The following is a 144,179-nucleotide window of genomic DNA, read 5'->3' as shown; positions in this document are numbered from 1 at the left end:
AATGGATTCCTAAAGACTCTATTTAATGGTACCCAGTATGTCCCAAAACAGATTTGCCAGCTATTTGTCCTTTGGCGTGACATTCCCAAACAACTTTGTATTGTAGGTTTTGACCCACATTCTGATTTTGGTTTGTTTCTAGGCAAGCTTGCTGACAAAAGACTTATAAAGGAAAGGATTGGCACTTTCACAACTCTTGGAAAATCATCTTCACTTGTTCTGACAATATCTATAAAATTAGCTGTAAAAGAACTTCTGAATAGAACAGTTCCTGTCAAAACAGTAGAGTCATATGACCGCTTTGTCAATGGAAACATGGTTTTTCATACTACAAACTATCGTCGGTCAGAGAAAAGGAATAACACTGTGGTCAAACTCAAGAATGAATCTTGTGGAGAAATACTGTTATTTTTCCTACTAAAATGTAATTGTGTTTGCACATCAAACTGTTTGTGTCAGACCATTCCAGTTGTTGTGGTCCAGCTGTATGACAAGAAAGCTGATAGTTTGTTCAATTATCGAAGTCTTGGCATCACATCAAAGAAAGTGTGCACTAAAGTCGAGAGGACAAGGCGAACCAAAGCTTTTTTCCTTAACGATATCCGTTGTAAATGTATGTATGTAGATGGGTGGCTTGTACCTCTTCCCAACGGTAATGAAAGGGATTAGGTCTTGTCAGGATGCCCACGCGTCTTAGAAAACAGCCGTATGTTTTATACGGTTATATATACGGCAGTGCTCTCAAACCATTACTTCTAGCGGGTATAACAATATAGCCTATTGTATATATTTATTATATACTATATATTACTATTACTATTTAAATATATTTATATACTATTACTATATATTATTTATTAATGCCAATATACGGTTTTAGAGGGTCGGACGGTGAAAGCAACTTGCGGTGCTCTCAATAAAGATGAATTCAAACGCTTATCTAGCGTGTATAAACTGCCACTCGCAGTGCTCTCAAACCATTACTTCTAGCGGGTATAACAATATAGCCAATTGAATATATTTATTATATACTATGTATTACTATTAATATTTATATCTATGTATATACTATTACTATTTATTATTTATTAATGCCAATCTTCTGGCTTTTACAGCTGTTGAGGCTGATTTCTAACTGCATGGTAAGAGCAAACGCTCACCACTTTCTCTATTCAACGTCCGACACAAACATCTGACCTCGCCTTTGATTACTTGATCAAAATGAATTTGTGTGTATAAAAGCAGATGGTTTGTCTTCGACAAGTCGCAGTCAGTGTGTTTGTGTGTGTATAAAAGAGGCCAAAGCTAAGACTATGCACTTTGTTGTAAATTGATTTATGTGAAATTGGTGAAACTGACACCACAATGCATTGAATAAAAAATAAAACAATACCTGCTTTTTGCCTTTTTTGGGGTATTTTTCTTCTTCATATCGGGATGTATCATAGATGATTGTCTTGCACTGTATCGAGTATCGCAGAATCGCTGTATCGTGATACTATAAAAACAACTACAGAAACACCATTATATACTATAGTAGTACTATTTAAAATAATATAGTCTTAATACGGAAACACCAAAAAAAACACTATAGTAATACTTTTACAAACACTATAGTAATAATATGCATTGACTATGACAATATCATACTATTACTATAGGAGTGGTCTAGTGTGTTCAAAAAACAACTACAGAAACAATATTTATTATACTATAGTTATACTATTTAAAATAATATAGGAATACTACAAAGATCTAGATACATAGTATTACTATTGAAATACTATTGAATATTATAGGGCTACTATAGCTAATAAAATGGCACTACAGAAAAACCTATAGTAATCCGATAGCTGGTGAAAAATACGATAGAACACTACAAACTTACTATAGGACACTATACAACTTTTATAGTATACTATAGTAATACTATAGTTCATTTTCGTAAGGGTCGGCTGGCCGGCTACGAAAGTATGTAACTTAACAAAAAACCTTATGCATTTTATGTTATTTTGGACAATTATTCATATAGTAATCACATTACCCTTGAGTTGCCTAGAGCAAACTGCCCTTGAGTTGCCTAGAGCAAAATAGTTACAGCATATATTTAGTGATTTTAATGTTAACAGATCATTGATGCAATAACATTTTGACCCAATTTGCCTGACTTGACACATGAAATAAAACATGGGCGTAGGAAGCTTCCTCAATGTGGGAGAGACAATTTAACAGGGGCTGTGGGCAGGTGGTGGACCTCACATCCTCTAGGGGGGTCCGGGGGCAAGCTCCCCCAGGAAGATTTTTTTTTAAATGTTGAAGTTAAATGCATCAATCTGGTGCACTTTGAGAGCAAAATTAGGGACTAAATCTATGGCAGTCAGTAGGGGCTTGGACTGTGAGCCGTAGCGTCGCCGGTTCAAGTCCCCGACCAGACCTACAATTGGAGTGTGGACTTCTACTTGGAGAGGTCCCAGTTCACCTCCTGCCCTGCCGTGGTGCCCTTGAGAAAGGCCCCGGACATCCCCCTTCCCCCCTCACTCCCATTGCTCCCCGGGCGCTGTACAATAGCTGCACACTGCTCCTAGTACTAGACTCCTGGTACTACAATGGGTTAAATGCAGAGAACACATGTCACTGTGTGTGCTGTGTGCTCTGCATGTGTGACCATTAAAGAGGGTTTCATCCCTCCCAATTCTTCTTCTTCTTCTTCAACACCCATATAAAACAGAACTGTGAACAGATTTACTTTTTCTTTCAACATTTATTTGAACAGCAAGTGGAGGCAAAAGTGACTGCACCCAAAACAATAAACCTGCTAGCTAACTAGCCTAAACTCAGTAACAGAATGTGGACAACACGTTCTTCTCCACAGCCGCGCGACCTCTGAGTCAGACGTCACTTCCTCCTTTTCAATCCTACGGGTACAGCCGTACAGCCACTCCCCCTGAACCCTGTTTCTCTGCCGACCCCCCCCCTCACCTCCCCTGTGCAAGCCCCTCCCTCTGAACCCAGGGCTCGCTACAATACTGTAGCTTATACTGTATACACAAACTATACAAAAAACGCCTTTACGCTTTGGAGCTTGTTTATCCATCTGTAAGCAACTGCCAGCTAGGTCTCTCAGTCACTCACTCCTGATCGTTCACTGCGCAGTGACAGCTGCTACGGGCCTGATGTGTGAAATTGAAACTGATAGATAGAACAAAGGTAGCCCATCAAAACGGCCCAGCCCAGCCCACTGGAACACACCCCACTGGGCTGGGCTGGGCTGGGCTGTGCTGGGCTGGGCTGTGCTGGGCTGGGCTGGGCTGGGCTGGGCTGGGCTGGGCTGGGCTGGGCCGGAACACTTACAAATGTGGGCCGGTAGGATTTAGGTAAGCAAAAAAAAGGGAGTGGCCAGAATACTTACAAATTTGAGCCGGTAGGATTTAGGCAAAATAAAAAGTTTTTTTTTTTTTTTTTTTTTTTTGGCCCACACAGCACCAGCCCACCGGGGAAACTCCCGGTATTCCCAATGGCCAGTCCGCCCCTGGCTACAATCCATGGAGCTCCGCTACGGGATGTTCTACCCGGCTATCTTGGTAGTAACACACAACGGACAGCGACACTCCTTCAACACGGTCCCCGACGCAGAGAAGTTTGTCCAAAAGCTTCAGAAGGACGCCAGGCCTAAGCCAGTGCTAAACTAGAACGTTTAGCTAAACAGAGGCTTTGACACCATGGACTTGCTACAACGAGGTAAATCTTCGTCATAACGACTTGCCGTGTACCCACTAATGTTATGAATGAAAGACATTGCTGTTCAGTTATTTAATGCCCATCTAAAGGACAAACCCTTTCACGTTATTGTTCAGGTTTGTCTGTTTGTGACAGGATCATGGTTGTTTGGTTAATTCTCTAAAGTGTGGATATATATGTGTATATGTTATTTTCCTATTTTATTTGTATTCCTCTGCTCTTTTGTTCTGAAAGATTGGCAAGTGGTCTAAATGTTTAAGCTGGAGCCTACGGAAATATGGGAATCTCCACGTTTCTGCGCTAGGCTGCTCCTTGCTATGAGCATCAAGCATTTAGAGTAACCAAAGTCTTTAGTTACCTAGGTGGTTTTAGGGAAGTTCAGGGGGGATTTTCCGGGTGTCTTGCTTATTGTATATATGGTATAATTATCCTACTGTTGTTGGTATTACTTTCTTTTCCTTTTTGCTTCTCTATTTTGATAAAAAGAGCAGTAGCTAATAGAGATATCCCTGTGGTGTTACACTATACAATTCACTCCACACTAAATGCTGGTAAAACAGACATAAAGATCACATCCTGGAATGTGAGAGGATTGAACAGGTATTAGGCAGAATTAGACAAATCACAAATCCTTTTTATTCAAGAGTCCCATTTAACTGATATTACTAAAATTAAAAAAAGATGGCCTGGACAAGTCTTTACAGCCCCATTTAACTCACACGCCAGAGGGGTTATTATTTTGATCCACAAATCAATCCCATTCAGAGTTAGCCATGAAATAATTGACCGGGCAGGAAGATACATTATTTTGCAGGGAAAAATATTAGAGACTCAAATTACACTGGTCAATGTTTACGGACCTAACAAGGATAATCATGCCTTTTTTAGGAATTTATTTCTTACTGTATCCTCTACTCCTGAACAATATATAATAGGCGGAGACTATAACTATGTGCTGGACCCAGAGAAGGATCGCTCCTCAGACATTGATGTTTCTCATCCGGAAGCTAGAAAGGTGCTGCTTCAATCTATAAACAATCTTAATTTAATTGAAGTCTGGAGAAAGCTACATCCTACAAAAAAACATTTCTCATGTTATTCAGGTACTTATAAGAAGTCATCACGTATTGACTACTTTCTGATATCCATGGCCTTATTATCACATGTGAATGAATGCAGTTATGACAGCATAGTATTGTCCGATCATGCACCCATCTCATTAACCCTCCATATACCGAGGCTTGTTTGGTGTCCTTCTAGGTGGCGCCTCCAAACCAAATGGTTACAAGACCCAACATTTGTAGAATTTCTTGGTAATAATATTGATAATTATTTTTGACACAGATCAGACTAGTGCAGGCATAAGATGGGAAGCATTTAAAGCCTACATTAGGGGTGTGATGATTAGCTATACAAGCTCTAAATCAAAAGCTCACTATAAAGAGTTAACCAACCTTGAGACTCAAATTAAAACTCTGGAACTTGACCTATACCAAAATGATATACCAGAGAAACATAAAGCGCTCCTTCTGTTGACAGTATAAGGAGCTATCTGCTAGTAAAATTGCAGCAAACCTCCTTTGGTTAAAGCAATCTTACTATGACCAAGGTGACAAACCTGGCAAGCTTCTTGCATTGAGAATAAAGAAAATGCAATCGGATAAACTCAATCAAATTAGATAACGGAAACAATACAGTAGATCCAGCTGAAATAAACTCCTCCTTTAGAATATTCTACGAATCCCTTTATAGTTCAGAACACCCAGATAATACTCAGTTACAATCTGAATTCCTAGATCAGTTAGAAATCCCAACTATGACAGAGCAAGATAAGACTGAATTGGATACATATTTAACTGTTAAGGAAATGTCGGAAGCCTTGCGGAATATGAGCAGCGGGAAGACACCAGGACCAGATGAGATCCCTATAAGATTTATAAATTGTTTCCAGACAAATGTCTCCCCCCTCTATGAGATATGTTTGAAGAGGCATACGAGTTGGGTATTCTACCACCATCTTTACGGTCTGCAATTATCACCTTGGTCCCAAAGCCTGGTAAACCACCAACAGAAAGGAGGTCCTATTGTCCCATATCCTTAATGTGTTGTGACACAAACATTCTGTGTAAAACTTTGGCAAGAAGGCTAGAATCATATGTACCGTCCTTAATCTCCAATGGCTTCATTCAAGGCCGTCAATCTTTTCATAATATTCGCAGAGTGCTTAATATACTTCATGAAAGGAGTGATGCTAAAGACACCGCAATCCTGTCGTTGGATGCTGAAAAAGCCTTTGACAGGATTGAATGGAAATATCTGATGGAAGTCTTGAGGAGATTTGGGATGGGTGGAAAATATCTCAAATGGTTCAGATCCAACAGCTGAGGTATTAACAAATAACATTATATCCAAACCGTTTGGTCTACACAGGGGCACAGGACAAGGATGCCCCCTATCCCCTCTTTTATTTCTGTTTGCTATTGAACCACTAGCTTTGGCTATCCGGCAACATCAGAGAATTTCGGGTGTGAGGATAGGTGAATCTGAGCATATGATTTCCTTATTTGCGGATGATATTATTATTTTTCTGTCCAAGTTGAGAACATCTATCCCAACACTTGTTGCCTAATCAATTCATTTGGGGAATTCTCTGGATATAAGGTCAATAATTCTAAATCCACCATATTATTTTAAAATAAAAATGAGAGACAAATCCCAGGGATACCCACCCCCTTTTCAGCTACTCAGGAGGGTTTCATATACCTAGGAATAAAAATTGTCCCGGAAATTGAGAATATTGTCTCCTCCAATTATGACCCCATAATACAATCAGTAACAGAATCTCTGAATAGATGGATGCCAATGCCCATCTCCATGTTTGGCCGTATTAATATTCTTAAAATGTCTATTCTGCCAACATTTCTTAACCTGTTTCAGTCTATTCCTCTCCCTCTTTCACCATCATTTTTTTTTAAGCTCAGGCAGCTCTTCTCAAAATTAATATGGAACAACAGGTGTGCAAGACTACGGCTCTCAGTTTTACATCTGCCTTATGATAGAGGGGGACTTCAAGTACCTAATCTACAATTGTATTATTGGGCAGCGCAGCTGCGCACAGCCATGTTTTACTTCTCCTCCTCTGACCCTCCAGCATGGCTAGACATTGAACGCAATACAGCACCGGGCCTATCCCTCCAGTCATCTATTCTGCTCATGCTAAAAAACTAAAACAACAGACAAAAAACCCATTTGTTAAAAATACTGTTTCTGTTTGGCATGAAGCACATGTCGGCTCTGGAACCTTACTTCTGGATAGGGGTTGGACTCTATTCTTCTCCGGAGTTGCTCAAGGTGTGAGGCGCCGGGCGGGTGTGGGGATACTCACAAGTCCCCGGTTGGGTGCTTCGTTGTTGGAGTCTACCCCAGTGGACGAGAGGGTTGCCTCCCTACGCCTGCGGGTTATGGGGGGGAAAACTCTGACTGTTGTGTGTGCTTATGCACCCAACAGCAGTTCAGAGTATACGGCCTTCTTGGAGACCCTGGAAAGAGTCCTGTATGGGGCTCCTGAAGGGGACTCTTTAATCTTTCTGGGAGACTTCAACGCACATGTGGGCAATGATGGAGACACTTGGAGGGGAGTGATTGGGAGGAACGGCCCCCCTGATCTGAACCGGAGTGGTGGTTTGTTACTGGACTTCTGTGCTAGTCATGGATTGGCCATAACAAACACCCTGTTCGAACATAAGGATGCTCATAAGTGTACGTGGTACCAGAGCACCCTAGGCAGAAGGTCCATGATCGATTTTGTTATCGTATCATCGGACCTGAGGCCGTATGTTTTGGACACTCGGGTAAAGAGAGGGGCGGAGTTGTCAACTGATCACCATCTGGTGGTGAGTTGGGTCGAGTGGCGGGGGAAGCCTCTGGATAGACCTGGTAAGCCCAAACGTGTAGTTCGGGTGAACTGGGAACGTCTGGAGGAGGCCCAAGTTCAGGAGGCCTTCAACTCACACCTCCGGTGGAGCTTTTTAGGCATTCCTGTGGAGGTTGGGGACATTGAACCAGAGTGGTCATGTTCAAAGCCTCTATTGCCGAAGCCGCGGCGGGGAGCTGTGGTCTCAAGGTCCTAGGTGCCTCAAGGGGCGGTAACCCTCGAACCTCCTGGTGGACACCGGTGGTCAGGGAAGCCGTCCGACTGAAGAAGGAGGCCTTCAGGGATTTGTTATCCCGGGGGACTCCCGAGGCAGTTGCAAGGTACCGACAGGCCCGAAGGGCAGCAGCCTCAGCCGTGGCCGAGGCAAAGCAGCGGGTGTGGGAGAAGTTCGGAGAAGACATGGAAAAAGACTTTCGGGCGGCACCAAAGTTGTTCTGGAAAACTGTCCGACACCTCAGGAGGGGGAAGCAGGGAACCATCCAAGCTGTGTACAGTAAGGATGGGACGTTGTTGACCTCAACTGATGGAGTGTTAGGGCGTTGGAAGGAGCACTTTGAGGAACTCCCGAACCCGATAATTCCGCCCTCTATGTTAGAGGCAGAGCTGGAGTATGACGGGGGATCGACTCCAATCTCCCGGGGGGAGGTCACTGAGGTCGTCAAACAACTTCACAGTGGCAAAGCCCCAGGGGTGGATGAGATCCGCCCAGAAATGCTGAAGGCTCTGGGTGTTGAGGGACTGTCATGGTTGACACGTCTCATCAACGTTGCGTGGAAGTCGGAAACAGTACCGAAGGAGTGGCAGACCGGGGTGGTGGTTCCCCTTTTCAAAAAGGGGGATCAGAGGGTGTGTGCCAATTACAGAGGCATCACACTACTCAGCCTCCCCGGGAAAGTTTACTCTAAGGTACTCGAAAGGAGGGTCAGGCCGATTGTCGAACCTCAGATTGAGGAGGAACAATGCGGATTCCGTCCTGGTCGTGGAACGACGGATCAGCTTTTTACTCTCGCAAGGATCCTGGAGGGGGCCTGGGAGTACGCTCATCCAGTCTACATGTGTTTTGTAGACTTGGAGAAGGCGTATGACCGGGTTCCCAGGGAGTCACTGTGGGAGGTGCTGCGGGAGTATGGGGTGAGGGGGTCTCTACTCAGGGCCATCCAATCTCTGTACTCCCAAAGCGAGAGCTGTGTCCGGGTCCTCGGCAGTAAGTCGGACCCATTTCAGGTGAGGGTTGGCCTCCGCCAGGGCTGCGCTTTGTCACCAATCCTGTTTGTAATATACATGGATCGGATTTCGAGGCGTAGTCGTGGGGGAGGGGGTCTGCAGTTCGGTGGACTAAGGATTGCACCACTGCTTTTTGCAGATGATGTGGTTCTGATGGCTTCATCGGTCTGCGACCTTCAGCACTCACTGGATCGGTTCGCAACCGAGTCTGAAGCGGCTGGGATGAGGATCAGCACCTCCAAATCTGAGGCCATGGTTCTCAGCAGGAAACCGATGGACTGTCCACTCCAAGTAGGGAATGAGTCCTTACCCCAAGTGAAGGAGTTCAAGTATCTCGGGGTCTTGTTCTCGAGTGAGGGAACAATGGAGCGTGAGATGGGTCGGAGAATCGGAGCAGCGGGAGCGGTACTGCAGTCTCTTTACCGCACCGTTGTGACGAAAAGGGAGCTGAGCCAGAAGGCAAAGCTCTCTGTCTACCGGGCCATTTTCGTTCCTACCCTCACCTATGGTCATGAAGGATGGGTCATGACCGAAAGAACGAGATCGCGGGTACAAGCAGCCGAGATGGGTTTTCTCCGCAGGGTGGCTGGTGTCTCCCTTAGGGATAAGGTGAGAAGTTCGGTCATCCGGGAGGGACTCGGAGTTGAACCGCTCCTCCTTCGCGTCGAAAGGAGCCAGTTGAGGTGGTTCGGGCACCTAGTTAGGATGCCACCTGGGCGCCTCCCTAGGGAGGTGTTCCAGGCACGTCCAGCTGGGAAGAGACCAAGGGGTAGACCTAGAACCAGATGGAGGGATTATATCTCTTCTCTGGCCTGGGAGCGCCTTGGGATCCCCCAGTCAGAGCTGGTTGATGTGGCCAGGGAAAAGAAAGTTTGGGGCTCTCTGCTGGAACTGCTACCTCCGCGACCTGACCACGGATAAGCGGGAGAAGATGGATGGATGGATGAAGCACATGTCTATATAGGAGATGCTCCCAAACTATCCCAGTTCTCCCCAATATGGGGTAATGACAACTTTGTCCCCGGAAGAGCGGATGGGGGATTCAAACAATGGGCTGCCAAGGGTCTGAGTAAAATAAAAGACAAATCAAAGGACAACTCACACTCAAGACTCAATGCTTGGAGAGACGATTTAAAAGTAGACATTACAGAGACTGAGTGGGAAAATGCTTTTTCAAAGGCACAAACCCAGACTATAAACACTGCACTGAAACTGATACAATATAAATGGCTGTTCAGAACCTATGTTACACCTGTTAAACTGAATCTGTATAATCCTAACATTCCTGATAACTGTTCCAAATGTGACGATAATGTTGGTACTCTGCTGCACTGTATATGGGAATGCCAAAAAAATCCAATCATTCTGGAAAGACATAGTTAACCTGATTGCACGTGTAACTGCTATACAGATCCCTCTCGACGCAAAGCTCTGTATATTAGGTACAGTATATATCCCGACCCATTTGTACCAAACCGTAAAGCAGTGCCCTTGATTATTTGCCTACTTCAGGCTAGGAGAGTAATTGCACTGAGGTGGAAAAATACGGATGGTCCTACACCTGCATTGTGGCTGTGGGAAATGGCGTCCTGCCTCGCTTTGGAAAAACCAACCTATGTGATCAAAAAGAAAGTAAATAAGTTTAAGGAAATATGGGACACATTCATGCACTTCCTTGAAAGTGATCGAATGGAAATTGATGAGTGAAATTGACGGATATCGCTATCAAACACTGATAAATAATAAGGAATAATAACAATGCTGCTTATAATAATAACGATAATAATTATCTCTAAATATAAGGAACAAATTATTCTTTCATATACATTTTTTGTATTATTGTTTCCCATCCTTTACTTATATCTGATTGTATTTACTCCTGTTTCATTTCAATCTGTGAGGTTTCCCTGAATGTCCAATGTTGAGGGTGGGGGGAGGGAAGGGTTATTTTCCCAAGTGTCAATGTATGAATATGTATGTATGTATGTATGTATGTATGTATGTATGTATGTATGTATGTATGTATGTATGTATGTATGTATGTATGTATTGTTGGAGCAAACATAAAACAGTGGTGGTGGCTTAAAGGCCAACTCTGCTCTGCGCCGTCCGTTAGATGAGCCTGGTCACATTAATAAGAAGAAGGAGTTCAAAACACCGGCATAAAAGTTATTACAATAATCTGATTGATTTTAGTGGTAAAGAAAACCCATACAAGTTACAGAGTACTCCAGACTTCCAGTTCTACTGCCGTGCGATACAGGTATCGGGACCAGCCAGTCAGAAACAGGAAGCCCCGTGGATGGATAAACATCAGTATACATAGACAGATTTGGAGGCAGTCGATTTCACTCCTAAGCGAATCAGAGTTCTTGGGAAAATGTATTTTACTTCTGAACAGAGCGTGAGAGCTTCGGAACTACCCAAGGACAGAGTCAATATTTTATCTTGCACCTGAATTCACTCCTTTACTTTCCCAAGGAATATTTCACACAAGCTATTCTTTCCCAGATAATCAAACATTGTACACAGAGGGGCGGATCTAGACAAATATTCATGGGGTGGCAAGAGGGTGGCAGGAGAATTTCCGGGGTGGCATCCCCTGGCAGAAGTATATGCTGATTTAATCGCAATCATATCAATCAATATTAACTTGGAAAGCCACAATATTGATATTTTACCTCAATAACATTAGGTGACATTATTGTGGCACATCAGTAAAGCCTTAAATATAAATATATAAGGTGGCACACGTAATTTAATGAATTTTAACTGAATGAGTTGGTTTAACTCTTAGACCAGCAGGGGTACCAAATATGCAGACTGCTGCAATAAGTACATTAATTAACTGTCTCATCGATGTGTTTCTGTATGAATATGATAATATTAACAATCATATTATTCCTATCAGCTCTCAATCACTGTTATGATTCACATATTCAGTGTTATTATTAAATAAACTATGTTTTTTGGAGGAGTTAATGATGAATGTTCCTCAAGATGCTTGCTCACCCTCCTTCAAATTTGAAAGACCAGTAATTACTATCATAATTCAAAAGAATCAAAGCAGTTCAGCGCCCCACAACTTCATTGCAAACAGTTACAACCTTGACTTTACATCAGAAAGAACAAACATTAAAGAAATGACTAACTGCATCAGTTAGGGTTAAAAAAAACGTGTATTCAGCTAAAACATACATCGCTGCAGTTATTATCCAGTGGAAAGTCCTTACCTGCTGGCCTAGTTAAGTCAAAGTGGTTACTTTTTTTTGGATGGGCAGTGAAGTTTTACACACCGTCTTATTTGACTTTCTCAGGACTTGAAACTGTTTTTTGGGGCCAGACCCCCACAAAGAAAAAACATATATTTAAACAGTTTATTATTCTCATCCGTGAGCAGAGCATCAAGTTGGCATGTCTATAACAGCTGAATGTGACGATTACCATCTTGATCAGCAACAAAACGCCACACAAACTTATTAAGATTTAAAGCTAAGGTGCGTTTTGATTCAATGCTGAGAACAGCCAAACTTGACAGGCTCTTCTCTGTCATAGTAGACCACAAACAGTTGCGGCGCCAGAGTATTTGTGTTGGGTAATCTATGGTAGGGCTAACCCATACAGTGGTGGGGCTCAAGTCAGTATTTGTAATGTTATTACATACACGCTCCCCTTGACAGTGAAACGCCACGCGTGAGGTTTAGATTATTTCCCTGTCTCAATCCAAATGTAACTGTATGAAATAAAAAGGCACATTTGTCTTGTCGTAAATAAAAAGGGCGACCTGGAACCAATCCTGCAATTTCCCCACAGGTGAAAGAGTTGAAAACCCAACCCCTGAAGGGGGGTCTGGGGGTGTTCTCCCCCAGAAATACTAACATCAAATACACATTCTGGTGCTCTCTTGAGAAGAAAAATAAATAAATATATATTACTACACGACGTATTTTAAAAAATGAATGCCATTTTAATTTTTTGTTACTTTGTTCTGAAAGCTGAACCTGCTGCTCCTCACAGAGAGGAGAGGGAAGAGGCTGTGTGAATTACTTTACATTGTGGATAAGGGTGGATAGCCCCCATTGTTCTGTGCGTCAAAATGAAAGACATCCCACACACCTATCAATCATCAAACCGTGGGGTCTTATAGTTGTACCGATGTATATAGAGATGTACTACAGTAAAAGTATTCTCCGTCGGGACTTCCTGCAACAACACCACGCCGTTATCGTGATTCTGATTGGCCAGAAGATATTATTAAAGATGTTCTATTGAGAAGACGATCACTACGTGACAAAAGTGTTCAAAACCGTTTCTAGTCTTCGGTATTTCCAGACAAGTGGCTACTGAAATCAATCTTAATAACTGCTGTCTGTGGAATTTACTCCGCGAGTTGGCAGACTTTATTTAGCATTTTTCATGGTGGGGCTAAGCCATTTATTGGTATGGCTGTAGCCTACCCCAGCCATACCCTGACCGCAAATACCTCAATCCTTCTGTCTACTTGTATCCGAAATGCTTCTCGTTTTGCGCTGTCCTCCCATTCAAATGGAATCGCCGCCAATCAGATTTCCAAGCTCGCGCCGGGGGGGGGGGGAGGGGTTACAAGGCTCGCGTCTTGTGCTGCATTCACTTGCACTCGGACATTTGAGATTTTCTCTCATAAATGTCCAATGAGCCACAACTTTTAATTCAAAACAAAGCTGCCAAATGGGGTGGCAGCTGGGGTGGCAAGGCATTTTTCTGAGGTGGCAGCTGCCACCCCGTGCCACCCCGTAGAACCGCCACTGCACAGATATATTGGGGCCCAGAAAGGACCTTGAAAAGAATATGTGTGTGTGCTGAAAAGAATATGTGTGTGTGCTGGTATCTAGGTCAATGAGTGTGAGTGAGAAGGTTATATAGGATTACTTGAAAACAGTCCCCAATAATACATGTTTACTTCAAAACAGTTCAAAATAATACATGTTTACTTTAAACAGTTTAAAACAAACAAATTAACTTTAATCTTTAGTATGTATGTATGTATGTATGTATGTATGTATGTATGTATGTATGTATGTATGTATGTTCTTTCTATGTTGAAAAAACCAATAAATATGAAACAAAAAACAAATGCACCAATCTAACCCACTGGCAACTGACACTGTTCCCATTAAATAGATTGCGAAACACACAAAATGTTTTCATAGATGTCATTATAAAATTCGGTGCTGTCCCCACTTAAAAAATAAAAAATAAAAATAAACTTGAAGAATGTTCTCTTAAGGCAAGGCAAGTTTATTTATATAGCACCTTTCAACACAAGGCAATTCAAGTGCTTTAAAAAAATTAGAGACATTAAGAAAATGGCATTTAAAAACAATAATTTAAAAGAAAAGATAATAAACATTAAAAGAAAAAATATGTGGATAAAAGTTACAGAGCAGTTTAAGATATGAATAGTTCAATTAAAAGCAGCGGCAAAAAGAAAAGTCTTCAGCCTGGATTTAAAAGTCGTCAGAGTTGCAGCGGACCTGCAGGTTTCTGGGAGTTTGTTCCATATATTTGGAGCATAATAACTAAACGCTGCTTTACCATGCTTAGTTCTGACTCTGGGGACAGAAAGCTGACCAGTCCCTGAAGACCTGAGAGATCTGGATGGTTCATTATTTAGCAGGAGGTCAGAAATGTATTTTGGGCCTAAACCATTCAGTGCTTTATAAACCAGCAGCAGTATTTTGAAATCTATTCTTTGACACACAGGAAGCCAGTGTAAAAACTTCAGAACAGGAGTGATGTGATCCACTTTCTTAGTGTCAGTGAATACTCGAGCAGCAGCGTTCTGAATTAGCTGCAGCTTTCTAATAGATTTTTTAGTGAGACCTGCAAAGCAGAGTTCCTGTTAGAATTTTTTTTTGCCGGTCAACATGTCCGTTAAAGTTTAAATCTTCTAAATGAGAAATGAGATCAACGCACAATCAACCCATACAGGACATCTCTTTCTCCACATTAAGTGTTAGACACCTGGGGCCCTTCTCACTTCTCTTATTTTTCATTTCCTCGCTCCTCGGTCTCGGTCTCACCGGAAGTTGATTTGTCTGCGCCATCTTGTGTAGCGTCCCAATGGTCTTATTTTTGCCGGAGGTCCGAGGATCGAGGAGCGATAATGGAGGAGCGAAAACCGAGGAACCATCAGACCATCCTCCGATTAAATCCTCAGACACTCGCCCAGCCCCTTACTGTGTATCGCTCACTGATTGGACGATGCAGCGCATGCACTGATCTGATGCTTCTTAACATGAGAGCAGTTTCCCAGCGGAGTGAAGAAAATACATGAACATCACGGGAGTCATTCCTCAGTTTATACCGTGTTTTGTTTCAATTCATGAATAATTTAGTTACAAATATGTGATATATCTGAACAACAAAGTGGTCAAAAATCATTTTATTCATTTTTTGGAAACATTTTCATGATCGCTTTTTTCGTTTTACATTTTCATTTATTGTCATTTCCATTCAGTCAGTCATTAAGTGCTATTTAAAATGTTAATTTGCTACATGTCCAAACCAACAAAAAAAGTGTGCAATACAATGAATGTTAATCTAACTGGGTTTTGATCGATAACATATCTCTTTTTCTTCTCTCAATTATTTTATTTATATTGTGCACTCTAATCAATATTAATCCAACTAATGTTCGTTTATACATTTTAAGAATGGCGTTTATCTTTTTTGATTTTATTTATTTGGGTCTACAACAGATGATACAAATGTTTGTGTCAGTAAATGTGTACTAACAGAGGCGGGGGTGTGTGTGGAAACAACGGGGACAGAGCTGGCTGCTGTCAGACGATCAGCTGTGCAGTGTCATCACAAACGGACGTCGCTTCACGTGACGCTCCGGAGGAAAGGACGTCCCATTGCTTTTAAAACTCATTTCCCTGCTTCTCGTGGGCCGTTTCTCAATCGTGAGGATACTGGCTTGGTAGTTGCATACTTCCAAGTCACTTCCTTCAGAAACGAAGCAAGTATACTTCCAAGCCACGGCTTCGGAAAACAAAGAAGAATGGAACAGGCTAACAAGTGTGCCACTCTCTCTAACAGTTTCAACATAAACTGTACTGAAAATAAATACCTCACGATGTCTATCTAATTATGAACTTGCTTTACTTTCACGGAACACATTTTTGGTGATAACAAATGCAACAAAGTAACATATTTACCAACACATGTTCTATGCCACTACATACTTACATTTAAATGTGTGCTGTGCTGCGTCGGTTCAGCCATTCTCCGCAAGGGTTTTTGAAATTAGTCTGTGCGCAAAGCATTGTGGGGATTTGAAGGACGCGAAGTCTACCCATGTGCAGCCTCGAAATTACCCCCAAACCAAGGACGTGGCCTTGGTGGAATTCCAAGTATGCTGGAGATTGGAACAGTCCTTCGGTGGCACTCGATGGCGCATATCCTTGAAATATTGGCTTGGAAGCCAGTTTCCTCGCGATTGAGAAACGGCCGTGGTTTCCTTGCATCTCTCCATGCTTCCCTGGTGGGAGGGACGAGTCGCAGGGAAAAGACGCAAGTGAGGGACACAAGGATTCCATTTAACCGAAGTGAGAAGGGCCCTTAGATTGTATCAGTAGCGTGGCGTGGGGAAAAAATGAGGGGAAGCCAATAATACGTACTTTCTTTTGGGGTGGGGGGGGGGGGGGTGAGGTGGTCAATGTAATAATGTAACCAGATGAGTGATTACAGCGCCCGGTATCATTTTACACACATTTGTATCATACAGATGCAGGACTTACACACGCCTGTTATCTGACCGACAGGTCCGCACGCACTCTCCAGCCCAAACTCTAATAAGCAATCATTCACAAACTAAATCAGGAGACCTTTAACGTTTTACGTCCGGTTTGCTCCTTTGTTCCTCGCTGTACACAGCTCCAGTTTGGGCATTGGCCTGTCATTAGATTGTATTTGTTGTTGCTGCTGCAGCGGAAGTTTAGTACAATTATTTTTGATTAAATACTCCAAAGCTCCACCCTCCGTAATTGCACTTGCTTCAGTTGCTTGCTACTTTCTAACGGCGGTGAGAGTGGTGCAGTGACGCTATCTATCTTCTATCGATTAGATTTATGATTCAAAAATTATAAAAGTAGGGTAGACATGTGGATATTATCCGACTGAACAAAACGTGCATTTACCTAACAGGTTCGTTTTCCACTGACCTTTTTTCGAGCTATTTTCCAAAATCCTATGGAGAAGTCCCATTGCTATTTTGTCGAGGGAAACCGAGCGCAGCTTACTTCCGCTTTTTGGGACGCGTCACTACACCACTAAATTGATGTGATTTGATTGGATTGTGAGGCAAGGGAAGCCAGCCGCCTCTTGCTTCCCTTGGCATGGCCCTGACCAATCACAGGTTGGCAGGGGCATGACGTGAGCCTCATCTGATTGGTCAATCCCTCCATTTTTTTTCACCAAGGGAAGCAAATTTCGGCTGGCCTCCTCTCGCAACAGAGAGTGCAATCTACTGTTTCACCATAACATCTAGAGGGGCGCTGTTTCACTCTTTGTAAAATACACAATGAGAATGGGGGAGAGACGGGCCGGCAGCAACACACAACAAAGAATTTCCGAAACTAAACGAAGTGTTTTTATTTATTTATTAAAATTATAAAAATCCGAAAAAATAGGGGAAGCCTGGCTTCCCTTGGCCTCCAGGAGAAAACGCCACTGGACTGTATATATAAATGGACGTAGGGTCCGTGACGTCACCCATAGGATTCTTCAGAGTTGCAGAGAAGCCCTTAGTAGGCAGAGTCGGCCACGAAAGGCTCTACACTGACGTCAGAGTTTATGAAGGTAGATATGGTGCAAAATGCGAGAGCGTGTAAAACCTGATGTGAGCACTTACAGAAAAAAAATCTGAGCTTGTGTGCATACATTTACACTTGTATAAAATATCCACGTAACTGTGAACCAAATTTACACTTGTATAAAATATCCACGCAACTGTGAACCAAATTTGAAGTCATAGAAGAAAAAAAAAGTTTTTTAGCTTGTAGAAACTTAGTGATGAAATGTTCACTTGCAGAAAAATACATATTTTTTTAATATATTTTCCATTACATCTGAAACTTGGTTATTTTACAACCTCTCAAATCAGTCATTACAACTTGACGAATCTGCTCTGTGGCAGTATAAATCGACGAATCTGTGGTCTTTGCTACGCTTCTTGCGATAAATGTGTCGCAAAAGTAATTTTCACCAGTAGATGTGGGAGGAGGGAGGGGGGTTGGAGCGAAGGGGCGGAGTTATCAGAACGACGAGGCATGGGTGACTGGTGGAGACTGCGGGCCTAACGGTTCGTGTCGCTACCAGTCCGCTGACATGGCGCGTCAATCAATGGTAATTTTTGCCCATTACTTGCCCAGTATTACTTTGAATATTATTATTGTGATTGAGGATTAAATCCGCTTTGAAGACCACCGTTTTATATCGTGCAGTTTAGCGGCAAAATAACGTCAGTTAGCCAGCTAACGCTAGCTTTGTTGAGTTTATGCTAGTGTTAGAAATTAAAATCAATGTTTTGATGGTATAATGTAGCTTAAACATACCGTCAGTTTAAACGCTCTTTTATACTGAAAAACCTGAAATTCTTGTGCATAAGCAGTTAAGCTTTTATTCTGAAAATCCTTCATCTACGGTTAGCATTTAGCATGTGGCTAATATACGATTTCCTAAAGAGGTGAATTTAGTAGCGAAATGACATGGAGTGGTGCAAACCGAAACCTACTGATTTAACACTACAACTATAGATGTCGAGATACTACCATGCTGAATATTAAATGAAAGTACAGTTTATTTGAATACATTATTGTTTACAGACGAGAGTAGCATGTGACAACATCCGGAAACCAAACCAGCCGTGAAGTATTTTCTGTATATTTTGGAGTATTGATTACAGCGTTTAGAATGTGTTACATGAAAAGTGATGAAAGAGAATATGAGGAGAAAAGGCGGGTTAAGCATATATTGAATGTGAAAAGTACCAATCCTCTGTTTAAATGCAACAACGGACATTAGAGACGAGGCGAGCCGGCTGGCGGGGAGGAGCCAGCAGAGGATATATATAGCAGCACCGGATGAGGGATTCCCCCTCTTCTCTTGCTCATGAGAGCCAGATCACAGCTGTTTTCTGCCGGAACAATATTCTGTCTGTAACACTAGCGCGCCTTTTTTAATTAAAGTATCCCATTTGAATCTTCTCAGAGACTCCATTTAGTCTCATTTTAAAGCTTCTCTCCTGGACGCGAGAATAAAGAACATATTTAACACTAGCTAAACAAGTAGTGGTTGTAGTCTACAGCAGTAATTAATATATTATAGCCTACTGCTTTGGCAATAACGGTTGATAACCGTTTATGAAAATAAAACCAATTGAACTGTACTGAAATAATGACAAGTTTTATAATTGTCTTGGGCTCCTGCTGTGTTTTTAAAGCCTTTGTAAATTACCCATGCTATTTTCTATTTAGCTAACGTCGAAGTAGTGTATGTGAAATCAACCTCACAATAAGATGTGTGTGTATTACAATTATTAATGTCATATTTCAAGATAATTACTTATATATATATATACTTACTATATATACCTATACTTACTTAGATATTATGGTTGAGCTGGAGTTCATTATTGAGCTTACACGTTAACGTCATATCTGAAGACGAGCTACAAAACTTTTTTTTTCTTCTGTGACTTCAAATTTGGTTGACAGTTACGTGGATATTTTATACAAGTGTAAATTTGGTTCACAATTACGTGGATATTTTATACAAGTGTAAATGTATACACACAAACTCAAATTTCTTTTCTGCAAGTGCTCACATCAGGTTTCACACGCTCTCGCATTTTGCACCATATCTACCTGAATCATAGAGTTCAACTCCCGCCTACTCCAGCCTGCTCCAAATAAGGGCAAAGAGGCGGAGCCGAGGCGGGACCTCCTGCCACCTAGCTGAAAGTTCCAGAGCTAGCTGAAGCTACCAAGCTAAGCTAACATGTTCCCCATCTGCACACTGCCGTGGCATTTTACGTTTCTAAGGTAAGCGGACATGAAACTATTCAGCAAAACTATAAATAATAATCTAAGTTATTGAGTTTTTAGCATAATAATTCAGAATCTTAAAATCCCTTAACGTGTGTATGCAATTGTGCTAAATTCAACACTGGAATCAAGCAAATATTACTATGTTTACATGACATTAGTTATTTATATTTTGATATCACTTAATTATACGTTTAATACATTTAAGTCAAGCTAAGGTACATGTGATGGTAGCTAGTTAGTCCTCTTACCTGTGAGGCCTCCTCCAAACAGCATAATAACCAGACTGTATCATTCAAACTAAGTACCAGTTCTAGATCCTTGACTTTAGACAAACAATTCAAAAGACAACATGTATTTAAAGACCAATCTTTATTTGAATGTGCCTCTTAACCTGATATATTAGTTATACAGTAATAGTATTGACAATCTAAAAAAACTGAGCAACTCAACAGTCATCTTTATGTTTCTTATTGTCTAAAGCAGGGGTTTTCAAAGTGTGAGGCGCGCCTCCCCTGGGGGGCGCCAGAGAGCTTCAGGGGAGTCGCGGCCGCAAGAAAAAAATAAAGAGAAATAGTGTAATATAGTTAGTTAACGGCTCTGGATAAATGTATGCGAGCGGCAAAATATGGATAGATTTTTAGTGAAGTCACCTAAAGTGAGAGAGGAGACAGCGCCTGCCAAAAACGGAGGAAGTATGACCATGATTATTTGAAGCTAGGATTTTCATGGACCGGTGCTGATGACACTCCACTGCCACAGTGTGTTATCTGCAACGAGGTGCTAGCTAATGACAGTATGAGACCAGGGAAACTCCGGCGTCATATTAAGATGAAACACCCATGTTTGGTGACCAAGCCACAGGAGTTTTTTGACCGTAAGCTCCAGGAATTGCAGTCACAGAAAACTGTCATAAACACATTTAGCACTTTGAATACAAAGGCAACCGAAGCATCATACAGAGTGGCGTTACGGATAACTAAGGCAGGTAAACTTCACGACATTGGTGAAAAGTTACTCCTCCCTGCTGCTAAAGATATGGTTTCAGGAATGATGGGAGAAGCTGCTGCTGCCAAGCTAGATGTGATCCCAATGTCTGACAATACCATCCAGCGCCGCATCTCAGACATGGCATCTGATGTGAAGGAACAGGTGCTGGACGGTATTCGCGAGAGCCCTTTTTTCTCCATTCAGCTGGACGAGTCTACCGACGTCGCTCACTGTGCTCAGCTAATGACATATGTGCGCTATATTAAAGAGCTCGGTGTCCAGGAGGAGTTTTTATTTTGTCACCCTCTGCCAGCTCGCACAACAGCAGAAGACATCTTCAAGGCTTTGAATGGTTTCATGCAGGAGAATCAAATTGATTGGGGCCGCTGTTGTGGAATATGTACAGATGGCGCAAGAGCAATGACAGGTCGCCACAGCGGTCTGGTAAAAAAGTTGCAAGATGTTGCTCCCGCCGCTGTATGGAACCACTGCATCATCCATCGCCAGGCCTTGGCGACCAAGAGGATGCCCAAAGAGCTGCTTGCGGTCCTGGATGAGGCAGTAAAAATGGTCAACTTAATTAAATCACGCTCCATGAATACCCGTCTCTTCTCCATCCTCTGCAATGAGATGGGCGCTCACTTCCACCAGCTGCTGCTGCACTTTGAGGTGCGGTGGCTGTCCCGGGGCAAGGTCCTCACTCGCTTATGTGATTTGCGCGAGGAAGTTCTCCTCTTCCTCACCAAAATCAACCCCCCACTGGTCAAGCACATGGAGGACATGAACTGGGTTGCAATGTTGGCCTATCTGTCCGATATATTTGACCGGATAAACCTGTTGAACACGTCTCTGCAGGGCAAAAAGTGCAATGTCTTTTTGGCATACGATCAAGTCTCTGCATTCAGGAAAAAGTTGGACCTGTGGTGTTCTCATGTTGAACGGGGCTCTGTGGAAATGTTCCCAACGTTGGCAGATGTTGTGGGGAGGGCAGGACTACAACTGGACTCCATACAACAGGTGGTGATTGCGCATTTGAAGGGGTTGCGTGAGCAATTTGGAGACTATTTTGGAGAGGAGACCTTGGCAAATCAGTGGGTGAGAAATCCATTCTCTTTCCCAGTGACACCCCGTGATGGACTGACCATGCAAGAGGAAGAGGCTGTACTCGAGCTGAACTCGAATATGGACTTGAGACAAAAGATGAGTAAAGTGTCACTTGCTCACTTTTGGCTGTCTGTGGAGACCGAGTTCCCCGACCTCGCCAAAAAGGCTTTTCAAGTGCTCATTCCCTTCACCTCTATCTACCTGTGTGAGTGCGGATTTTCCGCTTTGGCATTGATAAAAAACAAGTACCGGTCAAGGCTGCAGCAAGAGGGGGATCTGCGTTTGTTTCTGTCTCCATTGCATCCCCGCATCACCCGCCTGTGCGCATCAAAGACGCAGACTCATTGTTCCCACTGAAGTAGGGGTGAGTGTAATTCGGAGGCAAAGTTGGCGTTCAGTGTGTTGCCGGGAGCATAGGATGTATCCACGATGTTAAAAATGTTTTAAAATGTGTTTTGTTAAGGGAAATGTTTGCATATATCATCAGTTGTTATATATATATATAGAGAGAGATTATGTCTATTATGTGTAGGGATGTAGTATTATTAATGTACCACTATGGGGCACGCTTGCATCATATGTAAATGAGGGGGTGTTAACCAGATCTGTGTGTGTTGTGTTACATTCTAAGTTATCTCGGCTGAGAGAAAGGATGCACACAGTGCAGAGGAAAATAAACCATGCCCAAGGGCTAAACAGTTCATCATCTCCGTCTCAAATATTTCTCTCCGAGTGCAACGTTTGAGGAAGCTGCCATCCTTAACCTCAACATAAAGATAAAGAGGTTTAAAAAAGCTATTGTTTAATGTTTTAAGGAGGTGACACTCAGCCAATCAAAAAAGAGAAAGGTAGACAGCGAAAACAGAGCATTTTATGACATGTTCTCTTACTGGACCTCTTTGAAATGCAATGTAATACCCCTGCATTATAGCAACAACAACAATAATGTTAATAATATCAATAATAATTGGGAGGGGGGGCGCGGCTGTGATTATGTTCTCTGAGGGGAGGCTCACCTTCCCACACTTTGAAAACCCCTGGTCTAAAGCATTTATTATTTTCATTTTCCCCCTCTCATATTCAGTGTGGACGGATTGAGACAGCGTGGTGTCCAGAAAGCTGCAGAGACTTCAGGGAGAAACCTCCATGTTTTTTTGGCCCGGAGAGGACTGAGGGTCTTTGCTCTGCGAGGAAGACCAGGCCTGATGGAGGAGCCCATGCTGGGCAAAGCTGATACCAACTGCACAGGCCTAGTCTGTCACTTTATTTGACTAAATGTGTTTACTTATACATTTAATAGGTTTACACCTTCTGTCCATGTGCTTTTTATTTAAACCATGTTTGATTAACTTTTGGTTCACATTTCAATAAATTGTATTTGTATTTGCACTCCTTTTGTCTATTATACTTACTGAAAATGTTAGATTACACATTCACATCTGACTGAAGATTGGCCCCATTTATTTGTGACATTGCAAACTCTGCGGTACAAGGCACAAGTGATGTGAAGCTCATAAAGCGAGGCAAATACAAATAATCAGCTGATGGAGTGTAGATGTGGAAATAGGTGCATTCGATCAGCTGACTGTTTTTACAATAAAAGTAGTTTCTTAGTGGACTGGTCTTAAAATCTCATAGCATCAGCTTTTAATTTTCCTCTTGGATGTTCTTCTTGACCCTCAGAGAAGGAGAACATGTCTTGTCTTTCAGGCATGTCCTTTCCTAACAAAAATTACAGGAAACATAAAACATATTACTGCAGAACAAGTGTGTTATTTATGAAAGCTGTGTGTTTGTGTGTTTAGGGGCTGTAGATATAATTATTTTGTAATTGTAATGTTTTTTTTTTATTTCAACAGCGAGCTACAAAGACAATCAGATTATGAATGAACAGTATGAAGTTCATCAACATTGAAATGTATGTTAACATCAAAATAATATTTAACTGTTATCAAAATGTAGTGCAACTGTAGAAGCTTGCTCTGTTGTCTCACTGAAAGAATAACTTTTACCACGTTTTTTACAGACAATATTGAGAGATAAATAGTAGCAGTTCTCACAGTGTTAAATATCTTTGCCTTCAATACATTAAATTAGAAAGCTGACAAAATCATATTGCTTGTTAACATCTAAATGTAACTTTTTGCATGGAAAAAACCCTCAACTTAACTGATGTGTAGGTGATCTAGTATTGTTTAATGGAATGTATATCAGTGTATTAAAGTCAATACTTCATTCATTTAAACCAATATCTTTCTTGATTCTTTGTACAGTATGAAAAATAGAGTCTTTGTACCTGAGCTGAAGGTCACTGCTGTGAGGAGTCCAGTTATGTCTCTCACTCTCTGGTCCAGCCTTTCTGCATCACCTGGACACCTTAAACAAACAGATATATGTAAAGTACCATGTGTACAAACAATATAACTGATTCTCTTCTGTTGAACATGTTGGATTGTGTATTGTCCGAGTCAGGGTCCTTTTTATTTTAATGTAACTTTGGAAGTTGTGTTACCAATGCTTACTGTTTATTTGATACCCATTTGGTAATACAATTAATAAAAACAACAAGGTTTGGGTTTGTTCTTCAGATGACTTTGACGTTAACGTGTAAGCTCAATAATGAACTCCAGATCAACCAACCATATTGTAATATCTAAGTAATCATCTTGAAATACGACATTAATAATTGTAATACATATATATAATCTTATTTTGAGGTTGATTTCACATACACTACTTCGACATTAGCTTGTCTACATACTTGAGCACAGCCAATTTAAATTAACCTTAACAATGCATACAGTTCCTCCCTACATAATAAAATATCTCTCTAAGTTACAAGGATGACCTTATTTTATCAACCTCAAACAGATGCCGTTTGTTGTACAGTATTATCCCACTTCACGCTTAACACTTGTCTATTTCGTTTTAACCTTTATATATAGTCTATGATTTTAACTTGGAGGCTACTATTAGCATCGTTAGTACCGATGTAGCTACCACTCGCTTACACGCTACCCCAAGCCTTAACATTCATTACGTAGCTGATTAAAATCATTATTACATAAATAAAGTAGAGAGAGGGGCGGGGCGAAACTCACGGAAGTGATTTCAAAACAAAAGCACTCGTTTGCTAAAATCACACTTTGAATCACTTCAGTATCCTGCTGAAGGAACATTATTATATTATATTATTATAAACAAGGGGAATTTAGCGATCACAACGAAAACGGCCAAGACACATATTGAGCCCAGAAAATGGATGTTATTAATTGCTGTAAATATAATAAGCCTATGTCTAAAATGGACAACATTGTTAGAAGATTTAAACTATACTGCGATTCTGCACTGCGGTCAACTCAGCCGCCTCTCGAGTTTGTTTTTTCAAATCAGCTGCTCTTCATTATTCCTGCTATATTTGACGAGTGATACAAATATTTGTTACCACAAGTTCTTAAGGAAACTGACACTGTTGGACTCTGTTCTAGTTTGACTTCTACCAGAAATAAAATGAAGTACTTTTACTGTGTACTTTGTGAGTAATCTTCTGTCAAAGTCCCCTCCATAATGCATGTTTTTTCTTCTATCTTCGATGAAAGATAAAAATTAGTGGTGGGCCGTTATCGGCGTTAACGTGCTGCGTTAACGTGAGACTCTTGTCGGCGATAAAAAAAAATATCGCCGTTAATCTATTCTCAAAGTTGGGTTGGGAGCTGGGTCTATACTACGCAAGCTATGATGACTTTCACCTTGATAATTTAGCGCGGATGTATACCTAGCCGAATTGCACTGTAGGGGGCGAGATCGAGTCTTTGACCTGTGTTTCTTCTACGGTCTATGGATCTGACCCCGGTCAAATCAGCCACATTAAACGTGACGTGCTAACATGGATACAGCAGGTATGAAGCCGCCGGGTTTGCTTCAGGGGAAATTTATTTTTAAGAAGCTTCCCGATGGAAACCTCGACAAAAATAAGGTTGTTTGCACCTTGTGCAATGCGGAATTAGTTTACTGTAGGAGTTCATCCAGTCTCAAGTACCACCTAAACGCAAAGCATCCCTTAGCTAATGCGGAAGATGCCGGGCCAAGCACTGATGTAGCGCGGGGGAAGACTCGTCGTCAAACAACTATGTTTGAGTGCAACCGAGGCAAGCCCGTCAGCACAGCTCTATCAGCCAAGCTAACTAGTCTCCTCGCTCAGTGGATTGCCACCAGCTGCAGGCCCATTAGCGTGGTTGAAGATGACGGGCTCGAGCTTGTTCTCCAGGCGGCCACAGGTGACCCATCTTACAAACTACCTGCGAGGCGAACTATCATGAGGAGAATACATGACCAGCACGCAGAAGAGAAAGCTACGAAAGTTGAGAAGATGGTAGAGGCGAGGTCTGTAGCACTGACTGGGGACCATTGGACGTCCGTTAACAACGACAACTACATCGGCGTTACAGTACACCTCATTGATGCTAGCTGGGAACTTCACTCCTTCGCTTTAGGTATGCTACTGTTAGAAATTAAAATCAATGTTTTAATGGGGAAATGTAGTTTAAACATGCCGTCAGTTTTAATGCTCTTTTATACTGAAAAACCAGAAATTCTTGTGCACAAGCAGTTAAGCTTTTATTCTGAAAATCCTTCATCTAAGGTTAGCATTTAGCATGTGGCTAATATTAGGGCTGCAACGATTAGTCGACATAATCGACGACGTCGATCATAAAAATTCGTCGACGCGGAATTTTAGTGTCGACACGTCGTATAAAAACAATCAGAGAGCCGGTAACGTTAATTCAAAACTGCGCAAATGTTCATTTGTAACTGCAATGCACTACAGGAAGTGCTGGGGGCAGTATACTCTCCATTGTCTGCCATGACTGCATTCTGTACTAACAACAAAGAAGAAAGAATACGAACGATGGCGGAAAGGAGAGAGAATGAGGGTGATGAAGAGCTCAAAAAAGCGAGACCGAGAGTTTCGAAAGTGTGGGAGTATTTCACAGACGACAAGCCAAAGAAGTCAGTGAAATGCAGAATTTGTAAAGGGGAATTGGCATTCCACGGCAGCACTACAGTGATGCACGAGCATTTAAAACGCAAGCACCCTGGAACAGTGAGGACTGCTACTTTGGATCATGGGTAAGTTTGAGCAAGTTAGCCATAGTCATGTTTACGTTAGCTTACATGTTGGAAAACAGAACGTCTCATGGTTAATGCTTGCTAAGCAAACGCTATTTCAGTTATGTTGAGGCTGCGTGTCCACCAACGAGCTGCTAAACAGCGCCAAGCTTACAGCGTAGTAGAGCACACTAGAGCTTTATGGACGCTGTAATTAATTCCAAACTTAAAATAATAATTAACAAGGGTCTGCGAAATGACAAGAATAAAATGCGATTGAATTTGTATTATTTATTTTGTTTTCATTATGATTTTTTTGTATTTATGTTATTCAAATACATTTGATTAAACAAGTTCAAAGTTCAAATTCAAATGTTTCATGAGTCATTATTTTAATTTTCTATGGGATCATGTTATGTTAAGGCAGAGGGACTGGACAACAGGGTGACATTCACAGGTGTGCAGACTTGAGGTAAAACATGCACTGGAGCCCGGAAAAGGAGCCGTGCCCACAGGAAGCAGAGATGGAGGGTGTGACAGAAATAATCGTTAGATTAGTCGACTAATCGAAAAAATAATCGACCGATTAGTCGACTACCAAAATAATCGTTAGTTGCAGCCCTGGCTAATATACGATTTCCTGAAGAGGTAAATTTAGTAGCGAAATGATATAGAGTGGTGCAAACCGAAGCCTACTGACTTATGTTAACTGTGTTCGTTATTCTCCCGACCAGGAGAGAAGCTTTAAAATAGGAGACTAAATGGAGTCTCTGTGAAAGTTCAATTGGGTACTTTAATTAAAAAAGGCGCGGTAGTGTTACAGACAGAATATTGTTCAGTCAGACAAACAGCTGTGATCCGCTCCTCGATAGGGAAGAGAAGAGCCTGGATCTCTCCTCCGGTGCTGTTTATATATGCTCTGCTGGCTCCTCCCCGCCAGCCGGCTCACCTCGTCTCCAATGTCCGTTATTGCATTTAAACAGAGGATAGGTTCTTTTCACATTTCAATATATGCTCAACACGCCGTTTCTCCTCATATTCTCTTTCATCACTTTTCATTTAACACATTCTAAACGCTGTAATCAATACTCTAAACAATACTTCTCGGCTCGTTTGGTTTCCGGTCATTCCGGATGTTGTCACATGCTACTCTTGTCTGTAAACAATGTATTCAAATAAACTGTTCCTTCATTTAATATTCAGCATGGTAGTATCTCGACATCTATAGTTGTAGTGTTAAATCAGTAGGCTTCGGTTTGCACCACTCCATATCATTTCGCTACTCAATTCACCTCTTCAGGAAATCGTATATTAGCCACATGCTAAATGCTAACCAGAGATGAAGGATTTTCAGAATAAAAGCTTAACTGCTTGTACACAAGAATTTCTGGTTTTTCAGTATAAAAGAGCATTAAAACTGACGGCATGTTTAAACTACATTTCCCCATTAAAACATTGATTTTAATTTCTAACAGTCCCTCCTTACACACCTAAAAGGTGTGTATAATACTGAAATCAATGAGTTCTTCATCTGAACTTTGCATATTACATATCTCATATTAACAAACATACAATCAAATGGAATGGTTTTACAGCCGGCTTTACAAAAATACAAAATAAATTCTTGTCTGTGTTCAAACATAAAAGTTTTCCCTTGTGCATAACTTCTAGTGTTTACATTCAATATCATTCTTCAAAATAGCAGCAATGGCTTGGTATCAGAACATTTCTTCGTCCCTCCTTTCACAGAAACCGTTCTCATACCACACTCAGTGTTAAGGCACTTGTTTTTACAAAGTGAAAAGAAACAAACCATTTTAGAATAGCAATGATTTATACAACATGAAATCTACCATATTAGAATAGTATAAAATAATAAAGTCAAATAAAATGGACTATCTTAGAATAGTGTAAAATTAATTGGAATAATAAAAATATTAAAAATATACTATCTTGGAATAGTATGAAGTAAATTGAAATGGATTCACTCCATTTTAATTTTGCTCACTTCTTCACATGATATCATTTAAAGAATCACATCGGCTGGACATTCATTGATCAATCTCATCTCCGAACATCCATATCATTTAAACTAACTCATCATTGTCATCCACATCTGTATACGGGGTGGGTCGTCTTGTTCTGCTAGCATTTGTAACCGTCTCCTCATGAGAAATGTACCCTCCCTCCTTTCATACCATTTAAGGTATGAAAGTAATATGTTCTCTAGAAGGGGCCGTTGTACGTTCTACTCTGGGGTACGGCATTCTAGACAGTCATTTCTGGGAGAAGATTTTGGTCAGTTACAACAGTTGTAGAGTTTCATCACTTAAAAGTTCCTACTCAGTACCTTTGGGTGGTCTGTTCTAATGCAGTGATAAAGTCCCTGAAATGGTGTGAGAAGCAGTGGAATGTCAATAACGCATTATACTAATTTATTTTCAATTCTGGTCTACTTAAATAGCTATGCTAACCCCTTTAACAGTGTGTGGAACCTTGGGTGCCCGAGCATGTGATAATTACTCCCTCCTTTAACAAGGATTTCAAAAACAGAAGTCATTTCATTAATGGTTTGTAGTTTAATTCAGGAATTTACATTAATGGCAGATATGTTTCTCCTTTAAATAACATCTCTAAATGTCAGGTCATCTGGTGAATGGATGACCTTTAGGAGCTGGTGGCGCTTGTCTTTTAAAACTCATACTCTGGTGCCGTGCGCTCCCTCTGAAGCTGCAAGTAAGATTTAAAACATCTGCAGGGTGGGTTGTGCGACCCCTTCTCCCTGAACGATGTTTGTTGTAACAAATATGCACCATCACAATGAGTGATCCAAGGCCCCGCATGTATTACTCCCAACTACATTATTTTTTTTTTTTAAATTAAACTTTGCTTTCGCTCTTTGCCCAGTGTCATTTTAAAACTCTACATCTTGGACGAAAAACAAATGTTATTTCCACCTTAATCTTCCCTCCTGAGGTAATAACCATGCTACAATGGAGATATCAATACTCTAGATTGGAATACTATCTTTGGCTTGGTACTAGCTCTACCTTTAACATTTTCCATACAAATAAAGATTTGTCTGCTTTTATAGAGTGGTTACTAAAACCATCCCTTTAAACTGTAGGTCTATACTGTAACAAATTAAATCTTACCCAAATTCACACATGACTAAAAAACTCTTAAAGAATAATTTGTTCATATGATGAAAAGATTGAATAATATGTTCTACCCTCAGTGTGTTTTTAGGGTTATTTAATAGTTTCCTCTTTCTTTCTTTATAAATTCACCAATTGATTAATTCATGGCTAATAAATATTTTTCTTTACGTATTTCTCGTTGGTGAATAAGTGTGTTTATGTGTAAACTCACTCACTCCCGTTTTCCTTCTCTCCCCCTCTGGTTGTCAAGCCACGACCCCCTCACATTCTGCCGGACCATGCCAACTCCTCCGTTCTTTCCTCTCCTCCGTCCACCTTCTCCTCAGTCCATCTGCGCTTGGACCCTTCCGCTGTAACTCTTTTCAGTGTCCCATTTGCTTTGCTTTTCATCTCCTCCTTTAGTCTCTACTTTGTTGCATGGAGGGCGTATTCCGCTCTCATGTCCCACACTCTGCTCTTGTGTCCAAATCTTGTGGCTCAGCTTGGAACTTCATGTCCTGTGGGGGACCGATGAGAGTGTGCCTTTTTATGTCACCTGTAGTTCTGGATGCCTCAGGTGGAGATGGTTCAGGATAAAGTCTTGTCATTGTTGGTTCAGCTCTGCTTCTCTGTCTGTTCGATGGAGGAGGAGGAGTCTTCCGTGGTGAGGTCTTTTGTCTGCTTGGAAGTTGGGGTCGTAGCGTTCTGACAGGCGGAGAGATAGAGAGAGAGAGATCTCGGGACGCATTATCTATAGTTAACACACTGAGATAAAATAAATCCAATCTTTCCCACTCCTTTTTCTTAACCATACTATCTTTCTTTGATGTTAAATGTCATCTAAGCCCAGTTAATGTTTTCTAATAATTGTACCATATCCCTAAACATTGTTTTCACCCACTGTAACATGTTTACTCCAATTAACTTTCAGGAAACCACTTTCTTCCATACATTTAAATACCTAGATGCTTCAAGCACCACATATTTCACACACTATAAAGGAACGTCTCCATATTTTCTCCATCACTTTAAATCTCACTGTTATTTAGAACATAAGTAACTTTGGTGACTGGACATATCTGCAATGTCGCCACTGTCTGCTAGGAAATTTTGTTCATAGAGTTTGTACGTACAAAGCTGTACTTTTGGGTTAGTAGCCTGTGTACTCTTATCCCTAGGGGACCCCACAATTGGTTTGGCTTTTTTTCTCATCATCATCTCTATTTTATCCCTGGTTGTGTCCGTTACAGAATTTAAATAATGAGTCCAAAAATTACATACAAAAAATTGGACTCTTTTTCAGATGTAAAACAAAAAAAATAGGTTTTCACATTAATGTACAATCTATAAAAATCTATAGACAATTTGTCTTTTGAGCTGTTTCTATCTTTATCTTATTTCTATTTATTGTTTTGTTCCAGCTCTGCCAAATCAGTCCTAACTCCCAATAATGTTCTGGAAGTTGCCAGTGAAGGGTGACAATGTGTGAGGTGTTGTCAATTTGCTCCTTTTTCTTTACCTTTAAACCGGAGCGCGTGTGAAGTTTGTTACAACTTTTCACGCTTCCGTCCACCGGGGATCAGCCCACTGTCTTTTGTGAACCTTCACCCTCACCCAATCACCTGGCCGAACAGGAGTCTCTTCTGGTGTCTCGTCTGGTATCTCTGTAGTTTTCCTAGCCTGCTGTGTAGACAAAACTTGCATAATATTACTTAGAGTTCTGACATATTCATCCACTTCTATTTGTCTAATATCTAAAACTGGACCACTCCCTCCTTGGAGAAGGCCCGAGCTTCGGCATACCTCTTGTTGACTACATGTTATTATTTATCAACTACAACGTCACTGAAATCAACATATCTGTATAATCATGACACTCCCTCCTTTGAGCATAAAATGCTCAATTAATATTGCAATGATTACCCTATTCTGAACAGGACATGTAAAACCCATAACGTTGCATTAAAGAAATATAACTTCTCCGTGTACCCACAAGGGGTACAAAAATATCGTATGATTTATGGTTCTGATGGTATAAATGCATATTCACTATAAAAAAATCAGCAATTAGCACTTCTAATAGTTTACTTGTTTCAATAATGGCTTTTGTAATGGTATTATGCATCATCGTTGCTGCGAAAAACAATACCCCTGGTGTCGCTAATGCGTCTCAATAATTCTAGGATTAGAGGATTGGTTGACACTGCTGAACTAACATATGATAAAATAATATTTCTCCAAACTGGAGGGAAAATATGAACTATTCTCACAGAGAGTGACCTGCATGAAGGGCTGGTGCCCCTCACTCAAATGAGATATTGCCTTACGCACAACACTATAAATCAGTAAAGTTACTCAAGAATAAATAAATAAAGACTGATTCTTGAAACTGTTGTAAAAACCCTACAACTTCTTCATCCAAGCTCTCAATCAGTGTTATGTTATTTAATCTGCAGCTCAGGCCTTAAAACAGATACTTCAGACCGATTATAAAATTGTGTTTATGAGAAAAATTTAATCTGACTCCATAAATCACATAATTGTTTGATTAAAAACTGCACTTCTGGCTAACAATAAATGAAGTTCCCCTTTAAACACAGCTCCGGTCTTCTGACGGGGTCCATTTATGTACTGGCTGGAAAATGTTGGGCCAGTCTCCGTCGCTCCGTCACTGTTCTCCCGTTAACAGTCACTCTAGTTCAGCTGGGTTCTTGTTGACTTCTTCACTGGTTTGAGACAAGCGACCCTATCGGACACCTCCCTTTGTCTTTCGGCAATAATGTCATTATGGGCTTCAACTGCCTTTCGTCTCTCTTCAATAATGTCATTGTGGGCTTCATCTGCTTTTCGTCTCTCTTCCATTCCTCTGTTGAGCTGCTCTTCCATTCTTCTGTTGAGTTCCTTTTCCATTATTCTGCCGAGTTCTTCTATTCTTCTGTTGGATTCTTCCTCTCTTCTGCAGAGTTCTGCTTCCATTCTTCTGCTGAGTTCTTCCATTCTTCTGTTGGTCTCCTCTTCCATTCTTCTGCTGAGTTCTACCACATGTAAGCTGTTTGTCAATCCTTGGCTGGCATCTTCCAGATGGAATACCAGACTTGCAACCATAGCTTTTCTTTTTTCAGCTCTGTTCATAGCAATGTTTTCAGGTCCATACCAAGAGGGTTGTCCGGCTTTGATCCATGCTTGTTGTTCTCGCAGGTATTCTCCATTTTCATGGTCAATTACTGCTTTTCTATGGGCTTTCGTTGGTTCAGGCTGATTATCTGCTGGAAGCAGTCCTCTCGTTTGCCACTGTTCCAACAGTTTCTTATATTGGGTCCATGTCTTCCATCTAAGATTTGGAACTGTTGTAGCATCTGATCTGATTTTTACCCTTTCCTTAATATCTGCAGTTGTGCATGGTTCTGCGTCTGGTCTCAACTTAGTGTCTTTAAGTGACATGTTCTCTTCTTATTCGAATGAAATTATGAAGTTTATCAAAGATTGAAGCACTAATCCTCCGACTAGCACCTTTGTTCCTGATTTTAATATCCTATGTCATCCGATCTTAAATTTAAATCAGGTTGTTTTATTTTTATTTTTATTTTTTTATTATTAAAGTAAATTAAAATATAAAAATTTTGCAAATTTTAAATTGTTAAAAATAAAAATTGTACAGTGTACAGTATAGTTTTGACTTTGAAATATGAATTTGGTTCAAATTCACAATGTTATGGTGTTTCCGCTATTTGGGTAATAATTCTGTACTACCACCAGAGTGCGCTATTTTAAATTCCAGCTTAATCCACTAGGGAATAGCTGTTTCAAAACTGACTCGTTTTTAACAAGGAGAAACTTAGTTTCCTCAAAAATATCTTTAAAATAGGAATTTACACTATGGTTAAACACCACAACACATAACCGCCAAAACACATTTGCAAAGAAGAATATTTCAAAAACCGCCAAAACACATTTGCAAAGAAGAATATTTCAAAAACCGCCAAAACACATTTGCCAGCAGCAATACTTCAAATCTTTGGAAATACAACAATCCTTCTCTCTAATATCCAAAAATTGATTCAGCCTTCTAGTTCCAACTGTGACAAGAAGTATTATTCGTTCTTCACAAGATGGAGGTCAGGAAAATGCCTCATTGGAGTGAAACCAGCTGCATAAGAACAAAGAAAGGAGTGCTTTGAATTAGCATTTCATGAAATGGCGATTGCCCTGTCTTTGTTTTTCCACATGTGGGGTGTAAACAAGATGGCACCCGATTATTTCGCACTCTGACCTGTAGACAAAGAGATTTGTCCATGCGGCTCTCAGGTGGGAGTTTAAACAATGGCTAGGTGATCTTTAAACGAACAGTAACAAAGTAAACCACTGGTGTGGTATCATAAACCCTGAAATACAAGCCAAAACAACACTTAGTTTAAAATAACAACATTTCTATCTAGTTTACTATGAAAAAATGGGCTTTATCTTATTGATATCATCACTTAAAGTTAGGAACCCTTACGCACTAGCTATAAACCTGTTCACGTAATATTTGACTTTATAGTCGACTATGGGCTTTATCTTATTGATATCATCACTTAAAGTTAGGAACCCTTACGCACTAGCTATAAACCTGTTCACGTAATATTTGACTTTATAGTCGACTATGGTTAACTGTTGCTATTTGGACACGCCAAACTGGGACTAATATGGAGACCTATCAGCCACTGATAATAGACCGTCGTCTTATTACTGCACTGCTGCTGTAACTCCGATTACCGTAACCCACCCGCAATATCTTTTTTTAAACAGAACAGTTTTAACCACTGATAAAGGCTTAGACCTTAACCAAGCCTTTCTTGAAAAGGACTTTCTTTAAAGCACTGACTTCGGTCTTAGCCCTTAGCTGATTCACTATGCCCCGCTGGTTTTCACTTTCTCGGCCCTTAACCGATTCGCTATGTCTCCAGATCTTAACAAAAAGTCGTCAAATGGGCTATATACCCTTACGTCATAGTTTAACTAACTATTAATCGTAACAAGAGACACCCATGTGAAAGCAGCAAGGCACCTATCCGAAGTACAATGTCCACACACTATATATTTAAAATTCAACACCCACACGTGGTTAATAGCATGCAGGGTTAATGGAACAAAAGAAAATGTGAACTCACCCTGCCTGTGACAAAACAACGCCTCGTGGTTTTAGAGTGATTATTTTATCAATTTGGGTTGTTTTAACATTAAAATGCACAGCTATTTTCAGGATCAGCCGGCTGCCATCAAACACACAAATCTAACTTTGCCTAGTTTAACTAGTGAAGAATCTTTGTCATAACAGGCATCTTCTTACCGATTGATTTGAGCTCTTGTGTGTCGAATGGCTGCAAGCGTCTCCAGGAAAAAGCCGGTTGGTTTTCTCTCCTCGGTCAGCGAGATCACGTCAGGGAACTCACCAGATTGTTAACTGTGTTCGTTATTCTCCCGACCAGGAGAGAAGCTTTAAAATAGGAGACTAAATGGAGTCTCTGTGAAAGTTCAATTGGGTACTTTAATTAAAAAAGGCGCGGTAGTGTTACAGACAGAATATTGTTCAGTCAGACAAACAGCTGTGATCCGCTCCTCGATAGGGAAGAGAAGAGCCTGGATCTCTCCTCCGGTGCTGTTTATATATGCTCTGCTGGCTCCTCCCCGCCAGCCGGCTCACCTCGTCTCCAATGTCCGTTATTGCATTTAAACAGAGGATAGGTTCTTTTCACATTCAATATATGCTCAACACGCCGTTTCTCCTCATATTCTCTTTCATCACTTTTCATTTAACACATTCTAAACGCTGTAATCAATACTCTAAACAATACTTCTCGGCTCGTTTGGTTTCCGGTCATTCCGGATGTTGTCACATGCTACTCTTGTCTGTAAACAATGTATTCAAATAAACTGTTCCTTCATTTAATATTCAGCATGGTAGTATCTCGACATCTATAGTTGTAGTGTTAAATCAGTAGGCTTCGGTTTGCACCACTCCATATCATTTCGCTACTCAATTCACCTCTTCAGGAAATCGTATATTAGCCACATGCTAAATGCTAACCGGAGATGAAGGATTTTCAGAATAAAAGCTTAACTGCTTGTACACAAGAATTTCTGTTTTTCAGTATAAAAGAGCAGTAAAACTGACGGCATGTTTAAACTACATTTCCCCATTAAAACATTGATTTTAATTTCTAACACTTAACACTACAACTATAGATGTCGAGATACTACCATGCTGAATATTAAATGAAGGTACAGTTTATTTGAATACATTATTGTTTACAGACGAGAGTAGCATGTGACAACATCCGGAATGACCGGAAATCAAACGAGCCGAGAAGTATTGTTTAGAGTATTGATTACAGCGTTTAGAATGTGTTAAATGAAAAGTGATGAAAGAGAATATGAGGAGAAACGGCGTGTTAAGCATATAGTGAATGTGAAAAGAACCTATCCTCTGTTTAAATGCAATAACGGACATTGGAGACGAGGCGAGCCGGCTTGCGGGGAGGAGCCAGCAGAGGATATATAACAGCACCGGAGGAGAGATCCATTCTCTTCTCTTCCCTATCGAGAGCCAGATCACAGCTGTTTGTCTGACTGAACAATATCATGCTTGTGACCAACCCGCGCCTTTTTTAATTAAAGTACCCAATTGAACTTTCACAGAGACTCCATTTAGTCTCCTTTTAAAGCTTCTCTCCTGGACGGGAGAATAACGAACACAGTTAACACTACGTTATGTCATTTTAAATTACATAATTTAATTTCGTAGCCTTTTAATTACCACCACGTTATGTTTGGAATTAATCTAGATTAATCTAGATTAATTCCAAGAATACAGTGAGATTAATCTAGATTAAAAAAATTAATCTATGCCCACCACTAATAAAAATACAATTTTACCATTAGTTCCTAATGAAATTGATACTGTTTGACTTTGTATTAGCCTACTACTTACAATAAATTTAATTACTTTTACTGTGTATTTATTGAGAAATACTAATAGTCAAAGTCCCCTGCTGAGAACAAAAGCAAGCAATTTCTGCTCAGTTTGATGAGGGAATTCTTTTTTGTTGCCATTAGTTCTTCGTGGGACTGATCCTGTTGGACTCAGTATTAGTGAAACTACCCCCACAAGTACTATGAAGTACTTACTGTGTACTTTTCCAATAATCCTCTGTCAATGTCCCCTCCTGAGAACCAGAATGCATGTTTCTCTGCTATTTTTCAATAAGCGTTATAAAACCTTTCTTCATGAGACTGATATTGTTGGTCAGAGTATTTTAAGAGGATGGTAGACTTGATATCAGAAATACTTCCAGTCAGTACTCCGGCAGCAGCATTTTACACCTTGGAAAGTCTTTAGAGACTTGCCTGGATAGCTGGTCACAAATATCCTTCAGCACACTGACACACTCTGTCACTCTTGTTGGCCTCTTACGATGCTGCTGTCTTTTAATTGATTATTTCTCAGCCGCTAGTTCGTTCATCATGGCTCAATTGCTTATTTAAACTAATGCTATTTCAGAAAACTTGTAATACAAAAAACAATTGCCTTATTGTAAGTAATTAACTGGAGACATGTCTAGCTGATAAGTAAAAAAAAAGTACCCTATTCACCATCATAGGTTTTTCTCTTTCGATTCTGAGAAACACCTTTCTTTTTTCAGAGGTTTTGATCGGCTAAAACATCGCAGCAATGCATGTCGGGATATGGTGTTTATCCAATATGAAATCGGAAAAACTTTTTTTTTAAATAAAATAATACTGTGTGTTCTTGCTTTTTGCTTTGGAAGTCATCACATAACGGTTCGGCTGCATTTAATATTACATATCTGCCGTAGATATTTATTTTTAGAGCCCTGATCAGAAGACCTTTTGACAAACTGTAAGAAATGCCGCCAAAACTGAATACGTGACGTGGATCATAAATATATTAGCAATTAAACAACATCTTCCATTTCTTTTCACACAATACCTTACAGTATCAACACTAATTCGGCTGACTTTTATATTTGATCCAATTGGTATATAGGTTATATTTACACCATAATGGTGCAAAGCTGATAGAAAGGGATTTTTTTTGTAGTTTTTAAAAGATATTATTTACTACCTTTCCAACTCCTCATGCTGTTGACTTTTACAGGTCTATACAGGTTCATGGTACAATGCATAAGCTTCAAATCGAGAGACTGAAACTGCATTTTCCTTTACCGTTCTGTTTAAATTGCACAATAAAGTTAATAGTCATATTATGTTTGATATTATTATGTTTTATTAACTACACCACTGGTTTTTTAAACCGTGCCGCCTAGTGGTTAAAGCACGTTATTGAATTTTGTTGTTGAATACGTTTTATTTGATTCACATAGCATAACTTGAGTTAATGTGCGTGGAGGGAAGTAAAAAAAGTCAGATTGGCTCACCAGTGTCTTCCCTTTCACCGGCGAGCCTGTTATTTTACTGGACACATGGCTTGTTGATGACCCTGTTGACCGCAGTAGAAGCATCTTGCCTCCACTAGGCGGCGACGTCGTTCCTCCGATGAGATTCTGGCCCTGCCAACCTGCATCGGCTCCTCCGAGTCAATGGGGGGCGCCGCTGTGGCCTCTGAAGCAGGTGACGAGCCGAATGATGTCCTCCGGACAGGATGAACAGCTGTTGAGAACCCCCTGGTTCCGCTGGACGAAGCGGCGGTCTTCTTTCTTTCTCTATCCCTCTCACAGATACGATTGTCAATCTTAATAGCAGCCGCTACCATAGCTTCTAAGTCTGTGGGAGGATCCATAAGCAATAAATGATCCTTAATTTTCGCTGATAGTCTGTTCCGAAATATGTCCCTTTACGCTGAATCATTCCAATCGCAATCAATAGCCATAGTGCGGAACTCAATTGCATCGGCGTTGATTTTGCTGGATATATGTCAAATTCTGTGCGCTCTCTACAGCTGGTGATGTGCAAACACTCTTTTAAACGTGTGGATGAACTGAGAGACAGAGTTGCAAGTTGCAGAATTTTTCTCCCACTCCTTCGTAGCCCATGCAGCCGCACGGCAGATGAGAAATGATAAATGCGATCTGAGCATAATCAGAGCTATATATGTAGGGTATTAACTTAAAGTGTAGATCGCACTGAGTCAGAAAGGATCTACAGTCATTGGAATCTCCGGAAAACTTATCTGGAGGGGCCAAGCGAGGACAGCATGAGATCCAGGAAGCGGCGCCGCTGTAGTAGGAGGGGCTTTCAGCTGTTGAGGGTGAGCCGCAGCATCAGGAAATGCCGGAGCAGTGGCACCGGCGTCCAGGCGTGCCAGCACACGATGCACCGCCTCCGCAATGTCGTTGATTTGGGTGTTGACAGAGGCTTGGAGTCCATGTTGCTGCTCCGCCAGGTGCCTCACTGCCTGGTGTATGACAGAGAACTTCTCCTCATGATGGTGAGTAGACGTTCGCTCTGAAGTCGTATCGCTGCTTTAACTGGTTCTGCATCTGCTAATTCCATGTTTTGGCCAGATTGTACTGTTAAGGCTGTACAAAGGCGTGGAACTAAATGCATGATGCAGAGACAAACAAAGTATCAAACTAAAGTGTTTTAATGTAATCAGGTAACAACACACTGAATACATAAAGTAACAAAACAAACACTCAATAAACTGTCTAACCCAGGGGTTTTCAAAGTGTGGGTAGGTGAGCCTCCCCTCAGAGAACATAAGAACAGCCGCGCCCCCCCTCCCAATTATTATTGCTGTTATTATTATTATTATTATTATTGTTGTTGTTGCTATAATGCAGGGGTATTCAATTGCATTTCAAAGAGGTCCAGTAAGAGAAAATGTAATTAGATGCTCTGTTTTCGCTGTCTACCTTCCGCCATTTGAAATTACTCCGACTGTTTCTCTCCTCTTGTCGTGTCTCTGTGTGTGTTTGAATCTATCATGCTGACTGCACCGATTTGATTGGCTGAGTAGCGTCACCTCCTTAAAACATTAAACAATACCTTTTTTAAACCTTTTTATTTTTATGTTTTAAACATATTGTATAAAACTCCCCCACTACTTGGACTATTCCTTGCACCCCTCTAGAATAAGCCCGAATGGTCTCAACCATCAGTAACGTGCACTTGTTATTATAACAAGATTGCAAGGACGCTGTTAGCGATCGGAAAATTGAGTGTTGTTCAGTTTGTGTGTTGTGGAACATGCGTGTCCGTGCATGAAAATATACCACACACCCAATTACAATTGCATGTTCAATTCACTACCCTGGAAGTTAATACAGTTGTTAAAGTTGGAACAGCCTGTGGACAGCCGTTCTTCCTTGCATGTCAGTCGCCGACACCTTCTTACAGAGGACAGGCACATCTAGCTGCAGCACGACCCGTATATTTCCGCACGCCGTGTTCTCAATACATATTTTTTTTAACATTTTCAACATGGTGGATAAATCCTTATATGCTCCCGGTAACACACTGAACGTCAACTTTGCCTCCTTATTACACTCACCCCTACTTTAGTGGGAACAATGAGTCTGCGTCTTTGATGCACAGAGGAATAAACGCAGATCATCCTCTGGCTGCAGCCTTGACCGGTACTTGCTTTTGATCAAAGTCAATGCGGAAAACCTGCACTCACACAGGTAGATGGAGGTGAAGAGAATGAGCACTTTTACAGCCTTTTTGGCAAGGTGGGGGAACTGGGTCTCCACAGACAGCCAAAAGTGAGCAAGTGTCACTTTACTCGTCTTTTGTCTCAAGTCCATATTCGAGTACAGCCTCTTCCTCTTGCATGGTCAGTCCATCACGGGGTGTCACTGGGAAAGAGAATGGATTTCTCACCCACTGATTTGCCAAGGTCTCCTCTCCAAAATACTCTCCAAATTGCTCACGCAACCCCTTCAAATGCGCAATGACCACCTGTTGTATGGAGTCCAGTTGCAGTCCTGCCCTCCCCACAACATCTGCCAACGTTGGGAACATTTCCACGGAGCCCCGTTCAACATGAGAACACCACAGGTCCAACTTTTTCCTGAATGCAGAGACCTGATCGTATGCCAAAAAGACATTGCACTATTTGCCATGCAGAGAGGTGTTCAACAGGTTTATCCGGTCAAATATATCTGACAGATAGGCCAACATTGCAACCCAGTTCATGTCCTCCATGTGCTTGACCAGTGGGGAGTTGATTTCGGTGAGGAAGAGGAGAACTTCCTCGCGCAAATCACATAAGCGAGTGAGGACCTTGCCCCGGGACAGCCACCGGACCTCAGAGTGCAGCAGCAGCTGGTGGAAGTGAGCGCCCATCTCATTGCAGAGGATGGAGAAGAGACGGGCATTCATGGAGCGTGATTTCATTATGTTGACAATTTGTACTGCCTCATCCAGGACCGCACGCAGCTCTTTGGGCATCCTCTTGGTCGCCAAGGCCTGGCGATGGATGATGCAGTGGTTCCATACAGCGGCGGGGGCAACATCTTGCACCTTTTTTACCAGACCGCTGTGGCAACCTGTCATTGCTCTTGCGCCATCTCTACATATTCCACAACAGCGGCCCCAATCAATTTGATTCTCCTGCATGAAACCATTCAAAGCCTTGAAGATTTCTTCTGCTGTTGTGCGAGCTGGCAAGCTCGCACAGGTCGGCTGCGAGGGTGACAAAATAAAAACTCCTCCTGGACACCGAGCTCTTTAATATAGCGCACATATGTCATTAGCTGAGCACAGTGAGCAACGTCGGTAGACTCGTCAAGCTGAATGGAGAAAAAAGGGCTCTCGCGAATACCGTCCAGCACCTGTTCCTTCACATCAGATGCCATGTCTGAGATGCGGCGCTGGATGGTATTGTCAGACATTGGGATCACATCTAGCTTGGCAGCAGCAGCTTCTCCCATCATTACTGAAACCATATCTTTAGCAGCAGGGAGGGGTAACTTTTCACCAATGTCGTGAGGTTTACCTGCCTTAGCTATCCGTAACGCCACTCTGTATGATGCTTCGGTTGCCTTTGTATTCAAAGTGCTAAATGTGTTTATGACAGTTTTCTGTGACTGCAATTCCTGGAGCTTACGGTCAAAAAACTCCTGTGGCCTGGTCACCAAACATGGGTGTTTCTTCTCAATATGACGCCGGAGTTTCCCTGGTCTCATACTGTCATTAGCTAGCACCTCGTTGCAGATAACACACTGTGGCAGTGGAGTGTCATCAGGACCGGTCCATGAAAATCCTAGCTTCAAATAATCATGGTCATACTTCCTCCGTTTTTTGGCAGGCGCAGTCTCCTCTCTCACTTTAAGTGACTTCACTAAAAATCTATCCATATTTTGCCGCTCGCATACATTTAGCCAGAGCCGTTAACTAGCTATATTTCACTATTTCCCCCCAGGGGAGGCGCGCCTCGCACTTTGAAAACCCCTGCTGTAGAACAAACAGCTTCTGTTTGAGGTTGATCAAATAAGGTCATCCTTGTAACTTAGAGAGATATTTTATTATGTAGGTAGGAACTGTAAGCATCGCTAAGGTTAATTAAATTGGCTATGCTCAAGTATGTAGACAAGCTAATGTCTAAGTAGTGTATGTGAAATCAACCTCACAATAAGATGTGTGTATATTACAATTATTAATGTCATATTTCAAGGTGATTACTTAGATATTACAATATGTTTGGTTGAGCTGGAGTTCATTATTGAGCTTACACGTTAACGTCACAGTCATCTGAAGAACGAACCCAAACCTTGTTGTTTTTATTAATTGCATTACCAAATTGGTATCAAATAAAAAGTAAACATTGGTAACACAATTTCCAAAGTTACGGTAAAATAAAAAGGACCCTGACTCGGACAATACACAAGAAGAGAATCAGTTATATTGTTTGTACACATGGTACTTTACATATATACTGTATCTGTTTGTTTAAGGTGTCCAGGTGATGCAGACAGGCTGGACCAGAGAGTGAGAGACAGAACTGGACTCCTCAAAGCAGTGAACTTCAGCACAGGTACAAAGACTCTTTTTTCATACTGTACAAAGAATCAAGAAAGATATTGGTTTTAAATGAATGAAGTGTTGACTTTAATACACTGATATACATTCCATTAAACAATACTAAATGCTAGATCACCTACACATCAGTTAAGTTGAGGGGTTTTTCCATGCAAAAATGTACATTTAGATGTTAACAAGCAATATGATTTTGTCAGCTTTCTAATTTAATGTATTGAAGGCAAAAATATTTAACACATAGTGAGAAATGCTACTATTTATCTCTCAATATTGTCTGTAAAAAACGTGGTAAAAGTTATTCTTTCATTGAGAAACCAGAGCAAGCTTCTACAGTTTAACTACGTTTTGATAACAGTTAAATATTATTTTGATAATAACATATATTTCAATGTTGATGAACTTCATACTGTTCATTCATAATCTCATTGTCTTTGTAGCTCACTGTTGAAATAAATAAAAAAACATTACAATTACAAGATAATTATATCTACAGCCCCTAAACACACAAACACACCGCTTTCATAAATAACACACTTGTTCTGCAATAATATGTTTTATGTTTCCTGTCATTTTTGTCAGGAAAGGACATGCCTGAAAGACACGACTCAACATTTTTTCCTTCTCTGAGGGTCAAGAAGAAAATCCAAGAGGAACATTAAAAGCTGAAATTATGGGATTTTAAGACCAGTACACTAAGAAACTACTTTTATTGTAAAAACAGCTGATCGAATGCATCTATTTCCACATCTACACTCCATCAGCTGATTATTTGTATTTGCCTCGCTTTATGAGTTTCACATCACTTGTGCCTTGTACCCATAGCTTGTACCGCAGAGTTTACAATGTCACAAATAAATGGGGCCAATCTTCAGTCAGATGTGAATGTGTAATCTAACATTTTCAGTAAGAATAATGGACAAAAGGAGTGCAAATACAAATACAATTTATTGAAATGTGAACCAAAAGTTAATCAAAAATGTTTTAAATAAAAAGCACAGAAGTTGTAAACCTATTAAATGTATAAGTAAACACATTTAGTCAAATAAAGTGACGGACTAGGCCTGTGCAGTTGGTATCAGCTTTGCCCAGCATGGTCTCCTCCATCAGGCCTGGTCCTCCTCACAGAGGAAAGACCCTCAGTCCTCTCCGGGCCAAACCAACAGACAGGACGTCCATCACACGGAGGTATCTCCCTGAAATCTCTGCAGCTCTCTGGATACCACGCTGTCTCAATCCGTCCACACTGAATATGAGAGGGGGAAAATGAAAATAATAAATGCTTTAGAAATATAAAGTTGACTGTTGAGTTGTTCAGTTTTTTTAGATTGTCAATACTATTACTGTATAACTAATATATCAGGTTAAGAGGCACATTCAATTAAAGATTGGTCTTTAAATACATTTTGTCTTTTGAATTGTTTGTCTAATGTAAAGGATCTAGAACTGATACTTAGTTTTAATGATACAGTCTGGTTATTATGCTGTTTGGAGGAGGCCTCACAGGTAAGAGCACTAACTAGCTACCATCACATGTACCTTAGCTTGACTTAAATGTATTAAACGTATAGTTAAGTGATATCAAAATATAAATAACTAATGTCATGCAAACATATTAATATTTGCTTGATTCCAGTGTTGAATTTAGCACAATTGCATACAAATGTTAAGGGATTTTAAGATTCTGAAGTATTATGCTAAAAACTCAATAACTTAGATTATTATTTATAGTTTTGCTGAATAGTTTCATGCCCGCTTACCTTAGAAATGTAAAATGCGACGGCAGTGTGCAGATGGCGAGCATGTTAGCTTAGCTTGGTAGCTTCAGCTAGCTCTGGAACTACCAGCTTGGTGGCAGGAGGTCCCGCCTCGGCTCCGCCTCTTTGCCCTGATTTGGAGCAGGCGGGAGTTGAACTCTGACGTCACTGTCGAGCCGTTAGTGGCCGACTCCGCTTGCTAAAGTCTTGTCCTATGGGTGACGTCACGGACCCTACGTCCATTTATATATACAGTCTATGGCTGGAAGAAACGGCCTGTCCAGACCACAATGAGTATCTCTCTTTCACAGGCAATGAGAAATGGGTGGAGCTTGAATAATTTCTGGCCACTTCATTACAACTAACCTCCTTCTCCCCTCTCTCTCCAAGTGAGGTTCTTACCCTCATTACCTATGCCCGTCCTACCACCTGTCCTCTGGACCCATCCCCTCAAACCTCCTTCAGACTATCGCTCCTGATATTCTACCGTTTATCACCCATTTCATCAACACTTCTCTAACTTCTGGTCACTTTCCAAACAGTCTCAAGGAGGCAAGAGTAAACCCTCTCCTGAACAAACCCACTCTTAACCTGTCTGATGTTATAAACTACAGGCATGTCTCGCTACTCCCGTTCCTGTCTAAAACACTTGAACGCGCTGTCTTTAAACAACTCTCCTGTTATCTCCATCAGAACAACCTTCTGGATCCGCACCAGTCTGGTTTCAAGGCAGGTCACTCAACAGAAACTGCTCTCCTTGCTGTCACTGAGGAACTGCACACTGCTAAAGCAGCCTCCCTCTCCTCTGTCATCATCCTTCTGGACCTGTCTGCTGCATTCGACACGGTGAATCATCAGATCCTCCTTCGCACTCTCCAAGAACTTGGAGTTTCAGGCTCTGCACTTTCCCTCCTCACCTCATACCTCAAAGACCGCACCTACAGGGTTACTTGGAGAGGGTCGGAGTCCGACCCTTGTCAATTAACTACAGGGGTCCCTCAGGGCTCTGTTCTCGGTCCCCTCCTCTTCTCCCTGTACACAAACTCGCTCGGGTCTGTCATTAGCCCGCATGGTTTTTCATACCACTGCTACGCTGACGACACCCAATTAAATCTGTCCTTTTCCCGCTCAGAGACCAGGCGCGCCGGATTCATTTTAGAAGTGGGGGGGCCAAAAAAAGTGTGTGTGTGTGGCCCAATCCCAAACCACCCCTTACACCCTACCCCTACACACTCCCCCTCCGTGACGGAGTGAACTCCGTGGAGTGAGACATGAGGCTCCCTCCTGTCAGATGGAGGGAGTAAATACAGCACAAGCTTTGGGACAAACTCCCCACTCTCCGGCAGAAACAGGAAATACCGTAATATGTAGGCCTAACAACGGTTTCAAATCAGCATCTCTTTAACAAAAATTTTTCATCCTAAGTTAAAAACATATGAGGTTATCATGACCTCGTTAAAATCGCAATTTATCACTATCGTTTAGTGGTTTTGCAAAGAATTAACCATTCTGTTTTTTTACCATTCTGTGTTGAAGTACCTTCTCTTTGCCCAAATAATCTACTAGCGGTCTCCTTTTTTCCGATAGTTAGCTGTACAGCTTTACCCGACTCAATGTCCCGACAACAAACCTCCATGCAGTCGGAACCAGCCTGTTTCGGTTCAACAACGGCGGCGGTGGGGGCGGCGGCGGCGGCGGTTTTGACAGTTTCTGCAGCCGCAGAGCTGCTGCTGGGTTCATCTGGCTTAGCTGTTTGAAGAAGGTCCAGGCTCCGGAGATGTGGATGTCAGGGATGTGACCTTCCAGTTGTTACAATTAAGTTTATATTTACTGTATTTAGTTTTCTTCTGCGTCGGTTCTTCTGACATGTTTGCAAGTGTACACTATATATTCTTTCTATCTAGGTTAACGGCTGACACACAGAACAACGTAACACATAAAGTAAACAACGTAACAAATAAATAAACAAATCTAAGCTTTTTTATTGGTTGTAATTTACATGGATACATTTGAATGGTGTGACAATGTCCTATTTGATTGGGTTAAAATGTACATATTCTTCCTGTTATGTCTGCCTGCTTTATTTTACCTAATGCAAAGTGACCTGCTCCATCGAAATCAGTCGCATTGACCCGAAGACACATTTTGATTCCTAGCTTTCTAATGATATCAGGATTGTTTTTGTAGGCTACTCCAAATATTAAGCAAAATATGTCACATTATATAATGACTATTACAGAGTAATCATTTTGAGAAAAAGGCCTTTAAAATGTTCTCTTCTCTGGAATCCATCGATCTGATTGATTATTAGCGGAGCAAATGATCAAAATACTACGGAGGGAAGATATTTTTGTTTGGATTACTGCACTCACGGGAAACACCGGCTGTTGTTCCTGTTGCTACGTTAAGATACTCCGTTCTCCGCTTGTTATGCCGTTACAAGCTTCAAACCTGTATCTGAATTTGCCGAAACAAGTTTAATATTCTGAAAAGCAGGTGCCAGTGGAGTGCACGCGTCTCAACAAAGCCTAGTTTGTTTACAAAATTGCGGCGCAACTTGGTGGGCGGTACCCTGGAAGGAAATCTCTGGGTGAGAAAATCTATGCGTGAGAAATACAAGGTGTGGCGTGTGAGCGTGTGAATGGAGTGAAATGCCTGTGTCTCACGCCAATTGCGTGAGACTTGAGGGCTCTGTATATAACAGTAAAAAAGAACAAAATATACACAGCTAGATCAGATCGCGTTTTAGATGCGACTTTAGAGTAGAGGGGAATTATTGAAACGGGATTTGTACAGTGTTCCGCGCCGCGTGTATATACGTGTGTGTTTGTGTATTTTTGCGTTTGTGTGTATTGTGTTTGTTTCCCGGGGAAAACACTCACCAGAAACACCGGCTGTTCTATTTCGTATATGGTTTCGCCCTCTAAGGCTATCGCTATAGAGAACCGCAGTGACGCGTCGTAAAACCCGGAAGTAAACTTCTTCCGGTTCCTTCTTGAAAAACCAATGCAAATTCTCCATAGGATTTTGGAAAATAGCTCGAAATAAGGTTTGTGGTTGACACACATTTAAGAGAGGGATCACGTTTTGTTCAGCCGGATAATCTCCACATGTCACAACCCTACTTTTATAATTTCTGAATCATAAATCTAGTCGCCAATAGCGAAATGCTAACGTTATGCTATAAACGAACTACAAGCCAGTACAGCAGCAGGGTCGCACGACTTCAACGTCACGCCAACTTAAGATCGTTTCAACTGACTTGCACTGAAACTGCACTTTGAACACTTTAAATTAAATATGTAATTCCCTCAGTACAGACGACAGCAACGAGTTTTTAATTTACTGGCAGGATTTATTTGGTTCATCCAGACCGTGAAAACTGTAATCAAAAAACATAATACACAAATACAATAATCACTAGTCAAAATAATAACAAAACATACAGTAATATCCCAACATTGTCCTGGTAATGTCGTCACTTTCAATTAGGCTACTGTATACACAATACACTTTGGTTACATATAATTCAACAAAACACAAAGACCAATCTAACTAAGCCCAACATGTGTTAGCCCTTAGCTGTATAAAAACAATTTAATACAAACAAGAACAGAAAACACACACAAAAAACGTCAGCAAAATATACCTTAGTAGCTGCATTGCATGAGGAAAATTGTGTAGCTTGGTATTACTCTGTACGATTGTTTATCTTGATGCTAAGAGCTATTTTGCAGATGCATCAGCACTGAAAAACATGTACTAAATCAGCGGACTTTTCGGATGAGTGTTACGCTAAAGTATGTCCTGACGGAAACAGGCGATATAAAAACAAAGGTTCCGCCTTAGAGAACTTTGGTTCCTACCAAAATAAATAACTCAGAAATACTGCGCTGACTGACACAGAGGCAGTTACACTCCCACCAAAACATATCACATGTATATGATTTTCTTCAACTATTGAGAGACAACATACTGCGTAGAAAAGATAAACAAAAAACTAAACTTCAGTCCTTGGCTTCCCAGAGAATGATCACCATGACTGCACCTGTAGTGAGACAGATAGAGAGAGAGAGGGGAGGAAAAGAAAGAGAGAGGCCGGAGTCTTCAGTCTGCTTCCATCAGCGTCACCGTCTTATGGATGGGCCTTTCCAGGTGGACAGGTTTGGAGATACGCTTTCCTTTCTCATCAAGGGTTGAGTCGCTGATGAGCAACTTGAGTCTTCGCACCTTCCCATCCTTTCCTGGGTACACTTCGATAACCTTTGCCATCCTCCACTGGTTACGTGGTGTAGTATCATCTTGCAGGAGTACAACATCGCCGACCTTTGCATTCCTGCGATCTTTGGTCCACTTCTGTCTCTGTTGGAGGCTCAGGAGGTACTCCTTCTTCCATCTTGTCCAGAAGTGGTTGGATAAGAATTGAACTCGACGCCATCTCTTGCGTAGGTATAGATCTTCCTTGACGAACTTCCCAGGAGGTGGAGCGAGTATCGTGGACTTCATGGTCAAAATGTGGTTTGGTGTCAGGGGCTCTGAACTGGATGAATCAGAAGCCACGCACCACTGCACACCGAGTGCTCTTTCCATGTGCAGTTCACCCAATGCCATGTCCTTGTCTTTGGCAGCTGCAGCACATTCTTCTTTTGGGATTGTGTCTAGGACCTTCTTGCTGTTAGAGATAAACTTATGCAGCCGGAGTTTGCCTGTGCTGCAAAGCTCTCTTGCTTCTTTCACCAGTTGGATCGCTTGGTCTTCAGATGCTACACTTGACAATCCATCATCAACGTAGAAGTTCCGTTGAAGGAACTTTATGGTGTCGTCACTAAAGTTTCCTTGTCCTTCAGCAGCGACATGCTTCAGCCCATAGTTGGCACAGCCAGGTGACGATGCTGCACCAAACAAGTGGACCTTCATCCGATAGATGGAAGGTTGGCTTTCGAGATCTCCATTGTCCCACCAAAGGAACCGCAGGTAATCTTGGTCTTCTGCCTTAACATGGAACTGGTGAAACATGCGTTCGATGTCACACATGATTGCCACAGGACCTCTTCGGAAGCGATACAGAACTCCCACCAAGGTGTTTGTCAACTCAGGACCCGTCAGGAGGTGGTCGTTCAAGGACGTTCCTTGGTACTTGGCGGAGCAATCGAAGACAACGCGTATCTTCCCAGGCTTTTGTGGATGATACACCCCATGATGCGGAATGTACCAAGCTGGAGCTTTGTGGATGTCTTCCTCCGGGACCTTTTCTGCATCTCCGCGTCTTATGGTCTCATCCATGAAGGTCTTGTAGTCTTTGTAGTACTGGTCGTTTCTTCTCAGCTTTCTTTCTAGGCACCTGAGACGATGGATAGCACAGATCTTATTATCAGGTAAGTTAGGTCTTTCTTTCTTGAATGGCAGCGGCATTTCGTAATGACCGTCGCTCTTTAACTTGATGCTCTTTTCCATTTTTGACAGGAACCTTAGATCTTCTTGAGAGATGGGGCTGGTCTCCGACGCTCTTTCAACGAAGTCAGACTCCAGCATCTTGATGACATCTGCAGGTAAGAGAACTTCTTTGATCTGTGTCCTACAGACATAGTGCACTTCCTTTGTGAGGTCTGAAGAGGACGGTAGACCTGGCATCACTTGCTTCACCATGACTTGGTGACTTATTCCAATTGCATCTCCATAGTTGAGACACAGGTTGCCATATCCCACTACACTCCAGCCCAAGTCTGTCTTCTGTGCAAACGGCTGGTGTTCCTCACCAGGCACCACTTGTCTTGGAACGAGGGCTTGGGCACAGTTGTAGCCAATTAACAGGCCGACATCACAGCTTTGCTGAGGAGCGATCTCATCTGCAATGTGTTCAAGATGAGGCCATGCTTTCGCCGTATCTGGTGTGGGAATATGGTCTCTGTTTGCAGGGATAAACTCTCTTGAGTAAGTCACTGGAAGAGTGATTATCTTGTCTGAATAAAAACCTCTAACTTGTAGACCAGCTAGCTTCCGACAGGACACGATTGTGTTTCTTGAAGCCAACGTGGAGAGGTTTAGCTGAACTGGTTCACTCTTAGCATTGAGAGCCTTCGCTGTCTCGTCAAGGATAAAGGTTGTGTCACTTTGTGTATCAAGGAGTGCGTACACCAGAACTTCACGACTTGGCACACTTGTAGATGACACCCACACTGGAATTATTGTGGAGGTATGAGTGTCTCCAACATTCTGGATGACTCTAAGTGCCGTCGCCTCACGTGATGGTCTCTCTGACTGGTCTTGTGACTGTTCATTCTTCCATTCTTTGTACTCTTCTTTGTCTTTGTCACTGTACCTTGCTCTGTCAGATCTTGTAGACATCCTTTCTTCCTTGGTGCGATCGTCATGAAGACAAGTTGGGTGTCTTCTCTCACAGGTGTCGCAGCTGTCTCTTTCTCTACAATCTTTAGATCGGTGGCCAAAATTGAGACAGCCAAAACACAATTTATTTTCTTGAACAAACTTGATTCGCTCCAAGATTGTCCCTTGCATAAACTTGTAACACCTTTGTAGACTGTGTCCTGCCTTCTCACAGAAGACACAGCTTGTGACGACGGCTTTCTCATCTGAGGTGGTTGCTAACACCTTTGCTCCAGGACCTCCGCTCTTTACACTCTTGTCTGGAATCCTTTCACTTGGCTTAAGAGCATGAAGAGATGTTATTGGGCTGCAAGCGATTTTAGCTTCACGTGTGAGAAACTTGACAAACTGGCTGAAGCTCGGGAACATGTGAGTGTCTTCTTCTGCTTTTATGACTTTCCTATTCCACCTTGAAGTCAACCAGTCTGGGAGTTTAGAGAGAATTTTCTGGTTCTCGTTGCAATCATTAAGTATTTCAAGACCTCTGATCTGAGACATGGCTGCCTCACAGCAGCGCAGGAAGTCGGCGAGTTCTTGAAGTTCCATACTGCCTTTGGAGCTTATCTTGGGCCACGTGTCGAGCTTCTCTCTGAAGGCCTTGGCGATGAGGAATGGATTGCCGTATCGCTCTTCTAGGATGTCCCATGCTGCATAATACGCTGGCTCTGTGCAAAGTAAAAAGTAGCTCTCTATGGCCCTTTTAGCAGATCCACCCACATACTTGCGTAGATAATATATCTTCTCTTCAGCTGGTATGTTCTTCCTGTCAACGAGCGTCTGAAAGGACACTTTCCAGTCGTTGAATCGGAGTGGGTCACCACTGAACACTGTAGGTTCAGGTAGAGGAATGCGACTCGCACTGATGGCTTCTGCGAGTGCTTTGACGAGAGCTGTTGTGCCATCTTCATATTTGTTTTCTTGCCTTGCTTGTGCTCCAGCTGGTGGTGTAAAATGGTGCCGCAGCGGGCTAGTTTGAGGCTTGACTTCTTCTTCTTTCTTCACAGAGACACGATGGAGAAGATCATTTATAGTTTGAGGCTTGACTTCCTCTTCTTTCTTCACAGAGCCACGATGGAGAAGATAATTTATTTCTTCATCTGAGCCGTCGCCCTTAGTTGCCGGACATGAATGTATACTCTGGTCATATACTTGCTGTCGTGCCTCGGCAGCCTTTAGCTTCTTAATAGTCTCCAATCGATCTAGTTCTCTGCGCTTGGCTTCTAGCACTCTTTGTCTCTCTGCATTTTCAGCCTCTTGTTTGGCTTTTAGCTGAGCGGCTTCAACTTCCAGTCTCTGAAGCTCTTTAATATAATGCTCTTGCTCCAGCTGTACTTCTAAGGTGGCTTTGTTGGCAGCAACCTCAGCAGCTGCACTATTCCTGCTTGCAGAGGAGCACTTAGTGTGGCGAGAGCTAATGCCTGTCCTTCCTGAGGCTACAGACATTACCTCTTCAATGACTCGATGTTCTTCATGTCTTTGACTTGTAGTATGCCTATGGGCTGTAGCTTCCTCCCTTGCATCTATAAGGTCCATTGCATCCTTAACCATCTTCTTTGTTACTGTTTCACAGGTGTCAATTTTGCGACGTGTGTTAAGGTCAGGAACCTCAAGGCATTTCCAATCGTCATAAACGTCATTTAGACTCCTAGAGGTATTGCGTACTTTAGTCATTTGTCCATCTAGCAGGTCGTCTGAGCACTTTCCACTCAGCGCTTGGTTGGCTTCTTTTGTGGCATCCTTCCACTTCTCATAGCACACACTGAACCGATGTGCAACCTTTATTACTTGCTCATCATGCTGTTCTTGACCCTTTTCCGTCATTCTGCGGACTCTTTGGCCTAATGGTGGCTCTTCTGAGGAAGCGGGGTTGTCCACTATGATGCCTTCAGTCGCTTGTGGCTGCACGGTTGAGCTGTGCTCGTGCACACACTCTGTCTTGTCAGGTGCGTGTGACTCCATGTCTGGGAAATGTACATCTGCAATTGTGTGCTCTTCGCCATTTCGGGACATCTTACTTGCCTTACTGTTGTCATTCACTGCTCTTTGGTGCTGTCTTCGTGAGCAGTTAAGTTTTCACTGTAATTCCCTCAGTACAGACGACAGCAACGAGTTTTTAATTTACTGGCAGGATTTATTTGGTTCATCCAGACCGTGAAAACTGTAATCAAAAAACATAATACACAAATACAATAATCACTAGTCAAAATAATAACAAAACATACAGTAATATCCCAACATTGTCCTGGTAATGTCGTCACTTTCAATTAGGCTACTGTATACACAATACACTTTGGTTACATATAATTCAACAAAACACAAAGACCAATCTAACTAAGCCCAACATGTGTTAGCCCTTAGCTGTATAAAAACAATTTAATACAAACAAGAACAGAAAACACACACAAAAAACGTCAGCAAAATATACCTTAGTAGCTGCATTGCATGAGGAAAATTGTGTAGCTTGGTATTACTCTGTACGATTGTTTATCTTGATGCTAAGAGCTATTTTGCAGATGCATCAGCACTGAAAAACATGTACTAAATCAGCGGACTTTTCGGATGAGTGTTACGCTAAAGTATGTCCTGACGGAAACAGGCGATATAAAAACAAAGGTTCCGCCTTAGAGAACTTTGGTTCCTACCAAAATAAATAACTCAGAAATACTGCGCTGACTGACACAGAGGCAGTTACAAAATATATTAACATTTTAAACTGTATACCCCGGTTATTACATTACATTACATTGCATTTAGCTGACGCTTTTATCCAAAGCGACTTACAATAAGTGCATTCGACCAGGAAGATACAACCTTTAAGAAAACAGAATCATATAAGTACATCAGGTTTCATAGAGCCAAACATTATTAGGTTATCTAGGCCCTTTTTGTTTTGTTTAATGTATACCAAGTTTATCTAGGCCCTTTTGTTTTGTTTTATGTATACATGTCACACTGTGGGAAACGATATTTCGATATTTCTGGTACATGTAGAATTTTTGACAATAAAGCTGAATTTGAATTTCGCGTGCTTGCATATTTTAACAAAGCTTTTCATTTTAGCCACACTGAATTTAACTAGAAGTCATGGCTGTGTCAATTACCAGTCTGATACCGTTTTACAAAGATGAAAAGGAGAGTGTGGACAGAGGAGAGAACCACTACAAGTCAGGACACGTAACAGTGCAGCCTAGATGAAGGTGTGCTTACCGGTGTTGTCAGGGCTAGCATGAGGGACAAGGTTTATAGTGTCGGTGAGGAGTGATAGCAAGAGTACCGTTAACCTAGAGTTAATTTATTCACATTAATTCCCATCAACAAATCAATTGTATGTGTCACATGAAATCTTTATTAGGCAAGGCAAGTTTATTTATATACCACTTTTCAACATAAGGTAATTCAAAGTGCTTTACAAAAAAGGAAAGACATTAAGAAAATAGCATTTAAAATCATTCATTAAAAAGAAAAGCTAATAAAATAAACATTAAAAGAAAAAATACATGGATAAAAGTTACAGTGCAGTCTTAGATATGAATAGTTCAATTAAAAGCAGCGACAAAAAGAAAAGTCTTCAGCCTGGATTTAAAAGTAGTAAGAGTTGCAGCGGACCTGCAGGTTTCTGGGAGTTTGTTCCAGATATTTGGAGCATAATAACTGAACGCTGCTTTACCATGTTTAGTTCTGACTCCGGGGACAGAAAGCTGACCGGTCCCTGAAGACCTGAGAGATCTGGATGGTTCATCATTTAGCAGGTCAGAAATGCATTTTGGTCCTAAACCATCCAGTGCTTTAAAAACAGCAGCAGTATTTTGAAATCTATTCTTTGACACACAGGAAGCCAGTGTAAAGACTTCAGAACTGGAGCGATGTGATCCACTTTCTTAGTGTTAGTGAGGTGTTCTGAATCAGCTGCAGCTTTTTAATAGATCTTTTAGTGAGACCTGTGAAGACACCATTGCAGTAGTCCAGTCTACTGAAAATAAAAGCATGGACATGTTTTTCCAAATCCTGCTGTGACATTAGTCTTTTAATCCTATATATGTTCTTTAGGTGATAGTCAGCTGATTTAGTAACTGTTTTAATGTGACTGTTAAAACCAATAACTAATTTAACCCGCTTACAAGAGAGCCCACCTCCGAAGATCGTGACTGGCTGAGGGACAGACTCGGGGGCAGGTTTTCAGGAATTTCTTGGCTTCTCTCCCCCGAGCCAGAAGAGGAGCACTACAGCTTGGAAACACTTACTGTTCCTGAAATTATCAAATCTGTCGGGCCTCCGGGACCTGAGGAAATTGTGGCAAGCATGGCATTGTCTGAAGAACAACAGAGGGCAATTCAGGTGGCTACCACTGGTCAGCAGTGTTGGGCAAGTTACTTCCAAAATGTAATATATTACATATTACTTATTACTCTCTTTTGAAAGTAATAAGTTACATTACAATATTACTGTCTCTGAAATGTAATGAGTTACACTACTTTAGTTACTTTTTTAGTTACTTTCATCAAAATAACCGCAAAAGAATGGCTAGTTATTTTAAATGCTAAAATGTAGTTTAGTGCAGCTCATTATACATCCAGTGAAGGGCAATGTGGTATAGCATAACAACTGTGTAGGCCCTTAAGGCTACTAACACAGGGTATATGCAGGAATCCTGAAGTCAAATTTAATACCTTTTAAGACCTTTTTTAAGACCCTTTCCATACATTTTAAGACCTCATTCCAACTTTGAGTTCTAACCGGTTACATTGGCTACACACTTTACCTCACATTTACTATATTGATAGTAAGATAGCAAAACTAAACAGAGTGCAGACAGACTACTGAAGCCTCCTTTCCACATGAACTTCAACCTCTCTGTGAAGGTCAGGTTTAGTGCAGTATGCTGCTTTTTTGCTTCTGTAGACTCTGTGTTCTTTCATTCCAGTAAAACTCCTCAGAAACCATTAGAAACCAGTATTTGACCAATAAACAAAACAATTGACAAAAACTTTGAACTATGAAATATGTTAAACTTTGGTGAGCTTCAGCGGGGTAATGCCATATAGGAGCACCCTCTCAAATACCCAGGGGTTAAATTGGGCTGGGGCTGTCCGGGGCTAAGCCCTGGCACATAGGACGATGCTCTGACGTCATCACCCTCACACATTTGTCATACGTTTACAAAAAAGGATATATATGTTATGATTTTTTTCGTTCTTAATATAGACTATATTTAGGGTCGATATGTGTTGACTTTACTTTAAAATAGCAGATCTATGTGACCGGATATAGTTTGGCTTAGACCCCGACCCCACGAGGACGCATACGCAAGCGCAAAAAAGGCTTCCGTTCACACGCATTCGATTCATTAACGTGTCCGTTCACACTAGACCGCTGGAAATGCTGGAAACGAGGCCTGTAAGTGGCGCTGCTGCCTCCCGAAATACACCAAAAGCAGTGAAGAAGACCCCGGAGCATGGTTGCCCTTCTGTTTATTCTCCGCGGTGGACGGCGTGTTCTCCTGCTGTATATCTCTCCGGTAGTCCACAGCAGATGAAAAACACCCACCTCACCGCCTCTTCCAAGGAACGAGGGGACCGTGCGGCAGTTTCCGTAAAAAAAATGTTCCGCCGGTCAACATGTCCGTTAAAGTTGAAATCTTCCGTACAAAATTAGAAAAGTGCCGGTCAGAGGTCTTCTTTGTTATTTATTGAGCTTTCAAACAAATTGATAACGACTCTGTTCTCTGTATAATAATATAAGAATATTTAATAAACGGTGCCTGCCTCTTTTCCTCCCCCTCTTCTGACAGCCCAGCAGCAGCAGGAGACGCGGGGAGAGGGAGGCGGGCTATTTCATCGTTATCAGAAAATGATCATATAGGGCTTACACACGGAGCCGTTGGACCCCCAGAGCGTTGCGTATGCCGGTCTACCCACCGTGGGACCCGTTACCGTTGTCGCTTAGTTCCCCCCCCCCCCACAGAGCGGAGCAAGGCAACGAAACTTAAAATAATAAGCAGCATTTTACGGCGCGCGCTATGCATGAGGCCGCCTTGGGGGGTTTCCCGACATGTCATTTCAGTAAATTAAAGGGTGTTTCAATGTTTCATGTTGTCGTTGCTGTGGACCTTCTTAATACCTTGGAAAATGCCGTTTAATACTTTTTAATAGCCTTAATTTTCACTAAATTGATTGATCAACTTTTAATACTTTTTAAGACCCCGCGGACACCCTGTAACAACTTATAAACTTATTTAAAGCAGACAAAGGATCAAAGTCTGATCAATTATAGTAGAGATACTGTAAATATTTATAAGTCTAGGCCTATATATATATTAAATACAATAGAGCTAGAGCTCACTATAATGAAATCTATAACATTATGAAATGACAAGGTGTGCAAAATATTTTTCTTTTTGTTACTTTCTTTTATTTAATTCAAGTTCCAAGCACAAGAAGTTTGAATGTATTTAGTGGACAAAGAAGAAATACGAAAAGGATTATGCCTCAAAGAATAGCTTACGGCTCAGCCATTTTCAGTTCAACACTATTAACATGTAAGCCAAACATTGCTTAAAATTGCTACTAAATGCAACGTAGGCCAAAAATAGGAGCCCTGCTATTTGCCAAACAACGCCTAGAACATAGGCTACCAAACAAAGTCTGGTCAAATCTAAATACAAAAAAGGCCTCGTAGGAAATACTTCACAAAACAAATGAAGCTCCACTATATTTAACACACACATTGGAATATTGAAAATAAAACAAATAAACAGGAAACCTGTTACTGCCAAAACAGAGGTAGAATACAGCCGATTAATGCTCGTAAAATACATTTAAGTATGAAAGCCCTTAAAGCCTTGACCTATAGCCTACTTATTTTTCTATGGTGGGGGGCTGGCCTATTCCATTACCGCCTTGACTGAAATGACGGTTGAAGCGCATCAGGAAAAGGCGTTGAAAGCGTCCATCACCGAGACGGTTGCGTTTTGGGGTGAGCACAAGATTTCCAAGACTGAAAAGTCTTTCTACTGTTGCACTGGATGGCGTTGGGGCATTACAGCGGAGTGCGATTTTTTTAATTCTTGGAAACTGGTGCAGACTTTCCATCGTAGGGGCAGAATTAAAATAAGACATTACCTCTGTTTCCACAGACATGGGCGCATCAGCTGTGGTAACGGGCTGTAAGTCAAAGGCAAAAAAATCCTCCTCGCTGGAGGCAACAGCAGCAGGTTGAGGGACATCGGGCATGAGGGCTGCAGGCTCTTGTGTTGTTAGGGAACGACACTCTGACATGAGGAGTATCTTGATATAGTCTCTTCTGGCTTCTTCTTTTACCCAACGCAGCTTAAACTTAGGCAGTGAGACAGCGGCAAGCAGCGCTTCCTTGGAGTCAATTATTGCGGCAAATCGAGTTTTGATTGCTCCCACAATAACTTCAGGCAGCCCAGTGGTCATTGCTGATAGGCCAGTTTTCATTGCTAAGATTTTTCCCATGAGAACTTCTAGTGTTGGTTGAAGCGTTCCATAAAAACAAGTGTCCTCACCCTGTAAGATATCCAGTGCAACTGTGAAAGGCTTCATAATGGAACAGTATTCCTTGAGAAATTGGTATTCCCTGTCGTTCATACATTTCATTTGAAATTGTGTGCAGATATTATTGATGTCAGTGAGGGGAATTTCTGTGATCCGAGAATAGGCGTCAAAGTATGAGTTCCACCTTGTTACTGTGGGAACAATCAATTTTCGACCACTGACCTCTTCCAGGAACTCTGATGCGACTGTGGAGCGGCTGTCCTTCGTCCACAACGCTGAACACTACGTAGCACTACGATACACAGCTCTAGATTCTACGTTAGATGACAGCCATTTATCAACCTCATTGTTCGCAATTAGATTAAGTGTATGGGCTGCGCATCTATGATGGGGAGGCAGTACACATAGCCCGTCCTGGGCATTATCATCTTTGGCGGCGGCAAGCACACTGTGAAGGTCTGTAAAGTCTGCCTCACCATCGCCATCCACCTCATCTTCCTCCTCATCGGACTACACTTGCCGCTGCTGATGCTCCTTGAACGCCTTCACAAAGTTACTCCCGTTGTCCGTCACACATGCAGTCACTTTATCGTTGGTAGGTCCATATTGAGAGAAAATGTCCTCCAGCTCTGTTGCTATTGCGTCGTACGTGTGTCGACCCCTAAATCTTCTACAAGCGATCGCAGCCTTCTTTCGTTTCAAGGTATCTGCATCGATCCAATGCACAGTCACCCCCAAGAAACTTTTGTTGTTAGCACTCCATATGTCTGCCGTTGTTGACACATAATCCTGGGCATCGATTGTTTTCCTCAGCTCCTTTTCCATGATAGCATATTCTTTATCCAACTCTTTGGCAAATGTCTTTCTATCTGGCAACACTTGCTGAAAATTAAGAAGATAGAGATATTAAAGTTATGCTAGATAATAAACTAATGCTCCATTTATAACTGGGCTAAATAATATTTAAATACCGGTAATATTACTGTAATGATAGGTGCTTATGTATAGGCAATGCATCTTTTTACCACCAGGCAGCAGTATAACATTTAAGCTAACCATGTACAAAGCGAGTGGAATAAGATGCGAGTCCACACACACACACACACACACACACACACACACACACACACACACACACACACACACACACACACACACACACACACACACACACACACACACACACACACACACACACACACACACACACACACACACACACACACACACACACACACACACACACACACACACACTAACAACATTACAATTACGTCGCTGGTCGCTAACATGGTAGTACAGCCTCGGTATGGCCCAGTAATCTACTGTATTAAAAAGTTTCTATTGCAACGTTAGCTTACCTTGTCATTGGTGGTGTTGACAGGGATTTTGCATGTCTTCCACAACATACTCTGCAACGAGTCTCTTAACTTCTCGTGGTTCCAGAATCATAGAAGACCGAGAGAATGTTAACTTGTGTTGCCTGCACTCACGTCTTCTGTATATTTTCTTTTCTCCGAGCCGGCAGATCTCTCAACTAACTTAGTGTTAGCGTGGCACCGGTCCAGGTGTTTCTTTAAGTTGCTAGTGCTATTTCTTGATGTAGACAATTCCTTTGCTGCCGACGAACATAGATTGCACTTGACTATTATGTTTTTATCTTTTTCTCTAATGAACTGATAATAATGTGAGAACACCCATCGCTCAAAAGTTCCTCCCGCCATCTTAACCCAATAGTAAACAATGCATCAGGTTTATTAATCTACCCGCACATTTTTTCTCTGGTGTCGGAATGTCTCGCGATATTTGTAAATTCTTAAAAAACAAAACACCATTTAATTTCGGGATAAAATGTGTTGTGTAACTGCGTTACTGAGAATTGTAACGGGTAATATATTACCCAAATTTCATTAGTAATGCGTTACATTACTTCGTTACAGCAAAAAGTAATATTACTGTAACTCCGTTACTTTTGTAACGCGTTACACCCAACACTGCTGGTCAGCGAACCAACCCAAACTGGCATTTGTTCAGGAAAGGAAGGTTGACTGCCAGCAACTTTGGAGCTGTCCTGAGGTCCAAGCGTGTGACTGCTTCCCTTATTGTCAGGATGCTAGGGCAACAACAGGCCCTTGATGGTGTTTTGTCTGTACAGTGGGGGACTATGAATGAATGTGAGGGCGTCAAGGCATTCACCACTGCAACCCAGATGCAGGTCCATGAGTCAGATTTGTGGCTCTCCCTATCAGGAATGTTGGGGGCATCTCCAGATGGTTTGGTAGGGTCTTCCGCTGTGCTGGAGGTAAAGTGTCCCTACGGAGCCAGGGAAATGACAATTAGTGAAGCATTGCAAATCAAGGGCTTCTGTGTCAGTAAGGAAGGAGAAACATTCAGCCTGCGTGAGGAACATCCTTACTGGCACCAAGTGCTAGTTTCATGGAAGTCACACCGTCACATATACTGTAAGAGTATTAAGACATACAGTACATAGGCTAAAACAAAAGATCTAAAGATATAACCTTGCACTTTGATAAGTCTCGTGAACATTTTCTCTATTTGACATTTTTATAGATCAAAATTGAACTAAAGAAATAAATGGTAGATTAATCCATATTGAAAATAGGTGTCAGCTGCTACACTAATTATAATAGTTATATTTCTTAATTAATTAAGATATTACTGTATTGATCCCAATATGGGAAATGTTTGTGTTGCAGCAGCATAACAAGAAAAACAAAATATAAGTTATTATATACAAAAGTATGTGAGGGATGAAATATTAAATGGAATATAAATGTAAAATGTACATGTGATTTTACGTCCAAGAGAAGCTATGGAGCAGAGAGTTCTCTGCCAGCCAGAGGTGATTTGTTATTAGTTCAATTTGTCAAACTGATTTCCCTGACTACAATCTTTAGTTACATGGTGAAACGTTATGCTGCTTGTACTAATTAGACTTATCATATAAGCCACACAGGTTTTAATAGGATGTATTCATTATATTTACTTATGTTGCGGTCTTTTCAGCAGCGCCATCTCTAAAACGGCGATATCATACAGTCACTACCCATCATTTACATTTCACCGTGACATGGACAAAAATGTAACGTCAGCTTACCTCATGACACGAATCCACTCTCCTTTGGAAAACATTGGCCGGGAAACGATAGAACAAGCACGTTTCATGCGAAGACCTGTGGCTGCAACCCGGAGCAAAGCAACAAACCATTGCGTAGCTAACTAGTAGCGCTAGCTTTAGCTAACGTTAGCTAAAGAAACAAACTGCCGAGTAAAATTGGAAAACACTGGTAATTAATTATTCTATACTTTCTAAAACTACTGTGTTAAAAACGACAATTTCAAAAATACAGATTCTAATAGTCAGATATAGATATACAGATACTAAAGATAGGCAGGTACTTGCTTTCAAGCAGAACACAGGGGAAAACAAACTTAGCGGGAATGTTTACGTGTTCTGCGTAATGACGTACAACGGCCTCGACAATTTCTGTAGTCCTATTCAGCCACTCGGTAACAACCATCGTTTTTCAGACACGTAAACTCTTAAAAAATCCCCAGTGGGGTCACTGCTGATGTATTTAATGTCGTAGAACAAAACGTGACTTATCTCTTAAATTTGTGTCAACCACAGACCTTATTTCGAGCTATTTTCCAAAACCCTATGGAAAAAATGCATTGCTTTTTGAGGAAGGAACCGGAAGTGCTAAAAATGCTAACTTACTTCCTGGTTTTACGACGCGTCACTGCGGTTCTCTATAGCGATAGCCTTAGAGGGCTGCGCCATTTACTCATAGAAGCTGGGGTTACAGTAGGTAACCTCAGTTGTTATGTCTGCAGTGACGTTAAATTACTCCGAACTCCGCTTGTAATTATGCCGTTAAGCTTCAAAGTTGTAAGCCTATTTATCATCTGAATTTGCCGAAACAAGTTTAATACTCTGAAAGCCAAGAATTTGCTTATTTGAAATCAGATAAAAACAAACTCTAACGGACCGTGCCGTGTTATCTATGATTACTATACACCTCACATTCATAATTTCAGCGGGAGGGAGGGAGAGCGTCGCTGAGGAACAGCAGAGTGGCGAGTGAGAGCTGTCATCTTCCCTTTACAAGCTTCAAACATGCCTGTAGCTAGTGAGATTGAATATAACAATCAAAAATAACAAAATATACACAGCTAGATCAGATCGCGTTTTAGATGCGACTTTAGGGGAATTATTGAAAAGGGATTTGTACAGTTTTCCACGGCATCTACTGCTGCGAAAATGTGGGGAAGGGCTGAAAAGTGGGGGGGCCAATGGCCAAACGGCGCCCTTGTCAGAGACTCAGGTCGTCGCACGCATCTCTTTTTGCCTAGCAGACATCTCTCGGTGGATGTCTGCTCACCACCTCAAGCTCAACCTTGACAAGACTGAACTGCTTTTCCTTCCGGGAAAATATTGTCCCACTCTTGACCTAACAATCAACATCGGCACCTCTAGTTTCCCCGACTCAGACTGCAAGGAATCTGGGTGTGATCCTAGATAACAAACTGTCCTTCACTGCAAACATCGCTGCAACAACCCGCTGCTGTAGATACACTCTTTCACCCTCATCAGGAGGAAACGTCCCCAGCTGACCCAGAAAGTGGCGCAGGTTCTGGTCCAGACTCTTGTCATCTCACGCCTAGAGTACTGCAACTCCCTCCTGGCTGGTCTGCATGTGCCATCCGACCTCTGCAGCTCATCCAGAATGCAGCTGCTCGTCTGGTCTTCAACCTTCCTAAATTCTCCCACACCACGCCACTCTCTTCACTGGCTTCCGGTAACTGCTAGAATCCACTTCAAGACACTGGTACTTGCGTACCATGCTGCGAATGGATCTGGCCCTTCGTACATCCAGGACATGGTTAAGCAATACACCCCAACGTGTGCACTCCGCTCTGTATCAGCCAAACGGCTCGCTGCACCCGCACTGCAAGGGGGACCCAAGTTCCCATCAGCAAAAACACGTGGGTTTGCTATCCTGGCTCCAAAATGGTGGAATGAGCTCCCCATTGAAATCAGGACAGCAGAAAGCTTACACATCTTCTGGCACAGACTGAAAACTCATCTCTTTCGACTCCACTTCGAGCGATAGAATTATTAACAAAGCACTTATATACTAATAAAGGACTGGCTTATCTAAAGCCAGTTGAGTAGCACTTGAAATGTTTTAGCTCTATGAAACCTGATGTACTTATATGATTCTGTTTTCTTCAAGTTTGTATTTTGATGGTCGAACGCACTTATTGTAAGTCGCTTTGGATAAAAGCGTCAGCTAAATGCAATGTAATGTAATAATAAGGCGTTGCCTGGTTACAGGGGGTGGTTCAACTTACCCCCTTCTCCCCGAGAGAGTATTTTTAAAACAAATCAGGATATAAAAAGGTACCCACGTTGTGCATTTGAGCTCCATACTGTTACAGAAATAATCATTGAAGTGGTTTGGAACATGATATGGCACTGAATCACAGGAGCATTTAGCTGCATCTGAGCAGAGCAGACAGCTTGTCACAGAACTCACTGCTTGCCTTGCTCCAAAGGGGGCTGGGCCAGCAGCTACAGACCCAGAATCAGCCATTCTCTAACAGGCCTGAAATAGAGGGATATGAGGGATGTCTACAATGCATGATCGGTTTGATATTTTGAGCAAAACACAGACGACATGTTTTTTATATATCTGAGACTCATAATATAGGCCTACAAATAGCAGCATGATAGGAGATCTTTAATGCATCACTAATTATAAAACATATCATATATATTATTCTGAAATGGGACAATCTGCACAATGACTACTTTTACTTTTGGATCTTTAACTATATTTTGATGATAATACTTTTCAACTTTTACTCTAGTAACATTTTTAATGCAGGACTTTTACTTGTAACAGAGTACCCCTGCACTCTAAGTACTTCTACCACCTCTGTTCATACTGATACAGTCTGACGTTTGGCTGAAAGTAACACCACATAAATTCTTAACTTTGTGCAGCCAGAAGTGAGACTCAAACATGTTCTGACAGCTGAAAGTGATCTAAAGCACCATGTTATAATGTTGCTAGGAATAGACATACAAAAAACGCAGCCCTCTACATCCGGCAAATATTAAATAAAGTAAAACTACAACAATGAAAACATGACAGCAACCGGTAAAAGCCATTTATTTACATTGTTTTGCTCTCCACCTATCAGACAGTAACGAAGAATCACTCAAATGTTAAAATATATACACTGTAAAAGATCCAATAGAAAGAGTCATTTTGATCTTCCCCATTTTAATATAAAAAACATAGTTCACTATAATCAGAGAAACATTTTCTTACTCCTCCCTGGTGGTGTGCAGCCATGTGAATAATGACAAATGCTAGCTGCTGAGGACGTTTTAAAGCCAAGCAGAGGTTGGACATATTCTAACAATCTGGATAAAATGTTTGTCCATGACTTCTACCAGTGGACATCGAGATAATAGTTGAGATGTGGGAACTCTAAAAAAGGATCTCAAGAGGTGAAGACTCGAGCAGTCAGAACATCAGCCGAGGGGGGGGGGGCTGACGATACACCAAATCTGGACGTATACTTACTAGTACTACAGTAAGCTCAGAAGGTCCAGACTGGATCTGCAAACTGTGGAAGAATTTTACAATGCAAAGTTTGTCGTCACCTAAAGGCCCATTCATGCTTCTGCGTGTTTCGTCTTTTTGGCCCTCGTGACAATGTCTTCTCCCGCGGTGACGGTTTACATGACGTTCGCCATGTGCAGCTACATGATGACCTATCCATTTTGTTAGAAAGATATTGAAAATGTGTTTCTTTAAGTACTCAATCCACTGATGCAGTTTCTATTTTAAATTCTAGATCATTTTTATATTGGAGGATTTCACATATAAAAAGTTTCTGGCTAAATTCCGGCTTTCATAGACAATAACAAAATAAAAATGCATACAAAAATCTGTACAATTTTCAACGTCTCTCCATAGATGGCAGTGTTACCAGTCCTTTGTCAGAACAGGTATTTTCGACAGGAGTCGGACCCACAGCGACACTCCACTCGGATCCTCTTCTTCGGGGAGCCGGGAAGCCCCGCCAGGTTGAAGCTGGAGTCCATCTTGGTGCTCTCCGTGTCCACCGGGTCAACTGCAGACAAACACAGGGCAGGATGGAGAGGGCTCAGAAGAGAAGCCAGCAACTTTCTATACTATGCCCTTCACCAAATGTTTCTCCTGCATTCTGGTATGTTACCATTTAAACCATTGTTCTTTGTCCAGTTTGATCTTTGAAACCTAAGGAAAACAGAACAAAACTCTAGCCTGGCCTATGGCCTTTTCCTGCGTAAGGTTCACTGCCTGGTGCTTTAGCCGGAGTTGGATTTTTAAGTTTTTATTTTATTATGTTTGCTTTTTGTTTAGGGACATAAATAGCATATATGCTGATAGGCTTGTTCCTCATCATGGAATGACCATAAACACTAAATGTTTGATGATTGGATAAATCATGTAAAAGCATGTAATTCTAAGCCACATCTTTGGCAGATGTTTTGAGTATCTCGTTTTAAGGCCTTGCTTATTTCTACAAAAAATGTGTATCCCCCTCCTTGCTATATACTATATTTGGTGTTGACGAGTCAAAATTTCCCATTGTACAATTTAGTAAAACATCTAGTTCAGCAGACTTTAGAGCTTCTTGAGGCTTTTTGTAGATCCCGTTTAGTTGGATATGTGTGGCAATTTTGAGTCAGTTACACTCAAAGGCCTTATGAAAAACACATTTTTGGTGGTTGATTACAACTGAGATTCTTTAAAAATAAAACACTTTCTACATGTAACTGCTCACAACAAGGTCAGTGTATCTTCTTGAGTAATCGGGTGATGATTTCTGCAAAGACACATTGCTGTTGAGATTTTCTGTACATTTTTTTCCCTTTCCTTCAGAGATGGTAGCTCAAAATAAACTGTTCTGATAACTAGCCCTGCAGGCAGAGAAATAACTGTTATTTTGGTTTTGTGGCGAGATGGCCCCTAAAGATGATTTTGGAGACAGTGTTAATTAAAACTAAATCAGCGGCCCTTACTCTGCATCTTGTAGTCAAAGGTGAGCTCCTCTCCGCTCCGGATAGCTCGTGTTGAGAATAAAGCGATTCTTGGGAGCCTCTCATCAATGTTGTTGATGAACACATTAAATACCTGCAGGTTGGGGTTACACTGCAGAAAGAACACAACTTGTGTCAGGAGATTTTCTGAATCTGCTTAACTATAGCAGACATCAAAATAAACTTTAAGTTTCCAAATAATAAAAATACATTTCATGTATATAGCGCTTATCGAGGTACTCAAAGTAGCCTAATATTAGGGGTGTAACGGTTCCCAAACATTTCGGTTCGGTACGTACCGCGGTTTTTAGGTACGTTTTCGGTACAGCAGAAAAAATTATCACAAAACATAACTTATTTTTTGTTTTTTCTTAATTATTATTAAACTGTGAATAATGTATTCACTCAAATAAATACAAAAAACAATAAAATAAATATTGAGGTGCAGCATTTCGATGAACTGAAATAATCTGTATTTGAACTTTACTGTACTAGTACTCACAAAACAAACTATTAGTTTTGGGTTTTTAATTATTATTAAACTGTGAATATTCACTCAAATAAATACAAAATATAATAAAATAAACATTAAGGTGCAGCATTTCGATGAACTGAAATAATCTGTATTTGAACTTTACTGTACTAGTACTCACAAAACATAAACTATTAGTTTTGGGTTTTTAATTATTATTAAACTGTGAATATTCACTCAAATAAATACAAAATATAATAAAATAAACATTAAGGTGCAGCATTTCGATGAACTGAAATAATCTGTATTTGAACTTTACTGTACTAGTACTCACAAAACATAAACTACCGTAATTTTCGGACTATAAGCCGCGCCTTTTTTCCCATTTTTCGACGCTGCGGCTTATATAACGGTGCGGCTAATCTATGGATTTTTACCACCACCTTTAACTCTATGGGCTCTATGGCCGGTCCGCGGACCCCCAACTTTAAGCGGCGGGTTCCAGCAGGAAAAGCTGGAGGCCGGAAAAGAGTGAGACAGGTAGCGCGCAAAAGTAAAAGTGGAACCGAGAGTGGTACGAGAGACAGAACGAGAGCAAGACAGACAGACAGACATTACGAGAGTGAGACAGTTTGTCTCCGTACCACTGGTTGAAAACCGCTGCTGTAGATCACTGCCGGTACGTGCGCTGGGAGCGCACCGTTTAAGTTTGAAAGTTGAAAAGTTTGTGTGTCTGAAACGCTATGTGATACAGTACAGTTTACACAGCACAGTACATGTTATGTAGCTACTATTGCACTAAATGGTAACACTTGAATACGTTATGCAAATATGCAACTTGTTTGTTGAAATGTTAATAAATGGGAGCTTCCTCAAACAGCCATCTCTTTCCCGACAATCCCCTCTGTGCACGAACCCTTACATATGGTAATTAAACATTAAAACACCTGCGGCTTATAGTCCAGTGCGGCTTATATATGTAAACATCATTCAATTTAGCTGCTGCGGCTTATATTCAGGTGCGCCTTATAGTCCGAAAATTACGGTATTAGTTTTGGGTTTTTAATTATTATTAAACTGTGAATATTCACTCAAATAAACCTAAGCAGCCAGTTTGACATTATGACTTGCTTGTCATTGTATTTTCATGTTTTGTTGAAGAAAAATGTACTTGTCCACATTGCTTGCCGAAAGGGCAGATCTGCTGGCACTAACAATGTCTCCTGCTGTGGAGAACACCCTCTCTAGGGACAGAGGTAGCAGATACAGCCAGGTAGCGCTTTGCTAACATGGCAACATAAGAATATTTGGCGTTTGTAATAGCTTTGGCTCGGTCTGAACTTTTTGCGAGTGGTGGAGGCTTAAATGCTAGTGGGAGTTGGGTTTGCACTTCAGTCTTTTTTTCTTTTGGTACCGGTGATATTCACGTTCGGGTGATGCCTTTTCAAATGAGTGTGCAAGTTTGATGTATTGCCAACCGCGTAACCAATTTTAGTTGAACAATGCCGACAAACAGCTTTGGTTCGGTCCACCTGTCTTTGTCCGTCATCCTTGTACGTAACTGCGAAACCAAAATGTTCCCAAACCGGAGACTTCAATGATGCTGGAGGAGTTTCCACCTCAACTTTATCTGTGGTCGCCATTTCCTCAAATTACTGACTACATTTGAACGCATCCCTCTGACCAGCTCTCATGGTATGCCTCTCGTCCAATGAAATGATTTGCTCGCTCTATGATGCATTGAACCCAATGTGAGCAAATTACTCTGAATGCTGCGACGTTTAACGTTATATTCGTTCGGTACACTTCAGTACACACGTGTACCGAACCGAAGGGCCCGTACCGAATAATTTCGGTACGTATACCGTTACACCCATACCTAATATATACACAGCATATTGTATGTGCTGAGTAAGGGAGGAGCTATGCAAAGACTGCAAGTGACATCATCAACAAGTCACTGCACATTTATCTGATTTATTTTACAGGGTTACAGAGACTTATGGATACAAATGTAATGCATTTAAAATACTCTGCAGTATGACTTACCAAAGTTAACAAAAGTTTACTTGACTGTATAGTGTAATTGATTTTATGGTTACTGAATGTACCATGTACACAAGTGCCTTCAGTACCTTTTACAGCACTAAACAAAGACAGTAATGTTATCCTCTTTTATCACACTCACGCTGTGGTTGACAAAGTGGGAGATGTTGCCTTGGTGAGCTGCGTCCACGGTGTACACGTCCTCCACATAGTCCAGGTCAAACAGGTACGTGGAGCCCTGGCAGTCGTACACATGACCCCTCCTCTCGGCTTCCTCATTCGTGATGATCTGCAAGAAACAAGACAACACAGGAAATCACTCCAACAAACATTGTTTTTTGGATGCAACACAAAAATATTGTGATTAAAAAGAAATTGATTAAAAGAAACTCAAATACCCTTTTCAGATAGATATCAATTTCAGCATGAGCAAGCTCAGCCATAAAACATGATATGTATTCTAAAACACTGATCTGAGCCCCATTCATAGAAGAGAAGGACAGTTACATCAGCACAAACAGAGGGATTACAAACCTCAGTGTTTTTCCTATATACAAATAGCGGCGGTGCAGCGCCGTTGCTAGGGGGTGCCAGCCAGGTACCCAAAAAAAAAAAAATGTTGTTTATGTGGATTTGTAGTATTTGTGTTAGTGTATGTTCAATAAAGGTGTATTTTTGCTAAATCATTGCCACTGTATGTACTGGTGGGGCCGATTGTTGGCATAGGGGCGCCAGATCTGGGGGGCGCTGCGCTGGTAGCTCTGAGAGGGGAACCATTTTTTTTTACCGTTGGCGCTCATCCTAATTTTTGGCCTTGATGTAACAACATTCATAATCAAGTAAATGTAACACCCCGGTTACACGTTTCATTTGCCCTGTACGATGGGCACTACAAGTGATGAAAGTGGGGGATGTTGGCTTATCAGACGCCCGCAGCTCACAGCCAAAGTGCGAACGTGGGAGCGAGAGAGAGGGCGCACTGGTACCGGCGCTGTTGTTATTAGAATCTGGTGCTAGCTGCGCTAACGGATATAAGAAGTAGATGTTTCTACAACAAGGGTGGAGGAGAGCTCTTCTGTCAGACTGAGAGGCTCAATGAGGTAAAGGACTGAGTGTTTAGATAGTTCCTTTTACTCTAAGTTATCTCAGTGGGTCTCAAACAAATATATGTTTACAAATTATGTAAACACATATTTCCAAGGCACTCCTTTATAATTATTAGGATAAATAAAAACAGGTTTGAAATCATTCCAATGTATACTATAGGACAGTAAACCAAAAACATTGTTTAAAGTTACAAAGATACACAAATATGCCTAAATAAATAAATGTTAACTGGTAAAATAAGATATAAATGAACAACAAAAATAAAATAAGTTACATTTATTTGTTATTGGCTATGGTAGGTTATTGGTTATGATCACATACTTATTGATTATTAAAATGTAAACCGATCTTTTTCAGATGGTTGTTTAGAGTTGTACCCCCTAGATCAGGTCTTTAGTAATTCTGTGCTCAAAGTGCACCAGATTGAAGCATACCCCCGGACCCCCCTAGAGGAGGTGATGTCCACCCCCCAATTAATACATGTTCATACAATAGTGAATACGTTTGATGCCATTTTGTCATCTATTACCTATGTCAATAAGTTTCTGTTTTTGTAGTTTATTTGTCTATTGAAGAGATTTTTCATTTATTCTTTATATATCAAATCTCGTCTAAAATCTCACCTAGGGCAGCAAATTGGCTAGAACCGGCCCTGGTACTAGGCCTCAAGAGCCTTTCTTGTGCTGGCAGACACATAGAAACAAATTGGCAGGGCGCACTTTGCACACACTAAAAAATTCCACAAGCTCACATTATGCTGGGCCCACGTGCCTTAGCACAGCTGCTATGACTCCATCCTAGGGGAAACACTAAACCTATAAACAAGACCACTGCAATAAATCCTGTCTTAGCTTCTCTTAGAGGTCTCATAAGAGTGCCTGTCTAGAATTAACAAAGAAAACATTTCAGCCTTATTTTTTAAAATTTTTCTTATTTTTTTGGCTCCAGGAGAACACAGGCTTTCAATCATGAAGAATTAACATGCAGAAAATAATTCTATCTTTTTTTATGTTGCCTGAACGTAATATGTAGAGTCCGTCTTGGCCGGCTAACACACCAAATCCATCAGATCTAGCTAGTTCTTCCTAATGATATGGCTGCTGCCCCTCCCTACACGCAGGTCACGCAGACTCAAACCTCATCTTATGCCCAAATTCCAGCTGAGAGTGTCTTCTCTACAGATGGCCTGATTGTGAATCGCCTCCGCACCCGCCTCTCCCCTGAGTAGACATGCTCATATTCTTAAAGAAGAATGAGTATTGAATAGCTGCATTCTGTGCATAGACCCTGTTATGGGTTGCTGATCTCTTTTGTAACCCGTTAGGTACTATGATCCCTCTTTCATTTAAAAACCAAGTTATGTTTTAAGCATGAAAGCTGTAGGCCTATAGCTGTCAACTGTTCAAACTGTGATCACCAGTGAAATACATTTGACAAATTTGACTTGTTTACTATACTTATTTGAACATGTATTTATTTTATATAAAAAAAAAGTTTTAAAAAAAGGTAAAATGTCTTTCTTTTTTTATATAAAAAATTGTAAATATCCTATATATATATATATATACACATATACATATATATATATATACACATATATATACACATATACATATATATATATACACATATATATATATATATATATATATGTATATATATATATATATATATATATATATATATATATATATATATATATATGTATATATATATATATGGATATTTACATTTCGGTTAACCATTTTTTTGGGGGGTCGAATATACATTTGCTTTCAACTTCCCATCCCTAGTTACTATAATAATAACGTGTTCCCCTTAACAACTCTTAAGGGCCTAAGCTGAATCCTTCAAACTGGAGCTATGAGTGTGCAGATCGGTTTTTATTTACAAGAGATATTTGAAAGACCTTTCAATATAATACCTATACCGGGGCTTCTTGAGCTAACAAATCTATAGTTGACCAATTGATTTGTTGACTTAAATCAACAGATGTGTAAAACTACAGTGACAGACTAATGCCAGGTTTTGGAAAAACTGTTCCCACCTCAGCAGTTATTTACATTACAGTAAATCTGAAAAGGTCCTGCAGACTGTCCCCTTCTCTACACCCAGAACACACATGTTTACCTAACCCTAACCACAGATACTGTGTGACAGCAGATGCTAGGTGAATCCAGAGGGGTGCAAGGAACCGTGATTTAGGCATGGAAGAATTAAGTACCAGACCTTTCAACTGTAGGATTTTTTGCCAGTTTAAAAAAAATGAAATAGTATATATATATATATTTTTTTTTTTGGTGTACTTCTATTTGCCTATTACTAAAATACAAATGATATTAAAATTGCACAGACTGCAACTGCGCAAACAGATCTACAGCAGTTAATGCACACTATAGAGAAATACCTCAAAATACCCAGTTTGAACCAGCATGCAAACAAATTGACCAGCGTTTTCTCTGATCTGCACCTGAGGGTTCATGCTGGTGTCTATCTGCTGGGCCAGAGACTTTCTGTTGCAGCGGATGGTTGCCCCAAGATTTCTCCTGTCGTCTGCAGATTATATTTTAATTAAATTATGGATGTATCTGTTTCTCATTTGTGTGTTTCAAACCGAGGGGGCTTACAAGTGCAAGTGAAATAAATATGAAATCATTGTCAGGTTTGAACATATATTTGTTTTCTTTACCGTGTTGCTGATTGTATTTAGTATTGTTTCCACTATATTCTCAATGATTATACTTCACTTCACTTGTGAATGAATATTTGCATGTTTTGTCTTCTTTAAGAATAATGAATCGTGACGAAAAAAACAATTTGGTGAAATAAGCAGGTAACCCCGCCCATTATGGAAGTGGAATCAAGAAGGGAGAGCTGTGTGTGAGCAGGTCTTACCTCCCCCACATACTCCATGATGAAGGTGTTCTTCTTGATGTGCTGCAGCGTGCGCACTCCCCACCCCCGGCCATTCTCCGTCTTAAAGATGCACAGGTCAACCTGGATGCCCTTCTGCACTACTCTGTTGGGACACTCAGAGCTGCAGCTGCATTGGGAGTTACACTCGTATATGGGCTGTCCCGGCCGGATCCGGACCAGGCCCTTGTCATTGTAGGCCATGCGGTGCAGCGAAGCCCCGGGGCAGCAGCCGTTTATTGGTTCCTCCAAACAGTTTTTACACTCACAGCCCACCGCCATCTCATCTAACACAATCCCTTGGCCTACTTTGTAGTTGTTGATGTAGGTGAAGTTCTTTGGAGGGCCCTCAAGGTCCACTTCGTTTGCAACAAAAATGCGGCCCGGGTGGTTGCGAGTCTGGTTCAGATGGGCCTCCCAGCGCTTCAGACTCTGACGGAGCTTGGCTTTTTGGACCAGGAAGGAGGAAATTTCCTTATCCAGTTTTTTTGGGGTGTAGCGTCTCTTGTGGCGCCTCAGCTGCTGATCCAGGTCCAGGTGGAACTGCTTTATCAGTTTGTGGCATTTAAGGTTCCTCTTGGGTTCCCAGCTGTTATCCGACTCAGGGAAGCCCTTCCACTTCAACAGGTAGAACTCCTCCTGCTGAAACACAAAGCACTTTTAAATAGGGGCAAAGATTTATGTAAAGATGTCTGATGTACGCAGCCCAAAAACAGAATGTCAGGTATGTGCTTAGATGTCTCATAATAATTTGTGTGAACATAACAATAATTCGTGTGTAAATATGTGATTTGTAAATGTAAAATACCATCCACAAATGCATTTAAAAGATTTGCAAACTCACAAATAAATGTGCAAATGTAAAACGGATCTGCAAATACGCAAAATATTTTTACAAATAAAAAACAAGATCTTTGAATATCTCTTTTACATTTACAACTTTCGATCATGCATTTGTGAATCCATTTTGTATTTGTCGACCAAAAATGCGATTGTGGATCTCACATTTCTGCTCGTGGATCTCAAATATCTGCTTGTGGATAGTTTTTTTACACACACTGAGTTTTGAAATAAACTTTCCGCCGGTCTCGGCTAAAATCTACTCGTGTCACTCGGTTATTTTCGGAAACCACGTGATGGCCTGCTGATGATGAGATTTCCACATGGTTTTCAAAGTAAGAGCATGATGGTTTGTTTAATGCGCTGTTTTTATAATGAACAGTGGAACGTTAGATGCATTCTTTATCATCATCATGTTATAGTGATAGTTAGTTTGTTGGTTCAACTTTCTTCATTGTTTTTTGTGTATTCAGTCAAGTGGGTCAAAGTTACAAAGCATTTCACATCTTATTAATCGGCCTAGTTTTACCTTACCAGTGCAGTGGTAAGGTAATCTGTAGAAGAGAGAGAGAGAGAGAGAGAGAGAACAAGATTGTTGTTGCTGCGCTAACGGATATTAGAAGCTGTTTCTACAACTAAGTGAAAGGAAAGTCCTCTCCTGTCAGATAACGTCAGCTCAGTGAGCTAAAGGACTCTCAGTGTTTAGAGAGTTAACTTTAGTCTAATGGCGCATTTCCACTACAGGGCCTCGCCAAGCCCCCAGGAAGTGCGCCGGACTCAGATGAAAATATTTGTGCCGGCCAAACGGCGGTACTACACTTCCGTTTGGTTGCCAGGCCCGGAAACACTTTTTCCCATTGACTTACATGGGGAAAGAGTGGTCTGTAAATCGTTGGATAATTTTTTTTAAACTAAATAAACCACCCAGTATGAACACTTGTATAGTCCTTATTAAAAACATTTGTTCCTCGAGTTGTAAAAATGTGCTAATAACGTTATTCTGAGAGTTATATTCCTCTGCATTATGAACGCGCATCTAACCCACGGGACCGCGCCGCCCGGCACGTTCATGTTACGTGTTCAGCATGCAGCAGCACATGCGTTTATCATTCTTTACCCATGGATGCACAATAAGAACGGACCCATATCGCCTTACTGCCCACGGAGCTGTAATAATGGATATATTGCACATGTTTGCTGTAATTCATCATTTGTAAAATATTATACTACATGGGCTGTATGATTAAATCTTGTACCGTAAATATTGTATTAAATAAAGTTAATATTACCAACGTTAGATTAACTTCCCTGTAGCTTCTTATTGCACTGTATGTGTATGTATACAGATGTAGCACTGCATTTCGGACTCCAGCTTACAGCTTCCTGCCTACTACCTGCCAAATACCAGTATCGAGGAATGTTAAGCCCTCCCACTATTTTCCAAGAGGGCGTTGCCAGATTTTCAATTTCAGGTTTTAACCAGGAGATGGCGCTTCATTCACAAATACAGAAAGACAAGTTTCATGGACTTTCAGTTGTGTTTTGAAGAGCATTTGAACACATCAATATTTTAGATCAACTAAAGTATATCTAATCTTGTAATTCAATAATATATAGTCTTTATATATTAAATAATCATAATGTAAATGTTTACATTACACTTCTTTATTTGTTATGCTCATACTTTAACCTTTACAATTGTTTGCTTTAATATGCAGTATATTTTTGTGTTTGCTTCCTCCTGCTCCCTTTCGGACACATACTGAATGATTTATTATTAATATGAAGATATTATTAAGATAAGATAAGATGTTACTTTATTGATTGAACATTTTAGTTTAGAATGTGCTGCCCCACGGTAATTCAGAAGGCTCACAGGTCACATTCCGACCATTATTTAAAACAATAGGTGCTTTCACACCGTCTACAGTTTGATTTGTATAGAGGGAGCTCTGTCAGTTTTCGAATTACCCATTTGCTTTCGGGGAGCCCTATTTTTCAGAGCACATCCTGCTACTAAATATGTCACACGCACGCTCTGTTGACTGGCGCAGCAGCGCGGATGCGATCAATTGCTATAAAAACACTCTTCTACTAATACAGACGGTGTCACTATGCCGGCGGATGTGGCCGTTGTTGAAGCCTCTTCAGGCTCCGCATCGGCAGGCTTCTCCCTCGTTTTGGAGCTGTCAAGCTCGACCCTAACGCCGCTTACAGCCGGCCAACTAAAAGTTGTTTTCCGTTCACGTTGTCATTTTTAGACTCCTTCGCTTCTTTGCTTGTGAATCCAAAAGCTGTGACGCTTGGCTGTTTTCGTTTTGCCATATTTTTTTATTACACAGCCAGAGTTAAAAAATATATCAATATGAACATTTCAAATACCGCGCCGGCCTCACAGCCATAACCATAGCAACGTAAGTAAGAATGCAGCGCCGCCACGTACAGATGCCAACACCCAGACATATTCACAAATATAAAACAAATATTCAGAAACTGTAATGAACAATAACTATTATTTATTTCAAGAACTGTTATTCTCCTTCCCCCTCCCTCTTCGGGGGAGCCAAGCTCCTCCTAGCTCCCCCCCATTTCGAACAGTGTCTGTGGCTGAATGGCCAGCGATTAGGTGCGGCGCATTTGTCATAGGTGATCAGAGCTAACTGCCTGCCGTCAGATTTCATTTAAAAAACAGATCTGATTTTAAGACTATTTCTGCGCTCATAAAGAATGATAAGAATAAGAATCATGCGTATTGAACTGGTTTCATTAATTAGTGAGTTTATTTAACACTAGAACCGCCAATCGGGTCAATTTGTGTTATGTGTGTTGTGTGTGTGCAAATGTAACTTTTTTTCAATAAAATATTAAAGTCTCCCAGTCCGTGACTTTTCCTGAAAGTGTGTTATGTAGCACCCTATGTTGTTAAAAATGGCATTCTAACAGCGTGATTTGACGGGTTTAGGTAGGCCTATACAAAAACCTCTGGCGGTTCTAGTGTTAAGGTAATTAGGTACAGTAGAAGCCCTTTTTTATCAGTAACGAATTTAGCAGTTGAACATAAAAGTCAACTAACTGAGGGTCACTTGCAATGAGACTGTTGTGTCTAACTGTAAGCTTGTCACTCAGAGTAACCTACCGTTAATTTAGCTGCTGGAGAAGAAAGATCAAGGGGGGAGGGGGGGAGAGAGCTGTGGTTGATGGGCCATTAGTTGTGTAAATACACAGCTGAGAGCTGCCGTTTCATTCAGACTGTTTAAAAAACTGTAACAACGGACTATTTTTCTTAGCGGATGCATGTCAATTTAAATCAATACATACAACTATTTTTTAAATCAATACATACAACTATTTTTTAAATCAATAAAAACAATTTCCAAATTCATAAAAGCATTTCAATTAATATTGGGAGTCATGTCGTTACTTTGTTGAGAATGTGGCCGTGTAATAAGCGGGATAATTTGCAGCGACTTGTTCCTTATGGGGAAAATAACACCCGTCATGTGTGTGTAGAGGTGTGTGTGGTTAAAACACTTTCATTAAGTGAAGGAATGTCCTTCTATAAAACAGCTGTGGGCAGCAGTGAGTGTCACGGACATGAATTCATAGATCAAGGCAGACTGGTGCACACACTCTCCTGTCCTGCCAGGCGACACGCCCGTTCTAAGCCGTGTCCCTCACTCCTCACATCCCAAGCATCCCCGAAAAGTGTAATATGTTGTTACATCTCAGATTTTATGTTTCAGTTGTGCTCTGTCTATGTTCAGTGATGCAAACTTGTCACCTTTCGGCGAAATTCGCCGTTTTGAATCCAAAATAAGTCGTTTGTGTGATTCATGTAGATCTGCAATACAAATATTTTTGGGGTATGGGGGGGGCTGGGACCCGGAGTAATCTGCGGCCGTGAGCTGTTATGTGCCATCATGACACGCATGGTGTTCTTTTTTTATATATTATAATGAAGTACGAGCTGTGTGCACGAGTCTTCCTGCCTGTCGGCTCTGCTCATGGATGTATAATAAGGCTCTGCTGCTCCGAGATGATGGTCTAGCTTCAGCAGCTATATTACCTACGGGTGCGTTCGTTAATATTAACTGTGCGTCCGGAGTCACTGTGGCACAGACTGGACTGCTGGTGAACAGCTGTTAGAACGGGCCGTTCAGGTGTTCAGAGCAGAGCTCCCTGTCAGAGCGGCAGAGCGTGATGTGAACTGAAAAGTTTTTCTGTGGCAATATTATTTAAGGAATCGTTGAGCTAGCTAGCTAGCATACATTGTCACTATCTGCTAACGTTAGCTTTAGCCTTCTATTTCTAATAGTTTCTTTCATAGGCTATAAACAGAGGTTGTATAAGTATATACAGGACTGTCTCAGAAAATTAGAATATTGTGATAAAGTTCTTTATTTTCTGTAATGCAATTAAAAAAACAAAAATGTCATACATTCTGGATTCATTACAAATCAACTGAAATATTGCAAGCCTTTTATTATTTTAATATTGCTGATTATGGCATACAGCTTAAGAAAACTCAAATATCCTATCTCTAAATATTAGAATATCATGAAAAAGTATACTAGTAGGGTGAATCACTTGAATCGTCTAATTAACTCGAAACACCTGCAAGGGTTTCCTGAGCCTTGAAAAACACTCAGCTTGGTTCAGTAAACTAAATCACAAGTATGGGGAAGACTGCTGATCTGACTGCTGTCCAGAGGACCGTCATTGACACCCTCCATCAGGAGGGTAAGACACAAAAAGAAATTTCTCAAAGAGCAAGCTGTTCACAGAGTGCAGTTTCAAAGCACATCCACAAAAAGTCTGTTGGAAGGGGGAAATGTGGCAGGAAACGCTGCACAACCAAGAGAGATGACCGCAGCCTTAACAGCATTGTGAAGAAGAGTCGCTTCCAGAATTTGGGGGAGCTTCAAAGACAGTGGACTGAAGCTGGAGTCCAGGTATCAAAAGTCACTGTTCACAGACGTGTCCGGGAAATGGGCTACAATAGCCGTATTCCCATGGTCAAGCCACTTCTGAACTCAAGACAACGGAAGAGGCGTCTGACTTGGGCTAAGGAAAAGAAGCACTGGACAGTTGCACAGTGGTCCAAAGTCCTCTTTTCAGACGAAAGCAAGTTTTGTATTTCATTTGGAAGTCAAGGCGCCAGAGTCTGGAGAAAGGCTGGAGAGGAGCAAAATCCAAGTTGCTTGAAATCCAGTGTGAAGTTCCCACAGTCAGCGATGGTTTGGGGAGCCATGTCAGCTGCTGGTGTTGGTCCACTGTGTTTCATCAAGCCCAGAGTAAATGCAGCTGTGTACCAAGATATTTTAGAGCACTACATGCTTCCGTCTGCTGAAAAGCTCTATGGAGATGAGGAATTCATTTTCCAGCATGATCTGGCACCTGCCCACAGTGCCAAAACCACCAGTAACTGGTGTACTGACCATGGCATTACTGTCCTCGATTGGCCTGCAAATTCCCCTGACCTGAACCCCATAGAGAATATGTGGGGTATTGTGAAGAAGAAGCTGAAAGACACCAGACCCAACAATGCTAATGAGCTAAAGGCCGCTATTGAAGCACCCTGGGCATCCATAACACCTCAGCAATGCCACAGGCTGATTGCCTCCATGCCACGCCGCCTTGATGCAGTAATCCGTGCAAAAGGATTCCCAACCAAGTACTGAGTGCATTAATGGACATTTTCAAATGTTTGATTGTGTTTTGCTGTTATAAATCTTTTTTTTTTTACTTGGTCTGAGGAACTATTCTAATTTTTTGAGATAGGAGTTTTCTTAAGCTGTATGCCATAATCAGCAATATTAAAATAATAAAAGGCTTGCAATATTTCAGTTGATTTGTAATGAATCCAGAATGTATGACATTTTTTTTTTTTTTTTTTTTTTTTTTTTTTTAATTGCATTACAGAAAATAAAGAACTTTATCACAATATTCTAATTTTCTGAGACAGTCCTGTATATATTGTATTTGAGTAAAAGTAGAAGTACTCAGATCTTGTACTAGAGTAAAAGTAGAAGTACTCAAATCTTGTACTTGAGTAAAAGTAGAAGCACACAGATCTTGTACTAAAGTAAAAGTAGAAGTACTCAAATCTTGTACTAGAGTAAAAGTAGAAGTACTCAGATCTTGTACTTCACTAAAAGTAATAGTCCCAGAGTGTAGGAATACTCTGTTACAGTAAAAGTCCTGCATTCAAAATGTTCCTCAAGTAAAAGTAGAAAAGTATTATCATCAAAATATAGTGAAAGTAGCGACAGTAAAAGTAGTCATTGTGCAGATTGGTCCATTTCAGAATAATAGATATGATATGTTTTATAATGATTGATCATGAAAGTGTTCTCAAAGCTGCTAAAGGTGCAGCTAGTTTGAATGACTTTGTATACTGCAGGGTAGCTTGTGGATTTACTCTAGGTGGAACTAAAGTCTGATTTAACACTTGATTATATTTCACTTAATTAATCCAGATCTGTGAAGTAACTAAAGGTATTAAATACATGTAGTGGAGTCAAAGTACACCATGTACCTCTGAACTGTAGTGGAGTAGAAGAACAAAGTAGCAAAACATTGAAATACTTAAATAAAGTAAAAGTATCTCAAAATTGTGCCCAAGTATAGTACTTGTTGAGTTTATGAACTTAGTTACTTTACACCATGTGGCTATAAAGATAAAAAGACTTAAAGACCCTGTGAAGTGTGCACCTGTGCATGATCTGTTATGCTAATACGCATAGTAATGAGCAAAATTGTCCATTGGAACCCATATCAAAGGATGTTGGAATAGCAACGAATTTGACGAGTTTTGAATTTGCCGGGGAAATCTGCAGTCGACCTTCGCCTTCGTGGGCGTGGCTTGCAATCTACTGCGTGACGTCACGAGATGGACGCCGCCGCACTGTTTACATTCACCACCGTTTGTTTTTTCTCTTTTTCAAAGTCGAATTTCTCAACGTTTTTGAGCTAGTATTTTCCTGGAAAGTGTGTCGGAGTCGACTGGAAGTGATTGCCAATCGAGATAACCTGACAATGGAGGCGACAGTGAAGAAAGAGGGATGAAAAACACAGGGGAAACTATGCATTGCCGCTGGCTGTAGTAATGTCAAGTCTGCCGAAGTGGCGATGTTTCTGTTCCCAAAAGATGAAGGTGAGCCTGGCTGGTGTCATTGTTTCGTAGATTCTTTGATTGATCATGATAAATAAAGGCCACTGGTCGATTCGAGAAAGAGAGACTGAGAGAGTTACAGGGTTGTCGTTAGCATCTGGTGCTAGCTCGGAGCTAACGGAGATTAGCTGTTTCAACAATAAGGAGAGGGAGAGTGCTCTCCTGTGGGACTGAGAGAGATAATGTCAGCTCAGGGAGGTAAACTGTAACCTAAGTTATCTCAGTGGGTTTGGTCATCTATGTAAACAAATATTTCCATCTATGTAATATTAGTTGTATAAAATAGGTTAAGAAATCCTTCCAATGTTTTTTGATTATTGAAATATATGTTTCATATGAGTGTTGAGAGCTGTATCCATAAATCTCTTAATGTTGCCCTCAAAGTGCACCAAATTGATCACTTTCCTCATCTATCCTGTCCGAAAAGCTGTCCAAATCAATCATTTCTCTCATACTAATATCACTTTTCCATGTTTACAATCGCAACTGGGTACATCTTGTGACGTCACAGCCACTATCGTCTGCAACTTCTGTTAGGCTCAGACGGCAAAATTAATAATTCATTAATTATGAATTATTAAAAAATATTTTAGCCATGAACAGGCACAATGATATGTAAGGAATGAAACTGCCATTTCATTTTGGTGCAAAAAATGCACTTCACTGGGTCTTTAAGCCTTGCACAGAGGCATGAAAATACATTTTCAAAATGCTCAACAGTGCTGCCAAAATTATAAACTGACTGCTCCACAATTACAAATAAATGCTTTTATATATTTCTATTATGTGACTCTTTGGCGTTTCTGTTATTATTAACACTGCTGCTTTAGTTGTTCTGACTGCTAAAATCCTCTGTCATTCCGTGGGGTGGGGGAGCCGGGGGCTCGGATCCTTGTCACCTTTTTCATACCTGATGAGTTTGCATCCCTGTATGTTAAAAAGCCTCAGTCACCTTAATTCATGTAATAAAAACATCTCAGGTCAGTAACACTCAAAGCTAAATGTGCAATACCATGTTCAGCTATGTTACTATTTATAATGTTATTGTTGTTACATCAGAAGATGTACATATTGAAATGATTTCTTAACTTAAAGTAGGCTATTTTTTACAATGTTTGTTGGAAGGATTTATTAAATTACAATGAATATTGTCATTGTTGAAGGCTTTTAGAGAAGGGTGAACTATAAGCCTGAATTACATAAAATTGGATACCTAAAAACATAAAAGCCACAATAAATAAGTCACAATTATTGTAGTTATTTTTACCTTCCGTATTGCTTTCAACCCACCAGCTTCTATGGTGTTGTTACGTCACTAACTGTAAGCTTGTCACATACAGTCTATGGTCACTCAGAGTAACTTACTGTTAATTTAGCTGCTGGAGAAGAAAGATCAGGGGGGGAGGGGGGGAGAGACCTGTGGTTGATGGGCCATTAGTGTAAATACACAGCTGAGAGCTGCCGTTTCATTCAGACTGTTTAAAAAACTGTAACAACGGACTATTTTTCTTAGCGGATGCATGTCAATTTAAATCAATAGATACAACTATTTTTTAAATCAATAAAAACATTTTCTAAATCCATAAAAGCATTTCAATTAATATTGGGAGTCATTTCGTTACTTTGTTGAGAATGTGGCCATGTAATAAGCGGGATAATTTGCAGCGACTTGTTCTTTATGGGGAAAATAACACCCTTGATCCAGATGAGGATCCCTCTGCTACACTTTGGGATCCTGATCGACCGACGAAACTCCATTAAAATATACATATTTTTGGTGAATTACTGAGTTTAGGCACGTTAATAACGTTTTAATTAAGTTGAATACAGTATATTCATATGTGTCAGTGATTTCATGTCAATTCGGCGAACATAAACATAAATGATCGTGGTGAAGATGATGATTAAATTAGGATTAAAAATCGAGAGCCGGGCTGCATTTCCTCCCGTTCGTTTTTTTCGAATAACAAAATTATTTTGTTAAATAACAACATGGTGATGTTTTGTAAATGATTACATGTCTCTTATTTAGCACAGTAATATGATATCCGTGACATATGGATTTAACAAAGTTCCGCTGTACATCCAGCATACTGTATCTCACTTTATTTCACATGAGCTCCAGTGTGGAACCCCACTGCACCCTCTGGTGGATCAATGATCCATTGCAGCTGGCTTCATTATAATTACATTTATCTATCACGGGGGTGGTCTCAAGTCAAGCTGGAGGTTTTCCCTTGAGCGAGGGCAGATCACGTAGAAATCACGGCCCTCGCGTTTCAAACTGTCTGAAATGAATCGCTACATCTGTACGGCAGCAAATTGTCTAGAACCGGACTTGGTACTAGGCCTCAAGAGCCTTTCTTGTACCAGGGTATATGCAGGAATCCTGAAGTCAAATTTAATACCTTTTAAGACCTTTTTTAAGACCCTTTCCATACATTTTAAGACCTCATCGCAACTTTGAGTTCTAACCGGTTACATTGGCTACACACTTTACCTCACATTTACTATATTGATTGTAAGATAGCAAAACTAAACAGAGTGCAGACAGACTACTGAAGCCTCCTTTCCACATGAACTTCAACCTTTCTGTGAAGGTCAGGTTTAATGCAGTATGCTGCTTTTTTGCTTCTGTAGACTCTGTGCTCTTTCATTCCAGTAAAACTCCTCAGAAACCATTAGAAACCAGTATTTGACCAATAAACAAAACAATTGACAAAACTTTGAACTATGAAATATGTTAAACTTTGGTGAGCTTCAGCGGGGTAATGCCATATAGGAGCTCCCTCTCAAATACCCAGGGGTTAAATTGGGCTGGGGCTGTCCGGGGCTAAGCCCTGGCACATAGGACAATGCTCTGACGTCATCACCCTCACACATTTGTCATATGTTTACAAAAAAGGATATATATGTTATGATTTTTTTCGTTCTTAATATAGACTATATTTAGGGTCGATATGTGTTGACTTTACTTTAAAATAGCAGATCTCTGTGACCGGATATAGTTTGGCTTAGACCCCGGCCCCACGAGGACGCATACGGTAAAACGCATACGCAAGCGCAAAAAAGTATTCCGTTCACACGCATTCGATTAATTAACGTGTCCGTTCACACTACACCGCTGGAAATGCTGGAAACGACGCCTGTAAGTGGCGCTGCTGCCTCCCGAAATACACCAAAAGCAGTGAAGAAGACCCCGGAGCATGGTTGCCCTTCTGTTTATTCTCCGCGATGGACGGCGTGTTCTCCTGCTGTATATCTCTCCGGTAGTCCACAGCAGATAAAAAACACCCACCTCACCGCCTCTTCCAAGGAACGAGGGGACCGTGCGGCAGAGTTTCCGTAAAAAAAATGTTCCGCCGGTCAACATGTCCGTTAAAGTTTAAATCTTCCGTACAAAATTAGAAAAGTGCCGGTCAGAGGTCTTCTTTGTTATTTATTGAGCTTTCAAACAAATTGATAACGACTCTGTTCTCTGTATAATAATATATGCATATTTAATAAACGGTGCCTGCCTCTCTTTTCCTCCCTCTTCTGACAGCCCAGCAGCAGCAGCAGGAGACGCGGGGAGAGGGAGGCGGGCTATTTCATCGTTATCAGAAAATGATCATATAGGGCTTACACACAGAGTCGTTGGACCCCCAGAGCGTTGCGTATGCCGGTCTACCCACCTTGGGACCCGTTACCGTAGTCGCTTAGTTTCCCCCCCCCCCCCCCCCCCACAGAGCGGAGCGAGGCAACGAAACTTAAAATAATAAGCAGCATTTTACGGCGCGCTATGCATGGGGCCGCCTTGGGGGGTTTCCCGACATGTCGTTTCAGTAAATTAAAGGGTGTTTCATGTTGTCGCTGCTGTGGACCTTCTTAATACCTTGGAAAATGCCGTTTAATACTTTTTAATAGCCTTAATTTTCGCTAAATTGATTTATCAACTTTTAATACTTTTTAAGACCCCGCGGACACCCTGTGTACATAGAAACAAATTGGCGGGGCGCACTTCGCACGCGCACACACTAAAAAATTCCACGCGCTCCGCGCTCACATTATGCTGGGCCCACGTGCCTTAGCACCGTTGCTATGACTCCATCATAGGGGAAACACTATGTGTATGTGTATATATATATATATATATATACACACAGTGCAATAATTATTTCATGCTAAATGAAGCTATGTTGCTTGGATATCACTAGATCCTGTTACAGCGTAATATAAGTACATAACGATTGATGTGCACATTAGCATAATTACTAGCTAGCCGCTAGCTGCTAACTGGCGTAACTGGCGTAACTGCCGCCTTGTTAATATCAAATCCATCATAATAACAAGCCATTACCATGCTGTCATAAACGTGCGGTGCTGTTACGTGTACGCAAATTGACGTGCTTGATGTGAACGAGCATTTTGGTTAAAGTTGCGCATGCGCTATGAGCGCACATACGGGTACTTCTCAGGCATGTCGGGTAATCTGTGACATTTTGCTCTCAAAAGCTGGGCCATTTTATTATCATGCGCCAATGAGCAACTCTCATAGGAATGAATGAGGCCCCGCCTCCAACGCTGTATCCAGTTCTTATTATACATCCATGGGCCTCGCTCGGTATGGCTAGGCCTCGTTAGGACTGGCTCACTTTATGCTGCATTTCCATTACAGTTTAGTAGCTGGGGCAGTAACTATAGTAACGCAGTGTAGGCCGAGCCGTGACGTCATCTTCAATGAGAACCCCAGAAAAACAACACAGCCATTAGCTGTTAGCACTCAAGCTCACAGCTCCTCATATCTGTTCAGAAACTAGACAAAAGTTAAACAAGTAAAGACTGTCTGTGTCATGGAGAATACAGTCGCTGGTTTATTTATATCTGTAGGCCGTTTTTGTGAGTGTGGACGGTCGGAGCATATACTGCGTTAGCGTAGCCGATCTCCATTTAGAAAACACGCATTTTAAAAAGGTTTTTCGCCTGCCGTCTGTCTGCAGACTTGTCAAAGCATTAATTCATGGTTTTTACTAACCGGTATCAGTATGTTGTTACTTTGGCATCATTTTGAAATGTGTATTACAATTAAATCACGGTATATATACACAGTGGGGCAAAAAAGTATTTAGTCAGCCACCAATTGTGCAAGTTCTCCCACTTAAAAAGATGAGAGGCCTGTAATTTTCATCCTAGGTACACCTCAACTATGAGAGACAAAATGAGAGAAAAAACAATCCAGAAAATCACATTGACTGATTTCTAAAAGACTTTATTTGCAAATTATAGAAAATAAGTATTTGGTCAATAACAAAAGTTCATCTCAATTAGGCTTGGGCGGTATGACGGTATTACGGTATACCAGGGTATTTCGAAATACCGTCGGTATGATTTTCAATACCGTGACGTCACAGACTGTGCGCCAAATCATAGATGTGTTTCATTCTATTACACTGACACGGAGTTTTGACAGGGACGACATTGGTTGTAATGCACAGCACGCGCCAGCAGAGGGCAGGGGAGGGCAGTCCGTCTTTCCCGCTCTCAGAGCTCAGCACAGAGCTGAGCTGAGCAAGATGGCGGCAGCATTTGCCGGCCCCGAACTCGGACAACTAGTAAAAAAGAAAAATGCCTCTGCGCCTGTTAGGGACTATTTTGGGTTTACTCGTCGCCAGTGACTTCATCCAGCACAACGAGAGACGGAGGCACTTCTTTGGGAATGTTTAAGACGGGGTCAGTGAGTGTTGACATGTTTTAATCCTATGCAACTGGTTGATGGTTTTGTAGTCGAGGTCGGACGGTTTTAAAAACGAAAGCATTTACGTGCTAAACATTCACGCGAGTAATCCAATGAATCAAATGGAAATAAGGTTTTTAACACATGCACAGAATAATATTGCCAAACTAGTTATTGAATAAAGTTTGCTATATTCACTAAGTGTTAGAAATTAAAATCAATGTTTTAATGGGGAAATGTAGTTTAAACATGCCGTCAGTTTTAATGCTCTTTTATACTGAAAAACCAGAAATTATTGTGCACAAGCAGTTAAGCTTTTATTCTGAAAATCCTTCATCTACGCATGTAGCATGTGGCTAATATACGATTTCCTAAAGAGGTGAATTTAGTAGCGAAATGATATGGAGTGGTCCAAACCGAAGCCTACTGATTTAACACTACAACTATAGATGTCAAGATACTACCATGCTGAATATTAAATGATGGTAGAGTTTATTTGAATACATTATTGTTTACAGACGAGAGTAGCATGTGACAACATCCTGAATGACCGGAAACCAAATGAGCGGAGAAGTATTTTTACAGCGTTTAGAATGTGTTAAATGAAAAGTGATGAAAGAGAATATGAGGAGAAAAGGCGTGTTGAGCATATATTGGATGTGAAAGGAGCCAATCCTCTGTTTAAATGCAACAACGGACATTGGAGACGAGGCGAGCCAGCAGGCGGGCAGGAGCCAGCAGAGGATAACAGCACCGGAGGAGAGATCCAACTCTTGGCTTCCCTAACGAGGAGCGGATCACAGCTGTTTGTCTGACTGAACAATATCATGCTTGTGACCAACCCGCGCCTTTTTTAATTAAAGTACCCAATTGAACTTTCACAGAGACTCCATTTAGTCTCCTTTTAAAGCTTCTCTCCTGGACGGGAGAATAACGAACACAGTTTACATAAGTCAAGTATTTACTCCCGGAAAATGTTTATGTACGATGATATATTGTTAACTTAGCTCACTATGGAAACAACGTCGGACATCTACAAACGCGTCCTGTATCCGATCTCAAAATTTGCCATTTGCACAATGTGTTATGTATTGCCCTTGTCATGTATTGCCCATGTATGCCCTTGTTTTGCACTTGCGCGCACGTCGCGGCACTTTGCGAGCGTCTACCGGCTCGGGCTGCATTTTACACCGAACATATAATATACCGTTCGAAACATCTATTTGCCGCCGAACGCCACCTCACTCAAGTCGACCCAAGTCATACCGTCAGTGGCGGTTGATGGAAAATATTTTTGGTGGGGCTGGCTGTTGATATAGTGAGTAAAAAAAAATTTGGTGGGAGAAATTACCCCTTAAATTGGGACTGATAACGTCATATACCGTATACCACGGTATGATGTCAGCAAGGTATGACGGTATGAAAATAAATACCGCCCATGCCTAATCTCAATACTTTGTTATATACCCTTTGTGGGCAATGACAGAGGTCAAATGTTTTCTGTAATTCTTCACAAGGTTTTCACACACTGTTGCTGGTATTTTGGCCCACTCCTCCATGCAGATCTCCTCTAGAGCAGTGATGTTTTGGGGCTGTCGCTGGGCAACACAGACTTTCAACTCCCTCCAAAGATTTTCTATGGGGTTGAGATCTGGAGGCTGGCTAGGCCACTCCAGGACCTTGAAATGCTCCTTACGAAGCCACTCCTTCGTTGCCCGGGCGGTGTGTTTGGGATCATTGTCATGCTGAAAGACCCAGCCACGTTTCATCTTCAATGCCCTTGCTGATGGAAGGAGGTTGTCACTCAAAATCTCACGATACATGGCCCCATTCATTCTTTCCTTTACACGGATCAGTCGTCCTGGTCCCTTTGCAGAAAAACAGCCCCAAAGCATGATGTTTCCACCCCCATGTTTCACAGTAGGTATGGTGTTCTTTGGATGCAACTCAGCATTCTTTCTCCTCCAAACACGTCTAGTTGAGTTTTTACCAAAAAGTTTTATTTTGGTTTCATCTGACCATATGACATTCTCCCAATCCTCTTCTGGATCATCTAAATGCTCTCTAGCAAACTTCAGACGGGCCTGGACATGTACTGGCTTAAGCAGGGGGACACGTCTGGCACTGCAGGATTTGAGTCCCTGGCGGCGTAGTGTGTTACTGATGGAAGCAGTTTTTCCGCCAGACCAGGGCTGAGAGGGCGTCCACCCCGAGAGCGGGGAATTTTGGCTTGAGCCGTCCCTTATAGATAGGCCTACTGTCTTTTTACGTAAGTGAGCCGGATCATTTGGCTCGGCTCTCTTAAAGCGCCGGCTGTTTCGGCTCCCAAACGGCTCTTCATGTTACCACAGTTTACCACGGTGCCTCAGTTTCACCGCTGCGAGGCTCTGGTGCTCACAGCTCACGCACGTGCTCCACTAAAACCCCCCCCGCTCAGCGCGTCCAAATCGCGCACGTTCCGTGTTGTCCTGTAGCAGGCACCTTCGATGTCAGGGAAACGATCTTCATACTCCGAAAATAATCCCACCAGACTCCTTTGCCCCTCCAACAGCGGGATGTCCTTGTCCTTTTCGTCATTTCAAGCGATAAAAACTCTCGATCTTTTCTCAAATTATTAATATTTTTTGGACGCCCTCGGCTCGCGTTTAGGGCGTCCCGAGCTGAATAAGGGCGTCAAATGACGGCAAGACGGCCCCCTGGCGGAAACGCTGGATTGTAGCCTTTGTTACTTTGGTCCCAGCTCTCTGCAGGTCATTGACTAGGTCCCCCCGTGTGGTTCTGGGATTTTTGCTCACCGTTGTTGTGATCATTTTGACCCCACGGGGTGAGATCTTACGTGGAGCCCCAGATCGAGGGAGATTATCAGTGGTCTTGTATGTTTTCCATTTTCTAATAATTGCTCGCACAGTTGATTTCTTCACACCAAGCTGCTTACCTATTGCAGATTCAGTCTTCCCAGCCTGGTGCAGGTCTACAATTTTGTTTCTGGTGTCCTTTGACAGCTCTTTGGTCTTGGCCACAGTGGAGTTTGGAGTGTGACTGTTTGAGGTTGTGGACAGGTGTCTTTTATACTGATAACGAGTTCAAACAGGTGCCATTAATACAGTTAACACGTGGAGGACAGAGGAGCAGGGTATATGCAGGAATCCTGAGGTCAAATTTAATACCTTTTAAGACCTTTTTTAAGACCCTTTCCATACATTTTAAGACCTCATCGCAACTTTGAGTTCTAACCGGTTACATTGGCAACACACTTTACCTCACATTGACTATATTGATTGTAAGATAGCAAAACTAAACAGAGTGCAGACAGACTACTGAAGCCTCCTTTCCACATGAACTTCAACCTCTCTGTGAAGGTCAGGTTTAATGCAGTATGCTGCTTTGTTGCTTCTGTACTCTGTGCTCTTTCATTCCAGTAAAACTCCTCAGAAACCATTAGAAACCAGTATTTGACCAATAAACAAAACAATTGACAAAACTTTGAACTATGAAATATATTAAACTTTGGTGAGCTTCAGCGGGGTAATGCCATATAGGAGCTCCCTCACAAATACCCAGGGGTTAAATTGGGGGGGACGTCATCACCCTCACAAATTTGTCATATGTTTACAAAAAACGATATATATGTTAAGACTTTTCTCGTTCTTAATATAGACTATATTAGGGTCGATATGTGTTGACTTTACTTTAAAATAGCAGATCTCTGTGACCGGATATAGTTTGGCTTAGACCCCGGCCCCACGAGGACGCATACGGTAAAACGCATACGCAAGCGCAAAAAAGTCTTCCGTTCACACGCATTCAATTCATCACGTGTCCGTTCACACTAGACCGCTGGAAATGCTGGAAACGCTGTAGTACATATGTCAGGCCTGTAAGTGGCGCCGCTGCCTCCCGAAATACACCAAAAGCAGCGAAGAAGACCCCGGAGCATGATTGCCATGGTTGCCCTTCTGTTTATTCTCCGCGGTGGACGGCGTGTTCTCCTGCTGTATATCTCTCAGGTAGTCCACCAGCAGATGAAAAACACCCACCTCTCCGCCTCTTCCAAGGGACGAGGGAACCGTGCGGCAGAGTTTCCGTTAAAAAAAATGTTCCGCCGGTCAACATGTCCGTTAAAGTTTAAATCTTCCGTACAAAATTAGAAAAGTGCCGGTCAGAGGTCTTCTTTGTTATTTATTGAGCTTTAAAACAAATTGATGACGACTCTGTTCTCTGTATAATAATATAATAATATTTAATAAACGGTGCCTGCCTCTCTTTTCCTCCCCCTCTTCTGACAGCCCAGCAGCAGCAGGAGAAGTTGGGAGAGGGAGGCGGGCTATTTCATCGTAATCAGAAAATGATCATATAGGGCTTACACACGGAGCCGTTGGACCCCCAGAGCGTTGCGTATGCCGGTCTACCCACCTTGGGACCCCACCTTGGGACCCCACCTTGGGACCTCCCCCCCACACAGAGCGGAGCAAGGCAACGCAACTTAAAATAAGAAGCAGCATTTTACGGTGCGCTATGCATGGCGCCGCCTTGAGGGGGTTTCCCGACATGTCGTTTCAGTAAATTAAAGGGTGTTTCATGTTGTCGTTGCTGCGGGACTTCTTAATACCTTGGAAAATGCCGTTTAATACTTTTTAAAAGCCTTAATTTTCGCTAAATTGATTTATCAACTTTTAATACTTTTTAAGACCCCGCGGACACCCTGAGGAGGCTCTTAAAGAAGAAGCTACAGGTCTGTGAGAGCCAGAAATCTTGTTTGTTTGTAGGTGACCAAATACTTATTTTCCACCATAATTTGCGAATAAATTCTTTAAAAATCAGACAGTGATTTTCTTTTCTCATTTTGTCTCTCATAGTTGAGGTATACCTAGGATGAAAATTACAGGCCTCTCATATTTTTAAGTGGGAGAACTTGCTCAATTGGTGGCTGACTAAATACTTGTTTGCCCCACCAGTGCATGACATTAAGGATTGTGGGCCATCTAAGCTAATTTACAGATGGCCCTGAGCCCAATAGAGATTACCCTGAAAAATGCGCGCGGACGAAATTTCACAAAGGTTTTGAGGGGCCTCCCCCTAGAACATTTAGATTTTTGCAGGTCTTAGATGCTGTCTGTTGCATTCTCTAGACTGAATTATAAGATGAACCACCACAATATTATATTGTACAATTTCAATTGTATTCTTAAATTTCACTTGTTTGTTTGTTCTTGTTTGTGTTTGCATGCCCTGCATAGCTATAATAAATACTTAAGTTGTTGGTCAAGACACTTTCCATCTGATGAAGGCAAATGCCTTCCCAGATGTAAAAAAGTAGAAAACATTACATTCAGTTATAACTGCCAAAACAAACATTATTTACACTATTATGGCCCCTGTTAAAAATGTTTGTAATGTTATCTACTGTAAGTTGGTCGAACAAATGCCTCATCATCCGGAAGCTGACCGAGCAGACCCGAGCAGCAGTCGTGAGGAGCCGAGCGCATCCGCGAAGCACACAAAATGGTGACGTCAGAGTTCCCGTTAGCCGGCAAATCTAAATCTCTTCCGTCAAAATGTCCGGTCAAAACTAATTTCCCTTTAGCGCAATACCGCTTCAGTTGCGCCACTTATGTGACAGACAAGAATAGTCAATTTTAATGTCTAACACTTAATGTGGAGAAAGAGATGTCCTGGATGGATTGATTGTGCGTTGATCTGTCGGTAACGCCTCGGGGTTCCGGTGGGCATGTAAACAAATGCATAATGCTGCGCAATACTTTGTGGCCTCACCCAGTTGCATAGCGAGGCTTATTGTTTAGGTGTCTTTTAATAAGCAGGTAGTCCTATCATTAGCTAGAACTAGCTAGATCTGATCAATATGGACATAAACGCGAGTGAAGTCTAATCTGACGGGAGAGAGATCAGCTGCTGCTGACGAGTCGACACGCAGCTCCGCATGATCACATGCAGCAGTGAGCGGAACAAACACACACTTCAGGTTAGAATATCACACGTAGCTATTTTAATTACCTCTCAAACTACCTAAACTAGTTATAGATATGTTTAGTTTTGCTGTCTGGTCATTCATTGCTGGATCCGCGAGCTGCATGATACTAGCATAATAGATTGCCCGATCGGGCAACCAGCAGGTGAGGCTTCATTGCCCGAGCTAAATACTAGATGGCCCCGGGCCATCGGCCAGTCCTTAATGTCGAGCCCTGCCCACTGTATATATATATAGATAAATAGATGGATGGATAGATACAGGGTTCCTGCGGGTTTCACCAACTCAAAAATACTTTTTAAGACCACTTTGAATAGAATTTAAGACCTATTTCACGGCAAGAAAGTATGAAGGAAAATTGCTATGAAAGAAGAAATACGTCCCATAATTACTTACAAAGTAAATGTATTCATGTTCAACATAAGAACGATGACGGAACATAACAGTACACAGAACTCTGCTAGCGTGTTAGACAAAGTGTGTATGTGTTAGGGATGCCAGTGATTCGATTATTCGAATATTCGTTAGTCTCCATAATCGAATATGATTTTTAAAAATCGATTTTATTTATATATATTTTTATTATTTATGTTTTTTTTTTTTCTGGCTTAGTTTCAACCAAAATATAGAGTAATGCTAATAATAGTAATAGTATTAATAATTGTAAATGGCCATTGGTCACACCACCAGTTTGTTTTACTGTAAACTTGGAGGAAGCCTGCGTGCAGAGCAGACTGCTGCTGCTGCAGCACGCTACACACCGCCCCCGCCCCCACCCCCCCTCTCCCTCACACGTGCGACTAAAGAGGAACAAAGCGGCAGGTAAAAAGAGTTCCTCCTCGTGGAACTACTTCGAACTTACAAGTCCAAAGGAAGTTAAATGCAAGCTCTGCGAAAAGACGTTGGTCTATCACAGCTCAACCTCAACAATGCGTTCGCATTTGAGTGCGAAGCACGCCAAAGAGGTTACAGAGAAAGACGCAGCACTGCTGCGCATAGCGCATCTCCAAATAAAGGCAATGGCAGGCACTTTAGAAAATAACAAAAAATAAACCAACATCATGTTGATGTTGGTTTATTTGTCGTTTATTTTGTTTGTACTGTTAAACATGTTCCAGTAAAGAAAACAACGGAATTCCTTTTGTCTGAGTTTTATTTGTTTCTCTCCCGCGGGGGGGGGCTTGGTCGAATAATCGATTATTATTCGCCAGGGCTGCCGAATAATTGATTGTGATCATGGTCAGTTTCTGGCAACCCTAGTGTGTGTGTGTGTGTGTGTGTGTGTGTGTGTGTGTGTGTGTGTGTGTGTGTGTGTGTGTGTGTGTGTGTGTGTGTGTGTGTGTGTGTGTGTGTGTGTGTGTGTGTGTGTGTGTGTGTGTGTGTGTGTGTGTGTGTGTGTGTGTGTGTGTGTGTGACAAGAGCTATAGTCAGAGCTCTGCTGTCTTCATGCTGTTGTATGATTGGTGTTTACGGTATTACGGTACGGCTACGGTATTTAACGTCAACAGCACCTCCACTTTTAGGGTTGACGTAGACTCAAACGTCACCCGGAGGTCCCTTGGTGTTGTTGCGGGAGTAGCTGCACTAGCTAACTCTGCATTAGCAAAAAAAAACAAATTTTGTTTGCAAAAGGTGCAGCGGGCTTCAAACACGTTCCCCTCCACTGGTTTTAACAAAGCACTAAATTTGATGTTTCCCAACCAAATATGGTTGAACTTACACTTTACCATATTTAGTTGAAGTTTGGTTGCTAGGTTACTGGCTGGGTGTTCTCCGATAAGGGTCAGGGGGAAACAAAGTTAATGATTACTGGTTCCATGTTGATTTATTTCAATACAAATTGTTTGGGGGAACTGAAGGGCTCTTACCGTACTGGTTGCTTTGCAGCCCGGACATTTCCCCCAAAACACATTTAGGCGTGATCGCAACACAGAAGTACCTTTCAAATCCGATCATTTTCAAGACCTTCTAAAATCATATTTAAGACCTTTCTTGTTTTAAAAAAAAAATAAAATCATATTTAAGACCTTTTTAAGGCCTTAAATTCTGATTATCAAATGTAAGACTTGTTAAGACCCCGCGGGAACCCTGTAGATAGATAGATAGATACTTCATTCATCCAAAATTGTGAAATGTGTGGAAACAAGTATAAACATAATAACATTAAATACAAATGAAAGCAATAGACAGGAATATATGCATATACAGTAGAAAGGACACAATGAATATTACATTACATGTTACTTATTAGACGCTTTTATCCAAAGCGACTTACATACTCAATACTGTGGACAATCCCCACAGGAGCAATTTGGGGTGAAGTGTCTTGCCCAAGGACACAACGACATGCTGACTGCAGTGGGGTTTGAGCCTGTGACCCCCTGATCCCAACACCAAGGCTCTATCCACTGCGCCACACGCATATAACATTTAATGTAGCCTTACTATGAAGGCTGACCTAAATACGGTGCTTTTCTACAGATTACGTTACCACTGCACTGGTAAGGTAAAACTAGGCCGGTTAATAAGATGTGAATACTTTGTAACTTTGACCCGCTTGAATGAATACACAAAAAACAATGAAGAAAGTTGAACCAATAAACTAACATAAACTAACTTCATCACTATAACATGATGATGGTGATAAAGAATGCATCCATCGTTCCGCTGTTCATTAAAAAAACAGCACATTAACCTCTTAAGCCCGGCCCCCCCGATACCGGAGGGAAAAACGCGTCACTGCAGGAGACAGCGTCTGGGGGCTTCTTAATATTTAAAAACCTATGAATGTCTTATACTCAAATAACGGGGAAAAACTCAGCAACCTGACGATATGAGCCATTTTTACCGAAACAAAACACAAGTCTCACAAGAAGTGTTAGCATTAGCCCTTAGTGAAAACAAGCTGATGCTACTTCCGGTGCTAACTAGCAAAAACGATCTTTAAAACTTAATATGTTCTGCACAAACTACATATCATCTGAAAGCTGATACTCCACAGATTATTGTGATATAAGTGTCATCACTGTAGGACACAAACTCATTGAGCTAGCAGCCAGAACAGAGCAAGAAAACAACAACAGTGTTCTAAACCATAACAATAATTATGTCTTACCGTTGCTGTTTTGTGATCAAAAGTCGTGCTCAAGGGAATAAAAACGCTGCTCAAGGTTAATCCAACGTCTCTTAGTCACTTTAGAATTGTTCCTGATAAATCATTACATTCATGGCCGCAGAGTAGGTATAACGTTTTGCAGTACGGGAATCAGGCTTTCTCCCGTGATGTTTACGCAAGACTCTCTCTCCTTGACTTAAGTGTTTAGCGGGATTTAATAACTCCCCCTCGATTCTATTGGCTCTAAAGTTTCAAAAAAAGGTGTCAATCGCCCAAATCGACCAATGGGTTCCAGAGATAGGATCTTGCATAGTATGAATAATGCCAGCAGCGGCTGCTTTACGCACATGACGCAGCACAGCCAGCTGCACAATCAGCACAGCAACAGAACACAGCGAACAGAGAACACAGAGACAACAGCAGGCAACAGAACATAATATTACAAGGACAAGGAAAAGGATTTATTTTAGGGATGCACGATATTGGTTTTTTGAAACCGATACCGATAACTTCCTGCTTCTCAAGACCGATACCGATAATAATATTATATATATATATATTAAATGTACCTGTAGTTTTTTCCTCGGGGTCGTCTCTGGCAAACTTCTTGCCTTTTTCAAAAGCCTCGTCGATAGGTAAAAGCCCCGGTGGCTTTGCAGCTGGCTTTGGATTCGCCGCTAGTTTAGCAGCGCAGGCGTCTTCGTACGCTTTTAACACACCATCGTAGCGATGGCGATGTTTCAGGTGACTAATCAGGTTGGAAGTATTATAGCTCGTTGCCTTTTTCCCTCCTCGTGGAACTTCTGCATTGCATTTGTTAATACAAATAGCAAGCGAACTATCTAACTCTGAAACTTTGAAATAGTCCCATACTACCGACGACATGTTTGTTTACTGTCATGGCTTCACGGCCGCACACCATTTACGTCACAGCCAGGCATGAGTTAGGGAGCGCTGGATCTGTGAAAAACTCCCCTCTTCCTAAACCACTAATACCACAGTACTGGCAAAACGGGAGGAGCCGAGTGAAAAACAAGCGCCCCTCATCCCAATCCACCCACACCGCTAGGCCTGTCGCGATAATCGATAAATTGACTTATCGTACGATAAGTAAAAATGGAGTCGATAACTTTTCTGAGCTCGATAAATTGCCGTTTACATAAAGATGTGACCAGCATTTTAGCCTGGAGCGCTGTGGCTGCCAGGGGTGCTGTGAGGGGCGGGGCTGACACACAGCCAGGTCAGGACACTCCGCGTGCACGTGCAGCAGCGCAGCAGCCAAATTAATAATATAGCGACAAGCGGGAGACAACGTGTGACTTACTCGCGGGGAATTTAAAGTGAAATGGAATTGGTTACAAAACCTAACTACACATCTCGATTCTCCGGTGTGGCAGTATTTTGGATTCAAACCAAATCAACGAGGCGAACCTACGGACTTGAATGAGCCGGGCGGTGTGTCGCATTGGTTTAAAAAAGGTAGCGACAAAAGCAGGCAATACCACGCATTTTAAACCACCTAAAACACAACCACCCCATTCCGTTTTTCCAGCTGGGAGCAAACACGGCAGCTGGAGATGGAGAGCCCCAGCCCGACAATGCAAACATGTTGGTGTTCCTTGCTCGAAAACTTAGAAAAACTGATTTGGATATGGCCTGTTGAGGCATCTGGGTCTTTGACAGTGGACTGTACACTTGACTGTTGTTTTAAGGAGGGTTTTTTTGCTTGTGAGATAACGTGTGCTCATATTTATTTATTTATATATATATATATATATGAGAGAGAGAGCTCTGTTTTCCAGCCTGACTATTTAATTTATTGTTTCGGTTGTGTGATTTAATTAATTTATTATAATTTAATGAATTTGTTTTATTTATTATATATAATGTATATATTTTAATATTATTTCACATTTCATTTTCAATGTTGAATGTTCAATAAAAAGTTATGTTTGAAAGGATGTACTTGAATTAATATTATATATTATCATTATGTCTAAAATGGTCTTAAAATGGTGCCGACAATATTATTGTTTATCGCAATAATTTCCAGAAAAATGTATCGTCCAACAAAATTAATTATCGTGACAGGCCTACACACCGCAGTATTTTTTTCTTTTTTTTTACCCCAAAAATATATTGTATATTATCGGGGCTATTAATACTTTTATCGGGTTTATCGGGATGACGTGATAATTCCTAATATCAGAAAACAATGGGAACATCATGTTGGTGAACGTATAAATAGATTAATTGTATTCCGTGACTATAACACGGCAGTATATAAATAAAGCTGTATTGTATATCAACCCAGTCTATATATAAATATATATACTGTTATTTCACACACACCAAATGGATGCGGTTTTGTAGTTCTACAGACATTGACTATTAGCAGTTTATAAATAAAGCTGTATTGCAGGGATCACCAACTACATTTGTCCAATGGCCAAAATGTATCCAATAGACACTATCGCGGGCCAGCGATTTTTATATAGCCCAGAATGTTGAAGTTGTTGACCTGAAGTCTGTTTCCATAACAGATGGGTATGTTTTGGTGAACAGGAGACACTTATTTTACTGTTTTAATGGCTTATCAAGAACTCAAACACAACATCTTGGTGTCATTCTGGACAGCGCCCTCTCATCTGCACCCCACATAAAAAACATCACCCGGACTGCATTCTTTGTACTGTCTTAAAACCTTGCCTTGGAATATGTTATGAATTGTAAGGTGTCCTTGGTTGCTTTGAAAGGCGCCCCTAAATAGAATGAATTATCATTATTATTTATTATCTGAAACGATGTAATAACTTTTAAAACTTGTTCCAGTCACTTGCCCCATGCATTCAGCAGCAGCAGGCCATTCACTTTGATTTGATCCCGTTATGAAATGTCATCATTTCGACAATAAACAAATGCTACATAAACGTTATCTTGCACATTTTATCTAACCATCTCCGTTTCTAACTTTCAATATATTTTAAAAGAGATCTCTCTCTCTCTCTCTCTCTCTCATCTGCGTGCGTGGGCGGGGCCTCACAGACACGCTGCATCTCTCTCTCGCTCACAGACATGCTGCAGCGCTGTGCAGTGTGCACACAGTTCTGCCTGTAATGAATATTACATTTTGTGAGGAAACTTTTCCACCAATAATTCCAATAAGTATTCCAAAATGTATTCACTTCGGGTTTACGAAAGTAACTGTAATCAGATTACTCGTTTTTCAAATGTAACGCCAGCTGAATACAGTTAGCCTACTTGATTTTTGTATTCTGATTACGTAACGCCGTTACATGTATTCCGTTACAACCCAACCCTGCTTCTAGGCTACTGTCCCGCAGCTCCTGCCTCTCTGTTGGACTCAGTCGCAGTGAGGCCACTGCTGTGGTGTGGAGTGCACAAAGCAGACTCACACAACAAAGGATCACTTCTTCTTCAAGGCAGGGAAGGTTTCGCAGTACGCAGTCTACTGTCCCGCAGCTGCTGCCTCTCTGTTGGAGTCCGGTACTGCACCTTACTCACGAGACATTATAAAAAAAAAAAAATGGGTGGGGGGCAAACGCGGTAACCACTCCGCCAACGCCACAGTCACCCCCGTCGTGCGGGCCGGATGAGAATGTCTGCGGGCCGGATGTGGCCGCCAGTTGGTGGTCACTGCTGTATTGTATATCAGTCATATATATATATATATATATATATATATATATATATATATATTAGGGCTGTCAGTCGATTAAAATATTTAACCGCATAATTGTCCATAGTTAATTGCGATTAATCGCACATTTTTTATCTGTTCTAAATGTACCTTAGAGGAATATTTTTCAAGTTTTTAATACTCTTATCAACATATGAGTGGACAAATATGCTTTATGCAAATGTTTATTATCATTTGAACAATGACAAATATTCTCATGAATATTAAAACACAACAACCTCTGAACATTACAAATATTCGCCTCAATTCAATCTGGAACCTCTCTCATACAATACAAAGTGTGTGTGTGTGTGTGTGTGTGTGTGTGTGTGTGTGTGTGTGTGTGTGTGTGTGTGTGTGTGTGTGTGTGTGTGTGTGTGTGTGTGTGTGTGTGTGTGTGGGATCGTTGGAGCTATGTGCAACTTAAGGCATATGCTCGAACGGGAGCTGCCTGGACGCTGCAATCATGTTGCGCGCACTATCCGTGCTGAGTGTGCTGACTTTTCCCACAATGTCCCACTGTCTGGCTACCTGCATAAAGTCAAGTGCTCTGCGCAGTTGTCTGCGAAATGTCAATCCTCTGTTTTCATTTAAACAGCTCCTTATATCCGTTAGCATAGCTAGCTAGCACCAGATGCTAAAAACAACAACAATACACGTAAGGTCTCTCTCTCGCTCCACACATACACACACCCTCCCGGTCCTCCCGATGGCCAGTCGGTGCCTGCCGGTGAGCGTGGAAGTGTGGTCTGCCGCAAGCGGACGGCAGGAGCGGGGCTGTCAGCATCAGCTTGCAGATGGTATTTTAAACTCGATGCGCTCTGAAACTGATACGGGGCGGCCGAGGACAAAAAATACACATGCGTTAATCGCGTTAAAATAATTAGTGGCGTTAAAAAAAAAATGCATTAACGCGTTAATATATATGTGTATACTGTTATTTCACACACGCTAAATGGAGGAATTATTTCTGATTTGAGTTACATTTTTGAAAGAATAAGCCAGTGACGTATCGATTTAGTTTTTTCCACATTTGTTTTCACAGTGATGAAGACGAGTATCAAATGGCTTCTGGATCACAGCCATCAACATCTGCCTCATCCGAGCTACGACGTGCATCAGATCAGCATACAGTTGCCCCAGAGCCATCAACATCCAAGCTACGCCGCCGGACGTCTGCACCAGTACTAACTCAGCCTCCCTCTGCATCTTCTGATTCAGTGGACAGACTGTCAGGAGGAAAGTGAAACGGGCTGGTGTGTGGCAGACTAAGATTGTTACCGTTCCTGACGCTGTGGTGGACTACAACAGAAGCATGGGCTGCCTGGATGTGTCCGATGCTTTGATTGGGTACTACAGCGTTCACCACAAAACCATGAAATGGTACAAGACTTTTTTTTACCATTTTCTGGACATTGCAGTGTTGAACAGCTTCCTTCTCCACAAGGAGATGAGGGGTGACCCCGGCAGGACGAAGCCACACACCCAGAAGTCCTTCAGGGAGCAGACATCAGGGGTGAAGTCCCTGCAGCACCACCCACTTTTTGCCCGGTCTTTAGTAGAAATGCTCGTTGGTAAATGAGATGGATTAGATCTTTTCATCTTGGTGTTTTCTCTATCGTGTGAGCTCCACACGTTCACTCTATACAGTGTTGTTTACATTCTGTGATGCGCGAGCTGATGAAGTCACGTCAAGACGAGTTAACTTTTTTTTTTTCAACTTTGTGTGGAAAAATGCGGGGATTGCCTGTTGATAAATATGCGGCCTTTTAAAAATCTGCGCCATTTTGCTGATTATGCGGTAAATTCTGCGATTGCAGGATCGCGTTTCTCTGGAGGGTCTATATAGTGATAATAAAATTATTTTTACAGTAATGTACCTGAAAAAGCTCAAATGGCACTGATGGTATCCAAATGTGCCAAAATGTTCCCAAAAGTCGACTTATTTTTGCTAAACCTCTCTAAAAAGGTCAAATTTAACTTGTTTTGCCTCGATCTTGATAAAAGGTACTTATATGTTATACTTTGGATTCCTAAAGCTTTTAGCCTACCACGGGGGTAGCCAACACGGTGCCCGCGGGCACTTAGTCGCCCGCAGGGGCAACGTGAGTCGCCCGCGGGGCATGTTCCAAAAATAGCTCGCCAAGCAAGTCCATGTATAAAATACACAAAACAAAAAAGGAAATGTAATTAAAAGAATCTACCCTATGCGTAAACGAAACCTAAATCATAGCGAACTCTATCTACTTAATATAACTCTATATCTATCTAACACCCCTCCTCCCGCCACCCCCACGATGAATATCGACCAATCACGTTCTTGCTTGATTTGCGGGTCCAGAGTTGCAGTCGGGAAGAAAAGCAATGTGGCACCTCCCTGCTGATTTTCCTTCTGGCAGAATCTACATAACACATCAGCCCCATTGAACACCCTAGTCGTGCCAGCCTACACAGCACATGAGGGGCAGAGATTTACTCTGTGTGTTGCAAGTTGCCTATATATGTATTGCACTTGACGCACACACACGGCATAATTTCCACTGGGTACAGGGGGGACATGTCCCCCGCTCTTTTCGAAATCCCGTTTGTGTCCCCCCACTTTACAAATATGTGTATTATTATTTTTGAACGCAAGCCGTCATCGCCACGGAGGAGCATACAGCCTCTGTGAGCGAGCGAGACAAAGGGAGAGAGAGAGAGCTAGGGAGGGAGGGAGAGCGAGCGAGCACACCTTTATCTATTTAATATAGATAAATTAAGAAATCATTCCAATGTGTACTATACAGTGATGCAAATTAGTCGCTTTTCGGCGCCTCCCGCTTTTTTAACGCTGATTTGGGTGACTTGTGTAATTCGTGGAGAACCGAAGAGTTTTCGTTTTGGGGGGGGTCCGTCCGTCCGACTGACGGACAACTTCTCACTTCAAAAAAGAAGAAGAAATCTAGATCGCAAAATAATTAAACAAGCGAGTGCCTGTTTTTCCTGGCCAAGGACAGGTTCATTGAACACAACACGAGCGTAACGTGTCTTCACCATAGGTCTTCACGTGGTTATGTCTCGTCTGGAAGGTGTAACGGAGAGCATCGGAACGCTGCTCCAGCTCTTCAAATATTGCAGTACACATAAGGAGCCGTACACATGCCGCAGTGTTTGCAAGGCTGTGTCTTTAATTGTAAGCACAGTGGCGATCTGTTGTTATTAGCATCTGGTTAGCTAGCTATGCTAACGAATTTAAAGAGCTTTTCTACAACCAGGTGGAAGAGAGCTCTCTCCTGAGAGGCTCAAATAACCTCAGCTCAGTGAGGTTAAGGCACACCTTGATATGATCATTATAGTTATTAATGAGACATTAGAGACTCAATTATTAACAGGTATAAAATACTATATGACAGTAACAAAAAAAAGTTGTTAAAAATAACAAGAATAGAGTTTGAAAGGGGAGTTATTTGTAAAATATCCAAAAAGAAAAATCTGTCATTGTCAGATTGTATATTACGCTGTTTTTGTTCTGCTTCGAATAGTTCTCTCTTTTTTCACCATACCTGTGTTTGCATCACTGACTATAGGACAGTAAAAAAAACAAAAAACAGTTTAAAAAGGGAGTGATTAGTAAAATATGCATAAATAGAAAGAAAGAATGCTAACTAGGTAACATAAGATAAGAATAAACCAGTTTAAATGATTTGTTATTGGTTGTGATCATATTCTAAAGATGATTGGATTATTGAAAAGTATACAGCTCCCTTTCATATGAGTGTTGAAGGCTGTATCCACAAATTCACCAGAATTTATGGATACACCAGAGTGCACCAGCATTTCACTTCAACATTTTAAAAAACATCTTCCCGGGGGAGCATGCTCCCGGACCCTCCTAGAGGAGCTGAGGCCCGTCCACCCCCAAATAAAGCAGGTTAAAATAATTAGATTGCAAACATGTTCTTTTAGTTAACACTGAAAACGGGTCCCACAGACCCAAACAGCACACAAAGGTTAAAAGGTAAGCATAAATATATACACTGCAAAAAACAAAAAAAGAGGAATAAAAGTAGCCCCCGACTTGTTTTATTTTTTTAAAGTAGCCCTCACCCTAAAAAAGGTTGGTGACCCCTGGTCTACCATACCATCATTCAAGGGCGGTTTTCACTATAAGTAATGGGTTTTTTTTAGGCGGAGGTAAGAATATACCTTTTTTTTTTTTACTATTTTCCATCTGAATTTACTCTGACTGAGAAATATCTATATTGATTCTGACACTTCTACATCCAACTCACAGATGTAACCTTGCTTTGATAACATACAGTGGGGCAAAAAAGTATTTAGTCAGCCACCAATTGTGCAAGTTCTCCCACTTAAAAAGATGAGAGGCCTGTAATTTTCATCCTATGTATACCTCAACTATGAGAGACAAAATGAGGGAAAAAAAATCCAGAAAAATCACATTGTCTGAATTTTAAAGACTTTATTTGCAAATTATGGTGGAAAATAAGTATTTGGTCAATAACAAAAGTTCATCTAAATACTTTGTTATATAGCCTTTGTTGGCAATGACAGAGGTCAAACGTTTTCTGTAAGTCTTCACAAGGTTTTCATACACTGTTGCTGGTATTTTGGCCCATTCCTCCATGCAGATCTCCTCTAGAGCAGTGATGTTTTGGGGCTGTCGCTGGGCAACACGGACTTTCAACTCCTTCCACAGATTTTCTATTGGGTTGAGATCTGGAGACTGGCTAGGCCACTCCAGGACCTTGAAATGCTTCTTACGAAGCCACTCCTTCGTTGCCCGGGCGGTGTGTTTGGGATCATTGTCATGCTGAAAGACCCAGCCACGTTTCATCTTCAATGCCCTTGCTGATGGAAGGAGGTTGTCACTCAAAATCTCACGATACATGGCCCCATTCATTTTTTCCTTTACACGGATCAGTCGTCCTGGTCCCTTTGCAGAAAAACAGCCCCAAAGCATGATGTTTCCACCCCCATGTTTCACAGTAGGTATGGTGTTCTTTGGATGCAGCTCAGCATTCTTTCTCCTCCAAACACGTCTAGTTGAGATTTTACCAAAAAGTTCTATTTTGGTTTCATCTGACCATATGACATTCTCCCAATCCTCTTCTGGATCATCTAAATGCTCTCTAGCAAACTTCAGACGGGCCTGGACATATATTGGCTTAAGCAGGGGGACACGTCTGGCACTGCAGGATTTGAGTCCCTGGCGGCGTAGTGTGTTACTGATGGTAGCCTTTGTTACTTTGGTCTCACCTCTGCAGGTCATTGACTAGGTCCCCCTGTGTGGTTCTGGGATTTTTGCTCACTGTTCTTGTGATCATTTTGACCCCACGGGGTGAGATCTTGCGTGGAGCCCCAGATCGAGGGAGATTATCAGTGGTCTTGTATGTCTTCCATTTTCTAATAATTGCTCCCACAGTTGATTTCTTCACACCAAGCTGCTTACCTATTGCAGATTCAGTCTTCCCAGCCTGGTGCAGGTCTACAATTTTGTTTCTGGAGTGACTGTTTGAGGTTTTGGACAGGTGTCTTTTATACTGATAACGAGTTCAAACAGGTGCCATTAATACAGTTAAAGGCCCAGTGAAGTGTGCACCTGTGCATGATCTGTTATGCTAATACGTATAGTAATGACCAAAATTGTCCATTGGAACCCATATCAAAAAATTTTGGAATAGCAACAAATTTGACGAGTTTTGAATTTTCCGGGGAAATCTGCAGTCGACCTTTGCCTTCGTGGGCGTGGCTTGCGATCTACTGCGTGACGTCACGAGATGGACGCCGCTGCACTGTTTACATTCACCACCGTTCGTTTTTTCTCTTTTTCAAAGTCGAATTTCTCAACGTTTTTGAGCTAGTATTTTCCTGGAAAGTGTGTCGGAGTCGACTGGAAGTGATTTCCAATCGAGATAACCTGACAATGGAGGCGACAGTGAAGAAAGAGGGATGAAAAACACAGGGGAAACGATGCATTGCCGCTGGCTGTAGTAATGTCAAGTCTGCCGAAGTGGCGATGTTTCTGTTCCCAAAAGATGAAGGTGAGCCTGGCTGGGGTCATTGTTTCGTAGATTATTTGATTGATCATGATAAATAAAGGCCAGTGGTCGATTTGAGAGAGAGAGAAAGAGAGACTGACAGAGTTACAGGGTTGTTGTTAGCATCTGGTGCTAGCTCGGAGCTAACGGAGATTAGCTGTTTCAACAATAAGGAGAGGGAGAGTGCTCTCCTGTGGGACTGAGAGAGATAACGTCAGCTCAGGGAGGTAAACTGTAGCCTAAGTTATCTCAGTGGGTTTGGTCATCTATGTAAACAAATATTTCCATCTATGTAATATTAGTTGTATAAAATAGGTTAAGAAATCATTCCAATGTTTTTTGATTATTGAAATATATGTTTCATATGAGTGTTGAGAGCTGTATCCATAAATCTCTTAATGTTGCCCTCAAAGTGCACCAAATTGATCACTTTCCTCATCTATCCTGTCCGACAAGCTGTCCAAATCAATCATTTCTCTCACACTAGTATCACTTTCCAGAGTCTCCGCCATGTTTACAATCGCAACTGGGTACATCTTGTGACGTGACAGCCACTATCGTCTGCAACTTCCGTTAGGCTCAGACGGCAAAATTAATAATTCATTAATTCATTAATTATGAATTATTAAAAATTATTTTGACCATGAACAGGCACAATGATATGTAAGGAATGAAACTGCCATTTCATTTTGGTGCAAAAACATGCACTTCACTGGGCCTTTAACAAGCGGAGGACAGAGGAGGCTCTAAAAGAAGAAGTTACAGGTCTGCGAGAGCCAGAAATCTTGTTTGTTTGTAGGTCACCAAATACTTATTTTCCACCATAATTTGCAAATAAATTCTTTAAAAATCAGACAGTGATTTTCTGGATTTTTTTTTTCTTATTTTGTCTCTCATAGTTGAGGTATACCTAGGATGAAGATTACAGGCCTCTCATCTTTTTAAGTGAGAGAACTTGCACAATTGGTGGCTGACTAAATACTTTTTTTGCCCCACTGTAAATTATTCATATAACCCTTTTAGAAGTTAAGTTAGTCATTTGTTTTGGGCATAGCATTTTCGAGCCTGAAACCTGAAAAACAGGCTCAGGGCTTAAGAGGTTCAAGGTGGGGTAGGTAATTTTGGAGAAACCAGCTCGAGTGCGCTAGAATTTGAAAATACACAGCCGGAAAAAATCTGCCACTTCCTTACAGAGCCCCTCCTCCAACACACACGAACGCGCACATGACCAATGAGGGCACGAGATAAGTTTGTGCACAGGTGGAAGGCTGACAAGCAGGTAGGCCATCCAGGTATTTTAGCCGGGCCGGCTCAGATGATTGGTCGTGCTTTTTACAGTACTACGTTGTCCACAGATTTTTTTATGGATTTTTTGTCAAAGCACTTGTTAAGAGCATTCCATGGAATATAACAAAAAGTGTATCTCGAGCCGGTTTCTCAAACTTACCTACCCACCTTTAAACAAACCATCATGCTCTTACTTTGAAAACCATGCGGAAATGTCGTCATCAGCAGGCCATCACGTGATTTCCGAAAATAACTGAGTAACACGAGTAGATTTTAGCCGACACCGGCGAAAAGTTTGTCTCCAAACTCCATGTGTGTAAAAAGACGATCCACAAGCAGAGATTTGAGATCCACAAGCAGAAATGCGAGATCGACAAGCACATTTTTGGTCGACAAATACAAAATGGATTCACAAATGCCTGATCGAAAGTTGTAAACGTTAAAGAGATATTCAAAGTTCTTTTTTTTATTTGTAAAAATATTTTGCGCATTTGCAGATCCGTTTTACATTTGCACATTTATTTGTGAGTTTGCAAATCTTTTAAATGCATTTGTGGATGGTGTTTTACATTTACAAATCACATATTTACACACAAATAATTTGTATGTTCACACAAATAATTATGAGACATATCTAAGCCCATAGCCAGGCTTCGTGTTTAATATATAGTTCCAATGAGTCAAATTATTTGCAGCCAATATTGAATGTTTCTGTTACGTTCTATGTTTCTGCATTATACACTGGTAGATAACTGGTAATAACAAGGTAACCTGGAATAACCAGCTGCAACATTTATGTTATTTCATAAATGGCATCACTGTACACGCATTTTAGAGGATGGAAATGGGTTTCAGCAGGGAGGAAGTGAGACTTGATCAGACCCTTATTGAAACAGGGCCTTGTTCTGATGTGAATTTAATACAAATTTTAATTAACTATTTTGCATTTTCCTCGAGGACCCTTTGTGTGGAGAACCCCTGACGTTGATGAGATAGAGCTGTTAATATAAGAAAGCTGTGTGTTATGATCAGAGGTGAAAGAAGTACTTGGATCTTGTTCTTAAGTAGAAGTAGAAGTACAAGAGTGTATGAATACTCTGTTACGAGTAGGGATGGGTATCAAGAACCGGTACTAAGTCAATACCGGTACCTGATTGGACGGTATCGGTACCGTTAAGCCGCTGGACAAACGGTGCTGCTATCGGTATATCAGTTACGTCTACTTCCTTAGTTTAACTTTAAACCATTCTGGTTGGTTGGGAACCCTCATTTCGAGTGATGTATCTTGTTTGAGACCCCTCTGAATGGCCACTGTAAAATAAATGCAACTCGTCATCTCTCTCAACAGCGCTCTTATTATTGTTGTGAGACTCCCGCAGGCATGGGGGACAGAGCGAAGCGATCGAAGGCCTGGGTGCACTTTAAAAAATTGAGTGGCGATAGTCCAAGGTGCAATCTATGTACTCAATTAGTTGCTTGTAAAGGGGGTAGCACAAGCAACTTAATGAAGCATTTGCAAACGAGACACTCATTGAATCTAAAACGGTGCAGCGTATTTGACAGCCTAAACAATGTGGCTGCTAGCGATACTGCTAGTGCTAATAGTGCTAGCGGGCTTCAGCCGCGCCGTGTGTAAATGTGACCTGAGTGAAGGCTCGCAGGCAGGTTAGCTGCTGCACACAGGTAATATGTTTTGTTTACCTGAGTGGAGTCTTGCAGGCACATCGCCTCGTCTTTTTTTGGTTTATTAACACTGACAGTGTATTAATGTGAGCTCCTACACCTATAATAATTTGGCCTTTCATTGAATGCTTTATAAACCAGTTAAACTTACAGATGTCATTGTGAAATGGAAAACTGCATTTAAATGTTGTTAAAGGTCAACGTTTCAATGTATGGTTCAGCAATTGTTGGTCATTTACTAGGAGTTGACATATTTTAAGCTCAAATACTTTGTTCTATGTTTAAACCTTCAGAAACATTTTGACGTGTTTCAGTTCAGCACATCATTTATTTTGTGATGATTTAAAAGTACAATCCAGAATAATATACCTACTCGCCTTTATCTTTTTGCCATCTTAGCCTTTTTACCAATTTCTTCATATCACAGTTTTGCATGATGTCATGTTTTAAGGATTTCTTGTCGAGCTAGGATGTCAGTTTGAAATGTCTGGATGAAGATGTAACTGATTTACAAATGTCAAAAAATGTTTTTAAAAAGATGCCTCTTTTCATCCTCTGTCTGAGGGAAAACCCCAACAAGCATGATAGGGCGAGCCAGGCCCCTTTAAGTTATTTATTTATCTTTGTCTGCTTCTGAGAAGCTAATGTATAAGTTATACAGTTATTTCTGCAAGAAAATTACAATAAAATGACTGTTTAATCTTCACATCTTGTTAGGGCTGTGCGATTATGGCAAAAATCATAATCACGATTATTTGGGTCAATAATTGATATCACGATTATTTTGACAATTATTCATTGACCATTTATTGAACTTTAAAACAAATAATATTTTACCAATAAACAAGATCAACAAATATGTTGGAGCGCACTTCCAAAACCATACTAAACATATATTAATATGATAAATAAAAATAACTTAGACCAAAATAAATTAAATCAAAAAGATGCAGTGCACTGTCACAACCTGAAAACTCCTTAACAAATAGCCAACATTTTGGTAAAACATATTCAACATATTCAACTCAGTTAAACGTTGAAGGCTGGCCAACCGTCATGGTCCAGAAGTAACAGGAAATAAATGTTGAACTACAATTTAAGACCAAATAAAAATGTTTTGGCCACCATGGCAAATGTTGGTAGGGCTGCTCATGTCATCTCTTAAAGATTTTTTGCAAGAAACACCAGCCTGTTTACATGGTCTGGTTTCAGAGATGAGCGCAGGCAGGTGACAATATTGCAACCTGTACTGAAGACCCTCTCTGAAGATGAACTTGTGGCAGTGCTGCCACATATGACACAGGAAAAAAAGAAAATACACTGAACCCTTTCTTTGCCATTATCAGGGCTCGACATTAAGGACATTAAGTATTTAGCTCGGGCAATGAAGCCTCACCTGCTGGTTGCCCGATCGGGCAATCTATTATGCCAGAATCAGGCTGCTCGCGGATCAGTAATGAGTGACCCAACAGTAAAACTAAACATATCTATAACTAGTTTAGGTAGTTTGAGAGGTAATTAAAATAGCTACGTGTGATATTCTAACCTGAAGTGTGTGTTTGTTCCGCTCACCGCTGCATGTGATCATGCAGAGCTGCGTGTCGACTCGTCAGCAGCAGCTGATCTCTCTCTCTCCCGTCAGATTAGACTTCACTCGCGTTTATGTCCATATCGATCAGATCCAGCTAGTTCTAGCTAATGATATGACTACCTGCTTATTAAAAGACACCTAAACAATAAGTGTCGCTATGCAACTGGGTGAGGCCACAAAGTATAGCGCAGCATTATGCATTTGTTTACATGCCCACCGGAACCCCGAGGCGTTACCAACAGATCAACGCACAATCAACCCATACAGGACATCTCTTTCTCCACATTAAGTGTTAGACATTAGAATTGACTATTCTTGTCTGTCACATACTCTTCTTGTCTGTCACATAAGTGGCGCAACTGAAGCGGTATTGCGCTAAAGGGAAATTATTTTTGACCGGACATTTTGACGGAAGAGATTTAGATTTGCCGGCTAACGGGAACTCTGACGTCACCATTTTGTGTGCTTCGCGGATGCGCTCGGCTCCTCACGACTGCTGCTGGGGTCTGCTCGGTCAGCTTCCGGATGAGGCATTCGTTCGACCAACTTACAGTTGATAACATAACAAACATTTTTAACAGGGGCCATAATAGTGTAAATAATGTTTGTTTTGGCAGTTACAACTGAATGTAATGTTTTCTACTTTTTTACATCTGGGAAGGCATTTGCCTTCATCAGATGGAAAGTGTCTTGACCAACAATGTAAGTATTTCGTCCGCGTGCATTTTTCAGGGCAATCTCTATAGGGATCAGGGCCATCTGTAAATTAGCTTAGATGGCCCACAGGGCCATCTAAGCTAATCCTTAATGTTAATCCTTAATGTCATGAACTGCATTATATAAAAATAGTGTTGCTACAAAAGTATAAATTAGGCTTACTAATAAGACAACTCAGATCTGAAGCTACACAGGAATCTGCTGCCAAAGTGCAATAAAAAAGACAAAATTAATAGAATCAAACCCTTTTTTTGTTGCATTTTATTAGAGTATAAAAAGAAATGCCTTTAAAAAATAGGATGCAAGCAACACTAGTTTCTTAACCTGAATTGATAATAGACTATAATCAATTTAAACAGAAAAGATCTTAATGTTTGCATTCTTATACAATAATTATAATGAATAAGTTTAAACAAACTAAAACGTACAGCTGATTAATAACGGTATCTAACTTGAGTTTTTATTATATCAAAAACCTGTTGAAATGCTACTGTTATTTTTACTGTCCTCCAAAAGCGTGTCGGCAGCCCAATGCTTCTTTCCCAACTTTGCCGTCTTTGAAAGACTTCATGTGTTTCGCAAAAACGTGACTGACACGCTAAGATGCTATGGTAGCAGCCTTGCTCTTGTTGTTGGGCCTGGTGAAAATGGACTGCTGTGCATCTAGCTGTCCTCTCAGGTCCCTCCCCTTTTGGGAGTGTAGGGCAGAATTAGGAGGGAATTCCGTCTCGTAGCGTTTGTGCACTGTTTTGAAATGCCACACTCGCATTGCAGATGAGACAGATGGACTTTTAATTGGAATAGATTAAAAAATTATCATTCTCCCACTCGGAGTGAAAATTATATATTTTGGGCTTTTTTGCTTCTGCCATAATTGCAGTCTTGTGTGTGTGCGGACTGTCACTCCTGTTGACACGGACAACGTCAGCGAAATAGTGCCCATTGCCCACCAGCCATGCCCCGACACATGGGGTGACTCCGGCCAATCACAAAGCTTTGATGCGTTCAAGTGCATTATTCTGGCACAGGAAGATTATGTTCTACGACATTAACGATAAAACAGAATATTGTTGTTCTATTTATACACATCTCGCGATCGACTGGGAATCTCCCCGCGACCCTTCTTTTTAACAAGTTGCTGCTCTTGTTCCGACATCTTCGCTCACGCTGAACACTCACAACACATGTCACTCCCACGTGGCCGAGTGGGCTTTTAGGGAGGGGCGAAAGCGCACCCAGCAAAATAATAATATTTTGTCAATTATGCTGTTTTCATAATCGTCGCAAGCCATAATCGCGATTATAATACGATTAATTGCACAGCCCTACATATTGTATTCATGTCTATACTTTTGAGCACCAAATTATTGAAAAGTATTGATAAGATAAGCTACCGATACCGATAAGAAGTACCGGTATCGATAAAATCCTAACGATACCCATCCTTAGTTACGAGTAAAGGTACTGCATTCAAAAAGTTACTTAAGTAAAATTAAAAAAGTATTAGCATCATATGTTCCTATACTCATTCTGCTGATTGGTCCATTTCACAATAATATATATATGATATGTTGTGATTTTGGTGTTGAAAGTACCTCAACATTTTACTTAAATACAGTACTTGAGTACATGTTCACACCAATGGTTATAGTACTCGTGGTTTACCTTAGTCTTCTTGTAGTCGCAGATGAATTCCACATCATAGACATTGGTGCTGCCTCGGTTCACCCCTAGCTGTTTGCAGTAGAGCTTCTCTCCGCGGCACAGAGCCTGCAGGTCCTCCCAGGACATCTTGCAGGACACACTGCAACCTGATACACACACGCACTTTAACTCAGTGTTAAGGCAAGGAAGCTACACCAAACCCACTTAAAGTAAATCCATTAGAACTGGATCTGCTATGCGAGGGATCTGCAAATCAATATTACAAGACTACTAAGTTATTCATGCAAACGTTAGTCAACATATCTCAATGAAATCGAACGATCAATTTTACCGCCAAACACAGCCGTAGAGGAGATAATGAGATATTCAAAAGCGAGACCGCAACATTGTTTGGGATTCTGATAGTCGAATACTTACCCCAGAGTAACATCAAATGAGTCAAAAACACATAAAGTTCCATTTAAACATTGCCGTGGCGCTGCATGGCGCGTGAAACGTATCTAACAATACAACGGTTCCTCCGCTTATCCTGCAGCCTGCCCCTAAAAACAGAGCGCTCCGCTAACATAATAAGTAATGCTTTCTACAAAATAAAATATATTCCTATTGCTGATACAGTCAAAATTATTTCAAATTCACAAGCAGAATGTTGTCACAAAAGAGGCTGCCAGTTACGTTACTCCGGACAAATGACTTCCTAGTCACCATAAAGTACCACCCACGCGCCCACAAACTCCATGACAACAAACATAGTGTATATTTAAGCTATTTTAAAAGTCTAACGCTCGACTTCACTAAATAAATACAATAAATAAGCGGAATAACGGAATATCAAATCATATGTAGTCTTATGAGTTACCTTTCAAATATTCCGCCATGTTTTCCACACAGCCGCCAAAATGGAGATACAACATTGGTGGGAGGATCCTGCTGCATCTTCTTCTTCTTCTTTCATGTTTATTGGCGGTTGGCAAACCCACTTGTAGGTGCATTACCGCCACCAACTGGACTGGAGTGTGGACAAGAGACTAAGCAGAAAACCATAAACAAACGAAACAAAACAAAGAACCAAAACTCTAGATAATTTAAAATGTATCAATTTCTCTTAGAAACTTAATAATCTCACAAATGCCTGATGTTTTCCCTAACAGTCCTGATAGCGACAAGTCATGGAATTGTGCTTTCTTCAGTGTCTGGAAAAACACATTTCTCTGAGTAATATATTTCCTGCAAAGCTGTAAAACATGCTCAACAGTTTCTGGCTGGCTACACTGTATACACTTTCCGGTTGGATGCTTTCATATTATCATACTTAATGTATGATTGAGACCTGTATGACCTATTCTTATCCGAGAAATGACATTTTCCTCCCTTCTTTTAAACCCCACCTTCCTTCAATACCCCACATACCTTTGAATTGTATTAAGATGTCTTCCTGTATCACTAAGGTCCCAATGATCTTGCCATGTTGTTTGTGCATATTTCTGTATGAATGTTTTAACCTCCGCTTTACTGAGTGGAACTTCTATGTCTATGTTCATACTTCTGAGGGTTTGTTTGGCCAGAATATCCACCTGTTCATTACCCTCCACACCAACATGAGCAGGAACCCAGATGAAACGAGTTGCTATGCCTTTGATTTGTATTTTATATAAAATTAGATATATTTCATTTATTATGTCCATTCTAGATGAAGATCTACCTGATCGTATACTCGATAATGGATCCTGCTGCAGGGAGAGAGCAGCGGCTTATGATTGGATGAACGTCATCTATTTGTCCTCTCATTGGTTCAGGATGTAGTCAGGAGGGTCGGCCGGAAGACGATAGCTGTTTACGAAGCTAGTTTTCACTAAGAAGTTAGGAACGTATCTAGTTATAATAGCCTGCCTGCTGTTAGTTAGGAGGCAACTATTGTTGTGTTCTGGTCAGTGCTTGAATTGGAATAAAAAAGGTGCCAGTACTCTAAATCAGCAACAAGTATTTCGCACAAAGTCATAGTATATCCTATAATGCGGGTGGGTTTGTCTCTTTACTGTATATTTTAGAAAGGCTCACTGTACTTAAACAAAATGACTCAGGGTGCATCTGAGATTAGAGGGGGTGCAGTGGTAAAGTGCTATTTTTATAAGTGGGGAGTGGACCTGACACCCTCTAGTCTAGGGGGGTCCGGGGGCATGCTCCCCCAGGAACATTTTTTTTTAAATATTGAAGTTAGATGCATCAATCTGGTGCAATTTGAGAGCAAAATGAAGAGATATATGGATACCTCTCAACATCCATAATGAAACAACTGTAAACAGATTTACTTTTTCTTTATGGATATAAAAGAAAGTAAAGCTTGACTCCTACTGGCTGGTTAAATGACTCCTCGTCCCTGAGGCCACTACCAGTTTTTTGTGCCATTTTGCTGGATTTATTTGTCAATAGCGTTGCTGCACAAAGTGATAGCCCTCTAGTTTAAATCTACTACCCAAAAAGAAACATATGGAGATGGGTTACTATTTTAAAAAACTTGCAAATCTATTTGGGAACAGTGGGGCCGGGCCTCAAATCCTATAGGGGGGTCCGGGGGCATGCTCCCCCGGTAAGATTTTTTTTTAAATGTTGGACTTAAATGCATCAATCTGGTGCATTTTGAGCGGGAAATAAAGAGACTACACCCATATGAAACAAAAATGTATACATTTAAATAATCATACAATCATAAGTACATGGCCATAACCAATAACATACAATATCCAATATGAAAAAACATTGAAACTTGTTTATTTATTTGTTTTTGGTTCATTTATAGTTGTGAGTGTGTCTGGGCTCCTGAATCGGCCTCTCCTGTCTCCCTCCTCTCCCCCCTGCTCCTCTTTGAGGCAACAGCAAGGACTAGTTTTAGCTCTCAACAAGTTTATCTTACCTTTTTTCACCTAGTTAACATTTTGTTTGTATTATTCATGCATATTTTACTAATCACTACCCCCTCAAATGGAAATATGTGTTTACATAAATGGTGACCGAACCGTTTGAGACCCACTGAGATAACTTAAACTAAGTTAACTATCTAAAGACTCAGAAAGTAATTTACCGCACCAGAGCTGTAGTTATCAGCCTCTCAGTCTGACAGCAAAGGACTCTCCCTCCACCTTGTTGTTGAAAAAGCTCCTTATATCCGTTAGCGCAGCTAGCTAGCACCAGATGCTAACAACAATACACGTAACCGGTGCGCGCGCTTTCTCGCTCGCTCGCGCCACACATACACAACACACACCCTCCCGAGCTTGAATGACACACAGAGACCAATCGAGGGCATTAGTATGATCTGTATGAAAGTGGCAATGTCGGCAGGCCACGTCATGTAGACAGCCAGTCACCCTCTGTGAGGCAGAGTCAGACCCACATTTGCGCTGCGTTGCGTTTACAATATATACGTATATTGCCGGCGGCTGAGTACCGGCATTTTAGTGAGTACCGGCACCTTGCCGGTGTTACAGTACAAGTTGAGTCATGACAACTGGCGACATTCTATTATTTTCGTCATAGGAATCCGGGGCGTGTACATTGAGGACCCATTGTTGACTTACCAGGAAAGAAACATCGTTTGTCGTTTACGTTCATCTTTTGCTATATCTGCCTCCATAGGATCACTTTGATGCACATTCAGTACTCGTATGTGAGGTTGTGGGGGAGAGGTCGATATCGTGACGCTTACAGGGAGGTATCGAACATTACAAAGTAGGTGACTGTGTAGATGCCTGTTCAAAATATTGCAAACTTGAATAAATCATTTAAATTATATTATTTGTTTCCGACTTTCATTTGTTCATTTGTTAATGTGATGTATATTAGCTTTGATAGCTGTCCATACCTTCAGACAGCCTAAAAGTAAAAACACAAGTTGTTTATTCACAAACGCTCATCGACATGACTGGATCACTCATGACAAGTTGTGATCAGCTCCGATTAAATTGTGATATCAATTCTGTAGCTATTCTCCAGGGAGCACGTTTTTTTGATGAAATACCTGTATCCCTCTCATCACAACAAGACTCTACACTGTGCAGGAAAACAATTACATACATGAAAATAACCTTGATGCATGGGAATGAAACACACAAACTATCTTCCGTGGCTATGCTGATATGTCACAGTAACAGTCAACCACATAAAAGTAAGTCCAGCGGGGCACACGTTGAATACATATAAAACATTTGTACATGTTGGAGATTTGGCTAAGCTGGGTAAATTCGTAAAAAAGGAAGGGATTAAGAAACACCAGAATACAAGTGAAACAATAATCCTGCTTTAATGATACAAGATAACAATACAAATACAAAGAAATCACGAAGCACTCTGCAGAGTACTCCGGGCTCAGGTTCTACCACCGTGTGAGACAGGTCTCAGGAACGGCCGGTGAAAAACAAGAGCGCGAACCAAAGGAAAACACAGTGTTTCATACTAAAAACACAGGAGGAGGTGTGTACGTGCTTTCCCCCAGAGGTCATCTTATTGGCAGAGACCAACACATGGCCTGTCGCACCCAATCAGTGCGACACAGCAGAAGAAACCCGGAAACAAAAAGTCTCTTTCAGTTTGACGAAGACCAGACACCTTTTGGTGTCTGGTACGAACCTGCTCTCAACAACACGTTTCCTTATCTTATTTCACATCTTGCAGCCAGCACACCCACATCCCCTTTATGGCCCTTTGTCCCTGAGTCCATCTCCCCCCCCCTTCAGGTTACCACACACAAGTTAAAAGTATGTTTTAAGATATAGTTGTTATAGTTGGCTAAATATACGTAATACATGTTAATTACTTTCATATCAATAATAACGAGGAACACATTACCTATGCTCTCAAGCAGTAAAAAGTACCGCACACTCATTTAGCCTGCAGCTCTTTCAGACACTTGAGCTATTGTTCTTTAAGAATATTCCCTGCAGAATCTTTATTTCAAATAAAAGGTTTCACATTGCATATTTCCAGCTTCCTTTACACATACTGCTATTATTAATACAAAGTAACTAACCACACACATCTATTGAGAACAAGTCGATTCCCCTGATAATTGACCTGCTGAAACTCTTCGGAATGTGTCCCCTCCCCCAACTCTCTCGTCCCTGTCATAAAAAACTGCTTCCATTTCATATAGAGTAATAAAAGATGTTTAAGCTAATTTCTCCACAATGTTTGTAGCCATTTAGTACCCACACATGAAAGAATAAGAACAGAGGTATAGTTGACCAGTAATCATGTAGCACATATATTTACTGCAATGAAAACACACACACATTTGTTCCAAGCATGTGTACCGCACACCCTTCTTTTACGAGGGAAACATTCCAGCGTCTTGGCCCTATTCCCAAATAAGGGTGTCCCCTGCTCCCATCTCTCTCTAAACACAAGGACTTCACCTCAATATATTGGGGGAGGGAAAAGATACTTTGTCCCTTTCTAATTTAACACACATGAATATATATAAGGTGACATTAAAAGGAATATACCAGATTGAACTTTCCTGCCATACCACGTTACTTTAATACTTCAAATAATTCAAATAATCCTTCAATTATCATTCTTAATGTGATGTATAGTAGCTTTGATAGCCTAAAAGTAAAACACAAGTTGTTTGTTCACAGCCCGAAAGCAACATCGAGATGACTGGATCATCTGCAGTGTTAGGCAAGTTACTTCCAAAATGTAAGACAGTACATTACTTACTAATGTCTTTTTTAAGTAATAGGCTACGTTACATTACAATATTACTGTCTCTGAAATGTAATGACTAACACTACTTTTATATTAGCCTATTTTTGAGTTACTCTACCAAAATAACCTTAAAAGAATGGCTAAGTATTTTAAATGCTAAAATGTAGTTAAGTGCAGCTCATTATACATCCAGTGAAGGACAATGTGGTATAGCATAACAACTGTGTAGGCCATTAAGGCTACTCACAACTTTTATTACACGGCTTAGTTGAATACTCGATTCTGATTCATTGAACCTGTGACACGTTGTTAATACAGTAGTACAGACCACTGTTGATGACTACAATGAAGGTTGCTAAGGAGGATCAAGAAAGAGAAAGCAAAAGAGGTTAAAAGACGGAGCGCTGAACGTCAGATAAATCACCAGAAGAAGGCAGAGAGGAAGTAAATACTAGCAGGAACACGGAATGGGCTCTGTAGTGTGTTTAGTATGTAATAAGCGGGATATTTGTGCAGTGAGGCAGTCAGGGGGAAAAGAACATCCGACAGCCTGGATCTTGATGAGCCTGAAGGGTAAACAATTTTTCTCTGGTGTCAGAATGTCTTGCGATGTTGGTAAATGGTTCAAAAACATAAAACCATTTAATTTCGGGTTAAAATGTGTTGTTACTGCGTTACTGAGAATTGTAACGGGCAATATATTACCCACATTTTATTAGTAATGCATTACATTACTTCGTTACAGCTAACAGTTATACATTACTGTAACTCCGTTACTTTTGTAACGCATTACACCCAACACTGTAACTTAAGCACGTGTTCATCACAGGATCGATCACAGCTGGCCACAGCTGACCATCTGGGACAAGCTGTGATCTGCTCCTTGATTGTCTCTAGTGCTATATAAACTGGTGGAAATGACACAAATGTATGAGGATAGCGAGAGAGATATAGCGAGAGACATAGCGAGAGAGACATTTAGAGCGAGAGAGACATTTAGAGAGAGAGACATTTAGAGTTAGAGCAAGAGAGACATTTAGAGAGAGACATTTAGAGCGAGAGAGACATTTAGAGAGAGACATTTAGAGCGAGAGAGACATTTAGAGTTCGAGCGAGAGAGACATTTAGAGTTAGAGCGAGAGAGACATTTAGAGCGAGAGACAGATACATAGCGATAGAATAGTGAGATTCGACAGAGAAAGATCGATTGTGCGTGAGTACTGAATGTGATTGTTTGTTTGTCCTTGTGTGTTGTGTGTTAATTTAGTGAGTAGTTGTTTGCCTGTGTGTGTGTTGGAGGGACAGCATTTGTGTAGGGCTTAATATTAGAGAGGGCCAGCAAACCATGGATGCAAACATGGTGAAAGAACTGTTGGATTTCCATATCCGCCATATATATCCTGAAGGCTTGACTAACAAACAGAGGTTTGCTATCAAAAGAAGAGCTGAGTCCTTCAGGATTAAAGGTAACCATTTCAGACATGTGGTCTTCAGAACATCATCTGCTTTGATAACACTGTTGATACATGTATAATTATGACATTTCAATACCAGACGGAGACCAGCACTACATATGCAGGAGGAAAAAAAACAGGACTGAGCACCTTGCAAAAGTGGTCTTATCAAGTGAAGAAGCCAACGAGCTCTTCATAGAGTTCCACTGCAGCCTAATTGGTGGACACGCTGGAATGGAGAAAACTCATCTGGCCATCATTCAGCGGTTCTATTGGCCTGGCATGACGGAGGACATCCGCAAGTGGGTGAGTTCAAAATAATGAGGTAAATTACACATTACGGTACAAAAGTGCAACACATAAAGGTTTATAGTGTGTTTTTTTGTTCAGATTGCTGCGTGTCCCCAGTGCCAATCCAAGAGGGCCACTATCAAGGAGAAGAAAGAGTACACTCCTATTGAAGTACAGGACACATTTGCAGACAGTTTCAGCTTTCAAACATGCCAACAGTAATGTACTGCAATGCTCATGTGTATTTTTTTCATCTCAGGTAACAGAGCCTCTGGAGCTTGTCGGGATGGACCTAGTGGGTAAACTCACAGTAACCGATGGTGGCAATCAGTACATTTGTGTAATGGTTGATTATTTCACCAAATGGGCAGAGGCATACCCACTTAACAATAAAACAGCAGATGAGGTGACCAAGTGTATTCTTGATTTCTTTTACAAATTTGGTGCACCTAAAAGACTGCTAACAGATCAAGGCAGGGAATTTTGCAATAAGGTACTACTGTGAAGAATTATGACTCCCCATTATGTAACTGCTGTGCTAACTTATTTATTTCCTGTTTGTCCCAATGTTCACTTCAAGGTGAACTATAACCTTTGTGAGAAGCTGGCCATCAAAAGAAGCCTGTGCTCGCCGTACCACCCACAAACAAATGGTTTGGTGGAAAAACTAAATGGCACAATACAAAGGTATATTTGTTCATAGAATAACAAACATTACTGTTCCTATATGAACTAATCAGAATTGATAGCTAAAAATACAACAAAAGTAAATAAATCAGCTGCTTTATCATATATTAGAAACCAATTTCTGTTCTACCTTCTTGTGTTTGTACTTGACCTGAATTTAGGTCCCTGAACAAACTGGTGGAGGGTGAGCCCAAACGGTGGGACCAACTCCTCCAAGGGACAATGTTTGGTCTGAGAACGAAAACCCAGCTGACCACCAAGTTCAGCCCTTATTTTCTGATGTTTGGGAGGGAAGCGAGGTACCCGTCAGAGGTGCCCAAGGAGTATGAGGTAAGATCTGATAATGTCCTCATCCTTTTTAATTATTCATACTATTTCAAACATCAATGTTTTCTCAACATTCTGACGCTTTTCTGTGGCAGATAACGGAAGAGAAAGTCAGCAGCTTGTTGCAAATGGAGGAAGTCTTCGAGGGACTCAAAAAACAGGAGGCAGTTTTCGCGAGGGTGAAAGGTAACATAGCAAAAAGCCAAGATAAGATCCGCAAGAGGAAAGAAGGTGGGCAAGTGGACAATTTTCAAGTGGGGGATTTCGTTTTAAAACGCAACAAAAGGTCGGAACAGAGGAAAGGAGGAAAGCTAGAGGCAGACATGTTGGGACCATTCACGATCCTAAAAATTGAGGGGAAGGTAGCGGACCTTGCTACAAAAAAAGGAAAAAAGACAATGAGAGTGAACATTGATCATTTGAAACACTATGTCCAGCCAGAGGAGAGGATCCCTGCTAAATTACAAAAAGTGTTGGATCCTTCTCCTCCGGCTGCTCCACTGCCCTCGACCTCCACAACAGAGTGCCAGGCACGAGTAGCATCCTCTGCTGTAGAGACTTGTAAGTGAACTGAAACAAAGCCCACCTTAAAGTATGCATTTCATTAATAACTAACATGCCTTTTTTTTATAGTAATCCGAGACATATGGGCAGGGAGGAGACAAGAGACTGTGGGCCAAGAATGGCCCATACAAAATATACAGTCAAAATCTGTTGGTCTTGGCCCCGGGAGAGGAGTTGGAGGGAGAGGTAAGCCTACTGTATATGAAAAATGTAAGTAGGCAAACTGATCATTCTGAAAATGGGTTCAAAAGATACTGGTGTATTCATAGATTGTGAATGCCTATCTGGCATGGGTTGGGGCCAAAGCTGGGGTCTTCATTGTGGACTCCTACCTAATGACTTCCCTCTGGCAGGGAACCCACAAGGGAGGCTTAAGAAAGGTGAGTAGAGTACTAGAAATAAGTGTATATATGAACATATGTATGTACTGATGTACTGTATGTACAAATATTTTTCAGTTGGATTTGTCAAAAAATGAGGTGGCAGCCGGAGCTGTCTGTGGCGGGGCACACTGGACCCTCATTGTAAGTAATCTAAAATGTTAATGGGTCAAGACATTTTTATTTATTCAACACTCAACACTTTAATAATTTCTTTGCACTTCCATAGATCATGTATCTGAATGAGAACAGGTCCCTGTTCTTGAACCCATTGGGGGCCAAGGAAGAGCAATTAATCATATGCAAAGATGTAACAAGGTGAATAAAATATAAGCTCTAATGTGTTTACTAGACATATTCAGGATTTTTGATTATATTAAGAGGGAGCAACACAAAGCCACATAAATCATGTTCCTGATTACTACTGTTTTACTTGAATACCAACATGCAGCTCTTCTTGACTTAAAAAAGGATCTGAATTGGGCTTATATACAAAACCCAATCTATCTGTTTCCTATGTAGATCGCTGGTCCGGAAACACAGACCTTCAGTTGGGAGATGGGCTTGCACAACAATCGATCATCCCAAACAGATGGATTCTACGTGTGTTGGTTCTGAAGGTAACATTTAGTAATGTGTGTGTGTATATATAACCATCTGTAATTAACAAAAATTATGAAGATACTTATGACAGACCTTTTAAGCTTGCAGAGCAAATACTGCAAAAACAACAGGTCCAGTACCCAGTGGACCAGGAAGGAGTGGCCTCAATGAGGTTAAAGATGGCAATGGCTCTGGTGAACAACTCAGGTATACAGGACTAGACAGGGGAAACATAAATATTGTGTCTTATTTGGCATTTCAATACCTTAATGCCTGTATTTCTTAATAATTTTTTTACAGATGACATATCCGAGCTGTGTCGGGCCTGTGGGGAACATAGCATAGGGCCTAAGGTTGACCAATGGGTAAGAAGTTGTATTTATTTCCTGACCAACATTTGGCTGGAGGACTGGGATACACCCTGGATTGGTTACCTCTACAGCACTGGGTGAACACTCTCTATAACAGATATTATAAATGTTTACTTTAATTCACCAAACTTGCATGCCTTTGCACTATGGGATGACACTGGAGCAGTTGAAGAAACTTCTGAGCATGGACTCTAAACAGAAAGGAAAACAGCTAAGATCTAAAACTATGCATTGGTTGCTTAATGAAATGTAAACAACTTGATTACTGCTTACTCTGGATGAGGGATGTTAAAATGTTTGTCAAAATTCTAACAAGTCGTTTTTCTGTTTATTTTTAAGATCGAGTGCACTGGGTGCACTATGTGGTACCACACGTACTGTGTTGGGGAGCCCTCTCTCAATGCAGATTTCTTTTGTAAAGGCTGCACTTCTTAGACACACACACATATACACACACACACACACACACACACACACACACACACACACACACACACACACACACACACACACACACACACACACACACACACACACACACACACACACACACACACACACACACACACACACACACACACACACACACACACACACACACACACACACAGTTTATTATTTCTGTTGGCAAAATCCTGAATGTCCTCTTCCAACATGAGGGTAACATGATAACAAAGGTATCAACTGTAGCTGTGAACATGACAGGATGTGTGATTACCTAGAAGAGCATCAGGACTGTTTGAGGCATATGATAGCTATGTGATTAACATGATGATTCAGCCTCTATGGAGAGAGACATATGACAAGCATGATCATTTCTGACGTGGAGCTAATCTGAAGTAAACATTGAATACTGCTTTCTATTCCTCCATCTTGTGACTGTGGAACTCCCTCTCTTGGATATCAGCATGTGAAGGACACTGTTCAGGAACTAGTTGATGCTCTGTATGTGATGACTCCTTCCATTCTGGAGAGGATCACAGATACATGGATCCTGAGGCTCAAGCTCAAGCCGGTGACCAGGGAGATTGTTCTAACAATTTCCAATAAATGTTATTCTGAAACATAACTATCACTGTTGTCTTTCCTTCTATAAATGAAGCCAAAAAGATGTCAAGCTGGCACTTAGCCCTCCAAAAAGTGCATGGTTGCAACTTAGACAGTTAATCATTTTATATCAGTGGGTCCTCATGGTGCAACACGGAAGGCAGACATAATTGCTTAGACACAGGTGTCACATGAACTTTAAATGCTCTGGAAAGTTCCTTATACAACTTTAGCCTTTTTTGTCTCATGAAGTCCCTAAGTGACACACACTGAACAGTCTGGTGGGTCATGGTCCTTGTCATTTGCTTTTGTGTTCCCATAACAACATGTCCAAGATGTCCATGTGCCAGGCTAACACATGTGACAGAACTAGCTACATTTGGAAATGTTTTTTGTTGCTAAAGCTAACATTCAAGCCATTTAAGAATAAAAATGCTTACATGACATGTCATTTGTTAAACATTAAGCTGTCTTTGGCTCTTTTCTGATTCTGATTACATATACATATGTTGTAGAAACATTTCTTGATGAAATTGATATGAAACAAATGCCATAAATATTGCTGTGACACATGGTGTCACATCGGGACATTAACCCTAAACATTCACAGTAAACCCAGAGTGACATATATGTACAATTACAAATATGATTATGATCTGCTCAGTTAATTTAGCTGATTCAATTATATTTAGTTAACATATTCTTTATTATTCAATTGAAAGTATGTTCAAACAAATGTAAACCAAAACATCATCCTCATTAATGAAGTTATAAATAAGAGTTACTTTACGATTAAAGCCCAATGTGACATATATGTCACATTTCAGATATTTGACACTAGGGGGGTTACTTGTCAGAAATGTGTCTATTTAGTCTAAATGACGTTCCCCTTAATTTCCCCAAAAGTAGAAATGGGTCCGGGTTCTTATGGGTTAAACGTATAGGCTTAAAGGCATAATAGAACTACTGTATTATATGTATTCAACGTTTGCCCCGCTGGACTTACTTTTATGTGGTTGACTGTTACTGTGACATATCAGCATAGCCACGGAAGATAGTTTGTGTGTTTCATTCCCATGCATCAAGGTTATTTTTTATGTATGTAATTGTTTTTCCTGCACAGTGTAGAGTCTTGTTGTGATGAGAGGGATACAGGTATTTCATCAAAAAAACGTGCTCCCTGGAGAATAGCTACAGAATTGATATCAAAATTTAATCGGAGCTGATCACAACTTGTCATGAGTGATCCAGTCATGTCGATGAGCGTTTGTGAATAAACAACTTGTGTTTTACTTTTAGGCTGTCTGAAGGTATGGACAGCTATCAAAGCTAATATACATCACATTAAGAACGATGAACAAATGAAAGTCGGAAACAAATAATATAATTTAAATTATTTATTCAAGTTTGCAATATTTTGAACAGGCATCTACACAGTCACCTACTTTGTAATGTTCGATACCTCCCTGTAAGCGTCACGATATCGACCTCTCCCCCACAACCTCACATACGAGTACTGAATGTGCATCAAAGTGATCCTATGGAGGCAGATATAGCAAAAGATGAACGTAAACGACAAACGATGTTTCTTTCCTGGTAAGTCAACAATGGGTCCTCAATGTACACGCCCCGGATTCCTATGACGAAAATAATAGAATGTCGCCAGTTGTCATGACTCAACTTGTACTGTAACACCGGTACTCAGTAAGAAGTGCCGGTACTACATGGGTAAAAATCAGAAGTGCCGGTACTGCGTACCGGTGAGTACCGGCCCAATTCAAGCACTGGTTCTGGTACTGTATGTACAATCAATACTCCAGACTACGACGTGCTATATTCAACGTTTATTGGTATACCAGAGGCGTCTATCGTTTTTCCAACCCAGTTTAGATTTAACCACGCCCACTTCCGCATTACGCAAGCGATCAACTATAGAGAGGCGAAGTCACGCCCATCTACTTCCGGTCCATTGGACCCCGGAAGCGAAAAATTATACTTTGAATTCAATGGAGAGAGAAAACGTATCTTTTGATCCCGTTTGAATTGTGCCACGAACTACACATATGATGTTTGTCAATCTTAAACAATCATTTCCATGTCAAAAAAGTCACATTTTGTCGTAAAACTGTTGAAATATAAGACTATGAAAAATACGCGACTACAAAGACTACAAATCCCAAATCCCATTCTGGGTCGCGCATGTGATGTCACAGGCGATAATGCTCCAAGTGGTTGCGACTCGTAATTAAAGCGAAGAAGAAGATTTCATAACTGATTTATTCCCTCCAATAAATATAAGAGATTGCTCCAATAAATTCACTTTTACAAGATGCCTGTGTGCTTTGTACCATGTTGTAATCACAAAAGTGATCATACCACTTGCTCGTTCTATCGCTTCCCCTCTTATGAAAGGACCAGGAGTCGCTGGATCAGACATATCAGGTAATATCATAGGTAATATACATGTTTTGCATGGAACATAGTCAAGTTAGCTACCTAGCTAGTAGCGACGAGTAGCGAGCACGTTAGTTAGCATTACATTACTTAGCCTTGTCATTTTTAGTAGCCTTACCATTAAGTTATTATTTTATTACATGAAGTACACCAAAATGTTAAACAGTAAGAGTAGTCATCATGGTAAGTATTTCGTGAAACATTTGAAGAGTGGCCTACTGCGCCCTCCACCGGGTGCTAAGGAAGCAGTTCAGGGAGAGTCGAAGGAAGGCAGGCAGGCAGGGAGCTTTGCATGACATTCTTCTGGACATGTGTCATTGTGATGACAGTAAGGGTGAGTCAATCTGTTGGTTGGAAAGACAGTAGTTGAGTGATTACTGAGAGAAAATTATTAAAATAGATAATTATTCAGTGTTGTTACTTTAAAGTGTTGTTACTGACCTTTTTCTCTTTTATTTTCTTTACCTCACCTGTAATTGCTGAGACCCTGAGGAACATGCACACTGACCTGCTCTGGCAACCTGATTTCCACTGTACGTAATAGTATTTGGTTATGGTATATTATTTATATACATCAAAGGCACAATGCACCCCCCAGAGAGACACATGTATTGAGTGTGATTTTGCATAGGTCATGTGAAATTATCTTTACATACTAGAAAACTGTAGGAGCGGCAACTTGTTTTGAAATTGAATTTTTAATATCCGATAATAAAGTTGATCTGTTTTCTTTATTCTTCTCTCTTCCCAGCTCCATCCATCACCATTATCTGTTCCTGCAGGTCCTGCTTGCTAATAAATGCTTTATTTTTTTTACACAGTTACAAATAAAGTCAATGTATTGTATGCCATGAAGTTGTGCTTCATTCTGAGTCAATAATAAATTCATTCTGCCTTCAACTGCAAAATGATTGTGGACTGCACCGACATCCATGTAGCTGCCCCCCAGTAAGATGAACCAAGCAAAGCTGACACTCAACATACGTTGACATGAAGAATTTGTGAAATATTGGTAATTATTTGGAAAAAATGACTGACGATGCAGAAAACTTTTTTTATTTAGGAACAGTGGTCAGGTGAAGCATTTATCACTACACATGTGTCACACTTAAAAGGCCAAACACACTGGCCAAACACACCTCGTTTACAACTCCCCAGTTGACAGCCATGACTCCGTCTAAATTGTACCCCCCAAGCACCCTCTTCATGAGGGACGCGCATGGAGTGGATGAAAGTCCCGACCTCAGCACAGCACCAAAATTGCTGGCTGTCAACCTGCCCTGCCTGTGTAACTGCCACTGAGGATTTGTCCGCTGTCCTACGGTGGCTGTCTGGATGGCAGCTTGCTGGTCTCTGCTCAGTCGCATTGAGGCAAGAATTGCCTCAAGCCCCCGACCCCCACGCTCCTTCACCAGCTCCGGCACGTTGAAAATGGCCTGATGTTGAGGCTGCAGCTCTGGCTCAGGTGACAAAAGCCATGCCATGCCACACTGCGCCCCTCAGTGCAGACCTGAACAAGTCTACTTCCTCAGTGGCGATGTCTCTGGCCAGTGGGTTGTATGTCTCCTCTTGCTGTTGGTAGAGTTGAGACACCGGCTGGACTACTTTTGAAGTGCCAGGCTTCCTCCACTGGCACTCAACTTCTGTGGAGCTGATCTGCCACATGGCAAATATTGCCAATGCTGCAGCGTGGCTGCATTTGTACATCCCCCGTGCACAACCACAGACAGCGCTCTGCATCAATATTTGTGAAATATTGGTAATTATTTGGAAAAAATGACTGACGATGCAGAAAACTTTTTTTATTTAGGAACAGTGGTCAGGTGAAGCATTTATCACTACACATGTGTCACACTTAAAAGGCCAAACACACTGGCCAAACACACCTCGTTTACAACTCCCCAGTTGACAGCCATGACTCCGTCTAAATTGTACCCCCCAAGCACCCTCTTCATGGAGTGGATGAAAGTCCCGACCTCAGCACAGCACCAAAATTGCTGGCTGTCAACCTGCCCTGCCTGTGTAACTGCCACTGAGGATTTGTCCGCTGTCCTACGGTGGCTGTCTGGATGGCAGCTTGCTGGTCTCTGCTCAGTCGCATTGAGGCAAGAATTGCCTCAAGCCCCCGACCCCCACGCTCCTTCACCAGCTCCGGCACGTTGAAAATGGCCTGATGTTGAGGCTGCAGCTCTGGCTCAGGTGACAAAAGCCATGCCATGCCACGCTGCGCCCCTCAGTGCAGACCTGAACAAGTCTACTTCCTCAGTGGCGATGTCTCTGGCCAGTGGGTTGTATGTCTCCTCTTGCTGTTGGTAGAGTTGAGACACCGGCTGGACTACTTTTGAAGTGCCAGGCTTCCTCCACTGGCACTCAACTTCTGTGGAGCTGATCTGCCACATGGCAAATATTGCCAATGCTGCAGCGTGGCTGCACTTGTACATCCCCCGTGCACAACCACAGACAGCGCTCTGCATCACGCCATCCTCTCCCATGTAGATCTGTACAAATAAAGTAAGTACCATGTTTGTTAACATGCTATAATAGATTGAATGAGCAATACAAGGATGGTCCAGATCTGGGGGTGGGAGGGTTTATTTTTCCATAGTTTTGTCCTCTTGTCTGATTGTTGTTGTTTGTTTTTTCTGAATTTTTTGTAATTTGTGTTGTATTGGTTGTGATTGTACATTGTATTTTTTTTAATGTGTATTACATTTTTGAAAAACATTTGATCAACAAAAAAGGATTTGGTCAGGATCTAGACTCAGTGTGTAGTTTATGAATTAATCAATGCTCTCTACATTAGGAAAACATACCAGTGTACCAGAGGGAGTCACACACAGCTGTGCCTAGATAACCAAACAAATTGACAAGATAACCAAAATCCTTGAATCTACACACAGCAAATAAACTCAAATGACACAACGAGATGTAAAAAGGAGATCACACATATAGTCGATATAAAACTGGCCGCTTCAATCTGAAGAGCAACTAAAACAAAACACGGGAGTGTACCTTGTTCTTGTGAACACTAATGTTATCCACAGCATACACACCCGTATACAGTACACCCGTTCTAGGTTCTGATTGGCTCTCTAGGTTGGCATTCTAGCTTCTGACTGGCTGTCCAGGTTGTCAATCACAGCCGTGGTTCATATTATGCTAGTCGACTCGTAACATCGCTAAACTTTTTTTCTTGACGGTTTTCTCAGTCAACTAATGCTATTGATAACAGTAACATAAATTAACACAGCCCTGCACACTGCAGTCATTATATGCCGGGTCTGTGGTTCATCATCTTCTTTTTCATTCTCCTCCTTATTGACTGACATTAACCTTAAACATTGCACTCATATTACTCACCGAAACCTTGTAAAGCCGGTCCCGAAATGCTGGCTCTTACAGAACCGACTAACTCCCCTTTCGTGTATGTACAGCTCTCAACGTGCCCAGACTTGTAGTGATTTTCACATCGTTTTATACTTTTATTCTCATTCTGAAAGAATGAGGTGAAATGTGCCAACGTGACGGTCATCTTTGTGTTGGTGACGCGTATTGTGCGGGACCAGAGACATGTAGTTCACTGAGCGGCTTAACACAAAAAAATGTGTTACTTCACAGTTTTACGACACATTTAAATTTTTTTGACTTGCAAAATGTTCTTTTAAATTGACAAACATCATATGTGTCATTCGTGGCACAATTCAAACGGGATCAAAAGATACGTTTTCTCTCTCCATTGAATTCAATGTATAATTTTCCGCTTCCGGGGTCCCATGGAGGCTCCCGGAAGGGGAGGGACTTCGCCTCTCTATTCAATATTCTGCTTTGTGACGCTATCACGTAGAGCTACTCTACGCGATAGCGTCACAAAGCAGAATATTGAATAGTTGATTTTTGTCTTTCCAAAGGATTTGTTGACTGAAAGTAAACGATCCTATAATCAAAGCCATATCGAAGAGTTCTGAGATTGTATCACTGGTGTTTTATCATCCATAAATAGCCTGTATGTATCCTCAAATTTCGTTTTCAGGACAAACAAAATACGTTTTAAATATCTTATCAGCTGGTGTAAGTCTAAGCAGAATAATGAATATAGCCTTGACTATTACTGTGTACTACATTTATCTGAGAGCATTATTTAATGATACTATTTTTTTTATATATATATACACACTTTTATTAATTCATTTATATACACACATATACTGTTTTTATATATATGTGTGCATGTGTGTATATATAGCCTATACCGTATATACACATATACTCACATACACTTTATATTAATTCATTTGTACACACACATAAATATCAGTGATGCAAACACAGGTATGGTGAAAAAAGAGAGGACTATTCGAAGCAGGAAAAAAACAGCGTAATATACCATCTGACAAAGGCCTGTGCTATAATGCTTCAATTAACTGGCTATTCTTTATACTTTATACTTTATACTATCGCTATACTCAGATCAATAGGAGACAGAGATGTTAAGTTATTATTTACAGCAGGGGTGGGGAACCTTTTTCCTTTCAATTTTTACAACGTCCTCCGAGGGCCGTACAAATTATTGAACTCAACCTCTGCTTAAAAAAACTAAAATCACACTGTGTGGCATGACCACCAAAACAGAAAGATATGGACACAAGATGTGTGCAAATGTATTTAGTATCCATGTGAACATGATTTAAGTGGGGGGGACCTAACCTCCTCTAGGGGGGTCTGGGGGCAAGATTTTTTTTTTTAAATATTGAAGTTAAAAGCATCAATCTGGTGCACTTTGAGAGCAACATGAGGAGATCTATGGGTACATCTTTAAACACCCATTTGAAACAGAACTGTAAGCAGATTTTTCTTTTTGGATATTTTACAAATCATTCCCCTTTTAAACTCTATTCTTGTTATTTTTAAACAACTTTTTTGTTACTGTCATATAGTATTTTATACCTGTTTTTCATTTAGTCTCTAATGTCTCATTAATAATTATAATGATCATATCAAGTTGTGCCTTAACCTCACTGAGCTGAGGTTATTTTAGCATAGCTAGCTAACCAGATGCTAATAACAACAGATCGCCACTGTGCTTACAACTAAAGACAAAGCCACGCAAACACTGCGGTATGTGTACGGCTCCTTATGGGTACTGCAATATTTGAAGGGCTGGAGCGGCGTTCCGGTGCTCTCCGTAAGCACTCTAGTCTAGTCTACACTCCTTTCAGACGAGACATAACCACGTGAAGACACGTTACGCTCGTGTTGTGTTCAAGGAACCTGTCCTTGGCCAGGAAAAACAGGCACTCGCTTGTTTAATTATTTTGCGATCTAGATTTCTTCTTCTTTTTTGAAGTGAGAAGTTGTCCGTCATTCGGACGGACTAACGGACGGAACCCCTCCCCCCCCCCCAAAACGAAAACTCTTCGGTTCTCCACGAATTACACAAGTCACCCAAAGCAGCGTTAAAAAAGCGGGAGGCGCCGAAAAGCGACTAATTTGTATCACTGAATATATATATGTGTGTGTGTGTGTGTGTGTGTGTGTGTATACATAAACTCATCTCTTTCGACTCCAATTCGAGCGATAGAATTACTAACAAAGCACTTATATACACTAATAAAGGACTGGCTTATCTAAAGCCAGTTGAGTAGCACTTGAAATGCTTGGCTCTATGAAACATGATGTACTTATATAATTCTGTTTTCTTCAAGGTTGAATCTTCCTGGTCGAATGTACTTATTAGCCGCTTTCACACCGCAGGACTTGCCGTACTTTAGTGCCCTAAAGTACCATGGCACTGAATCCGCCAGGGGGCTAGTGCCAATCGCATTCACACCGCAGTACTTTCCCTGAGGCAAGATTACGCTGACGTCACTGTTAGGCGGAGTGCGTTGCGGTGGAGATTTAATAGAACTCAGTAGTAGACAGCTTCCTTTAGCCTTCATTAGGCATATTTATTTATCGTAGTAGGAGAGATGCGGTTGTGCTGCCGCTCAGCTCTCGATCCAAACAACATCTCAACGGATAAGGTAGAGGCCACATGTAGTGCAAGGTATAGTCAGTGACGTTACGTCCTGGACGCACTGCAGACAACATTGCCCTCTGCAGGACACAATGAGCAAGGGCGCACATAATTGTACCACATTTAACACCCCCACTCGATCCTAGCTTATTGTGGTACATTTTCAAAACAGAATACAAACAAAACAAATATTCTCCTCGCTGTTTGCCTGCTTGGCCATGAAGTAATGATCCTCGTCGCCGTTGTCCTCCTCTTCTTCCTCCTCTTCTTCCTGGCTCCGTCTTCTTTTCCCTCTTTTCCTGCAGAGGGACTCTGTGTGTGTGTTGCTCTTGCAGTGACTGCACCACACTTTCTGGGTGCACTTGCTTCTAATGTGTCCTTTTTCTCCACACTTGTAACAAGTCACTCAAGTCAGAGTGGCTTCTCCATTCTTCCTGTGTGTCTTGGTGCCTTGTCTACTTTGCCTTGTGTTAGTCTTCATCACACTGTCCATAGATCCAGTCGTCCTCATCTTCTCAGATTCTTCATAGATCCTCAGTCTTCTCTTGAAGTCTTTAAATGTAACATCATCCTCGTTCTGTGTTACATGGACAGCCTAAATGAATCTGGCAGTCCATTCAAAATGGTGGCTACAAGCAGCCCATCACTCATGTTCTCTCCTGCATCACGTAGAGCTGCAATTATATTCTCAGCCCTTATCATGTAATCAAAAACAGTTTCATTGTCAGCCATTTGTATGGTGGTCAATGATGTATACAGGTTTAGAATCCTTGGCTTGCTTTTTCCTGAATAGTGCTCCCTCAATAATTTCAGGGCTTTCCTTCCATCCTCGGCGGCATCATGTCTTATCAATGACAGGCTCTTATCATCCAGGGCATTCACTAACTGTGCATAACAGTCTTCATTTTTTCCTGGATCTGCAGCTAATGCGGCTTCACTCGCAAAATAGTGTCTTTTAGCTTCAAAATGTGCAAACGGCTAAGGAATCTCGTCTCCCACAGATCATACTTATCTTCTGTTCCATCGAATAAAATCTGCTAGGATGTTTCTGCTCCGGCCATTTTTTACGTTGCATCCACGTTAACACGTCTTCTCTTTATACAGTTCACTTATCTCCAAACATTGGGTTGCGGCTTGTCTTCATTTTACGCGGGAGTCTCTCAGCGCCGTCTTCATCCAAGTCCCACTAGTAGCTTCTCTTGACTAACAGCTTGTTCTTCTGTTACCTTGTTGCTCTAGACTGGCATTCCTAGGCCCATAACCTGTTAGGCGGAGTGTGTTGCGGTGGAGATTTAATAGAATTCAGTAGTAGACAGCTTCCTTTAGCCTTCATTAGGCATATTTATTTATCGTGGTAGGAGAGATGCGGTTGTGCTGCCGCTCAGCTCTCGATCCAAACAACATCTCAACGGATAAGGTAGAGGCCACATGTAGTGCAAGGTATAGTCAGTGACGTTACGTCCTGGACGCACTGCAGACAACATTGCCCTCTGCAGGACACAATGAGCAAGGGCGCACATAATTGTACAACATTTAACACCCCCACTCGATCTTAGCTTATTGTGGTACATTTTCATAACAGAATACAAACAAAACAAATATTCTCCCCATTTGGCCTTCAATACAAAATAAAGAACAAAAATACAATGGCACATATATGCATTTCTTGCACTTTAAGTGCCACAACATTTAACAGTCACTTCGTCTTCTTCTTCTCTGGATTTACTGGCAGGCCGCAAAACCACTTCACGGCGTCTTCAAAAAAGAACGAGAGAAGAAGAACTACACGGGGGAGGGGGTATAAAGCCCACCCGCTGTACAGGATATATATATATTGTTAAATATGTTCTTTATTCTCGCGTCCAGGAGAGAAGCTTTAAAATGAGACTAAATGGAGTCTCTGAAAAGATTCAAATGGGATACTTTTATTAAAAAAGGCCCGGTAGTGTTACAGACAGAATATTGTTCCGGCAGAAAACAGCTGTGATCTGGCTCTCCTGAGCAAGAAGAGAAGCCCCATCCCCCGTTCGGTGCCGTTATATATCCTCTGCTGGCTCCTCCCCACCAGCCGGCTCGCCTTGCCTCTAATGTCCGTTGTTGCATTTAAACAGAGGATAGGTACTTTTCACCTTCAACATATGCTTAACACGCCTTTTCTCCTCATATTCTCTTTCATCACTTTTCATGTAACATATTCTAAACGCTGTAATCAATACTCTAAAACATACAGAAAATGCTTCACGGCTGGTTTGGTTTCCGGTCATTCCGGATGTTGTCACATGCTACTCTCATCTGTAAACAATAGTGTATTCAAATAAACTGTACTTTCATTTAATATTCAGCATGGTAGTATCTCGACATCTATAGTTGTAGTGTTAAATCAGTAGGTTTCGGTTTGCACCACTCCATGTCATTTCGCTACTCAATTCACCTCTTTAGGAAATCGTATATTAGCCACATGCTAAATGCTAACCGTAGATGAAGGATTTTCAGAATAAAAGCTTAACTGCTTGTGCACAAGAATTTCTGGTTTTTCAGTATAAAAGAGCGTTTAAACTGACGGTATGTTTAAGCTACATTATACCATCAAAACATTGATTTTAATTTCTAACAGTCCCTCCTTACACACCTAAAAGGTGTGTATAATACTGAAATCAATGAGTTCTTCATCTGAACTTCGCATTGTCTCATATTAACAAACATGCAATCAAAATGGAATGGTTCAATAGGCTTAACTTTACAAAAATACAAAATAAATTATTTGCCTGTGCTCAAACATAAAAGTTTTCCCTTGTGTATAACTTCTAGTGTTTGCATTCAATATCATTCTTCAAAATAGCAGCAATGGCTTGGTATCAGAACATTTCTTCCTCCCTCCTTTCAAAGAAACCGTTCTCATACCACGCTCAGTGTTAAGGCACTTGTTTTTACAAAGTGAAAAGAAACAAACCATTTTAGAATAGCAATGATTTATACAACATGAAATCTACCATATTAGAATATTATAAAATAATAAAGTCAAATAAAATGGACTATCTTAGAATAGTGTAAAATTAATTGGAATAATAAAAATATACTATCTTGGAATAGTATGAAGTAAATTGAAATGGATTCACTCCATTTTAATTTTATTTTGCTCACTTCTTCACATGATATCATTTAAAGAATCACATCGGCTGGACATTCATTGATCAATCTCATCTCCGAACATCCATATCATTTAAACTAACTCATCATTGTCATCAACATCTGTATACGGGGGTGGGTCGTCTTGTTCTGCTAGCATTTGTAACTGTCTCCTCATGAGAAATGTACCCTCCCTCCTTTCATACCATTTAAGGTATGAAAGTAATATGTTCTCTAGAAGGGGCCGTTGTACGTTCTACTCTGGGGTACGGCTTTCTAGACAGTCATTTCTGGGAGAAGATTTTGGTCAGTTACAACAGTTGTAGAATTTCATCACTTAAAAGTTCCTACTCAGTACCTTTGGGTGGTCTGTTCTAATGCAGTGATAAAGTCCCTGAAATGGTGTGAAAACTCGTGGAATATCAATAACGCCTTATTCTAATTTATTTTCAATTCTGGTCTACTTAAATAACTATGCTAACCCCTTTAACAGTGTTTGGAACCTTGGGTGCCCGAGCATGTGATAATTACTCCCTCCTTTAACAAGGATTTTAAAAACAGAAGTCATTTCGTTAATGGTTTGTAGTTTAATTCAGGAATTTACACTTATGGCAGGTATCTTTCTCCTTTAAATAACATCTCTAAATGTCAGGTCATCTGGTGAATGGATGACCTTTAGGAGCTGGTGGCGCTTGTCTTTTAAAACTCATACTCTAGTGCCGTGCGCTCCATGTGAAGCTGCAAGTAAGATTTAAAACATCTGCAGGGTGGGTTGAGCAACCCCTTCTCCCTGAACGATGTTTGTTGTAACAAATATGCACCATTACAATGAGTGATCCAAGGCCCTGCATGTATTCCTCCCAACTACATTAGTTTTAAAAAAATTAAACTTTGCTATCGCTCTTTGCCCAGTGTCTTTTTAAAACTCTACATCTTGGACAAAAAACAAATGTTATTTCCACCTTAATCTTCCCTCCTGAGGTAATAACCATGCTACAATGGAGAAATCAATACTCTAGATTGGAATACTATCTTTGGCTTGGTACTAGCTCTACCTTTAACATTTTCCATACAAATAAAGATTTGTCTGCTTTTATAGAGTGGTTACTAAAACCATCCCTTTAAACTGTAGGTCTATACTGTAACAAATTAAATCTTCCCCAAATTCAAACATGAATAAAAATCTCTTAAAGAATAATTTGTTCATATGATGAAAAGATTGAATAATATGTTCTACCCTCAGTGTGTTTTTAGGGTTATTTAATAGTTTCCTCTTTCTTTCTTTATAAATTCACCAATTGATTAATTCATGGCTAATAAATATTTTTCTTTACGTATTTCTCGATGGTGAATAAGTGTGTTTATGTGTAAACTCAATCACTCCCGTTTTCCTTCTCTCCCCCTCTGGTTGTCAAGCCACGACCCCCTCACGTTCTGCCGTACCATGCCAACTCCTCCGTCCTTTCCTCTCCTCCGTCCACCTTCTCCTCAGTCCATCTGCTCTTAGATCCTTCCGCTGTAACTCTTTTGAGTGGCCCAACTGCTTTGCATTTCTTCTCCTCCTTTACAGTCTCTACTGGTTGCATGGAGGGCGTATTCCGCTATCATGTCCCACACTCTGCTCTTGTGCCCAATCGTGTGGCTCAGCTTGGAACTTCATGTCCTGTGGGGGACCGATGAGAGTGTGCCTTTTTATGTCACCTGTAGTTCTGGATTCCTCAGGTGGAGACGGTTCAGCTCTGCTTCTCTGTCTGTTCGATGGAGGAGGAGGAGGAGGAGTCTTCCGTGGTGAGGTCTTTTGTCTGCTTGGAAGTTGGGGTCGTAGCGGTCTGACAGGCGGAGAGAGAGAGAGAGAGATCTCGGGACGCATTATCTATAGTTAATTCTAACACACTTGAGATAAAATAAATCCAACCTTTTCCACTCTATTTTCCTAATCATACTATCTATCTTAGTTGTTAAATGTCATCTAAACACAATTCATGTCTACTAATAATTTTACCATATCCCTAAACATTGCTTTCACCCACTGTAACATGTTTACTCCAATTAACTCTTTCAGGAAACCATTTTCTTCTATACATTTAAATACCTACATGTTTCAAGCACCACATATTTCACACACTATAAAATAACGTCTCCATATTTTCTCCATCACTTTAATCTCACTGTTATTTAGAACTGTAGTAACTTTTGTGACTGGACATATCTGCAATGTCGCCACTATCTGCTGGGGAATCTTGTTCATAGAGTTTGTACATACAAAGCTGTACTTGTGGGTTAGTAGCCTGTGTCTAACAATCATTTTCAATAATTGTGCTCAGGTCACCGATCGGTTGTTCATAGCTTAAAGAGCCTGTGACACGAACCCAACAACTGTTGTGCAATGAAATAGTGGGCTACTAGTAATCTCGAACCGTCAGTTTAAAAAACAAAAAGCGATACCGTTCCGATAAATATCAATAATTTCGAACATCGCGGGAAAATTCCTTCGACTCATTTTGAGGTTTTGGCGGAAGCCGGAAGTGACGTCAATGCGGGAACGCTTCACTGTGCGGCGAGAGAGCCAAACACGGACAAAGTGTGTTGTCATGCGTAGAAATGGTGAATTACTGAGTTTAGGCACGTTAATAACGTTTTAATGAAGTTGACTACAGTATATTCATATTTGTCAGTGCTTTCATGTCAATTCGGCGAACATATGATACATTAAATGATCGTGAGGATGATGATTTAAAAATCTTTTGTTTGAGCCGGTCTGCATTTCCTGATGAGAAAACAAACCTTAGCTTTTTGTAGTTGCAGTCAGTGGTGTCGTGGGCGTTGGACGCGGGGGTACGCCGTACCCCCACTTATTTGAAGCATGATTTCTTTTTTTAATAGTCTAATACATCTAAAATCATTGCCAGTGTTATCAGTTGCAAGTGTGTGTTTGTTGTAATAATGACGAAAACATAACAGGCAGATTTCACAGTAATTATAATAAAAACGTAGCTCAAGCATTTATGCAACTTGATTTGAAGCGTGTGTGTGTGAGGGGCAGAACTGTGTGTGTACGGTGACCAGGTGTCCCGCACTGTGCGGGACTGCACACACAGCATTTTTATTATTTGTCCCGCGTCCCACACATTGAGACTATGTCCCGCATTTGAGTGATAGTCGCGCAGAAAGGCTGGATCGGTTCGCTGACAGCCGGCACCGCCCTTTATTATTATATTGTCTAAACGGCATCATGTAAGTTGCGCTGACAGGCGACACAGAGGTCCCCAATGTTGTGTGAAAGTCTGTGAAACACAGCTGGAGTCTTGTTAGTGATGTGGGCATTCTCTATGAGTGAACTAATGGTTCCATGTTTCACTTGATATTGTACTCCCCATCCAACCAGAAAGGTGCCAAGTGTAATGAGCACTATCAACAATGCTATTCTGCCTCTTATCCCTAGGGGACCCCACAATTGGTTTGGCTTTGTTCTTGTCATCATCTCTATTTTATCCCTGGTTGTGTCCGTTACAGAATTTAAATAATGAGTACAAAAATAACATAAAAAATTGGACTCTTTTTCAGATGTAAAACAAAAAATAGGTTTTCACATTAATGTACAATCTATAAAAATCTATAGACAATTTGTCTTTTGAGCTGTTTCTATCTTTATTTTATTTCTATTTATTGTTTTGTTCCAGCTCTGCGAAATCAGTCCTAACTCCCAATAATGTTCTGGAAGTTGCCAGTGAAGGGTGACAATGTGTGAGGTGGTGTCAATTTGCTCCTTTTTCTTTACCTTTAAACCGGAGCGCGTGTGAAGTTTGTTACAACTTTTCACGCTTCCGTCCACCGGGGATGAGCCCACTGTCTTTTGTGAACCTTCACCCTCACCCAATCACCTGGCCGAACAGGAGTCTCTTCTGGTGTCTCGTTTGGTATCTCTGTAGTTTTCCTAGCCTGTGTAGACAAAACTTGCATAATATTACTCAGAGTTCTGACATATTCATTCACTTCTATTTGTCTAATATCTAAAACTGGACCACTCTCTCATTGGAGAAGGCCCAAGCTTCGGCATACCTCTTGTTGTTATGAGACCTATTGTTAACTACATGTTATTATTTATTCACTAAAACGTCACTGAAATCAACATATCTGTATAATCATGACACTCCCTCCTTTGAGCATAAAATGCTCAATTAATATTGCAATGATTACCCTATTCTGAACAGGACATGTAAAACCCATAACGTTGCATTAAATAAATATAACTTCTCCGTGTACCCACAAGGGGTACAGAAATATTGTATGATTTATGGTTTTCTGATGGTATAAATGAATATTCACTAAAAAAAATCAGCAATTAGCACTTCTAATAGTTTACTTGTTTCAATAATGGCTTTTGTCATGGTATTATGCATCATCGTTGCTGCGAAAAACAATACCCCTGGTGTCGCTAATGCGTCTCAATAATTCTAGGATTAGAGGATTGGTTGATACTGCTGAACTAACATATGATAAAATAATCTTTCTCCAAACTGGAGGGAAAATATGAACTATTCTCACAGAGAGTGACCTGCATGAAGGGCTGGTGGCCCTCACTCAAATAAGATATTGCCTTACGCACTACACTATAAATCAGTAAAGTTACTCAAGAATAAATAAATAAAGACTGATTCTTGAAACTGTTGTAAAAACCCTACAACTTCTTCATCCAAACTCTCAATCAGTGTTATGTTATTTAATCTGCGGCTCATGCCTTAAAACAGATACTTCAGACCGATTATAAAATTGTGTTTATGAGAAAAATGTAATCTGACTCCATAAATCACATAATTGTTTGATTAAAAACTGCACTTCTGGCTAAGAATAAATGAAGTTCCCCTTTAAACACAGCCCTGGTCTTCTGACGGGGTCTATCTATGTACTAGCTGGAAAATGTTGGGCCAGTCTCTGTCGCTCCGTCACAGTTCTCCCGCTAACAGTCACTCTCTAGTTCAGCTGGGTTCTTGTTGACTTCTTCACTGGTTTGAGACAAGCGACCCTATCGGACACCTCCCTTTGTAGCCAGAATTCACCACAGCAGAATCGAGTTTCTGTTTTCAGGTCTGGACAGCTTCACGTCAGGTGTATCGCCGCCCCTTGCATATTTTGGGTGGAAGCCCGTCTTCTTGACCTCACTAGTTGTGTGGGGGAACAACATCACTCGTAATGTATTTTCCTTCTCATAATTACAAAAATAGTCTGCTAAATGTTCTACTCTGCTACTTCTAATCTGTGGATGCTCTATGTGTAAATGCAATATTCTACTCACTATCTTTTAAATAACATTCAACCTCTCCCTCCTGTGGTGACATATGTGGCTCTATGTAGCTGGATTTCAAAATACTCTAGTGCTGAAGATGCATCACCTGATGGTCTGGTCCTCTAAGCTTCCTCATTGTTGTGGTTGATACCAGGCTGTCTGTGGCATTTGGTTCATGTTGGGAAATCCTGTACGTCTTTGACATCTCTGGGTTGCTTGGTATTTCATATCGTGGTAAATGAGATGTTGTCTCCATTCTTCAATGGGTATAGCGTCTAATGCCACCACATCTCCCAGGCTTGCCTGCACTGATTGGGGAAGGGCGTTAATGACCGCGTTCTTCCATAGCATTACGACAGACGGTGAAACGTCATGTAGTTCTCCAGTGCAGTCCTCCCACACTCCTTCACATCTCTTCAGGAAGGCATACATGTCTTCCCCCGGTTCTTTTCTCAGGCTGTTGAGGGCATGTAAACTCCGTGTTGTTGGGTAGATTTGACGAATGGCAGCCCAATACCTCGACCTGACTTTGTTGAAGAAAAATGTAATCTGGAGAGTTGGTGCATTTGGCCTTGGAATCCACTGCTCTTGCCTCTAGTCTTCCTTCTATCCGTCCAAGCAGTGCCCTCATGTCTCCCAAGCACAGGTGGTCTTGGACTGTGTATTTCTCCAGATCATTCACCCACTTCTGACCTCCTTGTGTAAGTGGAGGTAGTTTTGCCGCTAATGCTTCCATGTCTCTGTGAGTCCATGATTGGTATTTCAATCCTCCTTCTCCAGCCGCTATCACCGGTAGCGTGAGTGTTGAGCAGTTCTTGAGTCTTCCAGCTTCAGTTACGGTTGTGGTGTCTGGAGAACCTTCGCCTTCTCTTCTCTTGACTTGTGCTTCCATACGTTTGCTGAGGTCTTCCATCTTTCTGTTGAGCTCCTCTTCCATTCTTCTGCCTAGTTCTTCCAATCTTCTGTGGAGCTCACCAGATAGGAGTCTTACCTCATACTCCAAGTCTTTGACACGTGTAGCTGTGGGGAGACCGTCCAACTCCAATACTCCTCCTAAAACACCTAGAGTTGGAGCTTGTATTGGGGGTTGAAAGAAACTGTATTCTTCTGTCATGTAGGGAGGAGGCGCATCTTTCAGGCTTGGAAGGAGCTTTGAAGGTTGGATTACTGGAGCTTCTTCTGTCTTTTTTTTCTTATCTTCCTTTGCTGTGAGCTCTGCTCCTTGAGCCACATACATGCTGTTCGTTGATTCTTGGCTGACATATTTTATATGGAGTACCAGACTTGTAACTCTAGATTTTCTTTTTTCAGCTCTGTTTATAGCGCTTTTAGCAGGTCCATACCAAGGGGGTTGTCCGGCTTTGATCCATGCTTGTTGTTCTCGCAGGTATTCTCAATTTTCATGGTCAATTACTGCTTTTCTATGGGCTTTCGTTGGTGTTGGTTGATCATCAGCTGGATACAGTCCTCTCGTTTGCCATTGTTCCAACAGTTTCTCCATGTGGTTGCATGTCTTTTGTCTAAGATTTGGAACTGTTATAGCATCTGATCTGATTTGTATCCTTCCCTTGATATCTGCTGTTGAGCCTGGCCCTGCGTCTAGTCTCAATTTAGTTTGTTTTGGTGACATGTTCTCTAATTATTTATTAACTTATCAAAGATGAAGCACTAATCTTCTGACTAGCACCGTCGTTGCTGTTAGTCCGAACTTTAAATCTTTTTTTTTTTTTAAATTGCTCAAGGTTTTATAGATGTTTTTTTTTTTTTAATTATAGATTTTTTTTTTTTTTTAAAGTTTTAGGTAAAATATTAATAAAGTTAATTAATATATAAAAAATGTGCAAAATTAAAATATGAAATGTTAAAATAAAGTTGTACCGTATATGGTTTTGACTTTGAAATATGAATATGGTTCAAATCCAAATCTCCTGTGTACAGTGCATACCGAAATGTATGAAATTATGCTAATGTCACCACTTGTGTTAGCTTCAATAAATTGGTGTTTGAAAAAGTATTATGTAAAGTTTCTTCTCTTATAATTAGAAACCACTTGCAATTCTGTCTTGGCGATCAAGCATGTGTTTATTTATAACACTTAAAATTATACTTCACAATGTTATGGTGTTTCTTCTATTTGGGTAATAATTCTGTACTACCACCAGAGTGCGCTATTTTAATTTCCAGCTTAATCCACTAGGGAATAGCTGTTGCAAAACTGACTCGTTTTTAACAAGGAGAAACTTAGTTTCCTTAAAAATATCTTTAAAATAGGAAGAACATTACACTATGGTTAAACAACAAAGCACATAACCGCCAAAACACATTTGCAAACAAGAATATTCACAAAACCGCCAATACACATTTACCAGCAGAAGTACTTCCAATAGTTCTAACTCTAAAAAGAAGTATGATGTGCTTTAGAAGATGGAATGCCTAGCCTCAGTGTGTTAAAGCAAACAGAGTACTTCAATTAGCATTTCATGAAATGGCGACTGCCGTGTGGCTCACTGTGAACATGAGGTCAAGACAAGATGGCAACTGGTTATCCAACCTTTGACCTGAAGAACAAAGGGATTTGAGAAAACACCTGGAGTTGAAATAATGGTGAGGTGATATTTTGTCTAGTAAATTCAACACACAACACTGTAGTTTAAAATAACATTTCTATTTAGTTTACAATGATAAATGGGCCTTATACCCTTACGTCATAGCCC

The 144,179-nt window shown here is 41.0% G+C and overlaps 4 protein-coding genes across 11 annotated transcripts in view; 2 read left to right on the top strand and 2 right to left on the bottom strand.

The window, feature by feature from the left end:
• The window catches only part of LOC307037901 (general transcription factor II-I repeat domain-containing protein 2A-like), a 120,889-nt gene extending 96,522 nt beyond the window's left edge, over positions 1-24,367 (top strand). The window contains exons 5-6 of one of the 3 annotated variants that reach the window (XM_079679108.1): positions 3,481-3,738; positions 23,165-24,367. In XM_079679108.1, the coding sequence (XP_079535234.1) occupies positions 3,481-3,585 (105 nt within the window). In that variant the 3' untranslated portion in view covers positions 3,586-3,738; positions 23,165-24,367. Of the gene's footprint in view, positions 1-3,480; positions 3,739-17,711; positions 17,743-23,164 lie in introns of those variants that run through there. The other 2 variants (XM_079679107.1, XM_079679106.1) reach the window with 2 other exon arrangements.
• A 24,055-nt stretch (positions 24,368-48,422) lies between these two features.
• Positions 48,423-64,519, bottom strand: LOC307035970 (uncharacterized protein). Of its 4 annotated transcripts, none has more exons than XM_079675878.1 (3): positions 62,105-63,563; positions 61,183-61,299; positions 48,423-53,630 (listed from the first exon to the last, which is right to left on the bottom strand). In XM_079675878.1, exon 3 carries the CDS (start codon positions 53,480-53,482, stop codon positions 49,196-49,198), a length of 4,287 nt encoding a protein of 1,428 aa, XP_079532004.1. In that variant the 5' UTR covers positions 53,483-53,630; positions 61,183-61,299; positions 62,105-63,563; the 3' UTR covers positions 48,423-49,195. The 4 variants fall into 4 exon arrangements, with proteins under 4 accessions (XP_079532004.1, XP_079532003.1, XP_079532005.1 ...); XM_079675877.1 differs by lacking the exons at positions 61,183-61,299; positions 62,105-63,563 and adding exons at positions 53,898-59,868; positions 60,348-61,137; XM_079675879.1 differs by lacking the exons at positions 61,183-61,299; positions 62,105-63,563 and adding an exon at positions 63,626-64,519.
• A 653-nt stretch (positions 64,520-65,172) lies between these two features.
• Positions 65,173-114,169, bottom strand: LOC307035971 (histone-lysine N-methyltransferase SUV39H1-like). 3 transcript variants are annotated; one of them, XM_079675880.1, is made up of 6 exons: positions 114,021-114,169; positions 113,162-113,307; positions 73,635-74,294; positions 69,775-69,921; positions 67,097-67,226; positions 65,173-66,162 (listed from the first exon to the last, which is right to left on the bottom strand). In XM_079675880.1, exons 1-6 carry the CDS (start codon positions 114,151-114,153, stop codon positions 66,029-66,031), a joined length of 1,350 nt encoding a protein of 449 aa, XP_079532006.1. In that variant the 5' UTR covers positions 114,154-114,169; the 3' UTR covers positions 65,173-66,028. The 3 variants fall into 3 exon arrangements, with proteins under 3 accessions (XP_079532006.1, XP_079532007.1, XP_079532008.1); XM_079675881.1 differs by having other exon boundaries at positions 73,635-74,291; XM_079675882.1 differs by lacking the exon at positions 114,021-114,169 and adding an exon at positions 113,579-113,896.
• A 7,957-nt stretch (positions 114,170-122,126) lies between these two features.
• On the top strand, positions 122,127-123,760 carry LOC307037672 (uncharacterized protein). Its single transcript, XM_079678727.1, has 7 exons — positions 122,127-122,184; positions 122,257-122,567; positions 122,646-122,711; positions 122,797-122,885; positions 123,090-123,187; positions 123,272-123,377; positions 123,471-123,760. The coding sequence occupies exons 2-7, from the start codon at positions 122,523-122,525 to the stop codon at positions 123,472-123,474; spliced, it is 408 nt and encodes a 135-aa protein (XP_079534853.1). The 5' UTR covers positions 122,127-122,184; positions 122,257-122,522; the 3' UTR covers positions 123,475-123,760.
• The last annotated feature ends 20,419 nt before the right edge of the window (positions 123,761-144,179 follow it).

Source organism: Notothenia rossii (assembly GCF_949606895.1).
Source record: "Notothenia rossii genome assembly, chromosome: 4".
Classification (NCBI taxonomy): Eukaryota; Metazoa; Chordata; class Actinopteri; order Perciformes; family Nototheniidae; genus Notothenia; species Notothenia rossii.
The sequence above is the reverse complement of the archived record's forward strand: the minus strand, read 5'-3'. Positions and strand labels throughout refer to the sequence as shown.

Coding starts and splice junctions, on each gene's coding strand:
- LOC307035970 (XM_079675879.1), bottom strand. CDS start 53,482: ATGTCCCGAAATGGCGAAGAGCACACAATTGCAGATGTACATTTCCCA.
- LOC307035971 (XM_079675880.1), bottom strand. CDS start 114,153: ATGCACCTACAAGTGGGTTTGCCAACCGCCAATAAACATGAAAGAAGA. Junction 74,295..113,161: donor GCGACTACAAGAAGACTAAG/GTAAACCACGAG, acceptor TTTGTGTTTCAG/CAGGAGGAGTTCTACCTGTT. Junction 67,227..69,774: donor CCCACTTTGTCAACCACAGC/GTGAGTGTGATA, acceptor TTCTTTCTGCAG/TGTAACCCCAACCTGCAGGT.
- LOC307037672 (XM_079678727.1), top strand. CDS start 122,523: ATGACTTCCCTCTGGCAGGGAACCCACAAGGGAGGCTTAAGAAAG. Junction 122,712..122,796: donor GGGCACACTGGACCCTCATT/GTAAGTAATCTA, acceptor GCACTTCCATAG/ATCATGTATCTGAATGAGAA. Junction 122,886..123,089: donor ATATGCAAAGATGTAACAAG/GTGAATAAAATA, acceptor TTTCCTATGTAG/ATCGCTGGTCCGGAAACACA.